At 38.8% G+C, this 144,179-nt stretch overlaps 6 protein-coding genes across 9 annotated transcripts; 3 read left to right on the top strand and 3 right to left on the bottom strand.

The window, feature by feature from the left end:
* Window positions 1-55,959: 55,959 nt before the first annotated feature.
* On the bottom strand, window positions 55,960-95,423 carry LOC124530282 (protein vestigial). Its single transcript, XM_047104357.1, has 7 exons — window positions 95,102-95,423; window positions 87,119-87,385; window positions 78,970-79,243; window positions 78,708-78,869; window positions 73,504-73,624; window positions 73,162-73,415; window positions 55,960-56,156 (listed from the first exon to the last, which is right to left on the bottom strand). Exons 2-7 carry the CDS (start codon window positions 87,224-87,226, stop codon window positions 56,107-56,109), a joined length of 969 nt encoding a protein of 322 aa, XP_046960313.1. The 5' UTR covers window positions 87,227-87,385; window positions 95,102-95,423; the 3' UTR covers window positions 55,960-56,106.
* Window positions 95,424-109,217: 13,794 nt separating this feature from the next.
* Window positions 109,218-115,833, top strand: LOC124530195 (endoplasmin). The gene is made up of 12 exons (XM_047104209.1): window positions 109,218-109,407; window positions 109,693-109,782; window positions 112,102-112,262; window positions 112,395-112,649; window positions 112,889-113,085; window positions 113,158-113,338; window positions 113,433-113,611; window positions 113,684-113,867; window positions 114,283-114,449; window positions 114,583-114,751; window positions 114,904-115,060; window positions 115,131-115,833. Exons 1-12 carry the CDS (start codon window positions 109,362-109,364, stop codon window positions 115,697-115,699), a joined length of 2,355 nt encoding a protein of 784 aa, XP_046960165.1. The 5' UTR covers window positions 109,218-109,361; the 3' UTR covers window positions 115,700-115,833.
* LOC124530196 lies at window positions 110,998-112,102 on the bottom strand. Its single transcript, XM_047104210.1, has 3 exons — window positions 111,764-112,102; window positions 111,548-111,695; window positions 110,998-111,320 (listed from the first exon to the last, which is right to left on the bottom strand). The coding sequence occupies exons 1-3, from the start codon at window positions 111,918-111,920 to the stop codon at window positions 111,197-111,199; spliced, it is 429 nt and encodes a 142-aa protein (XP_046960166.1). The 5' UTR covers window positions 111,921-112,102; the 3' UTR covers window positions 110,998-111,196.
* A 956-nt stretch (window positions 115,834-116,789) lies between the features above and the next one.
* LOC124530225 (solute carrier family 35 member E1 homolog) lies at window positions 116,790-121,574 on the bottom strand. The gene is made up of 2 exons (XM_047104274.1): window positions 120,820-121,574; window positions 116,790-120,346 (listed from the first exon to the last, which is right to left on the bottom strand). The coding sequence occupies exons 1-2, from the start codon at window positions 121,133-121,135 to the stop codon at window positions 119,736-119,738; spliced, it is 927 nt and encodes a 308-aa protein (XP_046960230.1). The 5' UTR covers window positions 121,136-121,574; the 3' UTR covers window positions 116,790-119,735.
* A 616-nt stretch (window positions 121,575-122,190) lies between these two features.
* Window positions 122,191-127,765, top strand: LOC124530302 (palmitoyltransferase ZDHHC18). 2 transcript variants are annotated; one of them, XM_047104410.1, is made up of 5 exons: window positions 122,191-122,539; window positions 124,375-125,204; window positions 125,291-125,412; window positions 125,786-126,036; window positions 127,454-127,765. In XM_047104410.1, the coding sequence occupies exons 2-5, from the start codon at window positions 124,449-124,451 to the stop codon at window positions 127,696-127,698; spliced, it is 1,374 nt and encodes a 457-aa protein (XP_046960366.1). In that variant the 5' UTR covers window positions 122,191-122,539; window positions 124,375-124,448; the 3' UTR covers window positions 127,699-127,765. The 2 variants fall into 2 exon arrangements, with proteins under 2 accessions (XP_046960366.1, XP_046960367.1); XM_047104411.1 differs by lacking the exon at window positions 122,191-122,539 and adding an exon at window positions 122,547-123,344.
* Window positions 127,766-128,962: 1,197 nt separating this feature from the next.
* On the top strand, window positions 128,963-140,993 carry LOC124530329. Of its 3 annotated transcripts, none has more exons than XM_047104462.1 (3): window positions 128,963-129,140; window positions 136,754-139,551; window positions 140,209-140,993. In XM_047104462.1, exons 2-3 carry the CDS (start codon window positions 137,361-137,363, stop codon window positions 140,610-140,612), a joined length of 2,595 nt encoding a protein of 864 aa, XP_046960418.1. In that variant the 5' UTR covers window positions 128,963-129,140; window positions 136,754-137,360; the 3' UTR covers window positions 140,613-140,993. The 3 variants fall into 3 exon arrangements, with proteins under 3 accessions (XP_046960418.1, XP_046960417.1, XP_046960416.1); XM_047104461.1 differs by lacking the exon at window positions 128,963-129,140 and adding an exon at window positions 130,983-131,135; XM_047104460.1 differs by lacking the exon at window positions 128,963-129,140 and adding an exon at window positions 132,111-132,348.
* Window positions 140,994-144,179: the final 3,186 nt, after the last annotated feature.

Below are 144,179 nucleotides of genomic sequence, written 5' to 3'. Positions count from 1 at the left end.
ACTAAAACAGCTCTACTAATTAAAATGCTACATCATATGGTAAATAATTATTTACAACTAAATTCGTGTCACTTGCCGAAAAATCAATTTTTTTTATGGTAATCGGTTACTATTGGACAGACATTAGTGCCGTAATAAATATTAACAGGCAACAAAGAAGTCCTTTGTACCGGTAGTGACACTGGCTCAATCGCCCGAAGCCGGAGCGCGACAATACTCTATAATCAGTCAAAAATCAAAATATCCTTTATTCAAGTAGGCCTTTACAAGCACTTTTGAATCATCATTTAACAACTATATTTAAAGTGAAGCTACTATCGGGTCAGAGAGTAGATTCTACTGAGAAGAACCGGCAAAAATTCGGTAGTTACTCTTTTTGAGCGGTGTCTATACAGCCTGCATGAGCTCCTATCTTATTTAAGCTGTGCGCGGATCGTTCTTTGATCTGGGCGCTATAAAAATAATCTTGTCTGAAATAAAATGTCTACAATTATTATTTTAAAAAACAAAGTAAGAATTAAATTTACGGACTAATGGTACATATGACGAAAATCTACCATTAGTCCGTATTTGTTCAAAGAAACAAATTCTTCTTTTGTCCCAGAATTATGGGTGTTATGAAACCTCGGTATTGTGATGTTATCTTGAGTCAGCGTGTTAACATAAAGATTGAATCCCACTATATAACAATTTTGAATTATTACAATGAAATTACGAACTTAATTTGAACAATAAAACTACGATAACATTTCAAATTGCATCGAGAGAAAGTCATTTCCAACCCTCGCTTATATAAGCATTCTACTTGATATAGGTAAACAAACAATAAATTAGAATTGTAATATAAACAATTGAGGAATAACTTATGATTAAAGTATATTCTTTTTGACGATGACATACTTCAATATGGGTACTCGTTCAAGTCAATTGCCTCTCGTTCTTCGTTGCTTGGAGTCGAGCTTTATCTTCATCACGTGACCGATGAATAAGCGCGCTAGAGCTGCCGACGAGCGGCGCGTGTAATGGCACCTCAATTGCTCTAATGAAAAGCGCCTCAGCCGCGCGACGTCGCCCGCGAGTCTCGCTTCAGCTTTTCAGTTAAGGATTTTTTCGCTCACAATTTTCCGACTCATTGAACAACAATTCTTTTGTATACTTACGTGCTTTCTATACTTTCTAATTTACTTCATTTTATTTCAACGATTTCAAGCTGTGATATTATTTACGTAATCAAATAAGTACGTATGAACAATTTTAAGTATAAGACACCCAACTATTCAGCACACTTTGAACTAACGGACACAGTTTCAAGTTTTAGATTATTATGAGTTATAGGAAATACTATTTCTTAAGATGTTTTAAAAAACATTAATTTAAAACCTAACTACAAACAGAGCAGGTTAATATGGTAAGGTAATCTAAATAACATCGACCTCGAGTCTCGGCCGGGGCTCCCATATTTACTCCCCTCCAATAATTCGGCAAGATCATAACGGATCGAGCGTTATACTACAATTTGCTGCTCAAAAGAACTTGGGGCGAATTCTTCAAATATTTTCATTATCAATTTCACCCTTACAATTTGATTACACGTAATGGAAGAGACGAGAGGTAGAAGGGTGCGGGTCGCCTCGGGGGCAGAGGCGGAGCGCCGAGAGGACGTAATCGATGTTAATAGAGGCGCAAACACTCGCGCCGCTCCCCTTGTTTGCGCTTCTCAGTCCAAGAGATAAAGAGCGACAATCATAAATTTCACATCAACTCATTTTCATTCACCAGAACGTGTTTACAATGTTACAAATACCTTCTTCCATAATTGTTTCATTCAATGACATTTGATTGTGATTGTATGATGGAATGTGATTTGTTAAAATAGACGGCAAAATTAACAATTTAGATGACAATTAAAATTATGAATAAACTTATACATCTTTCTAATAATAGGTAAGATATTGACTGTCATAATATTTGGTAAGGTTTTAGTATTTAAAGTAATGTCACAGAAAGACGTTTTAATATTCTCCTAAATCAAATAACGAAGATAGTGACGCGACACTATCACTCCCGCGAACTGAAGCCGTCCCGCCGCCCCGCGTCGCGAACCGATCCGTATATTAATTTTACGGACAATTTATTATGATCTCGACAACGGGGGATCACGGCAGCCACGTGTCACGTTTCTATTATTTATTGTGCTCGATGTCGGTGTCTCGCGGACAATTACTGCGGACCTGCGAGTTATCGATGATGAGTCAAAGCTACCTCTCGTTCACATTTATAATTGTTGTTGAATTACTCTTATTATATAATTGATTATTTGTAAAACGAAAACTTTCTCTAAGATCCCTAAATGGTAACAAAATATATAGAAATTAGCTATTGATAAATTAAATGCAATTTATATACAATTTATATACAATAATTGCTTAAAATTTGCTTCTTATTATACCTTGAAGATAAACTAATAACTAGCGTTTATGACATTAGCAGACGCGAAATCACAGCTAGGCTTGGAGCGCTGCAATCTCGTCGAGCCGCAGTCCCAGAGCTGCCAGCACTCAGCAGGAAGCAAACGGAACATAATACTGGCAATGAGTTATTTCAGTGATTGTGGTAGACGTGGTGACAGTGTAAGACGAATGTCGCACGCGGACACCCCGCAGCGCCGGCTGGGAATCGAACCCACAGCCGAACCGACTAGATGCATATCGCAGCCCATGACATCAATCTTCGTGTCGAACCTCTGCTAGCGACCCCGCGCGTCGCTCGCCGGCGCCGTGACACCTCATCATTTGTCAATCTCGCCGTAAAAAATGATCAGCTCGACTGTATGTCAATAGACTTGCTAATTCACGGTGTCGAGGCGCTGCATTATTGGAACTTTGCTATTCGCTACAAAATCTGTACGGCAATTATAATACAATAGTATCTACCTACGTGATAAAATATCGCATTTATTGATAAACATATTCCTTGCTGCTGTTCCAACGTTAATTGCAGATTACTTAATACGTATTTGGTTTCAAAGTCACTTATTTTAACAGTGATGATGCTGGTTAAATCAACAGAGCTCAGTGGCTCGGGTGTGTATCTCTAATAACTTCATACTTACTCAGAAGAGCTAGACAATTTTTGATAGAAATATAGAGTATTAATTTGATCTGCCGAGCAAATACTAGGGCTCTGAAAGGACCTGCGTCCTTTTCTGCAATCCATTACACCGACTACACTATCGATTCAATTCTAACTAAGAATTATTAGCAGTTGAACATATGCATGCAAATATCTGTCTGCTTAATATTTGCTAATTTAATTAGTACAAATGTGGTCACTCGAATTTTTAGCCGGTCCGGTTGCTGCCTGTGTTTGTAAAAACGACTTAGGTATAACCAATGGTAGATTTATATTTACATGCCCAATCTTATTTTGTAATACGAAGATTCTAAAAAGGTTTGAAACAAATGTGTCTCTGACTGAGTGTTTCTTTGAAAACAACCAAGTTTTAGTTTCCATGTGAATATTTTAATGTGAGGATATTTTTATAATTAAAAATTTTAATTATTATATCAAAACTACTGCATTAGATTCAATCCAATTAAAATTCTTAAGCTCACAAAGGAAACATTCATAAGAATGTTTAAAGTTTAGGCAAAAATATGAGCCTGTGTAATTAATTATACAAAAAATTCGCACCAGCAGGTCGCAGCCACCGAGGCGAGCCAATAGATCTGCGAGGCCTATGTAAATGAGCGCGCAATCACGGCGACGAGCTCTCCATTCGCCGCGGCCGTAATTGAGAGCCGGGAGGGACCGAGAACAATAGCAGACGTGCGAATCAGCACTCGCGGAGTCGTTTTTGTCGCAATTTCCCCGATCTACCTGCGCCCCCCCGCCCCGCGCCCCGATATCACTTTATTTCGCTCGAATTCGTTACCGATAGCCCGATCGCGGACAGTTCTCACGGAAATCCAGAATCCTAAAAATTCGGAGTGAGCTTTCGCATTCGTTTCCCACCGGTGAGCGAGATGCGCAGAGATAAGGTCGATAAATTTAATTAAAAGCAGTGTCGCTGTGTAAGGGTTACGGGCGGGCAAATTTGTTCGCTCCCGAGCCTGAACTCGTATTAATTAAGTGGCGGTCGGTGTCGGCCTCGGCGGCGACGCTCAAAGACGGCCAGGGCCGCTCGCACGATGCTCGCAAAAAAATTTGTGAATACTCTGCCACGCAAAAAGACTTTGAGCCGCTCGCCCGACCGCCGCGACCCGCTCCCGTCACTCAAATTCCGTCATCATAAGCAATTATTTTCAAATGTTAACTCCGTTTTTACTCTACTTCCCGACTACTTTGCTCCGAGAGTAGCTCGCCCCGGTGAACATCGAGACGTAGGCTAAAAACAAACGCGAGCGTCTGAAGATATTTTGAAATATTCACAACAGATTTCAACTAGGTGCAATTGACGAGCTTTTCCGAAATGATCGGACAGAATTGAGTCGTGTACATATTATGAAACAGTGAAGCATTATACATTAGTGGCAGTTTATGCTGCGCTGCGGCTCCGAGTCGATAGATCACCGCGCGCCGCACTGCGCGCCGCCCGCTGCGCCGCCGGCCCCAACGAGCTACGACTTCTTCATAGATGTTCGTCCAGATAACCTTTTGTTCCGTTATCTATTTTGTGCCAAATTTGAATAACGAATACTCATTTAAGAAGATCTAACTACCATTAGTTGCCGATGCGAGTATTAAGCAAACGTTATATGTATATTTAGGGAGCATACAATCCAATTATAAGTTATTGGAATATTAAATCTTTTGCTTAAACACAGGTAATATTAAGAACAATTCAACACCTCGTAGCGCACGCGGCTCGCAGCTATGGTCTTAATAAGGCATGATTTATTGTCGGGAAAGCCACGTGCTTCCAAAACAAAAGGATGCATTGTAATGTCCGCTACCGGCCGCTAATATATGACGACGATTGTGTCGGAATATTCGCTGCGTCGGCCGTTGCAGCGCGGAATGCACGCCGCCGCACGCCGCTCTAGCTCGCACGTGTAGCGCCCTAGGGGCCAGATTGGCGTGCAGGCACGGGTGTGTTCATCGGCAGGGCGGCGCGGGGGCAGATGTCGCATCGCCCGCTGATCCACTTCCCCATATCTGGGATATCTGAATAGATAGCTCTCTAATTTTATTGAGCGAGCCCGTTGACGTTTTTTGCAGTTCCAGGAACGCTCGCGGCCGGCGCGGCGCGGGCCCCGCGGCTCAAACGACGCGACCGCGTCTCGGCCTATTATAAATTCCATTTCGATTCCGATACCGATATTTATTTCTCGTGTACGACAACGGCCGGCTATGAATAGCTAATCGATAAATATTACCTAAATACTTGCGTCTAATACCGCCATTAATCTCGCTCGGCAGCATTTGGTAGTGAAATGCCTGCGACCAATTAATAAACGTGTGGGAACCGAGCCGGGCCGAGCCGGGACAGCAATGAATGTTTATTTAAGATAATTTAATGTTTGGTATTTAAAAAAGTAGCCGATTTTACATAGTCTTTACAATCCCAACATTCTCGCTGCGCGCGCAACGCGCTCTCTTGCTCAATTAACATCTACACCCGCTCTAGTTATACATGTATCGGAAATGCCTTCGATATATCCGAATACAGTTCAATTCGATCATTATAAAGAAATAGAAAGTTATTCCAATGACTATCCACTAAACGGCCATCGGTAACAATTCCTGATAAAGCCTTCCGGTCTAAATTTCCATGGATATAAAATCTTTTCTAGATTTGTAGAGAACAGAACAAAATTAAAAGGAACTGTAGCGGTCCAGTGAGTAAAGGCTGTTGTTTGATATCGTGGGCCTTCATTACAGATTATTGAGCTTCTTCGCGCGTTGTGTTTATCAGGGTTAGCGGTGAAGCAATATAAATGTCTAGGAACCGTGTTTATTTTAGTATTTGCACTATTTTCTTATCGTTACGCTTACGTTAAATCAAAAACGAGAACAGATAGCCTGCGGGTACCGGATGAGTAGTTTCGTAAATAATCACATCAAAGCAGAAATCTCCAAAATTAAGAAAAAAATTAATTACAATTTATACGCAATTTATACAAATGCCAAAAGAAAGACGAAAATTATACTTACTTATTAAATGTATTAAGCGACATTTACATAATATATTTATTATATATTAATAATTATATTATTTATAATTGTTATATTATTTAATTGTTACCGTTCCGTTCATTGGTCATAATAAACGTGTTAATAGAGCGCTAGTGCGCTGCGCGTGGAGGCACCTGCACGTCGTCGTCCGCAGGCGCCGCGACAGGAGGCAGCACTCGGAAGTAAATTACGTCTCTATCGAAGGACATCGGACGTTTTTCTATAATTTATCGTGTCGCCGCGGCTCCCCGCTGCCGACGCGACCCGGCCCGGCCCGGCCCAGGCGGGGTGGCGCCCGTTCTTATAAATAATGACGTTTAATAATTGATTAATCGACGAGCTGCCGTGCGGTGGCGATGCTATCGCACATTCCTGCGTCTCCGCCCGCCTCCGCCGCGCCGCGAGATGACTCGCTAATTAATTTAAATGAGTATAGTCCGCGGGTCAGGCCGCGCCCGGGCCCGAACTCTTGATTTACGTGATATCGATCGCTCCCAGCCTCTGTATCCCTGACGAACGCGTTTTGATACCGGCCTCCCAATAACTACTCGAAGCGTATTTGTACCTTTACATATTTTCTTTTTCATCATTAGCATGTGGTTGATATAAAATAGTTAGATCCTGACGTTGGCGCTGTTGCCAATATAAATGTTTTAAAATATTCCAACCTCGTTCAACATAATATAATCTTTTATCATTTGACATAATATGTAAACTGAAGCGCAATCTCAGGAGTCAATAATATATTTCAAGCCTTCTTCTTTAGTCTTGTAACCTTAATCTAAGCAAGTGTAAAATAATATCATACGCCGATGACACCACTCTTACATTTCATGGTAAAACATGGAATGAGGTATTTTTATTAGCACAGGAGGGTTTTAATACGGTTAATCACTGGATGGCTTTAAACACTCTCACGCTTAATCCACAAAAAACTCAATACGTAACCTTTTTTATACGCAACACCTACCGTAATAAAATTCTACATGAATTAATAGCTCATTCCTGCAATCAAAAAAATCACAATACATGTAACTGTCCCATGATTAACAGAACCGATCAAACTAAATACTTAGGTGTTACAATCGATCAGAACCTCACCTTTAAAGGGCATTTAATGCAAGTAAGTCAAAAAATTAGAAAGCTCACTTATATCTTTAAAAATTTAAGAAATATCGCTGACTGGAGACTCGTCAAGACTGTTTATATATCATTATGCCAATCTTTAATAGCATATTGCATATCAGTTTGGGGCGGCTCGAGTAAAACGCTCATAATTGAGGTGGAAAGAGCTCAAAGAATGTTGCTTAAAGTAGCTCTCTCTAAGCCTCGCTTATTCCCAACTGTAAATGTATATAAGGAGGCAAATGTTCTATCTGTCAGAAAACTTTACATACAAAATATGATTTTAAAAAAACACTCAACGATAAATACATCACAAATAGTTACAGTTGACTCAAGAAGATCTTATGAGGTCTGTGAAACTCAAAGAGTTCAAACTTTTTTTGCCCAAAAATTTTATAATTTTAAAGTAGGAAGGCTGTATAATAAGATAAATAGAATACTTACAATCTCAAATGTAATTAAATTCTCATGTAAGAAAAAACTAACTGATTGGCTATTAACACTTGACTATGACGAGACAGAAAAAATAATAATGTAATGGCTATACATAACCACGATCCGACTAACTCACACACACACACACACACGCAAGCACGCACACGCACACACACACACACACACACACTCACACACACACACACACACACGCACACGCTCGCGCACACACACACACACGCACACACACGCACGCCCACACACACGCACGCACACACACACACACACACACACACACACACACACACATACATACACGGAAATTCGCAGATGCGCGCACACATACAACAAAGTCACGAACATAAATTACTTTTCATTTTATTTGTCTTTATTTCATAATTTACAATGTCTATATCATGTTTGGTCTTTTTCATAATACATGTAATTTTATATAACAAATTGTTGATATCCTAGAGTTGGAGCCAGGAGACCCTTAGCACAGGGCAACCTAGTTTGGGCTCCTGTCTCCCACACATTATTGTACTTATTATTAAGATACGTTTAAACTGTAATATATGTAATGTGGGAGAGAATAAATAAATTATTATTATTATTATTATTATTATTATTAAATAAAACAAATGCATCGAGATGTTTGCTTATTACTGAACTGACGGAACATACGGTAGGTAGAGATAATAGCACTATAAAAGAATTATCATTTCCTTTCTAAAAACACCACCAGCCTTCGGAACCATGTCAGCTAGATATAGTAGGAGGCTCGAGAGCTTTTTTACCTTCCAAATGAAACAAATTTGGTGAGCCAAACCCTTACCAAAGTTAAGTTTTAAGTTACAGTATTCGTGTAATTTAGTTAAGGTTTTTTGTTTAAAGTATTAAAGACATGCGGTCGCGGTACAAGGGCTCGTCTAAGTCTATGATTCGAGGAGGGGGCAAAAACAGAAACCCTTTATTGATTTACAGTCAGGATCGATTGCGATAAGATCGGCCGGCGCGGTCGCCCGAGACCTTTGAGCGACCGATCCACGAGTTGAGCTGATCTCGCGCCGAATGTCGGATACGTTCTTCGTAACAACAATCATGGCGTTTCAATAATTACATAATGACGTTCCTGTAATGTAGTTATCCATAATACATGCCCTCATCATATTTAGTCTTTTAGTTCTAGACTTAAGGCGTTTTAGAATTAATTTAAATATGCCATACTTAAGTTAAAATAAAAATTAGCACTGATTCCAAAAATAAAACTACCCCGACCTGAGGAAAACAAGCTCAGTGGTTTTGTTTCGTAAAATTTATAATTGTATGCAATTTTTTAATGATATTTCCTCATCAATACATTAATGGTTCGAAAACATAAAACATTGATATATCTGGTTGCATATGACCAGAAAACCAGAAATATTGGCTCAAACACATACAATGTTAACTCGGGTGTGACATAAGTATCTGTAATTGCAAACACGTGACATAACGACTTAGCTCCCGATGTCGCTGGCACTGTGCTGTGTTATCGCATAGGTGTGTAAGGTATGATTATATCTTGCAGTGTCAGTATCTATGTGCGGTACTAAGCACTTACCACTACCCAGCCTACTTCGTTACTTACGCCACGTACGTAGATACGTACCGTAAAAGAAATTTTCTATATCGATATTTCTACTCATAACTGGACTCTTAGGGATGAAACGTGTACTCCGCCGTACTGATTTATATGATGTTGATATTTTAAATGATGTTTGAGTTATTTTCACGATTACAATACAACTAAGCAATGCAATGTGCCGGAATTATTTATTGGGGCTTAGAAGTTAGTTGTATACGCAGAGGTTATGAGGATAGGGGTAGACTTTGGGCCCGAGGCCTCCACCAAATAAAATAATTGATCAAATTAAATCAAATCAAAATATACTTTATTCAAGTAGGCTTTTACAAGCACTTTTTAATCGTTATTTAACAATTAAGTGAACCACCAATTCGAAAAGTAGATTCTACCGAGAATAACCGGCACGCAACTCAGTAGTTACTCTTTTTCAACATTTATAAAACAGTCATGTTTGTTAATTACCATTATATATGCATGTAATATGTATGTATCAAACCAATTTCCAACAATTCATTTTCATTTGGACGTGTTGCTGAAAAACTATAAAAAAAAATCGCCTAGTTTGAACGTTATTTGGTACTTCCACTTGTCCCTAGGTCCTCGAAGCCGTTACATTTAGTATATAATACGAATTTATAAAATGTTTGTTGCAATACGTTCTGTTAAAATTCAAACGTATGTCCCTTACATACGCAACAACCTTGTGTCTCAACGTCACGAGCCCTATTTACTTGAACCACTAGGAGCTGTGGCATTTAGTTACGAGTCAATGTGATCCACTTATGACAAAAGAATGTCGTGTGGTACATTGTCTCGACGATCGGATCGAGATTAATTACTTCTGTTAATTAATGTGGTATTTGTAAATTGCACGCTTTCATAATGCGCAACGAACTGTTGTGTAACTTTGACAATACTACCAATTCGCTGTTTGTTACACATGATAACTTTAACTCATTTATACACTTTATACCTTGTTATATCCAAATATATTATAAAACGAAGATAAAAGATTAGATATCGTGTGATGAGTGCTGAGGCAACGATGTGATTGGTAATTAATAGTATTTGCAAACGTAAACAAATGTAGGCTAATAAAAACTAAATGCTCATCGCTTTCAAATGAAAGTTGTAATAACTTTCATTTTGAAAGGCAATCTTATATTGGCAAAACACTAAAAGACATTGTTATACATTTGATGTAAATGTCACAACTCATAAATTGAGCTCCGCGTTTGGTTTTGCCTTTTGGTCTTTCTATCGGTTCGGTATTTTTGATCTCGAAGTGCAGAACACGCAGCCCTGCATATAATATTCGATTTAGAGGAAAAATTATAATCTAAATTTCCAGAAATATTAGGCACTTATTTGTGAAACCATTAGTTCACCCAAACCTTAATCCTTTGTATCTGCCTGTGTTCTGTGCCAGTGAGAATGAGCCAGCTTAACTACAGGCGCAGGGGACATGACATTTTTTACCCTCTGATTAGCCCACACACCACATAAGTGTAGTATATTTACTTCTTACAATGTGGTGACCACTTAGCATCAGGAGGCCACATTTCTTTATGTGTGTGTACGTTTCCAAATGCTCTCACGAATGCGCTCTCGGCGGCGCTCCAGTTCACAGCGGAACACGAGTTATGGTAACGAAATATGAATTGGATGGAAATTTAAATTCCTCGAGAGCGAAATACATCGCCGTGGAATTGGACTGGTTTCAAGTTATCCCTAAGCTCCGCGATCGCTATTTTTATATGAATCGTAAAAATAAACGACTATTCTGCTTCGACCATATAATAAATTGTAACAATTTTTCATAATAAGACACGATATGTTGTTAATTACATCTCGATAACACACTCCGGCGCTATTATTCCGCTTAATATGCATGCCTGTGTAAATGCACGGCGCTGCCTCGTAAAAAACTATAAAACTAACGATAAAAAGGCGATTAATAATTTCAACATGCGCTTTTTGTCGAACATTAGCGCTTTTCCTGTTTGTACGGAATTATTTTACCAGCAGAAACGCCATAAACATTTATACGATCGTGTAGCGAAGTGCTCGAGTAGCCACTCGCTTATTTTTTTACGTTCACACCCAACGAATACGTTATGACATGTGTACCGTCGGCGGAAGTTTCGGAAGCGCTCTTCCTGGACTACGCCGGCTTAACTAATTCGTATAATTACTCTATATTATATCAATATTATATAATACAGCATGAAAGTATTAATTGATTACTTGTATGGTTGAAGTCACTATACAGTACCTGAAATACGTTATTAATGAGATTATTGCGACTAGCTGCGGTACTTGCTCGACAGTTGTGTTGTGCAGTACAGCGCCGTGCGGGCAGCGCTGTGCGAGGGGCGCGCGGGGCCAGTGGGCGGTCGCGGTGCGTGATTCACACTAATTTTTCAGCAGAAGTTAATTAATTAGGCTAATTTATTATACGGAGACGAGCGCCCCGACTGCGTCGTACCTCTAATTAGTGCTTAGAGGAATTTTGATTAGTGACCGTTAAACCGCTATAAAGTAAGGAATGCCCGAATCGCTCCGAGCGCACCTAAATAAGAAACCGTGTTATTATTATTTATAATTAACATTTTAGAATGGCACGCTCTCTCGTTACACTTCGGTTCAAATGTTTGTTCAACAGAAGGAATTCCATTCCGTCATATTTATCTCGACGGTATCGGGTGAATTTGTACTCGACACGTAATTATACTTAATTCGGGCTCACGGGCCCTCCGCTCGCCAGATAAAGCGGCGACGTGCATGCAGCGAGCTATTAGCGGCCGCGCTACTTGTGACGCGCGCCCGAGATTGTCCCGACGGTTTCCGAACTGATCACAGCGCTATCTTATCTAAGACAGTAAAGCCCTTTGAAAGCCCCCAGATATCGCCGACCTTGTCGCTCCAATATGAACCTTATTGCCGGGCAATAGAATTCATCGCTGGCGGCGGGTGAACGTGGCTGTAGCGGCGGGACTAATCGCCGGGAGCTAATTAAACCAGCGGCCACCTGTCCCGAGTCATCGGCTACCGAATATTCAATCGTTTCCTCGAATTCTATGATCTTGCTGTTCCTACCTGCTTATCGCTTTCATTGAATAGCTTTAACTGGTTTTCATTTATGGAACAACGCCAACTCAGTCATTAATCTATGTTGAGCTTAACTAGCGGTCGATAATATTCCAATGCCTACTATTTTAGGCAGTAAATTTAATTAGGCTATGAAACTCGATAAATAATTAAAATCTGTGAGATAAAATTCGGTAACATAGTAAAGCAACATTTAATTTATTAATACCAAATTATAAAGCCATCACAATATCGTCAATGAAATATAATAAAAGCCAACACCAACACAGAATAGCGAATAGAGATCTGTAACACCGGTGTCATTCATTAAACTCCTGTAGTTATGGCCTGTGACTCGGGACGCCGAGCGGTACCTATAGCAAAGAAACTAAATTGAATATAGCATTTCGCATTACAATTCTAATGATGAACATAAGCAATGTTCTTGTTGTAAGTTTTGTCCCTTCGAGAATAATTCAATTATGACCGTATGTTTATCTTCGAACAAACTAAATCGTCTCCTAATTTCCTTATCTTAATAGCGTCGAACGGATCCCCAGTGACGCTCCGGACGCGATGTAGTGAAAAACAGCGCTGGTTAATGAGGTCCGATTATAAGCCAATAGATAACTATCGGACATCGTTAACTAGCGCTGTCGATGGTAAAGCCATACGATTCTTTTTTTAGATATGTTTGGTTATTCCTTCTATGGAAAGTATTTAGAAGTTTATGAATAAATTGCTGTGTTGACCTGGGAAACATTACCTATACTGTATATGCATTTCGTTCGTTTAGCTATAGGTATGCCGTATATAGTATACCTATAGTTAGCGAACTTTTGGAAAATAATCATGGGACATCGTGCATTCTTTGCCATTATTCTTTATGACGTATTACGGCGGCCGACTCGAGAGTCATCGGGCATTAAGTCCGGCCTCGTCCAGCGGCCACTGTTTATATTAATTGCCGATAATTGCTCGCGGGCCTCATAAGTCACCCGCCGCAAGATGGCTGCGGCGGATGCGGTAATTGCGTTCGAGGAACAGCCGCCCTCCGCCCGTCGTCGCCCGTCGCCGCTCGTCGCCGCTCGCATACAGATTGCGGCGCACGCAAAAACGCCGCCGCAATTAGACCACCCCGCGCCTCCCGCCCCGCCGCCCGCGCCCACCCCGCTGCGCCCCGCGGCCGCCACGCCCCTCGCGCCCGGCCGCCTAGCCTCGCGAGGTTCGCGGTACGCGACAGGGTATCCATTTCATATGAGGGCGGCGAGGAATGTCTCTTCGTTATGATCAAACATGTCGATGGTCGCACGTGTCGAATCCTCCTCTACGTGTCTATATCTCCGGCCGAGTGCCCGCGGCGTGCACCCGCGGTACTGCGGCCGTAATGATCAATCATTAGCGATTTTACTGTCTCCCTTATTCGGGTCGCGGCGCGGACTGCCGTCGTCGTCATGTTGCGTCTTTATTTCAATAAGTACGTGTCTAAATGAAAATCTCATTGATATTGTTCAATTAATGGAATGAATATGCATCGGTCGACTTAAAATGTTTGAATTATGCGCGAGATGCGGCGCGCTAGAGTCGCAGAGCAGAACAACGCGAGGAATGTGCGGCACGGCCTGCGCCCGCGCAGCTCCACGCCTGTAGCAGCCTGTAGCGCCCCGGACACACCGCGCACTACTTACTCTTTACAGCATTTTTACACGAAATGTCAATTGTGAAATAGTTTGTTTTTATTGATACCGCATAAACGACTGCACGCATTCTTATATCACGCCACGGCACGTCCGAGCGCTTGGTGTCCGCTTAATCTGCAACTAAACGTCCCGCTCGGAGATCTCTAGTCGCCTCTGTCCCTCATCATGCGATAGGAAAATCAACAGATTTTTATGGACACTGATGTTAAGTGATCAAGGCCGCCCTCAGGCATCGGCGCCGAATGAAATTCTGACCATTTCTTTCATAACCGAAGCTCTACCAACCTTGGAAACTATAAAGTGAATCTATTATACTGTTCTATCGATCCAGATGGGCTCGGATAAAGCCATACGATCAAGTGATATATTTCAAAGGATTATCACAAAAAGAAAAATTGTCGTGATGACAGCGGACAAAATATTCGCTACTAGGCAGGTTACTTAAGGTACACAACGAAGAAGTTTCCTTACGAAACGTTCGCAACTTTAATATTACTCCTCAGCACGAATTCACTGCTAATAAAAAACTTAATGAAGTGTAAAATATATTAATTTATCATAAAATGAAGTGTTATAACCGATATCAGCGAAATAGCCCTTAAAATTGCCGAGTCATTTATAATATTGTTAATGTCATTGTTTGCATTCCTTTTAACTAAAAAACACAAAGCTCCTCTGCAATGACTTTTAATATATATTTATAAAAATATATAAGTACGTAAGGGTACGTATAATACTTCGTACCTTTCATCGATCGGTTTGACGTTTCTTCTCGGTAGAATCTACATTCTGGACCGGTAATAGCAGTAAAGCTATCACCGGTATATTGTAAAGTGAGAAAGTAGATTATACTTATCTTAAATGTTACAAGGTGCTTGTAGATATGATCACCACCGCTAATTCTGTTTTATATATTTAATATTGTCGCTGTGAATTTTATAACATAGACTTAAGAAGGGCCGCCCTAAAGCATACGCTCTTCGGTATTGTAGGTTCTTCTACAGGTTCTCTGCCACGAAACGTGCCGTTGAAACGCTAAGTTCTTGTGGTAGAAATGCAAAAAGAGGGTCGGCATATGTGGCACTTACGGCAACCACCACACGACATAAGATTTCTCTATAATAATTAGCGACGACACACGGGACTATACAAGTATAATTAAAAACAATTTAGAGTCCATTTAACAGTATATAGAGCAATGTGTAGATCAATATCTAGTTATGCAGCAATTTACATACGGACAAACAATTTTTTTCCATCAACTTAGTAATGCAAAAATAATGAAAATTCATTTTAAATACATACCTACCTACAATTATCTGGTATTATTATTGACATGTAACCTTCCCTATCTTCGCGGGTGCAATGCTGATACTAAATATACTTCAAAACGTCATACAACATTTACAGTTTTTCAGTCGTTAGACAAAACAAACCGCTATGTCACTATATTCATTAAAATGTAATGCTATGGTAATCATCATGATGATTTATTTATCGGTAGGTAATAGGTATGTAACTGATTGTTTACGTTTCCATCGGGAGAAAGCGCGCCCAGAGACCAATTCCATGATTGCCATCAATAAGGAAACAATTGGAACAGTTGCAACCGCGGGGCGGAACCTTATCGAGGCACAATTAGCATCAGCATTAGAGTCGCTACGTACGGACGATACATTGTCGCCGAGGCCGCCCGTTCGCAGAAAGCCGCGCCCGCACTTCTCGGAACGCTCGCGAGCGCACTGACTGGTAATTTTTCCTACGCACGCTAAATGTGGACATTCTCGAGCTTAGATTTAAGTAGAAAACTTTAGGGGCACTTCAACGCGAGGTGAAAACTACTTCGCGCGCGTGTTGCAGAGCGGAGAGCGGGCGGCCGGGCGAATGTGCGGACGTTACAGCTGCGTGAATTCCTTATTGATTAAGGAAAACTTTTTAATTGTTCGCGCGCCAGCGACACGTTACTGCCGTCCCGATAGTACAGAACGAGCCTCGTCTGCATCACTTCAGTGCAATCAAACGATTAGACTATTGTATGGTTTCGGCGGCGGCTTGGAACCTGAGGGCTGCGAGGCGATCGCGCCCGCCGAAGGAGGACATAATAAAATGATAATGCGACGCTAATGCGCTCGTTTATCGCTGAGTCTCGCAGCGCAGCCCATAGCGGAGAGAGCTGTATGAATACCTCGCGTGCCTGAGCCCCCCGCTCGCCGCCCGCCCCGGCCCCCTGGGCGAGGCCCCGCATCTAAATCAAGCCACACCAATATCGATCAATAGATCACACGGCTAATTTAAAACGAAGCTATGCATGCACTTGACGTATTTATCGGTTTTAACGACCGCCCGCATATGGTCGCGGCGCCGGCCGCCGCTAGGCAGCATTGCTCGAATCGCGCACCGATAACGTGCGTTATGTATCCTGCTGTATTAGATATGTTCTCATTAAAAATATCAATTTTGTTGAAAAATGTAAATAGAATGTTGAGTTATTTCTTATTGAAGTCGAATGCAAAAACGTTTAAACCATTCACCATGTACGAGTAAATCGCGATTCGTTCACTGATCTAAAAAAAGCATACCAGAGCCACGTTACACAATATTCTTACGGAACTTGATTGGCTTTAGTAATCGATATTGTGGCAGTTATAATCAATGAAAATAGTGAAATATCCTTTAACCTCCATAAACCTGTATTGTTCGTAATCGATATGAGCGATTTAGATATTATATAGGTACATGTGTATTTACGACATCGACTGAAAGTGCAAATGTGAATTTCATTCCAATTAAACCATGATACCCTGAAATTAATTAAATCCATTAAACATGCTCCGCATGATGCAGTAACGCTCTCACCATTCTAAAACAACAAAATAAAAATTGAACAAATATTTTTTAAGAGAGCTATAATTAGAATAACTTAATAGCAAGAAAAGGTTACCAGCTAAAAAGTGACTTAAATCAGACGAGCTACTTTATAAAACTCTTTTTTTTAATATAATTTCCCATTATAGACATGTTTTGACCATTTTAAGTAGCCATTACCTCTGATGTACACGAAACTTGTTATCGTCGTGTTATCAGTGCTTCCCTCATTTCCTCACAGAGTAATACTTTATTGCAATATATATACGTGCTACGTATACACAGATAATATTATTACACATTAAATCTTGTTGGAACTTTATAAATTCTCTTTCAAAAACATTATGTTAAATTATTCTATGAAATATTTTAGTACTCCGATCTTCGTGTAAGTGTCTTGGCAGCGGCACACTCAGTTTCATTCCTTTATATTTTTGACAACCTTTAATGAAGTTTTGGAAATTCCTTTAATCAATCAATCAAAATAAACTTTATTGAAGTGGGCTTTTACGAGCACTTTTGAGTGGTCATTTAACAATTAAGTGAAGCTGCCACCGCGCTTTGACGCGCTCGTCGCGAACTGACTGAGTCCTGCTCCATCTGTTTATCTTAACTGCCCTAGTCTCATTTATGAGTGTAGGTATACAGATAACCGCGAACCGAGACAAACGAATACGAACTCGCTTATACCAAAACTTTAGATAGTTCAAGCTGGCAAACATCTCTGAGCTTGTGATGAGTTTCTCATTGGTGAGGAAAATAATTGCGAGGAAAACTGCATATAGCCGACAAAATTAGAGCAGCGTGGTGTAATAAACACCAAGCCTTGTCTCTAAAAGGCCAGTAGTAGAACAAATAAGGGTTAGGAGAGAAGTGACATGAAGAGCCAGTTTTATAAATGGATCAAATAAGTATACTTTAAATGAACAAAATGGTAATATTTTTTTATTCAATTATTATTATTCATTTATTAAAGCCGAAAAAACCTAAAATACTGCAGAAAAATCAACGATATTTTAATATTCATTTTGTTTCATTAATTCTGTAAAGTATCCACTGCTGGACTAAGGCCTACCTACTTTGAGGAGAAGGTTCGGAACATATTCCACCACACTGTTTCAATTCGGGTTGGTGGAATACACATGTGGCAGAATTTCTATGATATTAGACTCATGCAGGTTTCCTCACGATGTTTTCCTTCACCGTCCAGTACCAACGAGATGAATTGAAACACAAATTAAATCATCGGTTAAGATGCACGCGTTTTAATAGCTGGGTCATCTCGTCTCAACAGTTATAAAAACAGTATGTTCTATAAAGTATAATAGTAAGATTTTGCACAGTAACCAATCTTGATCACTGTTTTCATATGATTTTTTATTTGCAAACTACGCAATCATCACTATTTTTATTTGTTTTGGGTCAAAACCTTTTTTTACTTTGGCCAAGACCATAGAATCATGAATGTAAGAATCGCCATGCAGTAATAAATTAAAGTGGTTCAAAATATTCAATAGATGATTATCTATTTATGATTTTTAGGATTCTATTGTGGTCATTTTCATAATGACTTGGGTTAGATCCCAGATTGAGAGATACAGATATATAATAAATGTGAAAGTGACTCTGTCTGCCTGTCGCTCTTTCACGACCAAACCGCTGGACCGAATTCGATGCAATTTGATATAATGCAAACTTGAACGCCAAGAAATATTATGTAGTACATATAATAGTAAAGCTAAGATTCCATTTATCCCAGATTCGAAAAACAAGAATTGTTTATTGTATATGTTTGTTATACCCGTGTGAAGCCGGGTTAGGTAGCTAATTATAGTTACAGGTACTTATATGCTAATATTTTTATATACATAGGTATATTTAAAAATAAGATTGCTTTTAAAATATTTCATGTATAATTTATATTTTTTGTCTTATACCTCTTAAACCAAAGGTAGGAAGTATTAAGTAGGTAATATATAAATTGTTCTCATAATTGTTTCGATGATTAATGAACGCGAATGAACACATTGTAACGAATGTAGAATGTATCTAGCGCATAATTAGATATTCTTAAACAACGCGTCCTTAATTAATGAATATTAATATCTAATCTAGTTCCGAAAACATCTTTTAAAATAACCGATCCAACTACCTACTGACATACCTCACGATTTCCTAAAGTCAAGTATGTACACCTACTACTAGTATCTGCTGCAAAGGTACTATGTTCTGTTTACTATATACCCGGTGGGCACCTAAGTATGTAGTAATGAAGATTACATATTCTAGACTTGCACGAACATTATTTTCATTAACGGACTAGATGTTGCGTTGCAGGCTTCCTTGCGTTATCGAGTCAGTGACGTCACGGCAGGAGCTGGTGGAGTGGGCGTGGCGGACATCGGCCCCGCCCACGCCGGCTGCGTCAGCGTGTGCGTGCGCCTGTATACGGCACACAGCCGTATGGGTATGCAAATCAGCTGCAAAGTGAGATGAGATAAGATCGCTCGACGCGATACAGCGCTAGACAAGAGAATAGCCGGCCGTTATAAATGTACGTCGGTGAAGCTGAGCCCGTACCCGCAGGTATTTCGAGCATGTGTGACGCTTTGAACTTGGGATTCTGTATTGTGGCCGTGATACAACAATTGCTCCATACAGGCTCCGGTTACTGCGTCAGTAGATTCCTTCTAAATTACATCTATCTGACATGTTTATGCGATATCACTCAAGCGTGTCATGGTCTCACTGGACTATGTGACTGATTATTTCTGACAATGGTATTAATATCACGTCTATGTAGCTTACGCCCAAAGCTGGCGGAATCACCTTCACGCACACATCTGCACCTCATATCGTATAAGCAACACACACGCAGCTACGGAGTCGTTGCAACCTTTGCGCCAGGAACTGCGTTTATTTCCATTTACACGTAATTACAAACTAATTATTTCTAACCGCATTCTTGAATAGATACCTAACCGAATTTTTTCAACCGCAAACGCAATAGTAGAAATAATTGAATACCCATCAACTAATTACCTAGCGGCGTGAACGTAGCTATAGGTATCTATAGCGTTCGCGACTTCGCGCGGGAACTGTGAAGAAGCGGTGGGATAAATAAGATTAATCAATATCTGTACTTAGTAATGTGTCCTGACTGGTTCGTCATCGCCGCGGGTAAAGTACCTACTTATTAAAGATCGGGCCGTGAAATTTGGTGAGTAGGATCGTTTTATTGAGTAAACATCCACTTGAAGAATCCACAGAAAGAAATTTTATTCCTATGTGAGTAAAGTAAGGGTTGAAAGTTTGTATGGAAGTCCGACATTTGAGTTACAAATTTGAAACTATATTTATGGGATACTGATTAAAAATGAGTAGAAGCGTAATGAAGTATTTCTTGATATTCTTAGTTCTACTATAAGGTCTTAAATTAACGTAATATATAAAAGAGATCAGTATAAAAATTAACTTGTAGTTGAATTACATACCTACATGTAGGTACTATGAAGCATAACATATATATATATAGTTTTAAATCCAAAACATATATCTTTTCATAGCCTATAAATTTTGAATGAACATACATACCTAGGTACTTTATTCAAATAATAAGCAATTATCTAAATCTTCGTGTTACATTTCGAAATGTAAGTACATTCTACCTAAAAATACCACGAAGAAGGGGTAGTAGATTTTTCGTGAATTCGAACAAAATAAAAATTACATACTAACATACAAATGAACTTCAATATTAATAGGTATTATAATGTATAATTGCACTTTGCATGGTGGATATTATTCATGTAACTTTGAATGGGGGTCTGTAGGGGTTATCATTAGGTAGTAAAATGAGATGATAACGACCCGTGCGTATGGAAATCAGTCGCCGTCACACTTTTGCAACTCGTTTTCATACGAACTTTCATTCCGGGTATATTTTAATAAATAGTTACATTAATACCTACTTCTAAGATTGATTACAGATCTGTTACAATATGTTGTTATTTCTCCCAAACGATTGGTCATCTTAAGATATTTTATGAACACTTCTCACTCACTGAAAACAAGAACAACGATATACCAATACAGGCACATACTAGACAAATTTAGTATACACGTTGACCACTATTGAAATTACGTACATGGCATAAAGCCGGGTAACGAGATTGCGCGTTGCTTGTGACATTTTTTTTGGGAAATTTACATCACAAAAAGACTGTGCAATATTTGTTTTTTTTTTAATATAATCATTAAGTGATGAGTTTCAGAAAGTTCTAAGTACGTATTTTATGTAGGTATAAGGAAACGACAAAATAATCAATGTACCAAAGAACAGAAACACAAACTTATCGAACAATGATGATATCACAAACCATATCAATCAAGAGACGCTGTGAACGACTGGTTGATCGTGGCTCTCAACTCGTGACGAAAATCCCGCGTTGTCTGCTGTGTCGTGTTAATTTAACGTACGAGTTTTATTATTTTCTAATAATAGCGCACACAAATAATAAAAAAGATCGGAAGCGCATTCAAACAAACTTATAAAAAGCCCTTTGTCAATTGAAGTACCTAAACGAAAAGCAACTACCGATTCGGAAAATTTCAATTCAACCGAGGAGAATCGGCAAGAAACCCATGAGGTAGTCTTTTACTTTAATCTCTTTTTACTCTAACTAGAGTTTACGTCATAAAGTACAGTTAAATTTATATATGTAAAGATTTTTTTTTCTTTAATTTGAATACCACATATCTGTCTGTCATCGAACGCATCATGACAACTAAATTTAGTTAGCTATGAAAAACATTAATAGAGAAGCAATCTTAGAAAAGTAAAGAATTTGGTAATTTAGTAGAAGACATTGTTAATAGTAACATTAAATGTTGTTTCTCTTACAGATAAACTCAATTTTGTTTCATTAACCGTGTCATCCTAATAAAAAGAATAGAATCTTAAAAAAAATTAGCAAATACTATATCCACACGTTTTTATCGTTAACATACTTAAATTAAGTTATAGTATCAAAGTTCTTTTAAGAGACAATCTTAGACTATCAAAATACAACCACGAACCAATACAGAGCAATACGAATTATAGCTTTGAATTTTATTTAGGGTTGAAATTTGATCCGAATACTTTATACATTCCTCATATTTAGTCCACTCAATAAGATAATGTGAAGTAATGATGTTGACAATCATTAAGGACTTTTTTTAATCCTGCGACAAACACAGTCAGGATCTGACAGCTACCAGGACACCATGAATACATCACAATGAACAGAGAATGTGTGTTGTAACTTGCATAAGGTACTAAAAATACTTTACCCTACAAATATCTGGTTTAGGTAATATTTAGGTTGTAGCGATGTCACTAAACAATTCAAACTCAAATAACATTATTCATGGAATGGATAAAAGTAGAATGAATAATAGTAGCATTACACTTTTTTATTGATGGTCATTGAAACAGGATCGGAAAAGAGAATGACTTGAGAAGGACCGGCGAAAGAAACTCAGCGGGTTAATTTTTTTTTTTGTTTGTCTCATATATTATATAATAATAAATAAAAATAAATATAATAACAATTTAATATGAAATGAAATAGACAGGAGGCGATCATTTCATTCTTGGGAATTGTGTGCTGTCGATCATAAACTCATTAATTGTTTTTTTTTTTTTTTTTTTTTTTTTTTTTTTTTTTTTTTTTTTTTTTATGGCATAGGTGGCAAACGAGCAGGAGGCTCACCTGATGGAAAGTGACTACCACCGCCCATGGACATCTGCAACACCCGGGGGCTTGCAGGTGCGTTGCCGGCCTTTGAGAAAGGAGTAGGCTCTTTTCTTGAAGGTTCCCATGTCGTATCGGTTCGGAAAAACCGCCGGCGAAAGCTGGTTCCACAAAGTGGTTGTGCGAGGCAGAAAATGTCTAAGAAATCGCGCTGTTGTGGATTTTCGGACATCAAGATGGTGCGGGTGAAACTTAGAATTTTGACGAGATGTCCGAAGGTGAAATTCAGCAGCCGGGATTAATCCGAACAATTCCTCGGAACATTCCCCGTGAAAAATTCGGTAGAAGATGCAGAGTGATCCGACATCTCTACGCAAAGCCAAAGGATCAAGGAGATCGGAAAGGGCTTGATCGTCGATAACTCGAGCCGCTCTACGTTGGATGCGGTCAAATGGAAGGAGCTGGTACTGGGGAGCACCCGCCCAGAGGTGAGAGCAGTACTCCATGTGAGGCCGAATTTGCGCCTTGTAAAGTTTTAGGCGATGGGCCGACGTGAAATACTGTCTCGCCTTGCTGAGCACGCCCAGCTTTTTTGAAGCCAATTTGGCTTTGCCTTCCAATTGACCGCGGAACTGAACGAGGCTCGAAATATCAACGCCAAGTATTCCGATACTACCTGTAGCGGCTATCGGAATGTTCTCAAATCGTGGAGATACGACAAATGGTGTTTTTTTAGCGGTTAACGCGCAAACTTGCGTCTTTTTGGGGTTGAAATGGACTAGATTTAGCCGGCCCCAATTCGAGACTTCGTTTAATGAAGACTCGATTTCAGACACAAGTTTGTTCCGGTTCTCTTCGACGTTTTCCCGAGAAATATTAGCGCGGCCGGTGTATAAGGTGTCAACGGTACTGTCGTCTGCATAGCAATGAATGTTCCCGATTTGCAACAAATCATTGATATGCAGAAGAAACAGAGTGGGTGATAGAACGCAGCCTTGTGGAACACCAGCATTGACGAATTTTAAGTCAGAGCATGCACCGTCGACAACGACCTTGATGCTCCGATCTGCCAAAAAGCTGGTAATCCAATTGCATAATTTCCCGGGAAGCCCATAGGAAGGAAGCTTCGAAAGAAGCGCTTTGTGCCATACGCGATCGAAGGCCTTCGCTATGTCCAAGCTGGCTGCTAATGCCTCCCCCTTGCTCTCAACTGCTTCAGCCCACCTATGAGTAAGGTAAACTAGAAGATCACCGGCTGAGCGACCCCGACGGAAACCGTACTGGCGGTCACTAATCAGCTGATTCTCCTCTAGGTACCGCAGGAGCTGGCAGTTAATAAGGGACTCCATTATCTTGGAGAGCAAGGAGGTGATGGCTATAGGCCTATAATTGGACGGGTCTGAGCGGTTGCCTTTTATAGGGATCGGATGCACCAAAGCTGTCTTCCAGGAATTCGGGACGACGCCTAATGTGTAGGATTGCCGGAAAAGACGCGTTAAGACCGGTGCCAACTCGGGAGCACATGTCCGTAGCACGATTGGAGGGATACCATCGGGTCCGCTCGACTTATGAATGTCCAAGGAAAGAAGTGCTTTACGAACTGCACTTTGCCGGAATTTAACTTCCGGCATCGTGGTATCACACCGCGGAATTGTTGGTGGAGATTTTCCTTGGTCATCCAGAGTCGAGTTCGACGCGAAGAGAGAGCCTAAAAGATCAGCTTTCTCTTTCGCGGTATGGGCCAATGACTCACCGTCCCTGTGCAGAGATGGAAAAGAGGGCTGACAGAAATTCCCTAAGACAGCCTTAGCGAGAGACCAGAACGCTCGTGTTCCTGAAGGGAGACGCACCAGTCTCTCGCCAATTCTGCCAATGTACTCCGTCTTCGCCCTAGCAATCACGTTTTTGAGGGACCTAGAGGCAGAGTTATATTCCTTTTTGAATGCGCTGGTATTTACATCACGAGACGCAGATGCATTAGCCCAGGTTTGATAGCGTTCCCACTTTCGGCGTGATGCCGTTTTGCAGAAACGACCAAACCAAGGCTGGGACTTGCCACCGATGGGTACTGCAGAGTAAGGAATGAATAGTTCCATACCCTGAAGCACCACATCGGCAACAGAGTCAGCAGCAGCGTTCGGATCATCCGGCGAGAAACAAATCTGCCCCCATGGGTACGATGCAAAAAAAGACCGCATCCCATCCCAATCTGCTGACTTGTAGTGCCATACTCGGCGGCACCCAACAAAGCGAGGCCGTGAGTACCGCACAACCGGCACTGTACTCCGGACGAGACAGTGGTCAGACGAGCCCAGAGGGGGATCGACGATAACCTGATAGCCATCCGGATGCGAAGTCAGCAGAAGGTCCAACAGGGAAGGTGTATGATCCTCCACATCCGGTATTCGCGTTGGCGAGTTGACCAGTTGTGTCAGATCATATGCTAGAGCGAAGTCCAGAACAGATCCACCCGCATGATCGGTGGTGCGTGAGCCGAGCCATTCTGCGTGGTGAGCATTAAAGTCACCCAGAATAATGATCTCTGCGGATGGAATCTGCTGAAGCACGGAATCTGTAGCCATTTGGACGTGCTCAACCAGTCGGTCGGTTTCGGCATTACCGCTATGGGACCTATAAAGGCACGCATAGATTCGCGGATGATCATCGCAGTCTACACGTAGCCAGATAATCGATAGGTCCTGTCCTTCAAGGCTGCCGAGGCGTCGAGAACAGATATCATCTCTGACGTAAACGCATACCCCAGCTCGTGGTATAAAAGAATGTTCCAATTTGTACCCAGGGTACGAGAGAAAAGTCGTATCGGCAGGAGAAGATATCTGGGTCTCGGTTAGAAAGAGCAAGGCCGGCTTCGCCGTTTCCAGATGGTAGTGAACGGCGTTGAGGTTGGAGTTGAGTCCCCTTATGTTGCAAAAGTCCACAGCGAGGGTGGTAGGGGTTGCCTTATGATGCCTGCTCCGCTTGCCCCGAACAGTGGCGAGCGCAAAATTGCCCCCCCCAGAATTCGGAGGGCAGCCTGGGCATCCCTGCTCAGGCGGTGTACGTCCTGAGCATGGATGCCCAGAGAGGGATTCTCCACCGCTGTCGCTGATGGTACCCTCCTGGGGTAATTTAACCAAATTCTGCACAACCATCAAGTTTTGGGGGGGAGGGGGATTGGGCCTCCGGAACTCTCACTTACCGGACGAAACGCGGTAGCATAGCCACCACTTTACGCCGATTTTAAGTGAGAGAGTGGTACTTCCCCGGGCGTGCCGGCCCATTCGGCTGTAACCCAAAGGTATACAGCGTGGCACTACCACTATAATTGTATAATAACCTTTTGCACACAAGCGTTCCTTATTATATTTTTTTTTATTTGGCAACAGAGGCATTTTGAACGCTTTCAGGGATCCTGTTGTAAAACCGTATACATTGCCCCACAAAGGAGTTACTGACTCTATGCAGTCGAGTAACAGGAGTAACAAGTTTGTGTTTGTTCCTTGTACCAATGCTATGAGTATCACATTTTCTCATGAAATCATTAATATTTTTTTGTACATACATAACATCGCAGAATATATATTGAGAAGCAACAGTCAATGTCTTGATTTTTTTAAATTTATTCCTTAACGATTATTTAGCTCCTAGGTTATAGATTGCGCGAATAGCCCTCTTCTGTAGCACAAATATGGTATGGATAGCGGCTGCATTGCCCCACAGCACAATACCGTATGACATTATACTGTGAAAGTAACTGAAATATACTAAGCGAGCCGTATCAACATCGGTACATAATGTAATTTTTTTGACCGCGAATGCCGCAGAACTCATTCTACTCGCCAATCCGCTAATATTGGGGCCCCATTGCAACTTGGCATCAACAGTAAGGCCAAGAAACTCAGCAGAATCAATTGGATCCATCGATTCCACGTTGATGACTACATCGGATTTTACATTTTGTATGTACATTTGGTGTACTAAATTTCACAATTTTTGTTTTATTATTATTTAGCCTAAGATTGTTTACGCTAAACCAATGTACTATATCAGCTATATTACTGCATTGTTTACGTCGTCGTACTGTACCTGTTTTCTATTAATTTTAATACTATATCATGTTTGTTCTCAACAAGAAAGGGCAAGTCATTTATATATGTGAGAAACAGAAAAGGTCCAAAAATTGATCCCTGAGGGACCCCCATACCAATTGAGACCCCAGGAGACCTTTTACCTTTAACGTCAACCCTTTGCATTCTATTGTTAAGATAAGAAGTCGAGCGCACATTCTCTAATTCCATAGTGATAATTAAACTTTAAGATTGTCGCGTCTAACGTGTTGTGCCCATAAAATGGTACAGTTGAATTGAAAGGATAGAGTGTGAAAAGCATTTGATTCAGGATTCCATGTCAAGATTACTTGCCAAGCCTTAACACAATTTAGTCATCACCGCTTTAAGTACCTAATGAGCAGGTTTAACCTAACCTATGTATGAGTTCATACAATCTCTTCATTTGTTTTTCCCCCAAGAATTAGGTCGAATGCGGGTGGATAGAGGCTAGAGCTCAGACACGGGAGGCGCCCGATGCAATCACTTGTCTAAATACGGGTGCAATCGTGTTATCGATGTTATTCATATTAGTTACACTAGCGAATTTGCATTATTTTCTAATAGTTTTAGTTTTAGTAATAACTATGTTTGAACCTCAACATAGCGGCACAGGCTGGCAATGAGGGAAGGTACTCTACACGTGTTTTAATTAAGCTGAAGAAGATATTATATAATATTTTTTATAATTATGCCAAGGCAGACGAACGAGTCAGAGTATTAACGTTTTTCATAAAACCAGTGACGAGGTCGATATGCGACTGATATTTTATCCAACTTTATTGTTCTTATGCTATCGACAAAAGCAAAAGTTATCTCGATATATTTTTGTGTATTTTCTCTAATTCATTAGCTCTTTATAAAGTGAAGTTGTTTTTAATTAAACCATTAATACGGTCGAGACGACCTAGTCGAGGTTCGGAAGCTTCAATTAGACTTTTTAAAAATGTAATAAAATTAATTTAAAAATTAAATTGAATTTAAACAGAAATTAAAACTTAATTATAAAATAAATACATGTGACAGAATTGGATGCCAATCACTTAATAATTTCTTACGCTTAAAACTATATGTACAATGTAAAATTTAAGGAATCAGCAAGTTACTGGAAACTCACGGAAGGTTTGGTTCCCAGAGATTCCTTAGTCGGCAGAAACGGTGCACTGCGCAACATAACTACCTACTAATTAAAAATATCACGGAACTATATTTGTTTATCTACGTGAATATAAATAGCGAGGTCGTTTTAGTAATATATTTATCTATGAGCGTAGACCATAAATTACAAATGAAAACAATTTGATTCTGACGCCCCGAATGTAAGGAAGAATTATGACAGTAACGCGCCACCTGAAACAGATGTCTCGAGACCGGACGGAACGATCGCTTCTAACTTTAACTAATTATTATTACGGTTAACGACAAACAAAACCGTGAGCCTCACTTATTATCACACGCGTTTTAAAAATATTATTCATTAAATTATGCTCGGAAATTATACACGTGCCGGCCGAGGCTACGGCTACGAGGCCGGTCAGAAATTGGTCGAATTTGTGCGCAGATACAGTTTTTTACAGCAAGAGTCTGTCACATGCGCTAATATACCCTACATGTGTGACTAATACAGCGGGGCGATATCTATGTCAGTAGCCGAATATCGTTTTTGTGTAACTTTCAATTAGTGTAAACTATCTAGGGAGCCTTCAGGCTGGCTTCAATTAGATAGTGATCACCGCCGACCATAGACATTGATGCTGTAAGAAATAATATTAATTCTTTACCTTTACTCTTTTTTTCTTAACCTTGGGAGCTAATATGTCCTGTCCCTCTATACCCATCTGGCGGTAAAATATCGAATGAGTTGATTTTACCTACCCACTCACCCAAGCACTAATTAAACATCAGTTACACTCACACAAGCTTACCTAATTAATCAAAAGTAAAGCTGTAATCGATTCGACGTGAGGATTCTACAGAATAAACAACAAGAATGACACTGAAGAATTGCAATGTTTCACGTGTTTAGGTACTCCGTACTCGTAAGAGGCTCGGCAAACCTGTCAAATATGTAACTGCAGTTTGATGCTATTTTTATGTTTGTTGGAACTGCATTCACTGTTAATACCGAAATACATTGACACAATCGATATAAGCTATTATAATATCGTGTGACTTGTTCGGAACGAAATGAACCAGCAAACTATTTCCAAAACAGTTTAGAAGTTCTATTAAATCGTCGAGCGCTACCGGTATCTCGGAATGTCGATGCTACCGAGTAGCGACATGAACTTCCAAGAAACTCTGTAGTTGTTTTTCTCAAACACGATACGGAGTGTAATTTCGTTTTAAGTGTAGCATTAATTAATTCCTATATTTTACTGATTTTACACCACTAACCCCGATTTGTTACAAAATGAATTTGAGGTACTCTGGTATTAATTAGACTTTCAGCAATGCTCATCTGTAATCAGATCGCTTTTATGGCTAAGTGAGATTATAACCACATAATCTAAGCGAATTTCAGCTTCGTCATTCTGTGTTCAGGTTAGCTTGCGTAATTATTATTTTTGCCAAGTGGGTATCTCCGAGGCAACATTACAATGAAAATTAAAATGTGTTAAATTCATACACAAACATAACATTTAAGTTTTAGTAATTGCTAGTAGTTAAGGTAATGCAAGTGTCACGCGGCAAAGAATGATGTCTATCAAACACTATAAAAGTATCGCTCGCGAGAAGTGACGGCCGACTTATCTCAGAGCTGATTTATCTCGTAGCAGGAAATCATCTTAAGCTTACATGGCAACGAGAGTATAATTAGAGTCGGGGCCATTCATAACGCGCTCGTGAAGACGCCAGGAAGCGCCTGACAATGCGATATATTCCCCGATCAGGGTGCGGCGGGGGTTGACTCCGGCGAGATTTATGCAGTTGTGATGTAAGGCGATTGATCACGGGGTGCACGTGTGCGCGGCGCGGTGCCGGCGCTCGGCGCGGTCAGCGCGCGGGAATGCGGATCGCGACGCCCATTGATGATTAGCGCTGCGCGTCGCCGCCGGCCGTCATAAGTGACGCGCGGCGGCAGCTGCTCGCCTCGGAACTGTTTGCACTCGCCCAAAGTTGCGATAAATTAACGATAGCGATGAGACATAATAGTTAATCTATCAGCGCGGTACACAATGAGCGCTTGTTCTACATTGTAGAGACGACGGCGGCGGACGCGGTGATGTGTTTACAGCGACCGCGCGGTCGCGATAAATCCGCAGCGGTGCCGAAACCGCAATAAACAGCTCAGAGTTGCGCCGCTACTTTGTGCCGCGACGTTTCCTCCATTTAGATTTATTTATTTGTACACGCATTCTCCGCAATGCAACAAGACGACAGCACCGAGAAGAGTGTGGGGCGAGGGCGACGGGGGAGGGGGGATGCTCGTAAACATGTCAGTGGAGATGCATCGGCGAGAGTCCCGCCTGCGCGCGCAGCTGGTAAATTTGTTTACTACCAATACCTCCTTTAAGAATAGATTAATGTTAACTCCTCAGTAATTGCATCATTCTTGTATAGCTATCTTCCAGTACCTATGTAGATTACTCCAACCGTTTCCTCAGTTTCCCAAACACGGCCAAATCTGGTATACCTAGTGTATACCAGATTTGGCCGTGTTTATTACGAAGTATTTACAAAATATATGAGAAAAGTAAACTGGATATCAAAAACATTGTGAAAGTAAAAATAAATGGTTTTTGAGTGGTTGGATTGCTTTTAGATCTATTTTATCGTATTTTAATGAGTCCACTTAGAAACTATGAATCGTCGAGATGGATCCTCGTTGGTCGCGTGCCAGCAGCGACTTCAAAGCCGCCCGAGCGCCGGCCGACTGCCGCACTCGTACATCTCTCACTGGAAACGTTCTTTTGTTTTATCCGCCTTCAATATCTCTACAATAAGGTTCACGTGATGCTTTATTATCAAATCATTTGTTTTACGCACATTCTCAGATTTTGAACAGAATTTAATCGGCATTAAATAGTCAACATTATTAGTCCCGACAGAGATAAAGCAATAAAAACCGGGAACCGTGAAGTTTTAAATACAAAGTGAACAGAAATAAAGCACTAAAATAGATAAGGGAATGTGTGCGGTGACTATTTGAGGATCGCTATAAAATCAAAACAATGCAGCTCCATCAAAGAGCACTCGCGAGTGTCGAGCCTCGGGAGTCGGGACACGTGTGCGATCGTCGAACATTCAGAACGAATCTATCGAAGTGAAGAATGGAGGCGAGCGCGGCTAACGACCGCCGCACGTCTTAAAAATACGCGAGAGGATAACCAAATCTGTTCAATTGTTCTCCGGAGATTAAGCGACGGCGGAGAGCGGCGGAGAGTGGCGGCCGCGGCATTCCGCGCGGGATTTATTGAGCGGGGATCGGCCGCCGGCGACCGATTTAGTTAGGATTAAAACAAAGGTAAATGTCGCCGCGTATTTTTAGTGCCGCACTAATGTGCCGCCCGCCCCGCGCCGCACCGCGCCCCGCTGCCATCTATAAAACTGTCGTATTCTTCTACTCTAAATAATGTCGAACGCAAGCATTACTTAAATCACCATGGAGAATGTGTAAACAGATCGGCATCGGGCTGACGGAGCGGCCTCGTTCGCTCCGGGACATGTTATGTGCGCATATCAATTCGAACAATTAACTTCGTCGTCATCCGCGTCAGGATCGCTGATGAGTTACAGAGGGAACTCCGGCCGGCGTAAGTGTCGTGACTGCCAATGTGACGCGACGCTGCGCCCGCACGCGGGGCAGCTGATTCGCAAAAAGCCTGCGTCGCCGCTCCGTCTGGCGCGGCGGGCCCGGCGCGCGGGCTCCGGCGGGCGCGCTGGTCCCGAACGCGAATATCAATCGATTGCAGATCGAGATAGTGCCTCGTGTGTCGTGCCTTACGCTTTCGACGCGACGTATTATTTACCTTTGTTACGTTTTACTTTTAATGGAGTGGTAGCCGAGGATGTTTATTTTGAACTTCAGAACGAGAAATGTAAACGCTGCAGTAGTATAGTTAAGAACCATTTTCAGCCTTGACTTTAAATTGGTTCAAACCGAAAAAGCAGATTAATGCTACCTAGTAAAGAATTGATGCGTTTAATTTAAATTTAACCCAACACAACACGACACCCCAAGATTAATGTATTCATGAGAAATCATTCATCTTGGGTTTTCGTCGTCGACGGTGAAAGAAACCATCGTGAAGAAAGCTATTCAATAAAATGTTACCATATACTCATACAGACACTTATAACGTATCCAAGAAACCGCATTGGAATAGCATGACGGAGTAATCTCCTAGTTAGAGACTAAAATGACCATTCTGTGTCACGTGGAACGCGAACCGGTTATTTCCAAATATTTGTGGAATTAATAGATAAATGACTAAAATGATACCGATCTCCATAATAATTACTTTCCGTGAAATAATACATTTCAATGTTAAATTTAACGGTAATGGATAACTCGGGGATAAGTCGAGCTTCGCTAACGCATATCTTACGCGAATAATTAAGTTGAATTTTGAAACCCTCTGTGTTGGCGGGTTCCTCTGGAAATAAGCTACATTTATGTCCTAATATATAATCTTATAATATGATGATTGGTGAAGGAGGAGATTTTTAGGTAAAAGTCGATTTCCTTCGCGTGTGACCTTATTTACGTATGATATAAACATCAAAGGTAAAAAACAGAATACAATCAGAACATACATTAAAATGACGGTCTAATGCAATTTTGAGCCAAAATACCACCCTTAGCTAACCATATTTAATTAACTAACTAAGAAACTTTCAAATAATGAAACAAGTACACTGGATTAAAACATAAAATAGTTTCCAACAAACGTCTTCCCAGGACATTTCTTGTTAAGTACGTGCTCTGATAAGCTATATACGGCGGCTCGCGGTTAACATCATCAACAACAACCGCAACATCAGCCTGTAAATTTCCCACTGCTGGGATAAGGCCTCCTCTCCCTTTGAGGAGAAGATTTGGAACATACCTATGCCACAACGCTGTTCCAATGTGGGTTGTTGGAATACACATGTGGCAGAATTTCTATGACATTAGACACATGGGGGTTTCCTCACGACGTTTTCCTTCACCGCTGAGCACGAAATAAATCATAAACACAAACTAAGCACATGAAGATTCTGCGGTGCTTGCTTGGTTTTGCAATCGAAATCTTCGGTTAAGGTGCACGCTTTCCAACCACTGGGCCATCTCGGCTCGCGCTCAATTTTTGTTAATATTATTACACGCATTCAATTTAATAACTTGAATTTCTTTTCATTTATTAGTTCACCCGTGGTTTTCCTGAACCCATACGACTTGACACAAAATCGTATTCACCGTAGCTGATATTCACCGTTAAAGTTTGTTACACAAAAACAGAATTTAAATTTCCCTAATATTAAAAGATAACGAATGAAGAATTTTTCATCAAAAGCTCTTACTTCGAATATAACGCAATCAGTTATCAATGCTTTTAACCTACATTCGGACTTTCAGTTCTGGACACCTATAGAAAACCAACGACAATGTTACTATGCATAATCCTAAATTAATAAAAGTACTCATATACTCAAAATGATTATTTAAGGTTAATTGAAGCTAAAACTTTTTAACTTTTACAGACACACTACGTACGTACTACCTACGTAACGTAAACCATGACCCCGTGCTCATGGTTTACGTTGAGTATCGAATTGGTGTTTACAGAACTGTACATAATTTATCTTGTACTTAATATTTGCTTAAATACAGGTTGGTACTGTTTGAAGGGCTTCTACCGACTGATAGTTATGATATAACTTCAAAAAGACTATCTTTATTATAGTCGGTCTGAAATCAAGATGTCATAAAGATAAAAATATCAGACTTTAGACATGTGTTACTCTACTGCTGGTAGTGTTCTCTGACGCTTTATTTATTCATTCAAAAAACAATGCTTTGCGTTGATGTTTCCTTCCTTAACATGATAAAAGTGCTAAAACTCAATATAGGTATACTTAACGTTTTAGATCCCATCGTCAACGGCGCCTTGTTGATGTGAATGATAATTCTTTATCCCCGTACCTACTCGTCCCATGCTTTCTTTTTGCCCGGCCATAAAGTACTCGCTAAAAAGGTTAAGCATTTACATATACAAGACGCAATATCCTAATCATAAGTTATGATTATATCAAAAAAGTGATTATGAATTTTAAAAACTTTAACAAACTTTTCTACACCCGATGTACTGTTATCAAAACCTTTTATGTAAGTGCATAAACTTTGTGTAGTTTTATGAACATAATATATGTGATTGTAACTTAAAATAATTCATGTGTTATCTATTTCACGTTTTCGAAATGTTCGTAATTCGTAGTTACGGTAACGTACTACGAGCAATGTTACCTGTCACTTCCCGCGCCTACAATTAGATGAGCAGAGTGTCACTCGGGCGATTAGGAGTATCTATTTAAGGCGCGATGTTGTCGAAAGCCGCTGTTAGCGCGTGTTTATTTAATAGTTTCCTAGTCGGAGCTTAGCGCAGTTAAGCCGGGTTAAGCCGAGCGGCGGGCAAGGGGCGGCAGATGTCGGCGGCCGGCGCGCGGGGCGGACGTGCACCCGCCTTTGACTCGGGGATTAGGGTTTGAAGGAAGTCCTCGGGGAAAGATAACATTTTGTAATTACAAAAATACGTTTTCACAGCGAAATAATTCAACTTAGAGTATTTTGTTATATTTCCATTTCTTATCCGACGTTGGTGTACTTAGGTATTGCTAATAAATTAGAACAACACGTACCTGTTAGTCGTCTTATTGTGACACATTCACAGAAATAATGGTCTTTAAAATTAGCCTGTACCGCCTGCATCTGATTTTTTAATTTATTTTGGGGATGTAGATGAAATGCGCCTTGTCGTGTCATCACACTTGCACATTCAACATACAAACCGAAACATTGAACTACATGAATTGCTGTTTGATATGGTAAATGGTGAGCGGGACCACCTACACAGACAAGCCGAAGCCTCATCAAGTTAACTTTAAATGTTTACTTATTTACGTAACATATCTCACGATATCGAATCCTCACTAATGGAAGATCGATGTTGTGGGGTGTTACTAACGATTTCGTTCAAAGAATTGGAACAATAGGTACAATAGTTTGAATTCAACAGCAAAGACATGAAAGACAACTTAACAAGTACCGCCTACAATATCTCTTAAGTTCGCCCCGTATCGCGGCGCGCTACGAGTGCGATTACGACGTCAATTGTTGAGAAATACCGCTCTAATAGCACTCCCGCTAATTACTGCGATCGGGGGCGTGGCCGAGTCGCAGCACTACTCATTACGGAGCGTTCGGCCTCGTAACATCATATCAGACACATAGTTATTAAAGCCCGTGATCCGATCACTATATTTACTATAGTTTATGTACATAAGTAAAAATATAAACACATCTTACATAAAAAACATTTCGTTTAAGGCGGACTGCCTCCTCGCATATCATTTTTTTAAAAGAAATGCGAAAAAGATGAGCTCCTTCCCGTTTCCGCTGGAAAACAACGATATCACAGCATTACTGAAACAATTGATTGCAGGGAAAGGTCTCATCCGATCTCGTAGTTTGCACGCCATCTGCATATGATAGTTCCTGTATCCGGGCTCGAGACAGAGCGGCGACACGTCGTCATCGCTTCAAGTTCGATCGTTTACGTCTTCTATATCACAACGCACCGCAATGAAATCGCTTTAAAGCGATAAGACCGCCGGTTGTACCATCTATTTTTTATGTGTTCTTACTATAAGGCTAATCTGTTTAATTTGTGGTGTACAATAAAGTATTTAAATAAATAAACGCACCAAACAACGTGGCTCGCTCTCAACGATGTACATACTAGTTGGACACTAACTGCGGAACTGCCTACAAAGTGAAGTTCACTCCGAATGCTATGAATCAAGCTTAAGACAACTCAATCTCTCAATACGTAATTATAAAATACTAACGACTTCCAATCAAGTGTTAACAAATCGATGAGTCCGCGACTCAAACTGATACAAAACGGTCGCTCGACTAATGAGTGCAATTACACGTAAACTTCCACGTGCAGTTGATTACAGAGTTATTGTTTGTTATGAGCTGGCATTATTTTTTATTATATGAGGAAATTAACAGCAGTAATTATCGCTGTTTCAAACGCGACTGCAAGGTCGTCGTTTATAGACAATATTGCGTTTACTTACCTACGCATTCACAGAATACTTTGTCACAAAAATGTGAAGTACTTACCTATAAAACGCATTTCGCATGAACGCTTTACGCTTACTCCGATAACGATTTCCGTATTTACTTATAACGCCAGTAAAGAAAGACCCGATTTACTTTGACTGACTTTCGTACCCAATTTCAACATCCGTGGTAGCGAAACAAAAACACCTCATCGATCCATGAACATTATTTCTACTTTCAGCTCGAGAGGCGTAATTAACGACTATAAATAGACACATATCCGGCATTGTCGTTAAATGGTTTGTCGTATTTGCATAATAATATTGTAAAAAAAAACATCCATTAAAAATGGTAAACATGTGTGTGAAATTCCAGCACACATTTTGTCAAATTCTGCAATTTCCATGTAAGCAGCGAGCCGGTGACACTTCTCAGTAGGCAGCCTGCATACCGGCCGGAGCCATCGCCCTGCGGCTCATTACGCGAGGAGGTGTCGCCATGAAAGGGAAAAAACTATTACGTTCGATACATAGCTACCAACACTTGCACACCCCGATGGTTTCCTACAAGCCTACGCGGAACGCGTAGCACATAGCCAGTACATACACAGGGCCAGTACATATGAGAACGTACGCCTTGGCCTTTCATATATTCTTGTTAGTTTTGTATTTCTAAAGCAATCTCGGCTCTATCTGAATGGCACTAAGTCTGAATCCCCTTGAAAGGCGATACGATATCGGTGTTATTGACTAGGATTCCTAAGAGCCTACCTTCCTACACGGAGTTGTGATATTAGGAAACATACACACTAGCGAGAATCGATACTTATTACATCGACATACATAAACGAGAAAGGGTAATTTCGATAAATATGCGACACAGCTACATTATATACATACTACAGAATACAGCTCCGAACTTACGTTACGTTTATAATTGACTTTACCTACTCGTATGCGACGCGTTCTCAAACGCTGAAAGGTTATCTACTAATGTCTAAATCGTTCGTAAAAAACGTTTAGCACTGTTTTATTACAAATGTATTTAAAAAGGTTTCAGCAAGCTGTAAGTATTTTAAATAATTCAATATAAATAGGAAATACAAAGTGCTAAAGTATGTAAAGTTAATAGTGTGTGCACTCACCTCTAGTGGGACTCGAGTAGCTAATAGAACGCATGCAGCGCAGGCCCCGCCCCGCGCAGCAGCCTCTAGCTCGCGTGGTCAGCTCGGCGGCCCAGTGTCACAGTGACGCCCTGCGCTTTGCATAAAAAGTTCGCGCCGACACGCTACGCTCTGATGCCACCTATGTATTTGAGTTAAATATACTCAACATATGGTGTTTGTTAAAACTATATGAAAATGATTTCCTCAGGGAAACGAGAGCCACCTAAAGTTATTATCGATTGGTATGTTAAATTGTAGATGTGTTAAACGTGTCGTAGATGACTGAAAGATTGTAAATCTGATCAAAGAGGAGACCACTGAGCGATTGTGACATTTAGGCAAGACCTTGCAATTATTCGATGAACAAAAGATTTTAACATGATATAGCAACATTTTTTTTTATTACAATATATACAAGCACTTTTAAAAAGCTTTACCAAGTGCATGATTCCTACAAGCCTCGTATTCGTTTGACTCATAATTTAATATGTAAGACCATACGTGCATCACACCTCGGAAATCGATTCTAATTCTTCCTACTTCCAATTGTCATAAACATCTACTTATGCGAGTATGTACTTGGATGATAATGAAATAATTAAGTATCACCTCGCTGATCCTACGAAGGCACTACTATACATAAAGGTACAATAAGCTGCTAAAATGCTAGTTTCATCGATTTACTCTTATTGTTTAAGTAAGTACTGACGAGTAATTCCGAAGTATAACTAGAGTTCTTCACAAAACATATTAAAACTGCTCATATTATAAAGATGTAGGTTTTGTAGAGTGAGTGAAAGCGGAATATGTGGACGTAGTGAGAGATCGAACGATGCAAAACCAAACCCGATGTATAATAACTTTATATTATGAGGTATTTGACGTCTCAGTCTTCGGATTTAATGATATATAACTTTGTAGACAACTCACAGTACAAACTTGCAGTGTTTAAAAATGAGGGATAAAATAAAGACATAGGGATCGTTATCGAAATGAGTAACAAGTTGATATCAACCGCATTTTAATAGATAAACATTGCATTTGAGAGTTTGAAATTCAAACTACCTAGTATTTTTGGAATCATTACGAAATATAAACACATAAAATTTGCGAATTGATAATGTTTGCGAATAGATCGCCAGATGCAGATTTATGTCAATCGACAATCACGATCCTCTTCCGGGCTTCCGCATCAAGTCGGGTGACGCCGCCCCCTTCAGGTCACACCGATACATTTACATTCAATTACGTTGATGTACCTCGCGATAACATCCCTATTTTACTCTTCATTGATTAGGAAGGGCAGCACGTTATAATGAATTTAATAGGTAATCATTTTACAGCACAATATTGAAACATTTCGGCTTAACTTTATCTATTCGCACTTAAAGCCGTGGGAAAGAATTCACATAGTTGTAATTATTAGGTAAGTACAAATACAATTAAAAAGGTAGTTAACACAAAATGTAAAATGCTGCACATTCGTTACGTTCGTCACGCCACACCTTTACTTATGCGTATTTCTAAGTAATTTGTAATTGTAGAAAAACAAGTAGATACTGCATCGAAAATAAAGGTAAGAAAGATCTAAACATTTTAGGTGTGTTCGTCTACTCAATGCCTTTGACCATCGACAAATTATAATTTAGGTTTTAATTTTTTAACAAAAACGTAACTGCCGCTTTCTTTTTGATTTCCGGCCAATATTTGTAGAATAATAATTTTAAATGAAAGCAATAAGGACGCGTAAGTGCCTACAATTGTCGGCGTCACCTAGCTACTGATTTATTCAGTTGCAATAGATACCTACTGTCTTAACGTTTGAAAAAACAATTGTTTTAAAGAAAACAAAGGTTTGGTCACTGTGTGCGGTAAATTGCTGTTTTTTTTTTACATATTTATATATTATCTTCCAAAAGAAAACTGTTCACTCTACTCTTAAAGGCCGGAGTTCAAGTTATCAGTAAAAATAGACACAGGCAGGTCGTTCCAATTCTCAGCGACTCTTACCAAAAACCAGTTGTCAAATCGTTTAGTTCGACTTTTGGGTATATCAACAATGAATGGATAAAACTTTTGTCTGCGCCTAGTAGTCCGATAAAGGAATGGAGATGGCTCTATCAGTTCGAAAGGAGCCTTCGAGCACTCTCCAAAGTACATCCTATAAAAAACCGATAAACTGGCAACGACGAGCTGAGATAGCCCACTGGTTAGAACGCGTGCATCTTAACCGACGATTTCAGGTTCAAGCCCAGACAAGCACCACTATATATATGTGTGCTTAATTTGTGTATATAATTCATCTCGTGCTCGGCGGTGAAGGAAGACATCGTGAGGAAACTTGTATGTGTCTAATTTCAACGAAGTTCTGCCCCATGTGCATTCCACCAACCCGCATTGGAACAGCGTGGTGGTATATGTTCCAAACCCTCTCCTTAATGGAAGAGGAGGCCTTAGCCCGGCAGTGGGTAATTTAAGGCTGTTACTAAGCAACTCGACGACGATGCTCAAGGGTGTGCAGTCTGCTATTTGAGAGCTTTTCATCGTTAATTAACCAATGGGCTCTTTGGTCAACTGAGTCCAAAGCTACCAGATGATATTTGGCTGCACCGTCCCAGAGATGACTGCAGTACTCCATTCAAAATTGAACTTGGGCAGTGTAAAGATTAAGCAGCTGTTCAGAGCTGAAGTACCGCCGAACTTTTGAAAGAATTGATTTTTCTTGGACGCCGCTTACGCCATAGACTCGATTTGTTGGCCAAAGTTGAGGTAACAGGTGATGATGACTGTAAAGGTAAATAAAAACACGGAAAGAGCAATACATTGTTTAGGGTTTCGCTATACCCAGGGAACTGAAATTAATCGATCTTGAATTTATTTTCAAGAGATTAATGCCCAACAAACATTTTAGTCAAATAAGAAGAAATTACGCAACTAATAATTGTATAAGCGTTGTATAGAAGTCGTTTTATTCTGTTATTCGACTTAGTGCCGCCTATAGTTTATTCGACTCATAGTCGTGTAAAAACGTCGTAGGAACGTCTATACGACTATTACATGGTATTTAGGCGTGTAACCAGCGTTGTGGCAGTAGAAACGTCTTTGCGGCTATGATACCGACTATAGCCGTATTCGAGTGACGTATAAAACTCCTATATTTAAACTCCTTATTTTAAGTCAATATGACTTTTTCATGCATTTATGACAGTTTACATTTATTCATTTACAGACATTTATGCGACTAAATGTCCTATAAGAGTTTTAAAATACACTAAATATTACAAAGTTGAAATGGATAGAAAAAGCTGGGCAAATATATAAAAAAGTGGCCACATTAAGATAAAAGTTAAAAAAAATATGTTTCATTTTTTACCTCCAATTGTATTATATCGAATATAAGTACGCGACAAGATACCTGTCAATCAATTGGAGATGGTTCCGTACAAAATTTAGTGAGTTCTAAGCAACGTAATATTTCTTTGTTTTTGTTTTACTCCTATTATTTTTGTCTATATTGGTGTGCAATAAAGAGTATATAAATAAAAATATAAATAATCGAAGCGCAGAAAGTGCATTTAGTGGTTCTATAACAGTAAATTCAAACGAAGATGAATTTGACAAAATATTTGATAATATGTGTATAAGTGATAGTTCCGATTACGATAGCACAAATGAAGCCCATAAAATGATGTACGTACTTCGTGATAATCTAAAAAAATGGGCATAAAATCTGATTTAGTTAAAAAGTTTTTGATATCTATTATATCACATACCATTTTTTTATAAAAGCTGAACCGGCTAAAGCTGTGGCGGATTATTTATAAATCCAATAATGACATAAATCCAAACGTCGTTTCGAAGTTGTATTCTTGTCTTTTCCTGCACTTTAAATCGTATAAAGGTAATTTTTAAAACTAACTTTAAAAAATCTCAATAAAATATTATTTATTTAATGAATTACACTAGCGCGTTCATTACATAGTTAAAACTAGCGCATTAACCTCGATAAAATGAATTTCCCATCAGATAAATATTCATTGAACTTGAGTTTCGAAGTAAACACATTGATGAATAAACAAAAAATAATGTTCACAATCAATTAAGTTTGTCCGTGAAAGCTCTCAAATTCAATTTACAATTAGTATTTTATCCAGTCACTTTGACAAGAAATATAGTCTGGTAAGAAGCGTGTTGGATACTCCTATTCGATCAAATGATCTGTATACGACCACTATACGACCACTATGCGACCAAAAAGTAACTTATGCGACTGCTACATGACTCTTATAGGACACTAAGTCGTATAAAATGGGCCTTTTCTTGGTGATGTCGACGTTATACCGGCGTAACGGTGACCAGCTTATAGAACCAATAGTTACAGTTGGCACGTTGTGGCGACCTGTCAAATGTTTGTTGGGTGGGCTTTATAGGAGGTGCAGCAATAGTAGTAGCCTATATTGTTTAAAATATACATAGATCAAACCACAAGTCGTGCTATTAAAAAAATATTGAATATTTCAGGTGAAAAAACTTTATTACTCATAAAGAACCTTACAGTTCACTTTACAATGAGCAATACCTATAACTTATATACAAAGTTTGTTTTAGTGTTAGAATCTGTGGTTGTACATATTCACAATGACCCAAAAAAAAACAAATAAAAACAATGATAACAGAATGTAAAAATTTAAATTTTAGCAATATTAAATTTGTCTTTTTCGAGAAAGCTTGGAGTCTGAGATAAGGGCAGTTTCTTGAGACTTTCCTATGCCTCATGAAACACGCCCTCGGTAGTTAGTCCTGACCTGAACTGTTTCCGGTCGCGTCGGATCTGCAGTCCCATGGGATTATGAGACTCAGCACTTGTGTTTACGTTTTCAACTGCGTGCTGTAATGCTATATGCGCGTCTATGTGCGGTGTGACATCGTGTCTTCTACTCTTCCCCTAGACTCGCATTATCCTTTTTATACTTACTAAACTACTACATTACTAAAGTTTCTTTTATTATAATTACGTGTCAGGATTATTTATTGTTGCTTCCCTTTGAGTCTCTAAGGACTTGCATATATTTCCAACAAAAATCAACGCTACTGTAATCGGATGAATTGCTTCCAAATCGCAAAAACACGATGTCATTAGACCAGTATTGCCTCGAAAAATAGGGGCAGGCATTTAAAGGACAAGGCAGAGTGCACATTTGCGGAGACGCGATAGGCATAAATCGCAACCGCGATCGCCGATAGCGCGGCTCGTTTAGGTCGCGAAGACGTTTTAATCGTCGACGCGGCGACGTCGCGCGATCGGCGCGAGATACGATCGCCGTCAGCAGCGCTGCGCCGCGCCGCGCATGCGCACCGACATCTCACGCGACAGATTCCTTATCTCGATTACCATTTTTCGGCGCGTCTCGCAGTTTCCTTGTTAATTACTTTCTACAAAAAAAACGTTACTTTCTGATCCGCTGGGGATTCGTGATATTGATACATACATTCACGAAGTGCAATGTCAATAAAATAACGTGTAAATTATAAGCGTGCGGCCGATGCGTGTGCCGGTACGTCATCATATCACGTTTTTCAGACTCCTCCTTCACTTCCTACTACCCTGGTAGAGCCTATTTCCACGACTTAATCATCCTTCGATGATTATGGCGCCTGGATTTAAGACATGACGGCTTATTAATTGTTCAATAGTTCCTTTACAGAACACTAAATACCATAAACTATTATTTATTATATTTAAACTTTTATGACTACATGATTTATGAGTTAGACACGTGCCTACAGAAGTGCTAACATTCTAATATATTAAAACAATTGAGTCACGAAGGTAGGAATATATAGTCCGTAGCAGTCAGTTATTGCTCCCTGAGGGTATTAAAGTAAACTACAAAGCGCTGTTTACTTAAACACTACGAGCAGCTCCAAATAGACGCGGCGCCCGCAGCCCGCGCGCCGCAGCGAGCGCTCGCGGGTACGCGCCGTGAGTTATTAGTGGGGACGTATCTGTCTTATTAAATAGGTGTTCCTTAATGAGATCTCGGGTAATTACATCGAATGGGATTCCGGAACTGGGACGCGCCGAGCGGGTGCGGCGCACATGTGGCGTGCGACTCGTCTGTGGGTCACAGTTCGAATAAATCACCGTTGAAGAATGCGCCTTAACAGAATATCCTAAGTATTATAATAGATCATGCGTATTTAAATCGTAATGATGAGTGCGTCGGAAAGCGGAGGTCCCGTCACGCTCTGTCGCGGTTAACGGTTTGTTTGGTGCGCAAAAAGATCTCATTTCAGTCGCCGCCGCCGCTAATGAAGACGATTGCGCTTCGGCCATTAAGTACGAGCCGCCGCGCCGCTCCATCTGCAGTCTGCACCCGCCTTTATATCTGATTGACGCTTATTGCCCCAATGTTTGACAACTCAAATGTTATTATAGAACTACTATCGTGTCAGGCCGATGCTGATTCTGAGCTTAATAACATTTCGTATTGCTTGAGTAATTCGATCTATTTATCAGTGCGTAGTGCGTATATGCGTCAGAACACAACTATAGTGCCAAAATTCATATTGTCAACAAGCCCTTTCATTTGATGTCAACATTGAAGGAATTCATTAAAAAAATTACATCCGCCACTATGGACTTCGAGTGACGTCACATAAGTAAACAAACATTGGCATATCATCCAAACTGAACGTATACAAAAGCTTCAGCCAAATGCTTCTATATTGAGTTGCAAGATCTACATACTTACGTTGCCAGTCAAATAAAAATCTTTTTTTATATCTATTGTTTCGATTAGTTCCTTCATTTGATTGTTAAAAGATACTACTAATTATACGTATTGTAGATTTTATCTATAGATATAATTGGGAAACTTGGCAGTGTAGAAAACACAATCAAAATTTATTTTTAAATGTATATTTTTGGCATGAATTATGCCAAGAATATAAAGCATTTCACGATATACATTTTTTATGTGTCAAAATATTAAAAAGATTAAAAATGAAAGAGTTGGAAAATCGCATAGTAATTATTTAATAGAATCGTAGACATTTTTATATCGAATTTTTTACATTCTAATATTAATGCTGAGACATATTATTTAGTCGTATTTCTTCTGTTTATTATATTTTTCTATTCCACCTCATAGTTGAATAAATAATAAGGTTAATCAAAAATGTTGGTATTATGTAAAGTAAGTAATGAAACTCACATGTGATTTTTGTCTTTGATCAATAATTATAAAAATAATAAGAGTATGAATAGTTATTTATTATATTAGAAATCTATAATAACATTTTAAGAATATTGATTGTGTGAGAGATATAATCACAGTAGTCAGAGGAGATTCGATTCAATAGATTTAAGAAAATATATGTATGTACCTAATTCGCAATTCGGAGTGAAGCCATACATTAAAAGCAATAAAAATAATATTTTTAAATCGATACTTACCTACTCCTACATTCTGATGAAATACGCACAATGCCATTATTGTTATTTCAAGTCATTAAAATTGTATATTGATATGTGCTTTCGAATTCAGATACCTATTTGGACCAGCTTGACTCATAGACTCTAAATATTATCAGATCTAAGCTCGCTGCAACCCACCTAGCGTCGTGTCGTGGATCTCAATCGTGAATTCGTTCGTGAGATATAGTCCGAAAAAAAATATTCACTCACACACACCCATACACACTCGCACAGCCGAACAAGGTGTAAATAGTCAGAATGGCTTCTTAAGAGTTTAAAAGCTGGAGAACCGATATTAATACGATTTTCGACAATCGATGATAAAACAATAACTGTCAGTATAAAATGGAACGTTAAAAATTTACAGCATTTACCACATTCACGCATAACATTAATAAATTTGCTTCTACATATAGCTAGGATTGGAAAAATATGTTTTTCAACATGTCGTAGTTAACTACGTCCTAATGTTAGCAAAACTATACAATAAAATAATACTCAATAACGTATCCATTTAAAGATTTGCATATTCTACATCTGGATGTAATGAATTGCACAACTATGCTCCTTATAAATAAAAATTTTAACAAAAAGAAAAACCGACTTCAAACAAAACACTATTTTAAAACAAATGAATATACACGAAAAACTAATAAAAATAATTGCGTATTCCACATATTTTTTAGAGTCTTCCTAAGTTAAATGAAATGAAAAATATTAGACTACTTAAAAGTCGATTAACGATTATATCATGTAGTTATAATTATTGGTATATTTGGAGCCGGTGTCAGCCACGGTGCCCTTACCCCAACAATCAAAAGAAAGAAGCGATACGAGCCCCTTGATTGATCCAGTATATTATTGTGTAAAAGGTAATTTGTAAAAAACATATTTGTTAAAGTATTCTCGTATTGTTTTTTGATAGATATACTGTAGGGTTTTATTGGCTGACACCGGCACTACCTTTCAAACAAAAAAAAATTATCAAAATCGGTCCACCCAGTGAAAAGTTACGAGGTAACAAACATAAAAAAAAAAATTGTATTTTTTTTATTTTACAAATAGGTGAATAACTGAAAATCACGTTAACCAATTTTGATAATTCTTTTTTTATTATAAAATATATACTTCAAGGGTAATTTGGTGAAAGTTTGGTAAGGTTCTGAGCACAGGATCCATGACAAAGTAACGGAACGGAAGAGAACGGAACAATTCTGAGGAGCACGTTAGCGATACTCAGTCGAATCTTTTATTTATAGGTTATTTGGATATTTGAGTCACCTTCCGTAATGTGGTTATGTTTATGTAATTATCATAGTCGAATATTATAATCAACTAGCTACCCAACCCGGCTTCGCACGGGTGCAATACTGATACTAAATACACTACAGAATTTGTTTATTTACGACATCACATCGCAAACTTCTAAAATTATCAGTGTTTCTTTACTATATTGTTCATGTATTATATACACAAACCTTCCCCTTGAATCACACTATCTTTTAAAAAAAACCGCATCAAAATCCGTTGCGTAGATTTAATGATATAGGGACAGAGAAAGCGACTTTGTTTTATACTATGTAGTGATGGAACTCCTATACGGCTCGCAGTTAGGGTGCGATATGGGGCAGAATTTCTTACTATCTTTAATCAAATTTTGTGTATGTGATGTGATATCATATGATGTACGAAATATAGTTGGTCTTTTTCAAAGTTTTTTTGCTGAGTTCGATTACAGCTCTTTCGAGGGATCCTTGTAGTTTACGCCGCGTGACGTATTAAATCCGCATTTTCGAAAGTCTATTTTTGCTTTATTCGCAAGTTTCCTTTGAAATTGTCCTCGAAGTAGTTTCTGACTCATATAAAGGGAACGCTTAATCTATCCATATTAAAAAAAATTGGTTAGTCAACATCAGCTTCACTTAAAATCAAAAAATAAATAAAAATTTTAACAAAAAGAAAAACCGACTTCAAACAAAACACTATTTTAAAACAAATGAATATACACGAAAAACTAATAAAAATAATTGCGTATTCAACATATTTTTTAGAGTCTTCCTAAGTTAAATGAAATGAAAAATATTAGACTACTTAAAAGTCGATTAACGATTATATCATGTAGTTATAATTATTGTTATATTTGGAGTCGGTGTCAGCCAATAAAACCCTACAGTATATCTATCAAAAAACAATACGAGAATACTTTAACAAATATGTTTTTTACAAATTACCTTTTACACAATAATATACTGGATCAATCAAGGGGCTCGTATCGCTTCTTTCTTTTGATTTTTGGGGCAAGGGCACCGTGGCTGACACCGGCTCCAAATATACCAATAATTATAACTACATGATATAATCGTTAATCGACTTTTAAGTAGTCTAATATTTTTCATTTCATTTAACTTAGGAAGACTCTAAAAAATATGTTGAATACGCAATTATTTTTATTAGTTTTTCGTGTATATTCATTTGTTTTAAAATAGTGTTTTGTTTGAAGTCGGTTTTTCTTTTTGTTAAAATTTTTATTTATTTTATGTTTGTTACCTCATAACTTTTTACTGGGTGGACCGATTTTGATTATTTTTTTTTCGATGTTTTTGACTCCAAATATAGTAGTAATTAGGTATGGTTAATAACTACATTATATAATCGTAAATCGTTTAATATTTTTTATTTCATTTTACTTAGGACTCTAAAAAATATGTTGAATACGCAATTATTTTTATAAGTTTTTAGTGCATATTTATTTGTTTTTAAATAGTATTTTGTTTGAAGTCGGTTTTTCTTTTTGTTAAATTTTTATTTATTAATAATTCTAATCTATCTCTAAAGCTAGTGAGATGTGATTCTCGTGCGATGTGTGTGAGTTTTGGCTTCTAACACAAACTGTGCGAAAAGGCGTTTATAAAAATACTTCAAAATGAGATAATAACATGTTCATATAAAATTAAATGTAAACCTATTATATTTTAAACGGGCAATTATTTTGCTGTTATTAAGTGATCGTATTGAATTGAAATATATTACAGAAATGTAAAATTGAATTGTAGCGATTGGGTTACTGTTGGCTTCTCTAGGAGTTTAAATCATAACGAGGTATTTTGTGTACCTATGTCAAACGCGAGGCGATAATGAAATCAGGCTTTCGAGAATATATTAAGCGCTATTCGAGACTCCAATCAGTACACTCACGCTAAATGTATTCAGCTATGTGTACCTAAATGAAGTTCTTTTACTCTTCATTGGAGATTTTACTTTAAAATATTATCTGTGTCGGCAGCACTTCGTTCCGAGTCCATTCTATAAATTCATTAAGGGGAAAATTGTCTCTAGCTTGGTATAATAAAATGTAGTTTTTAATGAAAATAATTTCTATACAATCTATTATAAATAATACCTATTAGAAGCAAAAACTTATAATCTTATAGTTATAGTAATTAATAATAATAGTACATAAATGTGGAAATTAATTGTGGTTGCAAGATAATTTGTGATAATGATATAAATAAATGTCCTTTACAGAGTAACAACTTTAAATCCTGTTTCTATTACGTAATATAAATAAAAAATAAAATCATAAATTCAGATAACAAGATAAAGTTGGTGGGATGTGATTGTTTGCTGTAAACCTAAAAAGATCTGGTCAGTTGTATTATAGATCACCAGATGGATTGAGATTGTCTTTCTGAATCTCGTTAATGTGTTTGTTGGCATAAACGTATTTAGAAACTACGACCTTTAGATTATCTCCGCGGATCTAATAGTTGAGCCGCTTCGTGTAAACCCCCAATTTACGATTTTTCATTTTCAATAACGCTTTAGTGAATGATGTACGAACTCGCAATACCTTCCTAATTAGCTTGTATGTCAATTATCTGTATCAGGCTTCGATGTAACTTACTATATATATAATCGTTATAGTTATAATATCTAATAGTTTGTTTGTTTCAGATTTAACAATAATTTAATCGTTAATCTGTTATGTTGTTAGATTAACAAAAGTTCATATAAGTTCATATACATTTCAGCTTTCGTTTGAGACTGCACGGCGCGCACCCGGGTTCACCCGCGCGGCGTCACAACTTCACATAACTGTCTCCTTGTGTTACGTTTTCTTTTATAGAGTTTATATTGCAATTAATAAATTTAATCTTTATTTTATTTAAAAAGGGTAAAAGGTAATTTTCAAAGTTTGTAAAAACAAAAAAATACAATTCTACTACTATGGCCAGTTCACTTGTTTAACGGTATTGATATACCTATACTCGTATAAATAAAGCTTAGTGGCTATAGATATTAATTAATAGCAGTACTTATTGTACATTTAAGCCACATTTCAAGTGTTTAAAATTTGGCGGGCAGATGATCAGCAATAACCTTATGTACATGTATCAAAGGATCAGCGGATCTGTCGAAACTGCGAAAAATCATGTTTCGCATTTTTATTTGAATAGCTATGTAAACAAACAACATTGCCGGATGGGATGATCCCATGCGGTAAAGACGGATAAAATAATCGGCCTACGTACACATTTTGTTGGCCTTTCAAATAAAAATAGAATAACGTTATACACGTATACTACACACGCAGACAGACTGTTTTATTAAATTTCAACATCAATCCAACCTTACTGGAAAATAATTGAATATTATAAGTAAGACGCCTTACAACTAGGTACTTATTTTATTACCTAAATGACCATTACCTAAATCATCTATGGGTATATTTTCAGCCAACAACAAATACCTATTGCAAATGTAATGTTTTACAAATCAATTCACCAATCATAGGCCATTTTACCTACTAACTAGTTTTTTTTTTCTGAAATATTTAAAATATTCTCTACACGAGACAATAAAGCCGAGTTGTTTTGCTACTGATATTTTCGAACTGGCTGTAATTACTCTTGGTTGTGTACTGTTGTTATCGGAAGAAGATATTGTAGGTGTGGTCAAACTGTCCAGCTCCATTATAGCGGTAGGTATGTGGTAGAGTGTACGTATCTAGTGTACTCATTTAGTCTTTTTCTCTAAATAAAGAAGTGAACCTCTCTCTTACTCAACAAATAATATTATTATTTGAAATTCTGATTTTTTAAACCTCTTCAAGTCCAGGTTAATATGTAATACTAATGAAAAAAATATTTATTAGAAAGTAAGACTAATTATTGAAGTAAGACAAATATGATAATTAATCTTACTTTCAGAATTGTTTTTTTTTTACATACCTAATTCAAAATTCACTTTACGAGGTTTTAAAATAAATCATAACCTCTAATTAATATGAACACACAAGTACGACAACGAAACTGCAAACAAAGCGTTTTAGAACCCACGCAACCGTCTTCGGAATACCATTATACTGAATAGTATTGTTTCTGTGTTCGCTCTCACAAGTCGCCTCGGCGTCTACCGGAGATCTGAGTCGGCGTTCCTTGCGAGAGACTTTGAGCTCTATTCCCTTCGAACAAGAACCTTCGCTTCCTTCGTTAGGGTACGAGTTAATTAACCGTTTAATATTCCCGAACAATAAGCTGCGGGCCGCGGTTTTAGCGAAGTCATTACTTTCTTCCACTTGAAGAAATAAAATTCTTATTACCTGTCGCTTTTCCATGAAGTAATCTCAATCTACTTAACATTTGTATTCAAAAAAGGGGGGAATGAGTAACTTGTTTGGCACAAAGTTATTGTTTGATGTTTAAGGGCGCTCGAGATGAAAACGTTGCCGCGCAATCGTGATGGATGCCGAATATGAGGATAATGACGACTGTCATTCAAAACTCTTATGCGTTCGTACAAAGATACTATCCCGAATTGACCGCGCCATAGAATAATGCACTACCTACACAATGTTGCACTGATGCTAAAAGTATCTATGGCTCGTTGTGTCAAACAATCCTGGAGTACATTTTGAAAGTTGGATTAAGCGCCCATTTGTGTATCGGGTGAGGTCTCCTGCGCAGATGTCCGGTATGGACTGCTACAGGCGACACCTACTGCGTGTGTAGGCACTAACAATAATAACAAGAACAATTTTATTTGTTAAGAGGTGATTTTGTAAAACATATATTACACTATAAGAACTGACTGACTGCCTACGGTACCTGCAGCTAATTTGTTTTATTCGCTAGAAGTAACCGAGACGTCCAAAATTTTCAGAAATGCGTTTTATATGTCGGTAAATGTAAAACATGATTAATATGGTCGAATAGATACTCACAGCCTTCGATCAAAAAGTAATAACAAGTAATATTCCAAGCCTAATATATAGAATAATTTGAAAACTTTTGCTCGTGTAGTTCCAAACGTAGGACAATCGCGTTCAGTTCGAAAAACATACCAATGAAGCTTTTAAAGTTTTCAGCATCTGGCCGCAACAGATTTGTTTACAACAAAAACTTAAAAATAGTTTAAACATGGCAATTACAAAATACCCTTAATTGACTATATATTTTTCAATTCAAATAATATCCAAGTCTTTTAAGATGCTAGTAGTTAATATATTAGATTGACTAAAGTTTAGTATAGAGGCGTAATATATCATCATTTAAATCAAGTTTGATTGAATGAATGTGCTTTTTTATTGTAGGTATAAGTAGGTAACTTCTTTTTTTATTTAACCCAACGAAATATATCACTGCGACCAATAGTTAAATCGTCGAATGGACCATCTTTATTGTTTCTGACAATACTTTATTAGTTGCTAGTCGAGCAATGTAGTCTAGAAATAGTATATAATAGTAGTAGTAGTCTAGAATAAGTACCTATGTGATTTATAAACTACTAGAGACCCGCCCCGGCTTCGCAAGGGATAATTGATATGTATCGTTATATTATGACCAAATTACATACAAAAAAATACCTGTAATATTTCATCCAAATCCGTTCTCGGTAGTTTTTTGTGAAAGTGTAACAAACATACATATGTATGTATGATCCCATCCTCAAAAACTTTCGAATTAATAATAGAAGTAGGTACCAAAGCACCAGCAGAGCAGACTGCCCTAGTTCAATGATAGCAAGTGAGATGTCTAACAGCGTTACATGATCCACTGAATATAGCCCTCTACTTATACAATCAATACTGTATTGTACACCTTCAATAGCTTTACCAAACAATTTAACAATTTGTAATCCTATAATTCATTTCATCGAATAAATTTTTTCATTTAGGTACGTATTAGGTACCTAAGGTATTGTTCCCTTGTGTACCAGATCGAGTAAGGTCCAGCTTTTGGAGCACTCTTAAACCTGATTATAGTTTTCGTTTTAGCTTTTTATACGATGTCCAGAGAATCTCAGACAAAAAGAGAAAACAAATATTTAACCTCACCTTTGTCGATAACTGCTCATATATTGGAGTTAAACATATATTTATCCAAATCATCGTATCTATAACATAATTCAACTCAATAAACCTACCCCATTGCCTCGCGCCGTGTTCCCGTTAAGAGTTACTGCACTGCCCCGCGGGTCGTATCGTATTGTTACATATAGTGATTGTTACATTGTAGATCTTGAGACTCGCACACTCATACAATTAATGAAACACTATGCTATATGTCGGTACAGTTAGGTGGATTTTTGACGAGTTTTTTTTGGAGTGTGCAATTGCCAGCTTTCGCCACAAGAGCTTGGGCCAACACTATCCGCTCTTCATACAGATAAGTACCTATCTGTAATTCTGTATAAGACCATCATGGTTTAATATAAAGTATATATGTGTACAACATACACATCCAGCTTTTGAACTACATTGAATTAAACTTAATTCCAAAAATTAAAAAAATAAACCTCCTACACGATTGCCTGGTCATGGTTTATGTTTGCAATCTAAACATTAAACTTATGTGTTTACGGTACGATTCTACTAACTTCCTCGATATAATCAAACAATGAAGCAGTATTCGGTAACGCGATCTGAAAATATCGTTTCGAAGGAGATAAAACCACCGCGCGACTAATTGAGACGGCGTCGGATGGCCGCTAATTATACGTAATATAGTCGACGCCGTTAACACTCCATTAGCATAAATAAGTTCCGTGACAAATACCCGCGAGACGCGTCTGTTTGTTTTACGATTTATTTATTCCGCGCGCTGAGGAAACAGCGGAATGTGTCCGAAAACGCCGGTGAGTGCCGTGAGAGCGGGCGGGCGGCGGCGGGCGGCGTGTTTACAAACAGGCGGCGGCTAATGGCGCTATTTGCGGGCGCGCTCGGCCGCCCGGCAGCGCCATCTATTGTTTATTTCTGATTAGTGATTAACGTACTTTGGAAATAATACAACTCGGCGGCGGCCGACACGTGTTCGCTTCTCGTTTTACTTACGGCTCGACAGCTGCTATTTAACATCTCGCGCCTAAGTGGCTCGCCGTGCAGCGACGAGACTAGCCTCGTGTAAACAGATAGGATCGATTGAGTCGCAGTCTCGCAGATCACACTGAGACTGTCATCGCGCGAATAACCTCACTAGGACTAAATAAATAATTTTGAGTAGAAGAAGAGGGATCAGGTGGGTAAAAGAAAACGACTGCACATATTTTTATAATTAATATTTATTGAGCCTGCTCTCGAAGCTATTTACAATACTCTATAGATACATTACGATGGGCGCGGGGCCGCTCCGCGGAGAGGCCGCCGCTGCGGTACAATATTGATGACCTCGGGCCGCTGCGCCGGCGGTCGGAGTGGACACGGGCGCGTCCACAAATAGCCCGCCCCGACCTCGCGACAGTCGCGGCCGTAGCGACGCCTAACAATACTCGCGACATTCCTTATCACTAAGACATCTACTTCTTCAGAGGGCTACCTTGCACTGAGAGCCGCGCCACGATGTCTAATTTTTTTTTGTTCTGAATTTACTTCATAGTGCTTAACCGCTGATTTTGTAAACGTCAAATCACATAAGAGCTTGGAATAGTACAAGATGATCTCGGATCGCTTTTATGCCGCGGTACGAACTTCCCGCCGCTAATAATCCGTGAAATTAACAAGCCCAGTGCACGGAGTGGAAAATGTGGCGCAGCTAATGAGGCGCGCACTGCGCCGCGAGTGCGACCACTGGCGCGCTAGCCGAGAGGGTTACTTATTGCACGATGCGTTTCATTGCTGTAACTAATACGTTATATATATATATGTATACAACTTTGCTGAAGCCTTCAATCGGCCGTGTTTAACTGACACTGGTTGATAGATCTTATATATAATTAGAGGCCTATGTACATAGATAGGTTCGATTACAAAAAGTAATGTCACAAATATTGAAACAATAATAAAGTAGGCACAATAATTAATTTACAAATTCAATACTTATTCATGAAACCATTCAATTACATTTAACGACTTGTTTGCGTTCGAACAGTGAATAACTATGTAACGGTACGGACCTATTAGCATAGTTGCTTACATTTTTAATTAATAGATAATATCGATACAATACAACAACATAATAAACACAATATGTTACAGATATCACTGAGTCTGAAAGTAATGGTCGTTCTCAACTTACTACCGTACAGACATGCAGACATACGTTGCTCTCACCGGGTTGTTGGACTTTATACATTGTTAACGACGTAGCTTTTCTTCCGGTTGCGAGACAACTCTACGTTTGACATCCCGACCGTCAGGTCGGCAGTCAACACTCGATGAACAAAATCAGATCGAAGCCTTACATTTTTATTATTTTCAAATTAAATTACATTTTTTCAAGCAATTTCTGCTCTTAGACAAAGGTACAGCTCACAATCATAGCTTATTCACATATCACGCTCCAATTACTAAAGCTGTGGCAACAACTTGAAACTCGTTGAGTAGAACATTTTACAAAAGTTTGTTTTCATCTAATCCCGACGCTTCGGTCGCTTGTATGGTAAGGTTTTATATAAACAGAAAGGTAGTGGTTTCAGCAAAGCGCTCAGTACTCGCCGTCACACGAGTTTCCGGAGCAGTATCGGTTGCGAGGCGTCGCGTCGCAGTGAGGACGCCCGCCGTTACGTTCGCTATATATTTACACCTACACTATCTTACGCGCTACGTACGTACATAGGGAGTCTCGTAAATCATCTATTCATAAACTATATACGGTATGTATTTACATACGATTTTTATTTAATACTCGTCTAAAGCTAAATAGGTACCTAAGTGTGAAGGACGAGGTCCGGGGAGGCCCGGCGAGGCCCGACGGGGCCGCCGGTGGCACGGAGTACGCGTTGACTCGAACAGAATTATCACAGACGATTACGTAAATTGAATTAATTCGTTTTCGAACTCGGCCACTGCGTCTTACATGCAAGGTGTCGTGCCGTGTCGTGCCGCGCCGCGTCGTCGACGGAACAACGATAGCGCTTTCAATTTTAAAACGAGATCTAACATTTGACTGTTTAAAGACTAAAATCTTGAAGTAACAATTCATCCGTTGCTTCCGGCCGCACACGGGGCACGTCGCGCGGGCCCTCGCGCTGTCCCGCGGCGCGCGCGTCCGTGCTCGCCGCTCCCACACTTGCGGCTTGCGCGTCACTCCGCAGCGCCGGTGCACCGCACGTTTTTGTTCACTATTCCAACTCGGCTAACAATATTTTCTATTGTACAAGAATTACAACGACTGGCGGCTCGGACTGATTTACTATCGATTTCGTTACGGTTGCGTAACCGACCCGTAACTCGTGTCAGTTTCTCGCTAGATATAAATCATTGAACACGTTTGTTTTTACGCAGTCTGTGCGAGAACATCCCACGGAGACGAGAGCTCCTTGGAGCTGAACAATAGCGGCAGGCCTCGGCGAACAATAGTAATAGCCGGTATCCGCTGGTCGCCACGGTTCGCCGAGGCGCCTCCCGTTCCGCGAATGCTAAATAAGCCAACGCGAGTCCTTTGTTTCGTCGTCGTTCCCGCCAACGCGCTCTCGCGCTCATTTCAGCAATTATCGCATGTCACGGGTGACGGTAGCCGACGGCTCCATAATTGTCTCGTGAAACAAGTGGAATGTTATCATTCACGTTTTACAATGTTACACCTTTGAAATATGATTCTGCTGTAAACAACCGGCCCGCTTCGGTGGACACGAACAAATCCCTCCACTGAGCAGGCCTCACGCTCGTCGTGTCAGCAACGACCCCCCCCTTGCCCGCCGGTCACACGCGTACATTTCGCCTCCTGTATTCTCACACAGTCGTCGAGACGTATCACAGTTCACACGCAGTCTGTCGCACTACCGGCAGCCCCGGAGGAGGCCTACTCGCTGGGTAGCGGACGCGCCCGGGTGACGAGCCCTCGGCTCGAGCAGTGTCTCTGCCGACGGCCTCAGCGGTCGCCGAGCCCTCAGAACCAGTACAGGTCCTTCGACGTGTCCTGCACCTGCGCCTCCAGACCTGCAGCCAACGAGAACTATGTTACTAATTACAATTTAAATTAAGCATTGTAGATATTCTTATGTGACTTTTTACAATTAACTTTTTTTAAACGTCAGGATAAATATTTTATTTTTTCAAGAGATATCTTAAAGAAGCATCGCACACATGCACACATTAATTAATTATTATGAATCGTATTAAAGAAATTACAATTTCATGTCATGTAGGTATGTCAGAAATTCCTTCGTTTTTGCCGTTGATGTTTTCATTATCCCGTAGGTCAGCGTTATCTACAGTTGTTAGAAAATAATAACAATTAAGAGTTCCCGCCGATAACAGATAGGTATTCCCACGGCGCTTAAACACTAGAAAGGCCGACACGGACGCTAATAAGACCGACGTCTTCATTTTGACGAAATATTTTTTCCATAGTACTTACTAGTAGACTAGTTTTATTCGAGTATAACTTAAATTAATTGATTTTAATTTTATAGATTCATTATCAGCCCTCGGCGATTTTCATATTCTGCTCGTCGCTAATGAACGCGTAATTCAGTAGGAGTTAAAACATTACAGGAAATAATAAAAAATAAGGCGTGCAATTGCAAGTCGTCGACCGTACTCTGAGATTATCACCAATAGACACATTATAAACACACCTATTGTTTTCCAGCACCTACCATAATCAACCGAGTTGTTTTTAGGTACCTAAAATGATAATATATAGTTAAAATGAACTTCATGCTAACTTACACCTCCTAAGTACCTAACCGAAACAATGAGGTCCCATGCGACTGCATTGGTTGCACCCCCGTGACCAGGAGACCTGATGCAAGGGGGGCCTAGCGAGCCATGAACGATTTTTATAACAATTTCAATTTTAGTATTTATTTAATTATAATAAGCAGTAAGACGTATTTAGGCGTCTTCTTTTTCAACCGAATTTTCGTTCAACGATCGGTATCCATGTTCCTCGCTCACAGAAAATCCTGAAAAATTAGTTACGCCACAATTGTATACCTATTTAAACATAGGGGAAGGTTGCTATGATTGGACCACTTAACTTTATGATATCATGAAATATCATCGACAAACGGAATCCAAATGGTGTAATGTAATGCTATTTATGTTAATTAATGATAATTAAAATATTGGCAATGAAAGTTGGATGATTTTAGAAATATACTAAAATAACTTTTCAATGAGGAGTTGCTTTCTTTGGACCACCGTCACCTTGAATGGACCCCTAAGTTGCCATCATTGGACTTAGAAACAATTGTATTAACGGTCCAATGAAGGTGACTCAAGTGAAACACAAAATAAGAATTACTTTTTTATAGTAAACATATATTTTTTTTTCTTTGTAAACGAATATTATAACTATCTGTTTAGGAACTTTTCACGAGGTCAACAACTGTTATCGGTTTTATATATATTATTATAATGAATGATAACAATCATTTTAATTTCGAGTAGGGGATTTCATAGAGAAAAAAAAACATATTTATTTAATTTCAAACAAATTTTCATACGGAAAATTCATACACACAAAAACATTTCTTAGAATTCTACTAAGTGAAAATAAGTAATTCGATAAGTTTCGTTGATTGGACCGGTCCAATAATGGTGTCACCATAGTGGTCCATTGATGGCAACTATAGGTATATCAACAGAACGAAAGCAACTATTTAAAAATATGTGAAATAAGGTAAAAAACTTTATAATCTTGGTAAGAGCAGATAAATTTGCAATTACAATCATCAAACATTAATAAATACAATGCTATTTACATCAGTTTGTTTTAAGCTCGGTTTTTATATCACGGTCGCCGTTAACACGGGTCTAAGCATTACTACGTGCCACACGTCGCAAGCACAATGAGGTTTGGCGGGTGGGCAACGGGTGCGGTACTGTTGCCTAGCATTGTATTGAACTGGTCGTAATACGCATAGTATTTGAAAGAATTAGGCAGTCCAATGAAAGAGCCGGTCCAATGATAGCAACCTTCCTTATGCACCGACAGAAAAACCTAACTTCAGTGCGATGGCCACGTCACCTACATATCAATAACTAGCGGCTTCGTACGAGATAATATGTTTTAAGTTAGTGTCTATATTTTACAATGTACTGATTGGGTTTTATTAACGGATAAGTCATAAGAATATAACTGAATATCAGAAAAAAAATATTTGTGTTGTATTTTACAGTAATACATAGATCGAGTGTGTCGGTCCACGGCTTATTGATTTCAATTTGTACAATTTGAACTGCCAGGTAAAACTCATTGCAGCAGCCGGTTGTCCGACCGCCTGTTTCGCATTCAACGAAAAACTATTCTCAGCACGGCTCTGTCGGTAACGGCGTCAGAGAGGATAAATGTTGATTTTGTTTATTACCGCGGTGAGGTGTTACAGATCATATTCGCCTACTCTATGGTTCACTTTTATGAATTGGAGAAAATTGCCTTGCAAACATCATATTTGTTTACTAAAAGCTTTTTCTAGTTTGTATCATTCTTAACCTTTTAAGGTTAAAAATTAAAAGGTTGAAAACTTTGGGAAGTCTTGAAGAATTATACCGCTTGTTGACGGAATGTGGCAAGACTCAGAGTCAAAGAAAGTTAAAACTTATCATTATCTAGTTTAAACGTATGTTTGTCGATCTTGAATTTGTGCATTTTAAACTGAAATGATATAATAAATAATAAAAACTTACGATTGAAATTGAGCACAAATAAAATTCTTCATTTTTTTATTGAATTGAGGACGACTGTTTTGACATATGTCTAAATCGTTTGCTTTCACGCTGATGGTGATGTATAAACAACGATAATCTCGATATAATGGAATTCCTACCTAGTTGCATTTTTCAAAGTCTAGTATAAAAGAAATAACTCATATTAAGGGCATTAGCGTGAGGGACGATTAAACAGAATTTTTATAAAAGTTGCGGACAGTCAACATTTTTGACAGATTTGTTTTGATGTATCCCGTAAGTGTTTTTCAGCTTGCGACGTAATCGTATAGAGTGACTATAGTGTGGCTTAGGCATTTTGTACAAAACATTTACAAATCACATACAGAGACGTTACTCGTTTACGCTTTTTCTATCGGTGACAAGCTTATCAAAATCTGTCGACTGGCTCAACAGAAGAAAGGGAGATACAGACCCGAACAGAAAGGTAGGTAAGGCATTATTGTTGAGCAACTATAACAGGAACGGCGAACTTTTTCGTAGGTTATTATTATCTAGGTAGTAGGGATTCTAGGTGCATGCAGCTACTTAAATATTTAATTAACATCACAGATTTCTCAATCCACATTTATATGTACGTATAGTACGACACAACTTAGATGTAGCATCGGCGAAATTCATAAAACCGATCACATCCGAATTGAGTACGTGTCCAAATTATTAATACTTATTTCTCATGTGAATATGATCTTTGCACAAACGTAATAACTTGTAATATCATATGACCTAATATATTTGTCAATTTAACACGTCCATTTAAATGCAATTGTTTTCTCGGGTTGAACTGACGCTAGAATCTATAGCGACGAAGAGCGTCGAATGGCGCGATAGGGAGCTATTTCTATTGGTCGTGTAAATCGGCAGTAATCGGTTTTATAATCATTTCATTGCATTTTCCGATGCTACATCTAATTTGACGGAATAGTTTCCGTATGTGTAGTTGAAGTGTTTATCCATTATAAACAATCAAACGTTTTCTCTTTATAATATAAGCAAAGATATTATATCAGCCGGTACTTTCCACTTTCCAGTGAGGGTTGAAAATGTTATAGGTACGTTATTTCGCACATCTACGAATGTATCTACTTATAGGATTCCTCACTTGTTTTACTTGATGTATTTTGCTGTCGTTAGTTAAAGTCGCCAGCTCAATTTAAAAATACGAACAAAACTTTAAAATTATCTGCTATATATATTTAGTTAAATATTTTTTTAAAATTAAGGGCATCAAGTTTTGAAGGTTTATCTAATAAAATCTATCGTCTCCAAGCGGACCAATATTGTAAGCGAACCCAAAAAAATATCTAATCAAACTGTTTATTTTTGTTACATACCGGTTTTGTTTTAGTAAAATATCGCGACCTTAAAAAAATGTCTCTTCAATAACGGAAAATCATAAAAAGTGAAAAAAGAAGCAAACGAAACAAAGTGGATGTCACGACGCGACGCGACTCCGATTGATTGCGCGTCAGGGCGCGACGCGCGGCCGCGCTGATTGTTATAAATGACCCGCCGCTATCTCCGCATCAGATCCTTCACATCATCAAACATCACCGACCGAGTGCGCACAGGCGTCCGTGCACTCGGCCTTCATCGGAGATCCGACAAAAAGAAAGCCAACTAACGTCACGGAACGATAACGTAGGTATTGGAGGGACCAGGATTGCATAAGGTAAAGGAAATAGATACTCAGAGGAATGTCTATCATTCTCTAAACTAGGCTAATCATTATTTTGACAATGGCAAACCAAATACTTAGTACAAATCTTCGTGTAGCGTAAGTAGGTATATTTTTTCAATTAGTGTTTTCGAGAAAAATATTTTAACTAACTTTTTTTGAAACTTGATGAAACGAATACTTTACTATACTACTTCGCAACAAATATTCAAGCTAAACGTAAATTTAAATCAACTAGGTAATAAGTTTCACTTCTACCGTGTGTGAAATGCACACGCAAACACTTTTTTGTCCTTCAATTTGTGAAAAAACCGTACAATATTTATTCTCTCTTTTGAAGTCTCCTGGGTAAGTATTTATCGTTCGAACAGAAGTCGAATAGACAGAACCGTGCGACAATAGAGGCATTAATTAAAGTTGTGGTGCCGACGGCCGGTTAATTGCGGGTGGCGGGCGACGGGCAGCGGCGGCCGGCCGGTAATTGACAGCGCGCGTGATTTACTGTCGCCCACCCCCGCGCGCCGCGCGCCCTTCCCGCGCTATCGACCGCGGGCGGCAGTGGTCAGCGCGCCGCTATTGGTCGCCACGGGACCGCCCGCCGCCCCCGCGCCATCGCGCCTCCAACGCCCGCTACCGCCTGCTGCCTCTGCGATCCTGGTACACGCCGGGTGCTTGCATGCCGGACACCGGACATTTTACCGTCAGTTTTGTGTTGTTTTTTTTCTTGTAATTACGTAGTCCGTCCGGCAAATTCGGCAAACATTCCAAGAGCATACTGCTCGATTAAGCAGAAAATTGAAACCTGGTAATAGTTACTTATTATTGTAAACTACACCATTTCGACGATTCAAAAACGCTTTGTTGTAAAGTTTACTTAAATAAAATTGATTTGATTAGTAACGTCAGAACATGTGTCCAGCGTAGTCTCAATGAAATGGTTCCATAACAGGGTATGAAATTGAGAAGATTGAGAACATTATGATGTCCGCCTGGCTGATTGACGGCGACCTAGCTCGCACTGCACTAATTTAAAATCCAGCCACACTAGAGGTTACTAACAATATTAAACTTTCAACGTACTAGGACCTAAAATTTATACGGCTGTATGACGGGCTCTTTTTACAATCATACCTAATAATAATAACATTATGAGTAGGTACCTCGTCTGATAAGTTTGGTATGTACCTAAGTATACGCATACCTAACAAGTTTGGTAATTTATTTTCGATTTCAAGATTATTTTGTTTACAGCTTCAAATCGGACATTGGTTATATAGCAGGTATGTTATAGGGGTGTATATTATATTTTTTTACGTGTAATCCGCGTACTATGAAGTATTGCGAATATGCACGTTCACAAGCACAGCATTGATATAACTAAAAATTCGTTCCTGGCAAAAATATAAATTGAGTAAATTGTCAACAAATTAGGTATATCTCTGAAGATTTAGGTATGTGCTTGATGTTTGTATTATATATATATATATATATATGTTTGGTATTATTTTGTGGGACTGACTCATTAATATTACTAATCTAATAATACCTAATCTCATCTTTAAAATAACGCATTCAAAATCAAAATCAAAATCAAAATAAACTTTATTCAAGTAGGCTTTTATAAGCACTTTTGAATCGTCATTTTACAATTAAGTGAAGCTACCACCGGTTCGGAAAGTAGATTCTACCGAGAAGAACCGGCAAGAAACTCAGTAGTTACTCTTTTTCAACATTCAAAAAATACAGCGTCATGTTAATTAAATACAATTATTTCAATTAATGTATCCTGCTTGGAAGTCAACAGGTATTAATTAACTCCACGCTTTTTTGTCATCTACAAAATCTTGTATCGAATAGTATGCTTTTTCTACCAATGTATTTTTAACAAACGATTTGAATTTACTAAACGGCAAAGTTAAAAATTTCTGCGGAATTTTATTATAGAAACGGATACCTTGCCCCAAGAAGGATCCATTGACTTTGCGGAGTCGGAAACTTGGCGTTATAAGTTTATCCTTACTTCTAGTGCATATACAATGATTATCACTGATTTTATCAAAGTGATCAATGTTACTGTGAATATACATGATATTGTTGTAAATATATTGCGACGCAACAGTAAGTATTCCTACTCTGTTAAAAACATCCCGAAGAGAGTCTCTAGCTCCAAGATTATAAATAAACCGAATTGCTCTCTTTTGTAAAATAAAGACAGATTCAATATCTGCAGCGTTACCCCAAAGTAATATGCCATATGACATAATACTGTGAAAATAACCAAAATAAACTAAACGAGCGGTATCAATATCAGTTAGTTGTCTAACTTTTCTAACCGCGTATGTTGCGGAGCTGATTCTTCCTGTTAGGGATGATAAATGAGAAGTCCACTGAAGTCTGGAATCCAATTCTATTCCTAAAAACACAGTAGTATCAGCTACTTCAAGACGGTCACCATTTAAAGATATATTATAATTTTGCTTGCTAACATTAGGTAGGGTAAAAACTACACATTTTGTTTTTTGAGCATTCAAAACTAAATTATTTACTAATTGTGTATCTGTGATAATGCACCGTTCACATCGTCATAGTCATTTTTTTTCCTGTCAACCTTAAAAATCAGCGAAGTATCGTCAGCAAACAACACTATATCACAAATACCCTTAACATAGAAAGGAAGATCATTTATATATACTAGGAATAGAAAGGGACCCAAAATTGAACCTTGTGGAACTCCCATTTTTAACATAGATCCAGAAGACTTTATTCCATTAATGAAAACTTGCTGGATTCTTTGACTTAAATATGAAGCGATGAGATCAAGAGCTTTACCTTTAACACCGTAATATTTGAGCTTATAAAGAAGCGTTTCGTGTTCTACACAATCGAATGCTTTAGATAAATCACAGAATACTCCAATAGCGTTCTGTGATTTCTCCCAAGCATCGTAAATATGTTTGAGAAGCGCAATTCCCGCATCAGTTGTCGAGCGACCTCTTCTAAAACCGAATTGCTCACCATGAAAAATAGCATTTGTACCGAAATGGACGAGAAGTTGATTTAAAATAATTTTTTCGAAAATTTTACTTAAGGATGGGAGTATTGAAATAGGCCTGTAATTACCGGGATCGCTTCTGTTTCCAGTTTTAAAAAGTGGTAAAACTTTACTACATTTTAACAAGTTAGGAAATGAACCCGTGTCCAAACTCTTGTTAAAAATTGCTGCTATATACGGAGCAATATCGTATATGATGTTATTAAAAAATTTTACCGAAATGCCCCATATGTCGTTAGTTTTTTTAATATTTATAGTTTTAAATACTTTTATGACATCTATTGCAGAAACCGTTTCAAATGAAAAATCAATAACGCATTTAGAAACACTATTATTTAATAACCTAGCTGCATTTGATGTAGCTAATCACAAAAACAAACAAGCTACGTTTCGCAACTTGCGAGTCGCGAGTTGCCGACGCGACCGCTTCCTCTGGCGGCCGGCGCGCCGCTCTGTTCCTATAGGTTGAATCCCATCCTAACCGCACTACTGACGTAGTCAGTGACAAAATTGCCGCTTCAAATGTAAACTAAGGTAGTATCTAAAGAATAATCAATGGCAGCACATTTCTATCTTTTACAGGTAACTCACTGGAGCTTGTTGATATTTATAAAAGCGAAAAAAAATAATACAGCTGTAGGTTTCTTTTACATTTTCACAAATTATTTATTAGCATCTAAACTACTACCTTTAGGTACCTAAGTACTTGAAAACTTAGCACTCTGTTTAAATCGAAAGTGTTGTTTAAATATATGCAGGGCTTTTTGTACCTATAAACGTTAGATCAGTGCTGGCTTATCGGTTACATAATAATAATAATGATCAATCATCATCAATCATCTCGTAAATCGCACTACTTAAAATATACTTATGAAGGCCTCATTTTATACCTTAACAATGTTGAACAGCTTTTAATAAACAAGATCAATAATAATAGATACTAATTTGAAATGAAGTAAATACATTGGAAAGCATCTTTTGAATTTCGATGCCTAACATTTTAAAGCGAATACCGAATCTGATCTATTATTTAAATTAATAGATAGATTGGAATCGTATCGTGTTTGTGTAATGTTGAATGACAATCATCTCATCTAACGCGATATGATTAATACATGACATGACACGACTGTGTGATACATAAATCATTCCACATTACTCGAATACCTGATCATTACATCGTATTAGATGAGAATGAATGAGTTAGACGGTAAGTACCTACCTCGCAGGTAATTAAGCCCTTCTCAAGGTAGCCCAGCATGAAGATTTACATTATAAATAAAACTATATATTACAAAATTTTCATATGTTCCTATTTGTAAAAATGCTATGACTGTGAACAAGGCAATAATTCCTTTTTGTAAATGGGCACTCGTAGGCACCTTCTTATTGCAGAGAGCACGAGGCTCGAGGCGATACTGAACATAGTTAGATTAAGATCCAGCTAGCACGGCTCGGACGTAAATACCTTACCGTAATTTAATATAATACGATTATAATAAAAACAATTCATTATATATAGTTTCTTATATGTAAAGACCAGTCTCGGTAAAGTAATAGCGCACATTCCTGCCGAACAGATTGTTCAATTACGCACTCATTAGCTCCTGTTGCGAGATTACTCGTCGTGTCTGCCGCATGCTGCAGCTCGTAAGTAATTACGTTTGTTGATAAAACATTTCATTACATCAGAGGTCAAATGACGATCGATTTACATGGTGACGCTCTGTCGCATCGCATGTCGCTTCGCGAGTCAAAGCTCGGCGGTGCCCGATTCAATTTAAAGAGACTTCTATCTAAGGTCAGCGAGGATTTTTAAATTGTTACGGCTCGCATCTATCGGCTTCATAATCTTATAGAATAGAGATCAAGAATCAGCTTACAAAACTCAAAAAAAATTTTACTGTAAGATAAGAACAGCTGATTGTGAAAAATTATTACAAAAAAATGCGTTTTCGTAATTTACCTTTATCTCCTATTGTAATCGACTGATGTTCAGTATTCTTATCGCCAAACGATTATTGTTATTGAATCTAAAATATACCGTAAAATCATGTATAATCGTGTAATAATGAAATCATAGACATCGGAATATGAGCACTGTTAGCACAATAAATTACAAAATAGTGGTAAATAATCAATGGTATTAAGTATCTTTTAGAACTTGAGAGTAGCCAATTTATGGTAGCATTGATTAAACTAAATTTGAAGCTGCCATCGGCTCAGTATGATCGGCGATGTAGATCCTACCGAGGTGAATCAACAAGCAGGTTCGCGCATAGTTATAATGTATACCAATTAAATTGAACAGGCATTTTATTTAATTAAATACAATTACATTATTATATGTTGCATTAAAATAACAAATAGCAAGACTACGTTTCTTACTGCCGCTATAATATATTTTTAAGTCTTTTTATTAAATACTAGCAATTTGTTCGTAAGGAATTACCTCAGTAAATTCCTGTTTTCTCGTGCGCATTTCTACAATACTATTATAAAGAGAAATGAAATGAGAAATGATTTTGTATGTTTGTAATAAATAATAACATAGCCTCCATGTTATGCTAAAGATATACTATACGATAGGTACCTACTTATTTTAATTTAAACAAAGTAAGCAAAGGTGTAAAAAAATGCCCTAAAACGTCTTTCGTCGCATGCGCTGCGGAAATTATTGAGAATAACACAAGAGTATGTTCTACAATATTAGAAAAACACATCAATACCTACAAAAAAAAAAAACAAATAAAAAAGATACAACATGTCTAACTATTATCTATAGTTATGCCACACTAACCGCTTTTTACATTTCAAAAGTTGATAGAAATACTGAACAAAATTAAACCTTCTGTTAAAATCTTAATCCAAATAAATCATATTGTTTTCAAGACTGTTTCTTTTCATATTGATTAATTTTTAAATGTTCAACTCAGCTACTACATTAAATAAATATTACGAGTTTAATAACTTAGAAATGTAATAATATAGAACTCTCTCCCTTAAGGTAAAATTTTACGTTACTTAAATAAAAAAACCTATGTCCAAATTCGGATTGCAAGTATAAATATCTAAAAAATGTGTTGGTGGCGTTTAAAACTATACATAGATACCTAAGTGATAAAAATATAAAATAATAATCTCAAGTTCAACTATGCGAAGCCGGAACGGGCCGCTAGTCGGGCCGCTAGTCTAGTATATACGAGCGGTCCTCATTTTACTACTTCATTTACCTAAGTCAGCGCTCTGCCTGTACATTGGTACAAGTTCAACACAAGTACTTACAAATAAATTATGTCATTTCGCATAATAAATTCCGAAAGATATATTAAGATATGAAATTATTTATTTATTTATTCTTGTTTTTATGAATATATGCAAACTACTACTTACAAAAAATAGTAGATACAAATAATCTATATACGTACCTACTAACGTTATAATAAATAAAATTTTAACAAAAAGAAAAACCGACTTCAAACAAAACATTGTTTTAAAACAAATAAAAATGTACTAAAAAGTAATAAAAATATAACAATAACTATAACTACGTTATATAATCGTAAATCGACTTTTAAGTAGTCTAATATTTTTCATTTCATTTTACCTAGGAGGACTCTCAAAGATATGTTAAATATGCAATTATTTTTATTACTTTTTAGTACATTTTTATTTGTTTTAGAACAATGTTTTGTTTGAAGTCGGTTTTTCTTTTTGTTAAAATTTTATTTATTTTTTGATTTTAAGTGAAGCTGATGTAGACTAACATTTTTTTCTTGATATGAATAGATTAAGCGTGCCGTTTATATGAATCAGAAACTACTTCGGGGACAATTTCAAAAGAAACTTTCGAATAAAGCAAAAATAGACTTTCGAAATTGCGGCTTAAATACGTCATGCGGCATAAACTACAAGGTACCACCCTCGAAAGAGCTGTAATCGACCTCAGTAAAAAAACTTTGCAAAAGAGCTATTCGTATGCTATGTCGTACATCATATGACATCACATCATATACACAAAATTTGATTAAAGACAGTAAGAAATTCTGCCCCAAATCGCACCCTAACTGTAAGCCGTTTAGGAGTTCCGTCAATACATAGTATAAAACAAAGTCGCTTTCTCTGTCCCTATATCTTTAAATCTACGCAACGGATTTTGATGCGGTTTTTTTTTAATAGATAGTGTAATTCAAGGGGAAGGTTATAGTACAATAGGGAACAATATAGTAAAGAAACACTGACAATTTTAGAAGTTTGTAATGTGATGTCGTAAATAAACAAATTCTTTAGAATATTTAGTATCAGTATTGCACCCGTGAGAAGTCGGGGCGGGTCGCTAGTTGATTATAATATTCGATTATGACAATTACATGAACATAACCACGTTCCGGAAGGTGATTCAAATATCCAAGTAACCCATAAATAAAAGATTCGACCGAGTATTGCTAACGTGCTCCTCAGAATTGTTCTGTTCCCTCCCGTTCCCCTAATTTGTCATGGATCCTATGCTCAGAATCTTACCAAACTTTCACCAAACTACCCTTAAAGTATATCCTTAATAATAAAAAAGAATCATCAAAATTGGTTAACGTGATTTTGAGTTATTCACCTATTTGTCGCGCATATACATAATGCAAATTTAAGAGTTATGTCGTTTTCATCCGGATACCAACATCGGAAAAAAATAAAATTAAAATGGGACCCCACGGGAAGCACTACCTTTCAAACAAAAAAAAAATATCAAAATCGGTCCACCCAGTAAAAAGTTATGAGGTAAGAAACATAAAAAATAATAATAATAATAATACAGACGAATTGATAACCTCCTCCTTTTTGAAGTCGGTTGAAAAAAGTACTTTGATACGATACTTCTGTTTGTTTGTTACGTCACAAAGCAAGTTACGATACGGTCGTAATTAAACTTGATAAAGAGCTACAATGATATGCAATTCAGAAATTGGCAATGTTTGAAAATTAAATTGAAGTGTTGAAAAAGTTTTGGAGATAAATTGCAATACATCATTTTATAGCTACCTATAGGATATCAGATTGCATTCATAGCACCTACTTGTAAAATAAAGTATCTAACTACCCGACCTGACGACATAATACCTACCTAATAAGGGTACAAACAAACTCTTCCAACACAAATACGAAATTGATTATCTAGTGGTTCTTATTCATAGGGAACGGCCATGCCAGTATCGCCTCAGTTCAGGAGTATTGTGGATATTTTTATGACGTAGGTAATTCAATTACTTACTATACTCCGCTCCAATGGCAATAGGAAACAACCAAAACACACCGTATCTACTTTTCAATATAACAAGCCTTGTTTTGATAAGTCTTCGATTAATAGGTATATATTCATTTGTAATCAACATTATTTCACTTAACTACGTAAATCCACTTTAATTTTACGTCTAAAGTAACGAAAACAGATTACCGACATTCAAATCGCCATTTTTCGATGAACGAACAATTAAATTGGCGGCCTCGTCTAAACGATTGTTCGCTAAACGAATGGAGAATGTATAAATGTATACATATAAAAGATATATTATTTTAGTTTCAACGTATATTTCACATATTTTTTAAATATGTATTTATTTAATTGGTTATATTATGGAATATGAAATAGTTGTAATGAAAATGTAAAAATGTACCTAATGTCCGATAAAAATGCTAGTATTTTATATATCTACCTATGCATTTTTTTTTATTTTTTATAAAAATGATGTGTGTGTTCCTATGACTTATCACTGAAAATAACTAAGTATCTGTTTAAGTTATTAAGGCTATTAAGTACTAAGTTAATAAGGTTATTTGCGAATAACGACGATCTAAATCAAAACTAACGAACTAATTTTTATTTAAGATTAAAAAAGCTCCTTGCTAAACATTTGAATATATATACCTAATATCTGCAATTTATATAAAAAATATTGAAAAATAACAAAATTACGTTTAAAACAAAAAAAAACGTTCGTTAGCATTCGTTATCCAGTCACTCAATAATTTTCTCGTCACTGGTGTACCTAACTCAAGTGACATGTCAATTCAAGGTCAAAAGTTGTTTATTTATATTTTCTCCTCTTCCCATTGGAATAGACTGTAGAATAATGTGACCATTAAAGGTCTTATTGGTAGAACCTACACTCCGAACCGATGGTAGCTTTACGTTAATTTTAATCGTGTTACATGACGATGATTGTCAAATACGTACCTATGTATAGTAACGACACAACTTAGATGTATCATCGGTAAAATTCGTAAAACCGATCACATCCGTATTGAGTACGCTAATCCAAATTATCAATATTTATTTCTCATGCGAATATGTTCTTTGCACAAACGTAATAACTTGTAATATCATATGACCTAATATATTCGTCAATTTGTCACGTCGATTTATATGCACTTGCTTTCTATGACGCGAGAATCTATAGCGACGAATATCGTCGAATGGCGCGATAGGGAGCTATTTCTATTGGTTGTGTAAATCGGCAGTAATCGGTTTTATTTTCATTCCATTTAATTTTCCGATGCTACATCTAATTTGTGTCGTACTATAATATGTATCTACCTACTTATAAGAGTCTGCTCAAATAACGAAGATTTTGATTTTGAACTTGGACGAACTGAAGGCAACTAACTGAGAAAATATTAAGTTTCATAGTTAGGTACCATAGAAGTGTTTCAATTATTTGGTGCCTCTCGAGTCTACCCCGGCCGCGAGACGCCGTCGGACGCGTATGTTTGACAATGACAAGTGTTTCGGCTACACATTTGTGTGTTCGTGTAATAACACATAGCTAAGGGAGCGGTAGGGCGACAGATTCGCGCGAGTGTGTGCGTGGTGCAGCGGTGTCACGTGACCGCCCCCACTCCGCGTCACATACTCTCTAACCACCCTCTACTTGTGCCCGCAGTCCGCACCCTCTACTCCTACATAATATATATTCAACAGTGAATACATAGGAAACCTAAATATTTTAGTGTAATATGTTTTTGGTTTAGCATTTGTTGGGTTTATATGGAAATGTTTTATGCCCGAGTAGATATTATAGATTGGCATTAGTATGACATAAGATAACTATGTTTGAAGAAAATAATGCGGCTGCTCGACGCCGACACTTAGCCTATTCGTGATAGAATTCATAATAAATATTTTGTTGCTCTTTATGTAAACGAAACATCTTCCTGTATTTCGAAAAAAAAATTCATACTTATATAAAATTTGCCGGAATGTCGATTGAATGACTGATAGGTAAACGTGAATGTTTTTATTATTTGGAGGGGGTGACCCCATGTGCGGCTCTTGGTCGAATTCGCTAATAATTAGATAGTTCACTTAATTGTTAAATAATTATTCAAAAGTGCTCGTAAAAGCCTACTTGAATAAATGTATTTTGATTTTAACTACTTTTCGTTGATTCGATATTTCAATATTATCTATCTGTTATTGCTCTGGCTCTTATTACGAACACTTGCCACGTGACCTGCCGCTCGATTACAACGAAGTTTATTATGAATGATGAGCCCTTTTTACGTATTCTGTTATAACCGTACCTACTGCACGAAATAAATAATATGTAATAAGATGTCGGGAAATATAATCAATTTACCATCTTCAAATTTAAAAAGATTATGAAGACTAACTTAATAAATAAATCGTATTATTCATTAAGAGTACTTTTTGGAAAGAAACCCCAAGAGTTAGGCTCGGGTTCCATGATAGGACACTAATTTCTGTAAATAACAGCATTGTAAATTTGTTTATATGAAAAGAGCAACTATGCGAATTTCTTGCCGTTTCTTCTCGCTAGAAGCTGTTTTCCGAAACTGTGGTAGTATTTAATTGTTGACGATTCAAAATAGCTTCATTGTAAAGTTTACTTGAATAAAATTAATTTGATTTGAAATGTGCATTTGGTACTAAATATATTTCCTACGTACATTTATTTAACCCGTTTCTGGTTTTAATAGATCTCCCTGCTCTCAGATAAGCGTATAAGCAGTTTCAGATTTTTGGTGTCATACAAATGTACATAAGTACGAGTATGAAATACGCGTTCGACGCGTCAGCTCAAGCGGCGCTGTGAATCGGTTTGTTTTACAAATTCAGTTGCGAGTTCTAACTCACAGTCTGCAACCGCTAATACACAAAGGTATATTGAAACCTTACTGTCAGAAGCATTATTAGAGTCGGGAGAACACAACATACACAACATAAATAACACATGTGAGCAGAATTTTTAGAGTAAGAACTTTGTCGATATGATCTCGGACAGCAGACTTCAAATATCATCGTTTAGGTTTCCCCTCGCGATTCAGGGAGAGATAACGGAGTGACGCGCAGGGACGGAGAGGTCGGCCGTCGTCCGGCGGCGGGCATCAATCAGGCGAGGACGACGGCTCCGAGGGGGTAATGGGGTGGGAGCGTCCGGGGCGCGGGGACCGGGGAGCGGGGGAGGATCTCAAGAATTTAATTTGGTAGCTCCCCTACGCCGCGCAAATTAATTTTAATCGTCGTCATTAGAGGAGGAGCCGCCATTACGCGAGCGCCTTTCAACTCGCCGCGGAACTTTTTGCCGTCGCGTGTAATCGCTTCCCGTGCGTGCCGACTGTCTATGCGCCTCTGCCCTATCCCGCCCGCGCCCGCGCCCCGCCGCGGCACCGGCTCGCTACAATCGAGAGATGTTTTTTCGCGGGAGCGATGTCCGTAGATAATATTAAACGCAAAGACGCCGCCGAGCAAATTATCCTAATCGGCGAGCATCGATCGTTAACGACGCATCTCATGAGATAAACTCCGCGCTCCCGCGAGCGAGTACTGACCGGCGGACGGGGTTAGGCGGACCCGCATATCGGTTAGATAAGCAGATACCGACGATGGAAACCTGTCAATGGGCTCAGACGAAAGAAAGTCGTGTGATTGTCTGAAATACACGAAGTAGCGCTCGGCGCTCGCTATAGTCAGTACGACAAAGGGCCCAAATCATCGCAATTAAAATATCTGCGCTGAGCGGCGACGGAATGTCTTTGAAAATTGAAATACACAAGAGGAGCCAAGCGCGACCGCGGGCGGCGGCGCGCGGGCGCGGGGCCCGTTATTTATCGCGTTCTTTCATCGCTTACAACAACATCGTCATCGCTTTGATTCGGCCGTCGCGAGGGAAAAGGTCATCAGTCAACGGCAATAAAATTAATTACAACGACGATAAAAGAACGTCCAACGACGCTCTAGAACTACTCCATTTTTTCTTTCATATGTAGATATGTTCACCACATTTTAACCTACAACAGTACTCGCTTACGAAAGGGGTTCCTTAAAACTAAAATCAGATTCTTTAATAATCACTTTTCGCTGAAGCTACATATTTCATTTATTTGATCTGTGCAGTGCTGCATGTTTTGAAAAGGTTAACATATTGCGAACTTCAGTATTTGGTTTCTTAAGGGCTGATTGCTTCAACACTTACGATTATTACTCGTCAACAGGGTCGCTCTTTAGTAGGTAATGATGTGGTACTGACCGGGCGGCGCCGGGTAGGAGTAGGGCGAGCAGGCGGCGGGGTCGAGGTGCGGCGAGGCGTGGTGCGCGTGCGCGTGGTGCGCGTGCGCGGCGTGCGCGTGCGCGTGCGCGTGCGCCGGCCAGTCCACCGGCTTGTACTGCGCGTGCAGCGAGCCGCGGCCCAGCAGCAGCCCGCCGTAGCCCGCCGCCGCCATGTTGTGGTGCGCCGCCGCCGCGTGGTACTCGGCCGCGTGCCGGTGCGCCGCGTGCCCGTACCTGCGCCGCGACGTCCGTTGTACACATTGCGTATACACACTACACTAAGTTACATTCATTCGATAGAAGCTGAGCACAGGTACGTTACCCTGCGTAGTGCTGGTGCCAGGGGTCGTAGTCGTAGAGGTCGAGGCCGGCGCAGGCGGGCCCCGCCGCCGCCGCGTTGAAGAACGACGCGGGCAGGTTTCGCGACGCCATCGGCACGCCCTCTGCGTCAACACGACACACAGACGCATTACACACACATCAAATGATTCTCTTGAATGAGTTCTCTCCACATGTATCACTAAAGTTTTCGGCAGTTTACATCCTTCATGCGGCGAGCTAATCGATTCTATATTAATACAGCAACAAAATAAATCGGTCTTATGTTAGAATTCGTTCATTATACAGAAAATGAGTGGTTAAAACTAAAAGTTAACATAGGAGTTCCTAACTAACAATCACTACCTCTTCCAGCTTCAGAATTCACTTCGAAAATGCAAGATTCCAGACTTTTTTTAATTTCTAATGAAAGGAGCAACACAATGTGCGCCTCAGTGATCATGCTTCGCATTTCAATTGTAAGAGATATGTCAGCCACGACAACACTGCTGAAATATGCAATACCAACATACGATTAGATAACTCTCAACAGCGTAGCGCAGTAGGAAAAAAAAACCCAAATAATTCTGAAAAACTTCATTCTTTTATGGTGTAGAATTAGGATGAAGGTTTCCGGATTTATTGATTATTACTAAACAAATATTTTTAAATTTCAATTTTGAGTAATAGTAAAATGATATTTTTCTGTTCATGTAGGCAATTATACATATAGGTATTGTGTTATAGGAGAAATTCCTCAGAGGGCCCGAACGGCGCACATTCCTCCGCCTGTCACAGGTAGGCTCGGCGGTCGGCGCTGTCGGTGACGCGCTCGCTGGCCGCTCGCCAGATTCAAACAGAAATGAGCCGTTAAATTAGCTCAAGACAAGTGACGAGCTATTTCAATCGCAAAAAATAAAACAATTATTCCAAATATCAAACGACGATAATTAACTTCGTAAGTATGGCCAAAAACAATACTTGCAAAGTAAACATATAAATAGCTCATAGAGTGAAACCCCGTTTCCATCATTATCAAAAGTTGTCGATTCAACGTCAACTGTACTAAGCTCTTGGCTTAGTACAGTTGACGTTGGCTCCGTACCAGATGTTGTATGTCTTAAGATGAATTCGGTATTTAAATTAATAAATTTAATGATCAACTGGATTGTTGTGGCCGCGCGGACCTGACTGGTAGAAAAAATTTAAATCTATACATGTTTTGTTAACTGTTGTGGGAGAGAATGACGTGTCAAGCACGACCGGTGCGGTGAAGACCAGTGTTCATTGTGCAAACATCTCACCGAACAAGCCCAAAACTACCAATAGCTTGGAAAATTGTTAATTAAAATGTGCTCATCATTATATTTTACCAAAAGTATACATAGCATAGATGGGAATGATAAATATTAGCAGTTGAGTAGGTCGAGAGCTTCAGCGCTCGAAGTGCTTATTGCTTGAATTGCTTTTTTTTTTTTTTTTTTTACTTTTTAGCGCGTCGATATCTCCGCCTGCACTCAGGCGACTTTATACATTTGCATCGTGTTTGACACGTGCATAATTGTTTGTACTTTTCAATGACACCCATCACCTCTGCAAGTGTTCGTACAGGACAGGCTCATGGTATTTTACCTCAAGACGTCGCAGTGACCTTCGCGCTAGGTCCCCAACGCGCTATTTCCCGGGCGCGCGGCTCCCACGGCCCGCATTCCGAGAACGGCAGTTGTTTTATTGTCGCGGGAGTTATTGGGAGTCTCTCGAGAGCCCGCTTTGATCTCTTATCTCCTCTCTTTATAGTGTCAACTCGTTGTGTACGAACCTAATAGTGGCCATTTTATTTTATAACAATCGGGCCGCGGCTCGTCGCCATTCCTGCGCTGGAAGCTCTCGGCCTTCTTTTTGTCCCCGGGCCTTTGTTAATTCTGTTCATCGGCTCGTGTTGGTTAATGGTTCAGTGTTGTCCGCGCCCGTCAAATAACAAAGTCGTTCTGTTAAGTACTTTTAGACGTATCGTGTGACGTTGCAACGGAAGAAGATAAAAAATAATTACCCTGCATTCAATACATCTAATTGTACACAATAAAATTATTGAAAAAGAGTGACCTGCTTCGTTTCTTGGCAATTTTATCAATAAAACTGCATTCAAATAATTACGGCTTGTGGATGTATTTTCGGGGATCTATTGAAAGATTATAAATTTGAATTCGTTACTAGACTCGATGAAGTTGTCTATGTCGCTAAGTGCCGCACGGGAGGCAGTTGACACAGTCTAAAATGACTGTTTTGTCGTCGGTACATGACATATGCAATATTTGAATAAAACATCTGAGTTTGTGTATGATCGCTTTCAATGCACTTTCTGTTATTTGTAAATCCATTTAAATTACTTGCCACCCATTTATTTATCTCAGTGTGTGTAAAGACGTATTGTATTAAATGTTTATAACTGCCAATCCAACCCATATCACTAAACTCCGCGATGTACTCAAGCAACTCAATAAATATACTCTAAGTACCTAAATATTCTATGGAAGCGCGAGTCTATCATAATGCAAGCGTTCTGTTATACCCTACTTAGTAAGCGGTAACAAATGCAATGTCAGCAGTATAGGCAGGAGAGACAGCTCCTGCTCAGTAGGGCTTAGCATCAAGTCAGATCTCTTCCAACTTACACCCGCGACGGCTGCCTAAAGATCATTCTATTTCTTACTTTAATTATATATCTTATTTTAATTCTATATCCAATAAATATTAAATAAATGATTAATTCTATTTCATTTCTTTTTTTTAAAACTGATTGAAGAGGGCCGATATAACAGTTCCATAACGAAAACACAATAAAATACTATTTAGTTAAAATATTTAACTAAACAGTATTTTGTTTTTACAAAACACCTGTTTAATTATTTATAGCTTTTACCAAAAACGTGTTAAGCGTGGAACGAGTAGGTACATATATACATACAGTAAATAATAATTTAGTATAACTAATCAGCAACGTGCCAACGGTACTTCTATTCTACAACGTCTCCTATTGTGCACTCGTACCTATAAGCAGTTGAACTCATAAGTTAATCAAATTGCGAGTATGATGACTACATTAACGTTCTACAGTGGGCGAGAGTCGCTGGAAAATTTGGAAACATTTGCGTACCTAACAAGTAGGTAATCGGTATAATTAATAAGTTATAACAAAAAAAACTTGGTCTTGAATAATATTTCTTCCGATCAAGTTTTTTTGAATGAATGAAGGTTAATTTAGGATCGTTCAGCGAAGAAAAAGTCAACTCAGGCAGTGAATGATTTTGTCGTTTTTCTCTCTGACAAAAAATTAGGTAGGAGCTGTAGGTGGCTAGCTGAGGCAGAACGGGAGAGTAACATTTGTCCGCATCCACCCTTCGTCAGCACCACTCAATAAGCATCGTCACGCTATCCGACGGGCCTTCGGAAGCAGTCGCGGCAGTAGTTAACATATGGTAACGGCCGCGTTCGCACTGAATGCGTCGCGCGGCGCGGCGGGCGAGGGCCGCGGGCGGGGGGCGCGGCTCGCCGGCCGCCGCACAAAGGCCGCTATGCGTTTTTGCCGCGCGGCTCCTTTCGTCCGACATTTAAGTAATGGTCCCCCGTTTTTCCAAACTAATCGCGGCCGAGAAACTATGTCCCAGAACTCGACCTCGCCGTGAATCCACAATTCGACCCACTTTTTGGTGCGGCCGCACCCGCCGACCGGTCGCTTGTTGCGTCATCGACGATCTTTATTTTCTATCGTGTCTCTGCGAATGCCATTCATACTTAACCCGTCGCTGACTTCGATTCGATATAAATGTGTGTTTTCACGGCCGAGACTATCGAATAATTCGAGCAGCCTGAAATATCGTTGAACAAAAGACCGACAAATGAACTGCGGCCGGCGAGGCGGATGAAGAGGGTGCGTCGGGCGTCGGCGGCGACTGCGTGGCTGAAGGAGTGCGGGCGCTCCATTTCGCAATTAAGGCTTTAATTAAGGCCGCGAGTGATTTATCTAGCAGGTCGAGTCGCGGGAACGAGCCGCGTCGTCGTCCGTTCTACGAAGTACGGCAGTTTTTTGCGAGCGGTTCGCGGTAGCGAAGCGCCGAAGGGCGAGTGGTCGTTAAGAAACCAGTCAGCGGCTTCGTCCTGGAAGAACGCGCCCGTGACGAGCGAGTACCGGGAACCGGGGCTGGTCGCTGCACCTTGCCTCGCCGCAGCAAGAAACTACATAAATCAGTCTGAATCGAACGCAGTCGTCATAATAGGCCCGGAGTCGAGGAGCACGGCTATTTCGCGCTAGTTTCTTAAGATGGCTTTATGCGTTCGCACTAATTAGTAAACAGGAAACCAACGAGTTCTATAAGAAACTTAATGACACTTTTATAAGATTATTATTAAATCATAGACATGCGAGGTGTCTTTTAACTTTGACTGTGTGTATAACATTCGTATAAAGTCCTCACTGTCTCGTGAGCAGGATCAACAGTCGTGAAGGTGCATCCAACTTTCCTAAACATTGAGCCGAGAGATACATTATGTTTTCGTATTGTGTTCTCGGAGTGAATGGCAGATGCAGTATTTTCCTATCTGATCGTATTCATAACGCCGTGCAAACGAGATTGAATGTATTTCGAGTTCCGACTGAGCTCACCGTTGCCTAGTAATTCTGAGAACGGTGGACGTCTCGGAGTTCTCAGGTTGAGCGATATTTTTTGTTGCGCTGAGCTGGTGATATATTAATGAGAACAATAAGCAGGCAGCTCTCGCTGCGCTTGCTTTTAAATTCAGCTTGTACCGCAGAGTACGAAGCGGGAATACGGTCCCGGGCCGCTACCGCGAAGTCGCGCAAAAACTGCGTGAATAGCCTTCATGTTATAAACATACTCCATAGAATCAATCGCCGCCAGCGCCGACACCGCGCCCTCTTCACACGCTAGCTCAGCTCTCGCCCCTACCGCACGAACTCACACGATTCCTACTACGAATAACATTGTAAGCAAAAACCTGAAGCCGTAATGAGGCGTGGAATGAGACTTAGGTACAAAATATTTGTCAACACTTAGCTATATGTAGCGGTGTCAATTGCTTCGGACTTACGACCAACTCAAGGCATCTCCCTGGTCCTGAACCTGACATCACAAACATTCGGAAACGTTTGACAAGGCTGTAAAAAGTTTAGTTTCGGTAGTCTGTGTTTACCTTTAGGCTTGTCGAGTGACAGGGCGCGGGCGAAGTGCTCGTCCACGACGGCTGCGACGTCGCCGGAGTAATGCGTGAACACGACGCAGTTAGCACTAACGTACTGCGCACGCGCACGCGCGCCGCCGCCGCACTCGCCCTCCGACTCCGACGACCCACCGCCTGTGCAAACAACGCCAATGATTCATTGGATATAGGTATTGACTCTTTCAAATTATATTGGTACTATTAACAGGTAGATATATAAACCACTTTGACTAACCATCAGCGCTGGCGCGGCCGTGTGCGGAGAGGTCCTCCTCCTTGGTGCGCAATCGCGGCGAGTGATGTGCGGGCTGGTGGTTGTGCGCGTGCGCGAGGTGCGCGTGAGCGTGCGCGTGCTGCGGCAGCGGCAGGGAGTGCGCGTGCGGCGGAGAGCCTGGCGACTGCGCGCCGGAGGACGCCGAGCCCGAGCTAAGCGCGGGCGCACCGCTGGCGGACACCGCGCCGCCGCCGCCGTACTCGCCAGCTGCATTGCCTGCACTCTGCACGTTCAACTGCAACAACAGACACACTTTACTATGAAGGAATATGTGAGCTACACTACCTATGTATGTATAAGTTGTTACTTAGCTTGAAACTAGTCTAGTCTCAAGTTTCATCGCCTTAGAAACCAACGACGAGTACAATGTGCACATCTACTACTACTATGTCGCAGTTATCGCAACTATAAGTACGATAAACAAACAGTCGATCACGAGATTCACGAGACCAGCTCACACACACGACCGTCGTGACGACGCGCGTGTGTGTGTGTATCCTACGCACTCCTGAGCGCATTTTAATTAACCCGTCCATGAGAGTTCTTCTAATCCATTCCTCGGCTACCTACGACCGGAGCGCGCTTTATTTATGTCACACGGTTACCTATCTGTAATTACTATGTAATTTATAATATGAATTATACTTTATGTTGTCACTAATAAATAGTAGCGAACAATGTTTTGTAATCGTAAGAATTTATTGCAGATAATGCCAACGGTTACATAAATTACTGTGAATGAATATGTTGCCGTAGAATATATTTTTTATGCAATAGCGTCAGCCTCTTGACATTTTCTGCGAGAAATAATCACTTTAAACAACATTTGAACTAATTGAATGGGTTAATATACGAATTGAACAACTTTTCGATAACGTACGAGCGCGGCGCATAAATTAGTAGCGAATTAATTCGTTAACGTTCCAACAATCATTGAAATTTTAATGAAAGCGAGAAAGTTTGTTTCCTCATTGATATAAACACCTCCGCGCCGACGTGTGAGCGACTGTGAACAATAACTTAACGCTTACCTATCTGGAAAATAAGTGAAACCGTTTTTAGATACAGAATTTGTACCTCAAGCCGGCGTATATACTTTTTATTTAATGACCTCGGCCGTGAGCACTAAAATTGCATTGCATTGATAGAAATCGAAAAATAGAAAATGGTAGGTTTTTGGAATAGTTTATTTTTTATTTTTAATGTAGTATTTTAGCTAATATGATTGTATGAAAGTTAGATGAAATAATGAGACGTACCTATTTTTCTTATGCCATACACAAATCGAATTAAAAATGATCATATCATAAAACGGGTTTTTCTCAATAATAAGCAATCGACAAGGCGTCACATGTCGCAGTAATGAGCTCGGACAAGTATTATAGGCGATCGGAAAAAAATAATTCTACAAACACGCTTCGGCCTGCTTCTCGAGTTTTCGATTATGTCGCTATATAGTCGGGGGCATAGGTTTGTCCAGTAGTTAAGTCACACTTGTCACCCAACATGACTTCGCGATGGAATGCCTCGATTCCGTTTCACGGCCAGGGCTAGGCAGGAGTCGTTATAGTACTTTGCTTCAGCTGCTGGCGTATGTGTCTGCAAAACTGTTGCGACTGAACTGTCAACCATTTCCCTCAGCCGTATACACAATACTGCACACATTGCTACCGGTGACAGTACCTTCTTAGGTGAATGGGTTAACTAGAAACTTGTTTTATAAGTTATCTTTTTTAATGTTCTCCTATCTGCCGAAAGGCGCCGCCTGCGCTATTTATAATTATCGATAAGAATTCCAGATAAGTTCACATATTTTTCTTTGATTGCAGATGAGTACTAAAGATTACCAGATAAACGTTATAAAATAAATATGTGTTCCCGGGCGTATGATTTAATTACAGACACAGTCGCAGTGCACACTGCACAGGCGCACAGCGATGAGCTTGATTAGAGCCCGACACGTATGTGATGAGAGCCCGCAGCTCAGCACGTGCACTATCACGTCGTCTATAATGTATGAGCGATCGCATACTTATGCTTCAAAAACCAGTCAGGTCGACCAGTGAGAGAGATCCCGTTAGCTAGATATCGATACGGACGCGAGGTTTCCATATCTCGCCACTCTCACCTGTCCACGGTGAGTGCGGACTTTTCTATCGTCATTCATTCAGGGCATAGCAATTTTAATCAACTTAAGCGCATTTTTGACTTCGAGGGTAATCGTTTTTCGATTTACTTGGAGATACGGGAGGATTAACTAGTTGCGTGATTGCGACGTTCAACAGAGGTATGAACATTCCGAAGAGTGTCTGTGGTCGTCTGAACGTTTCTGCTTGAATTTCTAGAAGAAAAGAGTTGGGTTCAAGATGCGGCTTAAACACATTGTGCACACGCATTGTGATGGTAGCACAAGTTTACGCGAATTATATATAATAAAACGGACTTGGGGCTCCAATTAAATCATTACAGAACAAACAAGGTTGAAGCCTATCAGTTGGCACAACACATTTTAATCAAGTGATAAATAGTAATCGATTTCTTAATCAAAAAGAAAAATATAATCGTTTATGTATAGGGCTACTTGTGAATAAAACAATAAGCAATCACAAATGTTGCGTGTGATCGCAACGTGTATCCCACGAGTGCGCAGTAGGTAATTATGAGCGTACGAGAGAGTGGGCCTCGCCGAGCGGCGCAGGGAGCGGATGTACTCGCGTTAGACAAGTCAATTACCAGTGCTTGAGTACAAGTATGTGCCCACAGGTCGCAGGTAAACTTAACTGCGAGCACGGTTGTCGGATATTAGTGAGTAAGGCTGTCGTTCGGAATATTAGAATGCGCTTTCGTTCCATATTTTTCAAAATTGCATCAAAAATATAATATTAGGCAGTTCAAGTCCCGTCCAGGTACAATATTTAGTATTGTTGTGTTACTGACCGATAAGTGAGCAATGAATATATTTTTCATTACATAGCTTTACATAGTCCACAGAGTGTGAAAGCCTTTCGCCTTAACATTTAAGAAAATCACAGTAGTACATCTCGATTGTTAAATAAAATAACTTTGTTCATTCATCAACCAACCCAGCGAGGTTATTATGTCATTTACTTACTTAAAAGTAAACACATTTTTATGGTTTGACTATAGGTAGATCTACCTATGGAATAAAAATGTACAAAATTGAATTGTTTTTAGTAATTATATGACAGAAATACTAATTAAAGATCTTAAAAAGGCGCCAAATAATGGCTCATACGAGGCGCCTGGGTGCTTAGAACCGACCCTAGACATGAGATGAAACAAGTTTTCACCCCTTTCCCCCGTAATTACTCAATCTCTCTCGCCATTTAGCGTATTGCTGTATGGCACTGAATAAATGCTGGCCTGAAGGTATCACCCAGCACGCCCACGCAAACAATATTTCAGCATCACTTTTGTATAATTAATCTTATAAAGAAGCGGAATAACAGGAAGGCAAGACAAATGTTAGTTAAATACTCTCTTCCGAGTCGGTTTTAAAGCTAATGGCTCGAGGTGCCGACGTATCGCTGTATAATAGTTTAATTGATAAATTCCTCGTCCTACTTATCTACATGTTTACATTAATTAAAAATTTCGCGCGGCTCGCTATCTGAAATTTCATGAATGTCCACAGAGTGTGGAAGCTAATCAGATCTCACTCGTAATCGGCTCGTATGTAATTGATACTTCTAGTAAACTGGAAATCGCCATAAACGTTGCTCGACTACAATTCCAAGTATCAGAGTTATGTGGAAGCTTGGCAAAAAGTAGCGTGTAAAGGTGGCATGGGCGTCATGGCCGTAGGCCGCGGCGCAAAAACGCTCGCCGCATTAGTATGCCCCTCGGAGCCGCTGCCCGCCGCGCTCCTGCAGCGACATCACGCTCGTGCTGCCTAGCACAAGTTGGATAACACCCGATTGTAAGACCACGATGACATTCAGACGAGTGCGAGTGAAATTTGAGAGAATTAAAGAATTGAAGCGAAGAAAGGAATTGGGAATGTGGCAAGCTCTCACTATGTCAAATGTAATTCCTATTGGTTGTTCCTATCGGTTTATCGTGACGATGTAACAAATAGATTTACTATCAAGTTCACAACTGAATTATAATTGATAGCATATAATATGTGATGTGTATGTGCCCCGTCGACTGGTATTAAGTTACCAATTAGAAGCGCGCGGCTCGCGGACGCCTTCGCCCAAACTTAACGACACTTTCACAGTCATTACGGTTTTATTAAATTACAAAAACATCTGCTACTGTCTCTACGTTATAATAATACGGCGAAGGGACTCGTCTGTGTATTAAATCATTATTAAAAGACTACTGACCGCAATATCCTAGCTTCATTGCGTTCGTATTGTAGTCAAAGCCGTATCAGTAGCGGCTCGAAGTGTACTTTTGTTGGCTCAAACACTACACCCATCGCTCTAGCTTTTCACCTCAACCGAGAGGCATCGCCTCCATACTGACGCGCACAGCTGCACTACAACGCGTCCCTCGTAAATGAAGACTCGTTTTCGATATTGAATTTGTTTAAAATGATTATTATGATTAATAAATATTATCGATTCAGGCTAGGTTTGATTCGCCGAATGAATTACGTCTCTATGAGTACACGAGGAGGAGACGCTCGAGCTGCAATTATAAACAATCGTTTGATGCTGTAATAATGCAACACTTAAGTTATTAAATTGTGCGTTCACATAGTCGACAGCAGCGTGTGTAAATAAGATATGATACCGATCGCGGCCGATTAGCAATAAGTCATCGCTGTCGAGCGGCGTCACCTGCCGTCGCCGCGGTCACATAACTCCGGCGTTTGGCGCGTATCGCGTATCAAATAACAAAACATAATGAGCCCGCGTTCTGACTGCATTACTTTATTATTAACCCGAAAGTTAAACGGAACGCACCTTTCACTTGACCAATAGTTAAGCGGCTATTGGAATCTTTTTGCAGAATGAGCTTGAAGATTTCCTTACAGTTATCGACTCATAAAGCACTTGACATAGTGTTACTTCTCCCTAGCACTCAAGAATGTTTCAATTCAGTAAGAGTTTAGTATATAATAAGAGAATCCAACTGTTTCCGTTTGTATTTTTATATTAGGTTGGGCAAAAAGTCTTTTCGCATATAGTATGTATGAACTTGTAATAAAATCTCTTTGGCTATACCATTTGTATCTGGCTGGTTTTGGTATCATTAAAAAGTTTTAATTTTAAAGAAGGCACTTCCAAATTCAAATTAGGAATTTGTGTGATTTTCATTTGTTTTTGTTGTTGTTAAAATGAGTGAATCTAAAGAAGAAATTCGATACATTTTAAAATTTTACTATAAAAAAGGTAAAAATGCAACTCAAGCAGCGAAAAAAAATTGTGATGTTTGTGGACCTATTGCAGTATCTGTGAGAGTAGCGCAAGTTTGGTTTAAGCGTTTTCAAGCCGGAAATTTTGATATCAAAGATGCATCTCGCTCTGGTCGCCCTATTACGGACAAAATTGATGCCATTTTTGAAAAAGTGGAGCAAGATCAGCATATTAGTAGTTACGATGTAGCTGAAGAACTGGCAATTGACCACAAAACGGTTTTGACTCATTTGAATAAAGCTGGGTACACAAAAAAGCTCGATATATGGGTGCCTCATGAACTCACTGAAAGAAACCTAATGAACCGTGTACTCATTTGTGATTCTCTATTACGTCATAATGAAACCGAACCATTTTTGAAGAAGCTGATAACTGGTGATGAAAAGTGGATCACATACGACAAGAACGTGCGAAAAAGATCGTGGTCAAAGGCCGGTCAAGCTTCACAGACTGTGGCAAAACCCGGATTAACTCGCAATAAGGTAATGCTGTGTGTATGGTGGGATTGGAAGGGCATCATTCATTATGAGCTGTTACCGCCCGGCAGGACCATCGATTCAGAACTGTATTGCGAACAATTGATGAGATTGAAGCAAGAAATTGAGAGAAAGCGGCCAGAATTGATCAACATAAGGGGTGTGGTTTTTCACCATGACAACGCTAGAACTCACACATCTTTACCCACTCAACAAAAATTAAGAGAGTTTGGCTGGGAGGTATTAATGCATCCGCCGTATAGTCCTGACCTTGCACCTTCAGATTTTCATCTGTTTCGGTCTCTGCAGAATTCCTCAGGCAGTGTCAGGTTAACATCACGAGAGGACTGCCAAAACCACTTGTCGCAGTTTTTCGATCAGAAGCCCTAAAATTTTTACAGCAATGGGATCATGTCACTACCAACAAGATGGCAAAAAGTTATGGAACAAAATGGCACCTACATACTGTAAGCCTACCTATTTATATATATAAAATAGATATATATTTTTAAAGGATCATTAGGTAAATTGTGTATAATATAAGCTAAATAATAAGTCATAATTATCTAATTATAGAGTTTTATTGTGTAAAATAACACTTATTATTAATTTAAAATAATTACTAATAAATATATTTAAAATAGCAACACTAGACAAATAAACGAATTAAAAAAGCAGTATGATGGACAATGTGGGCAGAAGCATGCAGAATGTTCTGGAAAAGTTATACGGACGCGTCGAAATTGTGGAGAGAGGAAATAAAATTGTAAAAGTGTAAATCAGTGTGTTTCAATTATTAAAAGTTCTAGCTAAACTGGAAATGTGACTTCAATACTTTAGTCAAATGTAAATAAACTATAAAAAAAACTTTTTGAATTTTAATATAAAATACGAAGAAACTTCTTCCCCAACCTATTATGATTTCTATTTATATCAATTTGTATTTAGTTATATTAAAATATAAACATAGTCCCGCTAATTCGTCTGCTGATTGGATTCGAGTCACTCGATAACATGTTGTAGAGCAAATTTAGTTTCCTGTTATCTCCTATTTATAGAGGATTTATCAAGTATGAACTTAGATATCATTTAATATAAATACAATAGCTAATCACAGAGGCACTATTCTGTTACTAGTGGCGGGTACCACCAACCCAACACTCACCTAATCGAGCAATCGACAATCGACATCGAGCATGTTAGTTCCCACGGTCAGCTCAATATGGACGATGTAACAATTTTTATTTCTTAAATAGCTACCAGAACTCTGCGAGGTGGTAACCATTTACGATTAGATTTTAAAAATTTCCCAGATCGCCAATAATAAGTCGAATGATATCGATGATTAAATATTCGACGTTTACTACGAGCACGTGTCACGTGGGTCTGGAGCCATACCTTAATTATCAGTACAGATATTCCGAATGGAGCATCACGTATGGAATCTTTGCTAAATAGGTACCTAACAGCGCATTCTTCGCAGGAAGATAATATAGTGCCTCGGTTACAAATTTTAAATGATTTTACATTTAGGTAACTACGATCCATACGATACGAAAAATAAAAACAAACGTAGAGAAACTGTTAGAAATATATATTTTTAATTGATGTTGTAAACATTAACACAAACATTTGACCGAACGACAAGATATTCTTTGTGCTAGTGGCCATTACTATCCGTTTTCCGCAGGCACACCTTGGGCATTAAATATTACACTATGGACCCCATTGTAAAGCATAAATGACTAAAATTTTCAAATGAATGAAATAACGCCGAGTGCATATGTTGATTCCCCTTAAAGTTATCTTACGTTATCTTACGAATTCATAAATGCGGCAAACACTCTGTACAAGATTATATAGATGATAAAAGAGCGTAGAGTTCGTATTCGTTGCGTTTCCCGCTGGTTACTTAAATTTAATTATTTTTTTATATGATTTGTTACACGACGATGAAGTCGAATAACTATTGTGTACCCACTGAGCTGCTGATCCAGAGCTTGCTTGTGTTACAAGTGGTGTTAAGAGACTAATACAATAAAAATATGTTGACTATCGGCCGATTTACACAAACTCTGATTATTGTTGAGTGACTATAAGAGCTCTTGAAAGTGACATTACATCGGAAATACAGGCAACAGGTCTAACATGACATTATGATCACAAGTCTTTGTCGCGGCTCAGCATCAGCTGCTGGTAATGTAGTGTACGTGTGTAGAGGTGTAGGTGCATCACAATACTGACCCGGTCGTACTGGAAGTGCGGCGCGTGGTGGAAGGAACGCGCGGCGCCGCGGCCGTATAGGTAGGGGTAGTAGGCGCCGTACATCACCTCGGGGCAGCTCACCGCCATCCCGCCCGCCGCCGCGCGCGCCCCATCGCCCCCCCACGCTCTCCGCGCGCACTCTCACCGCTCTCCACGACAGACGGTCACCGCTACCGCTCACCGCTCGGCGCTCGTCGCTCACCGCCGCCGCACACTCGCGGCTCCAGCGGCGGCGAGACGCGGACTCTGCGCACACAAACACACATACACATTAGATATTGACATACATCACATCCACAATGTCAGCTATGCGACACGTCATTTAGCGCGTAGTTCTGGAACAGAAACAGACGTGAAATAATTACCGAGAATAATTGTTGAGTGCGAGTTTCACGCGTACCTAATAAATTAATTCGATTATTGGCACGGCTTTGATGATAGGTTTCCATCAGCGGGTATAGCGTGGCTTAAAATAGCACAATCGATATGATATATGATATGATATTATGTATCCTCTACTTTAGTACTTTATCGAGTTTTGTATACCCGGCATGGAAAGTGCTTAAAAAGAGTATTAATACAGCAAATGCCGAAATCGTACCCTTATACTAAATTTTATTCAATCTGCAGTCTGCACACACGCGGCCACACGCGGCACCCACTGTGTGCAATAGCTGACTCCTTCGAACTTACGGTTAGATAAACTGATTCTGTGTTAAAACTCAAGTCCTGCTAGCTGCGCAGGCATACAGGTACACGGCTGATTTAATATTTAATATCACATACAAACATTAAACGAAAGTTACATATACCTACTCGTACACTGTTTCTTTGAATAAATCAAAGGTTTAAATTTTGCTTAATTTTGATAATTTAATTTTTGGGTAGATTAGAGGGTAACTAATTGTATTTAAATGTTTACTTTTCGGTAATTAGATATAACGTATACTAAACAATAGCCTACAAATAAATTTAAATTCATATCTAGTAATTATTTCTAAATAATTTCATATCCGTATTTGAAACTCACCGAAACAGTCGGATAATCCGTAAAAAAATCGTGACCATAACCGTATCTGACGGTGAAATTTTATTTACATATCCGTTTACATACACATCCCAAATTACATATCCGTAACATCCGTTTTGGGTAGGTATATACTTTTCATTGTTATTATCTGCAGCTGGAGTTAGTAAGATTGAACGCAAATCTCAGACTCTACCAAACTGACTTGAATAATTCTCTTTGCGGTTATTTACTTTGGTATTTAGTTTGGAGAGACTATAAGTAACATCACGACCACGACCATCCAATTTGACAATGTACGAATCAGGCGTGAGCAATTATGGAGTATAGCGAGTGAAGTCGCGAATCACAGCTAGCTTACTACGACATGACATTCTTTTGAATCATATAAGCGGCGCTTGCATTTCCTGCATACGTACAAAAACTACGCTACGGCGCTTGTAACGTCGTTTTTAAGACGGTGTGTATACGAAAGCCATAATTACGCTACAGTTTGATCTGTATCAACGGGTTTGTCAGCTATTAAAATATATTTCCACGATTAAAGCTACACATTTGCCAATGCGGATTTACATTATTCAGGATACTCGTTTGGAGGTTTCGAAATTGCACAGTGATGCTTGCTCATTTATTAAATTCATTTACAATGTAAAAAAAGTTTCAATTGTAACTATATTTTATTAGGTGTAATTTGTTGAGAGAAATAAATGTCTCTATCGGTCCGGCGGCGGCGCTAGCGTAACATTAAATTTAATATTCTCAAAACTCAATGGAACCACTAATATTATCTCAATGGCAGACTCCAGGAATTCCATATTAAATCAATAGAAGCGACAGGAATTTCATTTAAATCATTTACGGCGAGTTTGGTTTAACTTTTTTGGTAATAAAATTAAACGTGCGCGACAGATTTAGGTAATGAGTGTATGATTAGCAGTGTAATATTTAAATTTATTTAAAAGATGCTAGTTAGTGGTGCCGAACTCAGCTTTACCGCGTGAACGTTTATATGTGTATAATAATTACGATGAACATATGGTTACGGTTAGGTATCTCATTTGTAAAACATAAGTACAATTGAAAAATGAATAAATCTTTTATTCAATTTGTCATTCGCGATTATCACTAACGATATACAAATCTGCTCAGGACACGGATAGAACGAAGAAACCAAGTCACCTATGAAATATATACCTATGTAGTCATAGTGACTTTGCCAAACTAACTATACAAATTATATAATAATGTCGTGACTACATATAACATTAAAATAGCCAAAATTTTTGTGTCGATAAAGTATCGTCCTCATATATCATCCTAAGTACCTAGTAACAAGAGGTGACGCCATGACGAAATCAACCTACTCGTTTTAATAAAAAAGAATCCTTGAATAAAGTTTAGCAAACAATAATTTGGGTTTGTCGCCAATGTACAGCTAAAGATTGTCGAGTGGGACGGGTAATTGAGAGTCCAACGGGCTGCCTGCTGGCGCGAGTGAACCGTGGAGGAAAAGACAAAATCGGTGATTCTCGTGGTCATGATTACAGACGATCTCGCTGATTGAATGGCTTCTTTATTAACACAAAACTCTACCTATTTGAAATCCTTATCAACAGCGGGCATCTGCTTGACAGGTACGTTAAACATCAGTTACATAAACATAATGCTCGCTTTGATTTGAATATACCTATTTAACACATAACTAGGTAACAAGTTGGTATAGGTATACTTATGCATTGACCTGCCAAACAAACATAGGTATGGGTACATACCTATGTTTGTTTGGCTACTACAAAGTAATTTCATTTTATACCAACATTTTATTGAGAAACTACAACTTACTGTAATAATATCTAAGGTTCGTTGGAGTGAAATCACGAACTACTAGGTGTAGTAATCATCAGTTATATGTCTACCTATGTATAATCACCCTCTACGAAGAGTTTATTTCCATCTGCATTGTTGTATGTTAATAGGAGCACACTACACGCGTCGGCCGACACGGCGGCGAGTAGGTACGTACGTCCTGAGGAAGGCATTCACAAGTAGAGTGAACGCGATAGCAGCCCACCGCATGAACGCAGCGATCCTTATATCGCACTCCGATACTCTACAAACGAGAATGCTAAATGAGTAAGTGCGCAGGTATTCAACACAACATCGACTTCTCAGAAAAATCCTCGATCGATTGCGCAATGTTGACCCTTTATAGTTTATACCTTTAGTACAATTGTGCGTTTGAATATAAACAATGTTACTCCGATGGGGCCGGTTCATCGAGGCGAAAGAAAAAGTAAATTTTAGAATAGGGTCAGTAATCCAAGAAATATCTCATCAGATTTGGGTATAATTTGACGCATACCTACTATTGGACCATCGACAATTGTAAGACATGTTTTAAGATTTAACACTATTCTTCTACTTCTAAGAAAAATATAATATTTGTTATCACAAAATAATGATAGATTGCTTTAATATTTATATATTTAAATTAATTTGTAGCGGATTAATTTATGTAGGTACACCACACACTCGTACATAATTTATGCTACTTATATTATGTGAGTATTGCACACCTTGTAACTGACATAAATGGACCTTTCGTTTTAAAAACGCAAATACTTTTATATAATTCGTTTGTTAGATCGGTCCTCGAATATTGTTCAACTGCTTGGAATATGATACTTCAAAATTTTGTAGATTCACCCTATCTGTTACAAAATATATGCTTTAGATGTCCTAAAATTAATACGCGTCATCAGTGCCTTTTTCATTTACCTATCACAAAAACTAAATATGCCCAAAATACTTTTATTTTTCGTGCCTGTGATAAATATAATAAATGTTTTTCCAATATAGATTATACAATGTGTACCTACAAAAAAAAATAAAAAAAGAAATTAGTACCTAATGCCTGTAAATTGTAATAAATTTATTTTTAATTGTTTTTTTTTTTTAATAATTTATGTATAACTCATGACTTTTTTTTCAACAATTGTCTTAATTTTCATTGATCATATTATTATTTTGCTCAATGTCATCAATTTTTATATTTTAATTTTAATCTGTTATTTTATATTTTGGCCAACATGTGTTTATACGTTTTATTTTTCTTAGCTCTAAATGAACTTGTTATCGGTGGAAACTTAATTGGTTTAAGTATTTATTTTTGTATGAAATTTTTTCAATTGATTGGTTGTAATACTGTTTGTTTCCCAATAAATAAATAAATAAATTTCCTAAATTAAAAAAAAATATAATTAAAAATTGAAAAAATAGAGGTTACTTTAGAATTAATGTGAAATTTCGGTCACCGTGTTCCGTGCGAACATATTTAAAATTAATAGTCATTTGCTAGTCTTTGTTTTATTACTATATATATATAAATGTACCTACTTTCTTATTTTGGATAATATTATCTGTCATCTCTATACTTTCTTTAAAGTTTATCAAGTTTGAAAAAAAATAATAATAATAATTATGTAAGCAATTGCGACACTAGCGTAACTTCACGCACCTCACAAATATAACTCGGTACGCAGGCTCGTTTGTAAGTTTGACGGGCCGCCCGTATTATATATGCAATAGCCTGTTTTATTTATATGCGCATACTTTAATAGCAATCCCTTTTAATAAACTATTAGAGCAGTACACGCACTACCACATGCGGTACGACTACTGTCGCAGTAAGGTTTGATTAACGCAACCATTAACATGCGCATGTCGTTAAAACATCGGGGAACAACGACAGCGGTGCGATGTGCCTCAGGCTGAGCCGGCGGACGGGGAGGGGGGAAGCAACACAAATTGAATTAAAATAATGTTTGAATTGTTATAGGTGGTATTACTTAGTGGTTTTCTGTTAGTATTGACTAGTTGACTGTTCGCGACGGATTCTCGCTGTTTCCAATCTCGGGTCGGTCGGCCAATGAAAGCAATTTTGTAAAGAGATGCTCAGTGGGGTAAGAGGTAGTAGGCGCGGAGATTAACTTTACTGTATTTTGTAATACGAGTAGGCACCCAATATCACTGGATTATACCTACGTAGGTATACCCACTTATATTTTCAATACCTTACATAAAACATGTATGAAATTGAGTAGGTGTATTTTTGAATAATTTTTGTATTTAAATATAGATTCTGTAAAGTGATAGATATATACTTCATTTAATTACAATTATATAGAGCAACGTATGATACCTAAATTCCAGAGATTCCATCTACTTCCAAATAACTCTACATCACATCTACACACATCTCCAAATGATATAATACAGAATATTATGCCTATTCCTTATAAGAATGTTGCTTGCATAAAAAACATTTTTTCGAAATAATAAAGTGCTGTTTAGGCTATGCAATGTTGACTAGGCGTTTTATGTTTACCTACAGAGGTAGGCTTGGGTACACCGATTGAAACAAAATATTTAAAAATCGTTAAGGAAAAAGTGTGTGGCGAACAGTCAGATAGGCGGCAAGGTGAAACTGTATACGAAGCAATGTACAGTAATACCTACGTAGAATAATTAAATGTGGACAAACAATAAAAACGATTACATTTTAAAACGTCAATTAAAGAATGCTATCATTTTTATTTACTTATCAATAGATTTCTTAAATAACATCTTGAAGCACGGATGGATGTTGGGGTGAAATGTTAGTAAATAAATACCTGGTTATGTGCGGCGGAAACAGTACTCGCGGGTGCGATTTTATTTTATTGACACGTAAATCATTTTCATTTTAATACGTTACGCTTACAGACATACTAAGTAATAAAACATTAATGTATATGTATATAAGATATTCCAATAATCAATGTTACTTAACTTAAATCTTGTGTAGGTAATCAATGAATCAGTCGTTATTTGATAAGTAAACAAATAATTATGTAGGTACATTAAGCTTTCAAGAGACTAATCTACTATCTCAAGTGTTACTGCTACAAATATAAGTAGATCTAAGTAAATAGTTTAAAAGGTTTAATAATGACGAGTGACGACCTCCGTCATGTAGTGTGCGGGTAGGTATATTATGGGTACTACACCGACTCGATGTAGAAAAAGTTTGCTATGTTGTCTTGGGTCTGAGTGTCTGTGGTACCGTCGTTACTTCTGATTTTTCATAACACAAGTTCTTTAGTTACCTACTTACATTGGGGTCAGAGTTATGTATGTGATGTTGTCCAATGTTTATTTTTTATTTCATAAAAAGTTGGTGATCGTTAGAAGTCTACCTAATCATGTGATTACAACGGATCGTATCGAAACGCTAGATATAACTTTAAAAATACATTTTGAAAGGAGTTAAGAAGAGTCTGGGTCTCACTTCTATACATATAGAACATGTACCTACTCAGTCCGCAGAGCTGGTAACACAGCTAAGGTAAAGGTTTTGTTGACGCGGCGGGTACCTACTGTTATTTATACTAGCATTATAGGTACACACTTTTGTTACTTACTGACTTATAATAATTCAGACTAATACTAACTCTAACAATGTAAACGACAGTGCATTCTACGGAGAACGATGACTTACAACAAATAATTTAGTTTTCAATATTTAGTAGTGTAACCCTAATTATCGTTAGAAAGTATTGTACTTTATTCAAGTAAACGAACAATGAAGCTTTTTATCCAATATCACCTTTACGGCAAGCAGCCTCCAGCAATAAGATTTAGCATTATTGTAATAGATAATAAAAGTTATTGATTAATTTATACTTAATAAACTTTTAAAATTATAAATTGATTATATTTCACGGTATTTCTTTTTTATTATTTTAAAAACGTTCTCTCGTACCGTATGCAAACGGAAAGTAGGGCTAAAGTTTATTCTTATTCCTTGTACCGTAATAGTTCCTATTGGTACAGTATTCAGCAGCAATAATCTTAAAGTAACTGAAGCTATAAGAATCACATTAGATTCGATTCGACACATCAGTGAAATCCTCATTCATCAGAATTAAAAGAAAGACTCCGCGGTATACATTGATACAGCTCGACTAATACCTACCTATATTTTTGTTATTTTCCTAACGTTCTACTCTATATGGTGAACATATAGCTGCAATAGATAAGACATGAGTTATGGCATATTATTTACTGTTTTGTTACTACAGATATTGAGTCCGGTGACATTAAAATCGACCAGACCGGTCTATATATACCTACCTAACCTTGGAACTGGCGAATGACTCCTTCGGGTTCTTTTAAACAAAGTTCGAATATTTACCTACACTTCCATGTGATTACAATAACATTGATCAAGTAGTCATAATCAGTGTATAAATATGAGATTTGAGTATAAACTTATAAAGCTAAGTTTTTGACTCCGCAGAATCAATAAATTCTTTAAGGCAAGGCATTCATTTCTATACTAAAAGTCCGTATATATTTAACTTTCAGAAATTCAAATCAATGTTAAAATATTTTGACTAATTGGGCATAATACTAATTATAAGTATACCTAGGTAAGTACATAGATGATAAAAAACATAGAGCTAAAGAAAGCTGTTGATTTTCACACAGATCTATTATTATATACTTTATTGTATTTGATTGACATAACATGATATTAGCTATGTTGGAAAAGAGTAACTGAGTAGTTCTCGGCGGTTCTTCTCGGTAGAATTTACCTTCCGAACTAGTGCTAACTTTACTTTGAATGCGATACTTAACATTACCTACGACTGGACGGCGCCAATATGAGCCAACTTGAATAAACAATATTTTGATATGATTTTACTTCAGTAGGTACATATAACTTTAAACTAAAACTTCACTAGTTTAGTATCTACTTAAATCTTGCTATTTAGTGGTTCACGCGTATTTTTTACCTATTTTAATAACATAAAATCTTTGGTGTCAAAGGTAATCTCTTTATGCCAGTACCTGTTATGATGAGAGATAAGAGATGTATGTGGGTAATATACCTGTGTACTACAGATAGTATCCCGCGCCTTTGCCAGCGACGGGGTTCACTTTCTTCGGTCAGTTGCACACGGTCCACAACAAATGCAACAAACGTATATCACAGACACGGAACACTGGCGGCACGATAGCACACTCGGGTATACAGTATACCGGCGATGTAAACACTAGCAGCGGAAGAGTCGCCGCGGCGGGTCAGCGGCCGGGGTCAGTGTCGCGGCGGGCACTGTGTCGCGCTCGCGGCTCGCGGAGCGCGGATTTAATCGCGCAAAGAATGCGTCCAAGGCGGCGCGCCGCGCGGTACTGGCGCGCGGGCCGCGGCGCGGCTCTGCCGCCGCCATTGGCGCGCCCCGCCCCACGCCGCCCACCGCCCCGCACCCCGCTAACGTCCGCCCCGCCCCTCCTCGTGCCGGAGCGCGGCGGGTTTTTACGTGACACACAGCGCTGTACGAGCGCTGCGAAGCGCTACTCACAACTCGCGATGTCCCTCAGTGAGCCCTGGTCGTGTGGTCGCGCCGCAGTAGTGGAGTACACCTCATGAGTTGTAACCGAGCATTGAGTACCTACTCGCATAACGCATTTATTAGGAAACATTACATTCAATTTGAATGAATCTGTATCGACTTATTTGTGATTAACGATAGGTAGGTATGTAGGTAGGTACCTACCTAGATTTTTGTAGGTGGGTAATGTAGTCGTCAGTGCCATTAACTACACAGATAATTGCCAACCGTTGGTCTTACCTTAGGTTATCTACCTCAACCTAATTAGATGCGTACAATACTTATACAATACAACGACATAGTTTGGAAACCAATAACGAATTACCTAAAGACCTAATGGATATGCAACAGACAGTCGTTTTACTTGCCGGTCAGTATCATCATAGGTAAGTAGGTACCTACTAGCTATGATGTGTGGATACCTACTGTTAAAAAATCACCTTAGCAGTTATCTACCAACTTTATTTATCTACATAGACGTAGGTACCTATATAGGTTATGAGTTTTCACTTTGTGAACATTATGTAAATAAACGGTAGATACCTAAATATTTACCTACGTCTTATTGGTAGCAAAAGTCGTTGAAGTCATTGACAATCTTCCTATTTCATAAGATATTTTGAAGAATACCTAGGTACCTACAAGAAGAATTCGCTGCAATAACTTTTAATAAAATAGAAAAGAACATTCAAAAATTCAAATAGTGGATCTCATTCTAAATATCCCTAAGTATGTAGGTCTGTTATTTTTGGCAAAAATCGCTTGGAAACCATTCGAATTGAAATTCTTCTAATTCTACTATACCTACTTTAACATTGACATTGACCTACGTACCTATACCTCAGTAGGTATTCTAAGATAGACATGAACGTACAATTACAATTTGTTCACATACTGGAGACTAAATAATTGTTAACTTTATTGTTAGTATGTTATCTCAGCAAACTGTCAAAAAACTACAGTGTGCCCGCGACCAAATAGTCGTAAGCGCCCGCCTGAGGTGTTCGCGGTTTCGTTCAATGTCGAAGGTACAGTCGGGGTCAGGAAAGGTTGGTCACGTTACTCATGATCGTGATCTATTTTCGTGTGCTCAATATGAGCGATAATCTGCTTTACCGATTGCGTCGCAATGATTTGATGTTTAGATTCAAAATGTACCTACTAAGAGCTTAAGACTTGATAAAGGAATTACCTAATTTGAAAACTGACGAAGGTTTTCTTACTGTGACTGTACCTACCTGCTGTAACAATATGTCGTCACTAAGGATTTGACAACTGGTAAGATGGCGTCAATATCGCAATAAAAATTACAATTGATTCATACCTACTTAATCAGTGGCGGGTTTACCAATAGGCTAAGTAGTCTGGAGCCTAGGGCGGCAGATTTAAAGGGGCGGCAAATTTTGCCCAAATTTGTTATTATCTTACAGACATTAAAAAATAATTATAATTATATGTATACACATTACGTCTGCAATCCATATACTGGCCAATCGCGAAAAAAAAACTAGTAGGTAACTGGAAGAAATATCATCTAGTTCATAATCATACTAATAACGGGAAAATTCGATGTAATGAGGGCGATAGAACACAAATCATAAAGTTGCAATTTCAGAATAAATGTAATTATTATGATTGTGAACTAAACTAACGTATTGAATTTCAATAATCAGTAGGGCGGCAAATTAGAATAGCCTACTAGCCTACTAGCGGCGAATTTGTAAATCCGCCCCTGTGCCGAATTAGTTTTTAGGTACTTAAATTTGTCACGCCATATGAATAGATGTTCGCTAGGTGCTAATGAATGCGAATTATTTAAAATTGGATTAAATTTTATATATCGCAAGTTAGTATGTACCTATAGTAAGTACCTAATACGTTTTCGTTATTATTAACTCTAAGCGTTTTAACCTCTTCACTACAGTTTCCCCATTTTCGACAAAACGACATGATTTTATCAGGGTGAGTTCAAAGAACAAAAAATCCTAGAGTCATGGAATATATTTCTTTGTCGATATCCCTACCGACTGGCCCTAAACTTGTTAGGAGTATTTCTGATACCCGTCTCCTTTTTGAAGGAATTGAACCTATAGACCTATTAATATATTAAAAAAAAATGTGTCTTGTCATGTCTTGTTCTTCTTCTTCTGTCCTGGCTTCCTCCCTACGTAGAGGAGTTGAGTGAGGTTTGGAATTATTTACCTACGATAGTTTTGCTAAAACCCACCTAAGTACTTGTGAACATTATAAAGTAACGCAGATTACAAACTTAGTTAATTCTCATTTTCAGGGTTCTTAAAACGTCGTTCGTATAATATTTAATACATTTGACCCACTGAAGAGTTAGATCTATCTAAAAACACATAGTTTATATTATTTTATAAAAAAATACCTAACTTACCTATACCTTAGTAAAACTAATTGTCATGATTTATAGAGCTATGCATTATATGTATACGTAAGACAATTTTGTAATCAAAAGAAAACTGAAAAGATTATTATAATCAACTAATTGAATCATTTAGATTTATCGCACCCACACGAGAACATTGTCACTCACCGAGATTTTACTCGTGCTATGTCAGATATTTTATAAAAATATTATCTTTAAGACTAATTTAAAATGTTTATCACCATACTCTTATTTTAAAATACCACAAATAAATAATCAAGATTGAACAGGAAAAATAGAAGTATATTAGTACTGCGTGTTGTCTTTCGCCTGGTGTGCCATTTCTTGGGAACTGACGCTGGATTAGAACATACTCTACCATCAATACTTAATGATTTTCTTTAGGAAGTAGTTTTTTGAAGATATAGTTAGATCACGAGCTGTCAGTCCGTTGCGTTGCGTCTAGGTGAGAAAGAACCCCGCTAGGTACATAGAAAAAGAATCGAGTCCTCACCCCCTTATTATCATTAACAAATAATTACCCTTTAAAATTACAGATACCAAAAAAGAAATCTTGTGCGCAGGGTCGTGATTTTCTAGCTTCAGAAGCTTAAGGTTTAGTTTAGAGGGCCTCCTGAACTCCGGGGCCCTGGTGCACTGCGCCTCCTTGCCTTACGATAGATAACGCCACTGCTGACAGGAGGCAATTAATTTTTAATTGAATTAAAAGAAATTTTGGTAAATATATATTTTGTACATTGAACTTTGAAGCAGTTTCTGAGTCCGTCTAAGTGTATTTTTGAATTGTTCTAATAATCCTCAAGATTTTTAGATGAGTAATTATTTCCATCTGGCATAGAAGGTATAGAAAAAGAATTACAAAATGAAACACAAGGCACAATGTATCGCTTAGGTACTAATAAGGTAATTGAACTTTATTTTATTGTTCAGCTTTTAAGTTTTATAGCGAATTCACTGTTACCCAGTTTCTCCGAAATTGAAATTCCTTCCATCCTGTTTTTACTTATACCTATGTATGTCTAGATAAATTATCAAAGCTGAGATCGCCTCGAAGAAAATAATGGCCAATAGTTGGACAACAAGTGAACGTACACTAGAAAAGTGGTATAGCGTTGGGCGAGTGTTAAGCACACGAAGAGGATAGAGTTGGCTCGTTTGTTTTAGTTTTTTTTTGTAGGGCGACGCTCCCTATCTAGAAATATTTTTCATAAGAAATAAATTAAAATGATAATCAGGGTAAAATTGGAATCACTCGACCGGTGCTTTGACTAAGTTGGTACCTACTTCAAAATCTCGGGACCTTTTTTTAAAAGCATATTTTCAATCCGATGTAATAGGTACCCTGTCTCTCCTAGCACCAGATCGTTTTTATAAAAGAAGAATGGCGTGCTTCATCGTGTTGCAGATCTCTCGTTACAAATTTCATTGGTCAAGTTATATGACGTACCTATGTATCTACCTACATTTATTTAAGGCTTATCGCCTTTTTTTTGGCTATAACTTTAAAATGAAATTTGCAATACATATTTCATTTTGAAAATTATCTAATGAGGTATTTTTCTAAATTAAATATAAAAGATGATGAATTAGATGAAGATGTAAAACATCGAACGATGCACAACTCCTGGTAAAAAAGAGGTTGTTCTAAAGTTTAGAATTAATTTCGAATCAAAATTATCGAACCTATCCTGCGTGGAATTTCCACAGAACATTATAGTCTGCTGTTTCTGCAACAGATGTCTTAAAGTATTTAAAACCGTAAATATTAAAAAAAATTACGACATATGGGGCATTACGCTAAAATTTATTAATAACATCATATAAGACTCTCTCGTGGCAATAGTTCCGTATAGGTATCGCAGTGATTTTTAAAAAGAGTTTGGACACGGGTTCATTTCCTAACTTGTTGAAAAGTTTTACCACTTTTTAAGATTGGAAACAGAAGCGATCCCAGCGAGCAAAATATTCGAAAAAAATATTTTAAATCAACTTTTCATCCGTTTCAGTGCAAATGCTATTTTTCATGGTGGCAATTCGGTTTTAGAAGAAGTCACTCGACAACTGATGCGGGGATTGCGCTTCTCAAACATATTTACGATGCTTGGGAGAAATCAGTTATTTATCTAAAGCATTTTTTTTTTTTTTTTATTATTCTTTATTGCACAGATCAATCATGTACAAAGGGCGGACTTAACGCTATTACAGCATTTTCTGCCAGCCAACCCAGAATAGTGCAGGAGAGAAGTCAGTAGGGTGTGCACAGAAGTTTAAGAAAAATTAAAAAATATATACATAGCGATAGACACCTATAAATATATATAATAATAATACAGTAAATTAATTAAATCAATGTTATACATAATATAATATAAAATACATAAATATACATATACATAATATACATAAATATGCACAAACGTATACATATATAAGTACATAAATATTTAACATATATGTATAAACATATATATATGAATCCAATTATGAGAATGGTATTGATAAAAAGACATCACGCAGTGTTGACAGACGACAGATAAAATTGTTTTACTTGGCGCTTGAAGGAATCGCGCGATGGAGCTCTACGAATAGAATCAGGCAAAGTGTTCCAAAGCCGGGCTGCAACTAGAGAGAAAGAGTTTGGAAACAAAGCCAGATTTATGGGATGGTATGAAAAGGGTAAGGAATTGAGAGGATCGTAAGGGCTTATTATGAGTAGAGGAAAGAAGAGAAAATTTAGAGGATAAGTAAGTGGGAGCATTAGGGTCGGTAAGAATGGAGTAGAGAAGACATAGAATCCGAGTATATCTACGTTCCCGTAAAGGAAGCCAGTGTAACTGTTTCCTAAAACGAGAAACGTGGTCGAATTTGCGTAAGCTAAAGATAAAGCGAATGCCAGTGTTAAGGAGACGATTAAGTTGTTGCAGGAGTTCTTCCGACAGATCTAGATAGCAAGAGTCACCGTAATCAAGAATTGGAACCAAGAGGGTAGTAACAAGCTGGATTTTAGTTTCCATGGGCAAAAAATTTTTTAAACGCATCATGGAATGCATAGTGGCGTAGAACCTACGAGAAACTTCTTTAATATGTTCCCCCCAAGTGAGTTTACTGTCAATGATAATGCCGAGGTCTTTAACACTACTGCTGAACTCTATTGGTATATTATTATATCTTAGGCAGGGCAGAGTCAGAACATCTAGCTTAGCCAACTGTCTCCTGCTGCCTATAATGATGGCTTGACACTTGGATGGATTGACAGTGATACCATATTTAGCGGACCAAAGAGAAATGCGGTGGAGATTATCGTTTAGGGAGTTAATAGCCGCGGCAAGATCATTGACAGCAGAGTGTTCGTAGAGCTGCAAGTCATCGGCATACAGATGGTAGTGCGAAGTTAAAATTTTAGTGATGGCGTTTATAAAAACAGAAAATAACAGAGGAGATAATATGCCGCCTTGAGGAACACCGGCACTCACTTCGCACCAATCAGATTGTAGCTGACCAATGCGTGTGGATTGCCGGCGCCCTCGAAGATAAGAAGAAAACCATTCAACAGTAGATTCTGAAAAGTTAGCATGGGAAAGCAATGCAAGAAGGAGGTCATGGTCTACTGCATTGAAAGCATTGCTAAAGTCAATTAGCACGAGCACTGTGAGTTGCTGGTTTTCCATGGCAATACGAATATCGTCCGTGACTTTTAACAATGCTGTTGTTGTGCTGTGACCTGGGCGAAAGCCCGATTGGAGTGGATTGAATAAGTCGCATTTATGAAGGTAGCAAAGCATTCGATTGTGTATAACACGAAACGCTTCTTTATAACCTCAAATATTACGGTGCTAAAGGTAAAGTTCTCCATCTCATTGCTTCATACTTAAGCTAAAGCCAGCAAGTTTTTATTAATGGAATTAACTCTTCTGGATCTACGTTAAAAATAGGTGTTCCACAAGGTTCAATTTTGGGTTCCTTTCTATTTCTAGCATATACAAATGATCTTCCTTTCTATGTTATATGGTATTTGTGATATAGTGTTGTTTGCTGACGATACTTCACTGATTTTTTTTAATTTTTTTTTATGGTATAGGTTGGCGGACGAGCATATGGGCCACCTGATGGAAAGTAGTCACCATCACCCATAGACAATGACGCTGTAAGATATATTACCTTACATGGTTAATGTGCCACCAACCTTGAGAACTAAGATGTTATGTCCCTTGTGCCTGTAGTTACACTGGCTCACTCACCCTTTAAACCGGAACACAATAATACTAAGTACTATTATTTGGCGGTAGAATAACTGATGAGTGGGTGGTACCTACCCAGACGGGCTTGCACAAAGCCCTACCACAAAGTAGAGTTTAAAGGTTGACAGGAAAAAAACTGACTGTGACGATGAGAACGGTACATTATCACAAATACACAATTGGTTTACAGTAAATAATTTAGTTTTGAATACTCAAAAAACAAAATGTGTAGTTTTTAACCTACCCAATGTTACAAAGCAAAATAATAATATATCTTTAAACGTTTAAAGTAGCGGATACTACGGTGTTCTTATGAATAGAATTGGATTCCAAACTTAAGTGAAGTCCTCATTTATCATCCCTAACAGGAAAACTCAGCTCTGCAGCATACGCGGTTAGAAAAGTTAGACAACTAACTGATATTGATACCGTTTAGTTTATTTTTGTTATTACCACAGAATTATGTCATATGGCATATTACTTTGGGGTAACGCTGCAGATATTGAATCTGTCTTTATTTTACAAAACAGAGCAATCCGGTCTACCTATTTATAATCTTGGAGCTAGAGACTCGCTTCGGGATGTTTTTAAAAAAAGTAGGAATACTCACTGTTGCGTTGAAATATATTTACAACAATATTATGTAGGTATATTCACAGTAACAGTGATCACTTCGATAAAATCAGTGATAATCATTGTATGCGCACTGGGAGCAAGGATAAGCTTATAACGCCAAGTTTCCGACTACGCAAAGTCAATAAATCCTTCTTGAGGCAAGGTATCCGTTTCTATAATAAAATTCGGCAGACATTTTTAACTTTGCCGTTTCATAAATTCAAATCTTTTGTAAAAAATACATTGGTAGAAAAAGCATTTTATTTGATACAAGATTATATTTATATATGATAATAAAGCTTGGAGTTAATACCTGTTGACTTCCAAGTAGGATATAAGTATGTTTTAAATATTGTATTAACTAAATGACTTTGTATTTTTTAAATGTTAAAAAAGAATAACTACTAAGTTTCTTGCCGGTTCTTCTCGGTAGAATATACTCCGAACCGGTGGTAACTTAATTGTAAAAAGATTCAAAAGTGCTTGTAAAAGTCTACTTGTATAAAGTTTATTTTCATTTTGATTTTGATTTTCAGACCAATAAAACATGACGAGCCTCAACTTGATATCGATAATAGGTAAAGAGGTAACAGCTTTTTTGGCACCCCCATTTTACCCCAGTAAGTAAGGATAGAACTTGGTGAAATCCTTTCCTAGTGCATGTTTACAACCTGTAGCAGCACTGTTAAGACGCGTCGTATTGAAACAAGATTAGTCCTGAAAAGGACTGTTTTTCGCGTCGTCGTTGAAACAAGTTTAGTCCTGAAAAGGACTGTTTTTTTGCGTCGTAATGAAACAAGATTAGTCCTGAAAAGGACTGTTTTTCAAGTCGTATCGAAACAAGATTAGTCCTGAAAAGGACTGTTTTTAGATTCGTTTATCTTCATATCTTCATCTTTCTTCAACACTTCACTACACAACACATGGCAAGTCGACACGGCGATCTTCAGTGCAGTCGTCCTCTCTCCGCGCGGCGCTCGAACGAAATGGCTGACGCGACGTGCGGGGGCGATATTTATAACATCGCGGCAGCAGATACGCGACCCGGCATAATACGCGCGCAGCTCGGCGCGTGACGTCAGCGTGTGCGAGCAAGACGGAACGATATCCTCCGTCTCTTTTATTTCTTATTATTTCTTTATACTGTTTTTTGATGGGTTATTTATTTTTTATTTTTTGTATATATACCGGTGCAATTTTTCATTAAAATCCTTCCTTCGACCACTCATCAAGAGTCTTATTCAAGAAGCCTCAACTCTCCTCTAAAAACCTATAAGGAACCTAACTGTCAAGTATTAAGTTTAAACGTTTTATAGTTTCATATTTCGTCGTATGAGCTGTGGAGTGGGATTTCCTGATCTTTAAAATTAAGTGCTCCAATAGAAAAAAAAATAATGAGGGAACCCTGCCCTTTCCTATTATGTATTAGATATACATAGGCCATACTCAATTAATTCATTTTCATTCAATCACCATTACAATCAGCGCGAAAGTGTTGAAAATTTAAACCATTAATCTAAGCTGTAAAAATTTTATCCCACTTAGATTGTATCAAACTAATGACTCGCAATTAAATGCGAGGCGAAAATACAGAGTTCTTACCGACATTAGTTACACTCGCATAAGATAGCCCACCCGGCACCCGCTATACCTACTTCTATTGATATTAAAGATACCTACCAGAGTTAAACAGTCTTCTTCCCAGAACAAGGTTTATTGTCTTTATTAGACCCGTTGAAGAGCTGGAGGAGATTTATTATCGAGGTAGCAATAGATACTTCAGGTGGTTACGTTAATGCTTAAAAAATAAAAATAAACAACTGAATTACAAAGAAAAACTCGAACGAATCAGATATAAGGCTAGCTATTTATTACTACTGTAAGTTATAAACAACCCAACATAAGAAACCCCGGTTATAAGAGGAGGGGAGCAGGTTTGAGGATAGAGAATTTCATAGCGGTGCGAAGAAGTAACGATGTTTTTATTTTATTTTATTAAATGCCAATTTTGATATGGCTCAACAGCGCAGCGCCACAGTGGGATGAAAACGCATACCTACGGTTTCTTGGCATCGAGCTCATCAAGATTATCAGATCCCCTTTTGGCAACGAGTTCTAACGTCCTATCGAGTTCAACAACTAGATCTCTCCGCCTCTCCTCGGTCTCCGCTCGCCTACTGCGCGTCCATGGTACAGTCCATGCACTGTACTGTCATCTGCATAGCAATGTATGTTTCTAAAAAATTACAGATATGCAAAAGTATTATAGATTTTGGGGGAAGCACAAAACCCTGAGGATCCCAGTAATTACTGAATGGAATTTTGAAGCGCAACCATCAACTAGATAGAGCACCAGCAGATATTGAAATTGTATTTATTTTGCAGAAAAGAGCTCAAACTACTTACCGATTTAAAATATTAATGTAAATAGTTGTAATTCTCTAATGTCAGTAGTTCTAGAATATCATTACGAGAACATTTATCAGCTGAATTAACGGCTGCTTTACGATGGGTACCCATTGAGGATGAATATATAGAATTGGTTATGTAGAATATAAGATAAAGAATAATATACAAAAATATTTCATAAAAGCTGATATTCATGCTATTAATAGGTACAAGAAATGAGAATAAACTTGTAACCGCTACTCACCTACTTTATGCAAATTGCAAACTGATAGGTACAGTATAGATTATATTTTTGGATAATTGCAAACGCATTATATATTAGTATACCGGAAAAAATAATCAATTTACCATTTACCAAATGTTTTTTTATTATTAAGACTATAATAATCAATAAATCTAATTATTCATTTTTTTTTTAATATATCTTTATTAACATAAGAATTAACAACATTATTCATTTAAATAATACTCAATGTAATATTTGTTATATTTGCCGTAGACCTTTCAGTTGGATATATACCTACTTATATTTCATTTTCTTAATTGATTTTTCACACTCAAGAAGTTTACTTTAGGGGCCTAAAGAGCTGTCTGTGCTGTATCATTTGATGTGTAGAACATGAAACGCTTGTATGGTAACTCAAATATTACGATGTGAAAGGTCTTGAACTCATTGCTTCATACTAGTCAAAAAGTAACAAGTTTTTGTTAATGAAATAAATTCGCCTGAAACTATTCTAGAACTGGATGTTCCGAAAGTCTAATTTCGATCCTTTTTTACCATAGGTCCAACATAATATTATCTTATCATATTATAGTATCGGTGTCGCAATAAACTTTTTACATTTTTGAGGGTAATAGAAATGGCGAACAAAATTAGACCAATTTATTCATACTTGCGTTTAAATATTTTTCCAAATAATTCATATAGATTACTTTTTGAATTGTTCAAATCAGTTTCTATTCAATTTACATCACATATTCTACTGCCCCGCAGCAATACTTAGTATTGCTGTGTTCTGGTTGAAAGGATGAGAGCCGGTGTAACTATAGATACATGGACAGTAACACCTGAATTCCCGAGGTGGGTGGCACATGGGTTATGTAAGGAATGGTTAAAATTTCATTTGGCATGAATATCCCGTCCACATACCAATGACATAAAATAAAACAAATCATTGAACCACTAACATTCACACAAACGTGACATTATGATATGACTTGGGTCTGGGTGTTTGTGGTACCATCGTTATTCTGATTTTCCATAACACAAGCTTTAGCTACTTACATTGGGATCAGAGTAATGTATGTGATGTTGTCTCATATTTATTCATCTATACATATAATAAAATTGGAGGGTCTGTTTATAATATTAATATAGGCCTTTTTTACTTTTAATGCATGGTACATATACCAAAATAACATTTTTTATAATTTTTTGTCAGTCTGTCTGTCTGTTTGTTCCGGTTAATCTCTGGGACAGCTGGAACGACTTTCAATGGCAGATAACTGATATAATAAGGAGTAACTCAGGCTACAATGAATTTTTTTGTTAAATTCAACCGCATACAAGGTCACGGGCACAACTAGTAGTAAATATTATTGATCAGTTACTTGTTCTGAGGTGGGTACTATATATCAAAAGTATCCTTCCCTATAGTGGCAATTTTTTCCAAATACTGGCAAAAAAGAAATAAACTGCTTAAATAAGATACAATAAGAAAATACACTGTTTATTAACTTACATGGTTAACATTATAATTGTGCTTCTGTTACATTCTGGTGATCAATGAAAATTACTGTAATATAAATTCATTTATTTTATACCACATACTTTGACACATGACTTAGCATATTATTCTAATTACTCATATAAATTAAGCATTCATTGCATCCATGTAACAAATATTATGACAATAAGAGACATTTAGGTATGACAATATTGTGATACATTAACATTACCTCTTAATAACATAGCTAAGACGGACTGTTATAAATGATACAATATAGATTATTATGTTGTACTTACATATTCAAGGTATTGCACCAAAAAATATTAGGTTGGATTGTTTTATTTTTTATTTATTAATTATAATTCTTTTTTTGGTGCAACTAATACATAAGCAATTTTTTAGAGTTTTTGTTGGTATAATTATAATAATTCTTTGAAAATCATAACAAATTTTTGATTTCTGACACAATGCCTTTTTCAACGAGGGGTGCTGTGAATCTATCAAAGACCTGCCCACAGCACACATGCACCTGCCGTCCAAGTGAGAGAGTTAGCCGTCGCGCCAGTCCCGTAGCAGTGCCCTCCTCACCAAGCAGAGCAGTTGCTAAAGCACCGTTGCCCATGCCAGCGAGGGGAACGCCAAGGGCGACTTCGTTTAATTGAGCTTCGCGACCACCAATCCAAACGAGCAGAGAGTCCATCATTCGCAAGGCTACAGCACGACACACAAGTTCCCCACTCCATACCTCAAATTCATGAATAGTCCAAGTGCTTTTTCTGTAATTTACGCGCCGCTTAGTAGTTAAGCTTTTAGGGGAAGAAACGATATCCATATTATCAAAAAACTAAAATCTCATTATTTTGATAAACAATCAACTACACATTTTTTAACAATTAAAGTTCATCTAAATTGAAATGCAATAATGTGGATTATTATTATTTCGATTTTTAAACTTCTACATTAGTATATACAAACTGTGATAAAACTCTAACGTCAATGTCAAATTGTCAATCTTTTGTGAAAAATGAAAATGTCAAAACCATATCTCCCTATTATCAAACTCAAATTTATTAGTCATTCACATAAAATATGGTAGGTATGCAGCTATAAAATTAAAAAAAAATATTTATGAAAAAAGAAGAATAAGGTACATTACTACATTAATTATAACAACCTTTTTCAAAAACATTGAACAATACTAGATGGTAGGACTAAGTGCCTGGTCAAATTTAGTATGAACCTGTTAGCTGCTGTTAGCGTAAGTTTGGATAAGTTAAGTTTACTCCCTAAAATAAAACACAGAGAGGATCTCGAATGACCAAGGTGTTCGTGAAAGTTCTAGAGAAATTATTTCATAACATCTCACGTGTGTCCATTAAAATAGACCAGTCCGCTCCAAAACCTAGTACTGAATTCAGAATTGGAATTTAAGCCTCTTTTATAAAAAAAAATACACAGTCCATTGTACCGTTTGCGATCTTCCCATACTGACATGAAAGATTTCTATACATAGTTTAAGGGCAAATAGCAAAATCTTTTTTGGTCAATACTAAGATAAGTATTCCGCGGCATGTTTTATGTAATCTATATAACAAAAAAAAAAGTTTTTTTTCTTAACTACTAAAAGGTTTAATGGCCGCTAATGTCACGCTATCTCACTCGCAAAATATTCCCATAATTTTCTCGAAATAAATAAATTCCCCAAGGTCCCGAATCCCCGATTGAACCGAGTTATGTGAGATTCTCAACTACTAAAACCACTGCGATGGCCATTTTTGATGTGGATTCGAGAGATTGCGGGATCGTACGAGATCGATAAAATATCTGCGTCTCCTTCAGTGCAACTGCAATATTCACTTCAGGGGTGATTAGTCCAAACTAAATTAACATTAGTTTGGATTAACTTTAATCTTTACTTGAACATTTTTATTTAGTTTAAAGTAAATCTTATTTTTTTCAAACCTGATAGTACGTACCGCGTTTGTTGATAGTGTGAAAACCTAATGTAGCTTACAGCAATATTATCATATATCATTTAAAATTTTAACCAATCATATTAAGACATTTGGATTTTAACTCTTCTTATTTGTTGAATTACTGGCGTGTATATTTATGATAGGATATCACCTCGAGACTATGGTTATATCCACCAATCGAAAATAAGTTCGTTTGTTATCGTCAGCTTAAAGCGCGTATGTAACTCGAACAAATGAATAGTTATTGTAGTAAACTTCGACTGTCATCTTATTCAGTCGGAAGATCTTGAATTGTGCGGCGTGTAACGCCGGTTTTTCTGTTATAAAACCATATATTTTTTATTAAATTGATTATAAGTGTGAGATACAAGTAAAATGAGGTCCTTTTTGTTGCTTGGGGTGGGCGTCCTGCTACTATCAGGTAAATTCATAAATCTATCACATGGGAAAATTGACTAGTTGTTGACGTTGCATTTAGAGCAGAATTTTCTCGTAATTACTACTTTTTAGTATTAAAATATCTCTTTTATTCTGTGCTGTAGTGTGCAACTTCTCTACGTTATTTTTAATTCTTAATTAATGCTGCCAACTCATTTCTATCTTTCTAATTTTTCAGTACTTATATGAATGTGACTTTTTGTTACTTTATTGTTATTTAATTCGCGTTTAAATCACAATAGTAATACATGTATAATTGTTTAAACAGGATGGTGTCAAGCCCAGGAAGGTGTAGGGAGTGTCGAAGAGGTGACAGTGGACGCCGACCTGGGCGCGTCGCGCGAGGGTTCGCGCACCGGTAAGTCTCGCCCCCTCGTACTTGCTACTTCGTACGACGAATTACTTTTGAAAACAAGTTGAATAAAATATGTTCTTCGATTATCTCATGATATTTTGTTAAATGAGCAATATATCAATATGTAACCTATTTAAGATTATCAGGATTATGAAAATGTGTACATTATCTTTAGTATCTTTGGTTATCCTTGATTAAACTTGATTACATAGTTTAGTAAAACTGGAATCACTATAATTAATTAAATTGAATGTGTCTTTTAAATGTTCAGAGTTATCATACTCTAGAGAATTAAAAACTATATTCAATGCCTCACTGAATTCAAATGAAGATGTGTTTGAAGGGGTTCAGACTGAATAGTGTATAGCAAGAAAATATTCTGCTGTATGAGATAACAATACCCGGGACACTAAACAAATATGATGATCTATTTCATATGCATAAAATATCTTTCACATAACAGTAATAATGCTCTTCACATTTTCAGTTTTTAAATGTTAGTCAATTATCTAAATTAAAATAAATCAATTAACTAAATTAAAAAAAGGATCTTACCTTCTCTTTTTATATATAAGAATATTATGTTTTTTATTTATTTATTTATTTATGTACCCACAGAGTATACAGAGAATTATATAAATGAAAAATGTGTACATTGGGATAACATGTATGGTTACATCTGCTATATGTTCTATATAAATAAATATAACTCATATGTTTTAACAATTTGTTTAAACATAAGCATCATAATACAACCATATGAGTGTTTGTTTTGTATTTTGAATTGTAAACAAAAATGTTTCAATTTGTGTGATGCTTGACATGAATCGAAAAGTGAGTTTCCACACTACACTCAATTTAAAAAATCACTTGGACAGTTTGTTCTTTTTTTTAGTCACCTCTTACGTCACCTTATTATTGTAATAGCAACAAAACCATTCCAAAAATGCCAGTGTTACATTTTCAGAGTCTTTATATTAGGGTAACCGTAAACATATGTGTGGTTCATTAAATAATATTTTCAAACAAATTTTCACTATAAATATTCAATTCATCTATATGGTTTGATAGGCACCGTACAATAGTCATCAATATAATATTTTTGTTTTATTTTTGTGTATATAAGGAAAGTCACTGTTTTTGTCAAACAAATTGTTTTATTTCTCGCTTTTATTAAGTGAAGAGAAGTTTCAGACTCTTTACAGCTTTTTGGATTCTAAATTTAATATTAATATAATATGCAATTAATTCTGATATTTCATCAAATAAATGATTACTTCAATGGTTCATAATACCTAACTACTTCATTAAATAAATTAATTTAATTAAGTACATAAAGTACACTTCTAATGTTAATTTCCTTTCAAAAATGAAAATGAGTAACAATCAAAATGTAAAGCAAGCAGCCGAGCTAACGTCACTTAATCCCGGCGTCGGCGGCGAGCACTCGCAAGCGCTCCTTGAGCCACGCCGAGTCCTGAATGTGGTGCCGCAGGCGGCGGTCGGGCTGCGGGCGCGCCCTCTGCCACCACCAGCCGTACCTGCGAACATATGCACACACGGAAACAAAAAATTACAACAGATTAAAAGACGTCCAAATGGTTACTTTTAAAGTCGTAATGTAACTTACTGCAACTCTACCATTTCAGTTCAATATTAAAATAAATCATTTTTATTTGAACGGCTTGGCATTTTTTTATGCCACTACGAGACTTAAAAGTAACAGGCTAGATAATAAGTAAATGGGCGTCATCACAAAACCACTGACTCGTGCGAAGTGGTGACGGGCTCGCAGTGCTTGTCGCGCGGGCCGCGCCCGAACATGGCGCGCACGCGGGCCAGCGCGCGCCGCGCCCGCGCCTCGTCCACCTCGCCCTCGGCCTCGCGCCGGTAGAACTTGGCGCGCACCACCGCCGCTGCCACACACACGCGTCAGGCCGGAAGCGCAGCGCCGCCGCGCGACCGCCCCAGAGTCGGTACTCACGTAGTCTCAGCGGCTGCACTGCCGACACGTACGAGCGCCCGGGCTCGCGCTGCGACGCGAACCGCAGCTTGAACGATTTCGCATGCAGAGGAGCACTCGAGTCCGGGTGGGGCGCGGCCCTCTCTGCGTCCCCGCGCTCGCTGTGCTCCCGCGACATAGCTGTCGGCTAGCGTAGTAAAATCCTCAGTAGAATTAGTAGTTGATGCGAATGTGTCCGTCGGGAGTGCGATGTGACGTGTCGTTTAATCGATGTCGTTGCCGAGTCGCTCATGGCAACGAAATCGTTGGGGCTCGCGCGTGTGTCATCGCCCACGTAACGCTTTAACGTTTCCGCCCAGACGCGGAGGCGCTGCTGCGCGAGGAGGAGGCCATCTCGCCGGACGAGCTGAGCGTGGCGCAGATGCGCGAGATGCGCGACCGAGCACAGAACTTCACCTTCAAGACTGAAGTCAACCGTATGATGAAACTCATCATCAACTCGCTATATAGGAATAAGGAGGTGCGCTAATATGTTCGATTAAAGTATTTTCGTAGTATATATTATAGAGGACGTAGTAGTCTTGTTGATCAATAGGAAGTTCGTGTGGACTAAATATAGATAAATATAATAGACATCTTCGCATTTTTCCAGATATTTTTAAGGGAGTTGATCTCGAACGGATCCGACGCTCTGGACAAGATCCGGCTGCTGTCGCTGACGGATCGAGACGTGCTGGCCGCCAACCCCGACCTGAGCATCCGCATCAAGGCGGAGCCAGAGAAGCGCCTGTTGCACATCATCGACTCCGGCGTGGGCATGACGAGCCAGGACCTCGTCAACAACCTCGGCACTATCGCCAAGTCTGGCACTGCCGACTTCCTGTCCAAGATGCAGGACGTCGAGAAGGTACGTCCGAGAAGTCTCGTGTATTTTAAGATTTTAGTGTCACATTATATCACTGTGGTACACTGTTTGTAAGTAACAAAGAAATATATAGTTTGACACAACTTGTTTCGAATAAGGAAGGAGATCGTTTCGTACTACAGAAAACTTAATTTCGAGGACACTAAGCCAACCCGTTTTCCGATGTAATTTGTAATGTTTTAGTGTCGGTAGATGTATAATTTACAAGCACCGACCCGCAGGGAGGCGCGCAGGAGATGAACGACATGATCGGGCAGTTCGGCGTCGGGTTCTACTCCGCCTTCCTGGTGGCCGAGCGCGTCACCGTGGTGTCCAAGCACAACGACGACCAGCAGCACGTGTGGGAGTCCGACGCCAACGCCTTCAGCGTGGCCGCCGACCCCCGCGGCGACACGCTCAAGCGCGGCACGCACATCACGTACGTAGCGCCCCCCCCCCCCCCACACTCGCGCCCCGCACGCCCCGCGCTAACGCGGCCCTCCGCCCGCAGGCTGCACCTGAAGGAGGAGGCGGCGGATTTCCTGCAACCGGACACCATCCGCAATCTCGTAAAGAAGTACTCCCAGTTCATCAACTTCCCCATCTACCTGTGGGCCTCGCGCACCGAGACAGTGGAGGAGGCCGAGCCGGAGGAGATCACGCCCGACGCGGACGAGGACGAGGACGTTAAGGTGAGCTTTTCTCGATTCGCAACCCAGAAACTCCAATCTAATAATTTTTTGTCGCTGACGAACGAAACGACTCATGCGCTCGGCCGGCTCGCAGGTCGACGACGCCGCCGAGGAGAAGAGCGAGCCGAAGAAGACCGAGAAAACCGTCTGGGACTGGGAGCTCATGAACGACAACAAGCCCATCTGGACGCGCAAGCCCAGCGAGGTCGGCGACGACGAGTACACGCAGTTCTACAAGAGCCTCACCAAGGACACGGCGGCGCCGCTGGCCAGGTGAGTGCGCGTGCGTGCGTGCGTGCGCGTGCGTGCGTGCGTGCGTGCAGGCGTGACGGTGCGTGTGTGCAGGGCGCACTTCGTGGCGGAGGGCGAGGTGACGTTCCGCGCGCTGCTGTTCGTGCCGCGCGCGCAGCCGGCCGACTCGTTCAACCGCTACGGCACCAAGACCGACCACATCAAGCTGTACGTGCGCCGCGTGTTCATCACCGACGAGTTCAACGACCTCATGCCCAACTACCTCGCCTTCATACAGGTGTCGTATACGTTTTCAGTATCACTAGTTCATGAGTTGTTTTTAACGTAATATTTGGTAATCAGGTTCCTATTAAAATTCTCAAGAGTAGACAAATGTTTTGTGAACTTTTAAAGCAAAGAATGTCGTTTTAACTTCTTTTACAGTTTACGATTTGCACGTACGCGTTTGATGGTCAGGTGTTAGGCATAGAAAAGTAGCCGCTTTTCTCGAATTCAAGCTATAATTAAATTTCATCAAATATCTTGGCTGTGAAAGTGCACCAGACAGAGAGACATTCGCATCTATAATAATAATGTAGACATAAGCTTGAGTGTTGGAATTACATATATTCTTAAACGATTAGCCCTATCTGCTATTAAAAATGAAATGATGTACTAAATAAGTTTTGTAATTTAATTTGAACGCGTTACAGGGAATCGTAGACTCGGACGACCTGCCGCTAAACGTGAGTCGTGAGACGCTGCAGCAACATAAGCTCATTAAGATTATAAAGAAGAAGCTGGTGCGCAAAGCACTCGACATGCTGAAGAAGATCCCCGACGACGAGTACGAGCACTTCTGGAAGGAGTACTCCACCAAGTGAGAGGATGACAATTACATACAAATTTATTGCCTCATTCAATTCGTTGCCTCATTAAACTTATACAAACCAAAATCACTCTGAGCAGTTGGCACTGTAGCAAGTTCCTAAGGTACCTCTCCCCCTTCGCAGCGTGAAACTCGGCGTGATCGAGGACCCGTCCAACCGCTCGCGCCTCGCCAAGCTGCTGCGCTTCCACTCGTCCCGCAGCGACTCCATGACGTTCCTCGCCGACTACGTGGCGCGCATGAAGCCCGGCCAGAACCACATCTACTACATCGCCGGCTCCAGCCGCGCCGAGGTGCCTTATTAGATATTACGCTTTATTTATAATCGACGTTTAATGAAGGAGTGTGAGTGACTGAGTTATTTCAGCCATATTAGAGGGAAGTCAATCGTTATTCGATACATTGATGGTTTTATGCAATATGATCCAAATAATATTACGTTTAGGTGGAGAAGTCGCCGTTCGCCGAGCGTCTCGTGCGGTCCGGCCACGAGGTCCTCTACCTGACGGAGGCCGTCGACGAGTACTGCCTGTCCTCGCTGCCGGAGTACGAGGGCAAGAAGTTCCAGAACATCGCCAAGGAAATATTCGACTTGAACGAGAGTAAGTTGCATTTTTATCTCGAATGCGATCGCAACCCGACACGCCCCGCTAACCGCTCGGCCGCCCGCAGACGAGCAGCAGAAGGAGCGCACGGAGGCCTACCGCAAGGAGATGGAGCCGCTGACGCGCTGGCTGGGCGACAAGCTGGGCGCCTGGATCACGCGCGCCGAGGTGTCGCGGCGCCTGGCGCGCTCGCCCGCCGCGCTGGCCGCCACGGCCTTCGGCTGGACCGGCAACATGGAGCGCCTGGCGCTGTCCAACGCGCACCAGAAGGCCGACGACGCGCAGCGCCGCCACCACCTGGCGCAGAAGAAGATGCTGGAGATCAACCCGCGCCACCCCGTCGTGCGCGAGCTGCTGCGCCGCGTGCGCGACGACCCCGACGACGCGGCGGCGCTGGACGCGGCGCGCACGCTCTACCGCACGGCCGCCATGCGCTCCGGCTTCATGCTGCAGGAGGGCCAGGCCGTGGACTTCGCCGAGTCCGTCGAGGCCATGCTGCAGCGCTCGCTGGGCCTGCCGCCCGACGCGCGCGTCGACGACGAGCCCGAGGACGACGCGCCCGCCGCCGCCGGCGAGGCCGAGGCCGAGCCCGAGGCCGACGAGGCCGACGAGGCCGAGCCGCACGAGGAGCTGTAAAGTGTGGGCGTGAACGCGCGAGTGAGCGAGATGCGCGACAAACTGTTAAGACTGCATTTTTTTTTACAATTTGTTGTAAATGAGTTTGTGTGCCGAGAATGGATACCTGTAAATAAATTATAACTTTTTATTTATATTATTTTTTATTTACCCGAGTTGTTTCAAATAGAGCCTATTTATATATATCTGATAATTATATATTTTAATTTATTTAAAATTCCATAAATAAAAATTCATTTTTTAAACATTAGAATGTGACACAAAACACTCCTGATTGGTCGGATTTATGATGACTTCACTTGCCTGTTGATCTCGTTTATATGTGCCACAGGTTATAATACCGGCAAGTGTCGTCACCGACCTCATTGCAGCACCATATTATCAAACTAGCGTTTTCACGCGCTTTTTAAATATTGAACTTTTAAGCTCCTTATAAATGATATAAAATGGATTTTGAAAACCAGTCAAATAACCTTTTATATAAAAAGTATTTACAAAAAACCACAAGCTTGAGCAAGTGTTGAACCTATATTGTAAAAATAATGTATTGTTGGAATAAACAAGCAACATCAGCGTCAAGTCGCAAAACTTCCCTTTAAAAAAAAAGGCGGGAGATTCGTAGTTGACACATTGAGAATTGCAATTATAATTTTTACGGTGTAATGTGATTATTGATGGTTATTTGTGTCGTAGACTAAATGTTTTTCTTTTGTGGTAGATTGATTGTTATTTTAGATTAAAGATAATTGTTTTAGAGGTTAATCTACTTCCTACTTCTGGTTCTAAAAGTATATTAAAAATGACTAAGGACTGAAGTTACCTACTAAAAGGAGAAATTTATTTGACGCATTTTTACAAATAATAAACCGAACCATTTGAAAACCTTCCAGAAAAGACTACTCATTTCTTAAAGGTCAAAGGTCCAACGGCGGTGGGAGTCACTTTACATCAGTTGAGCCACCTGCTCGTTTGCCACTTATTGCATTAAAAAGCAAGTAGTATTATAATTTCAATCATTAAAATAATTAATTTTTCTCAAGCATGGAATATACTTATGAATTATACTATATATATCAAATAAAAAAATGGATAATAGAAAACATTTTAATTACAAACATAATAGGCCCTACACACAGGACATTTATAACAAAGTTACACATTTAAACTAGGTGCACTTTAACCGCGTTAAAAAAGAGAGACTATTTGACAATAGAAATAGAACGAAGATATTAATTGGTTTATTTTTAGTAGATTTCTAAATAAAAAGATGAATTCGTATTAAACATGCAAACATAACATCATAGCTACTCATATACGAAGCAATTGAACTATATAATTATATTGGTAAAACAAATAAATATGTATATATTTAATTTCTTCAATCTAAATTTTATACAATTATAGAAAACGAATGTTCATTTGATATTATAATGCCAGATTCAATAATACTCCTTCAATATAAATTTTACTGTGAATATTTCAAATAACATTTATCAATAAATTCAATGGTACTAACATTTTGATTATTATGTATGTAAAGTACACCGAATATAACAATTTAACCACCAAAGATTTTAATATTATCTAATATTATAATTATTCAAGTATTTCCATCGAAATATGAGCGGAAAATTACATTTCAACATGTTTGTTTTAAAGGATAGAAATTAATGACATCTACTTAAGAGATGAGAAAGAAAGAAGGAATGTCTTTCTTTCTTTCTTCTACTTAAATGTCGTATATAATTTTATTATAGTCACAGAAATGCACCGACATGCAGTTGAATTAAATTTGTTGTCAAAATTGGCGTAATGTGCTAAAAATACTACGGAGCTGGCAAACGTCAGCCAAGGGAACTTGGCTCGTGTTGTGCTTATTGACAGAGATAGTTTTGCTTTATGAAACATTCAGGACTACACCTTTACACCGCCGGCTGCACTATGAAAGCCATTTCTATTTACATTTGCGCTTTGTTAGTTATAGTATATTTATTTATTCTCCCGCTGAGGTTTTTCGCCGGTCCTGTTAAATTCCGAGGCGGTGGTAGATTTTTGACTATTAAAAAGAAAGTGTAATCAATTATTTTTTGAATAAAGATTTTTGAGTTTTTATTGAGCAATTTTCTCCTAATTTAAACACAAAATATAATAATTTACATTTCCTTTCATTTAAACGTGCTTTGCTTTTTACCCTTTTTAAAAACAATTATAACTAATAAATATAAATAACCAAAGTACTCCTGTTGATTATTATATTCGCTTCATGCTCAAAAGCTACCACAAGAATTTTATTCATATCTCTATATTGAATAAAAAAATTGCATGCGGAATATCGGCATTATTTTTGCAATACAATATGTAATTTTTAGGGTTTTAGGCGTTGTGCTGAATAGAGCTGTGACCATTGAGTATTGGGATACTGTTTTCATGGTTGGCAGACGGCAGATATATATTGGTGAAGGCCTCTGCGTTTTCAATGAGCAGCATTTCTAAATACTAAACAAATGCTAAGTAATTTATTAGCGCCTGCTTTTTGGCTGATATTCAGATTTCTTATAAATGCGATAACGCAATATTGAAATAAATTATATTAAAAAATAGACAAGTAGATTGAAGAACGCTTCATGAGACTTTATGTTGAAGTCACCAACTGCATCACTGCTAACGTTTATTTAATAGCACGTATTGTTATATTGGATGACAAGGAACATATGGATATGTGGTCTTGGTAAGAATTATTAGAATTGATTCAAGATCCACGAACCTATGAAGAAACGCAAACATAAAAAAATCTGTTCGAAGTCGCCTATAAATATTACCTATAAGTATAAATAATACATCGATCGATGAGTTGCAGTTACCGCGGATCGATCGATTGATCTTTATCAATATATAATACTGGCATTAAAATTAGTAGCAAAATCTGTGATTATTTTGAGTTATGCTTATATTTGTACATTCTCACAGTTGGGTCACCTACGACTCATAATAATTCTTTGTTGCTTGGATGTTTGTCTCGTGGATTTTATTGCTGTGTTGGAAAGACAGCTAAGCTGGCGAGTCAAAAGTTTCGAATGTTCAACGCAGCTATTGAATAGTTCAAGGAAAGTTTAAGTATAGTTTAACATTTCGTTGTCTCGGTTCGGTTCTGCTGCGTACATCTATAGATGCAAGCGACGCATGAGCTCAATCACGCCCCTAACACGCCAGCGCTTGCGATAGTGTGGCCCGCACATTTTATTGCATTCTTACATTTGGCTTCTTCGATCTGCAGATCTTTTTTCGTTACTATATAATATTATAACAACGGAAATGAGGAAGAACGCCGGCGTTCCAATCCAAGTAAACAAAACTATTTATAGTATCGTACTCGGCCCAGAATAAAAATACTAGCTTTCGCTATTCATATTTGGAAATACATATATATCGCCAACTATTTTGCTAAGAATATAAATAAATTAATATTTACATAATCTCGCATTTTGATACACATCAGTTCATTAACTAAACTTGCTTTATCTTTAATAAATAATAAGTAATATAAAATAGTTTTTAAAACCTTTATAACACTTACTACATGGGATAATTTTTCTTTAAGGAGCTACTGGATCACAATCATTTTTCTCATATGCAGCTACATTTTAAGAAAGCCACTTTACATTTCTTACAACAACAACTCTGATTAAATGTCAACTAAATTACTCTAAAATGTTTATTGTTTATCAACAATTTAGCAAATTCTATTCCCGATCACCGGTAACCGTATGTATGTAAAAGATAAACAAAACAATACTACAGGATCACATTTATCAATCCGAGTCGATTGAGATTAGCTGTACTTAAATAAATGCTATAAGAGACTAGCCTGTCGACATTTTTAATTCGTTGTAAAAAATAAAAATAGTAATAGATTTCATACACTTATGTGTCAGTCATCTGGTACACTACACTTTTTCCATAAAATACTAGAAGTATAAATTTGAGCTATCGATCGTCCGCAGGAGAGGTCACCGAGCCAGGCCGGCGGCGGCGGCGGTCACACGGGCAGCAGCGGGCGCGGCGCGCGCAGCTTGGCGCGGTTGTAGGCCAGCACGCCCAGCAGCGCCAGCGCCATGCCCGCCAGGTTGAGCGGCGGCGCGGGGTTGCGCAGCAGCAGCAGCGACGCCGCCACCACGGCCGCGCGCTTGGCCGCCGACGCCACCGCGTACGCCAGCGGCGACACGCGCCACAGCACGCTGAAGGCGGCCACGGCCTGCAGCCACGCCAGCGCGCCGTCCAGCGCCAGCAGCGCGCCCGCGTGCGCCCAGCCGCGCGCCGGCGCCGCCGCGCCCAGCGCCGCCGCCTCCAGGCCCAGCCACGCCGGCGCCAGCAGCGCCAGCGCCATGGCGCTCAGCGTCTGCAGCAGGCGCAGGTGGTGCACCCCCGTGTCGCGCATCACGCGCTTGGAGTACAGGTGCTGCAGGCTGAGCAGCGCGGCGGCGGCGAGGGCGGCTCCGAGGCCGAGCGCGTCGAAGTGCAACTCGGTGGCGGACGCGACCGCCACTCCGGCCGCGATCAGCACCAGCGCGCCCTGCACGCCGGCCGACTGCCGCTCGCCGAACAGCACCCACGCCAGGCCGGCAGTCCACAGAGGTGTGGTGGCCTTGACTGTTGGTTTTAAATGCATTTACCATAGGTCTTTTATCAACAAGAAGTCAGAATCATTTTACTTGTCATTCGTTGTTACAGATTACACAAATGAAGAACTATAGAACTTTTTCATTAGGGCCACATAGAATGCCCATGAGAAGTTTTTTAAATTTAATTTACAAATGGCAATTTTGGCCTGCTTTCACAATAGGGACTACTTATCCCGCACATCACATTTTTCAGCTTCAGCCAAAACATGACTTTGGTAAACTGCACCAAAGATATACCCCATCAAAGGTGGCCAAATTTGAAGGTTTGGTCAGTATTTATTCATCTATAAAGTTTTGTACAAAATACTAATAAAACACTACACAATATCATAGATCATTTATTACATATATACTTATTTTAAGCATAAGATAGAGATATAAGAGTCTAAACTTTACTCTTTCAGATTTTATATAAATTTAAATAAATGTTGTTGTGCCTACCTGTATGTGCATATGATATTGGCACCTTCCATATGGAGATTTGAGAGAACATAGTTGTAAAAAATTTAGCAAATGCTAATGGTACAAGTACCCGCAAATAATATTGCTTTGGAAACGAGGGTGCTCGGCGAACATTACACAAAGCAAAAGCCGGTGCACTGTAAAGCACTGTGGACAGCAATTGCACCATCGTAACCGTCATAGGAAACGGCAATTCTGTTAAAACCAGCTTCCCCACAACGTTGCTCGCAGAGCTTAACGCGTACCACGTCACGCACAGTGCGCCAATTGTGAGTGCTTCGCGTCTGGAACCCATTTTAAAAGCGACCTTGCTTATTTATGTCGTCGTATTCCTTTTACATTTCCTCTTAGCAACCTCATAGTTGCTTTCCTTTCGAAATCGACAAATCCATTTATTATATTTTTTTAAAAATTCTTGATTAGTTTTCTATCTGCATATGTAACCAAAAAAGTTTCCAATATAAGATTAAATAAAGTTTGAAATATAAACAACCACAATCTGATAGCATAACGAACACAGAACACGAGTCACGTCATTCGAAAATAAAACACGTAAATAGTTTCGAACATTGCCGAACCGAGAGATATTTTACAATCCTGCAGTCTCTAAGTCCAGTCTCAATAGGTAACACATTTTACTTTTTAATATCGTTCTGACTAAAGTTTGACACATCATAATACTCAGTCAGTACTGACGTCTGACGTAACGTGAGACTTCTGCGGTCTGACGTTACAGAGTCGTTTTGTCATAACAGGCTATAGAATACAATAGAGTAATATATTTTTTAAGATTCAAGATGTACCTTCTGAAAATATATATATAATAAAAATCTATATTAGCTGTTGAACACGATTTCATTTGCGTTTTAAGGGGATAGTCGTTAGGTCAATGAAATTGCTTAAACTTCAAGTATGCTTCATATAAAGTTTCATCAAATTTGGTTTCATGCTTTCATAGATAGACGAACAAACATACTACAGTTATTTTCTCATTAACACAACAGAATGTATTCCGAATAATTTTTCTTTTGTATGAATTTATTTGGTCAAAATGTCGCTTAATCGCACATTAATTTCAATTTAAAAAGCTAAATATTCGTTTCAAGCATAAATATTAGATCTATTGGTATAGATGAATATTAATTGAAGATAAATAATTATCAACTTACAAAATTGTTGGGTATTTATTATTGTATTGTTTTTCTTTCAATAATACTTTACATGTCGTAAGATCAAATCGGGCGGCGGTCATTGAATTTTATATCGTTTTATTTTATCTCAAAAGCTTCAATATTTTTTTTTGTAAAATAGTTAAATATAATTTATCATTGACTTTTAGTCATGTGCAACGCGCTCCCAAAAATTAGTCAAGATAATTGTCATTGAACGGTTGATAAATATAAAATTGCCTGTGGTTCGAAATGATGTCAATTGAGATTGAGTCTATTGTCAAATATAGCAGAGAAAGTTTTTTTGTAACTTTATAATATTTTGTAACAATATTTTTAGTTAACTTAGGATTCTAAATAAGATTAAAAGCTTCAACTAGTAACGTGTTTCTCAAAACAAAATAAATTTTTTGTTGTTTATCTTCATAAGAGAAATAAACGAAAGTTTGTGCAAATATTTTTATTGTAGAAGTTTTCTACATGGAATTTAACACGAAACTTTTTATCAGCTGAATCCGAGTTACTTTTGGGTATGTATATATCTAGTGTGTATAATTGTGGATCATTTGAGTCTGAGGAGGGGCACAACTGCGCCCGCGCCTCATCATCCCGATTGATATTGGCCCAATTATGTTGTGTGACATCTTAACTTCTTGCATCTAAAATCATTTTAGAAATGGAATAGCATTAACCTTACTGATATGTGGCTAACATCAGATCAAATTGGTGCCTGTTATCTTAACTATAAGATAACACCGCCGATGATAGAAAAAAGATAATATTGTACTTTAATTTTTTAAAATCTGTGTTTATAAAACTCATAATTTATTTATGTTGTATAAAATAAATAAAACTAATATTCAACAATTATTAAATATTCCGTTGAATATTTATTCTATTACTGTGATTCATAGTTTTATTTTATTTTAATCTACAGTGAATATAATCTCAGTATAAGTGATAATGATGTGGCAAAATTGAAATATATTTAAATTATCAAATAACAGACAGCATAGATGAAAACTTGTAAAATGTGGGTTTAATTTCATTTGAAGTAAAAATGTGTATTACATGTGTGTAAAATAATGTTTACATATTACAAAACTTAACTTAAAACCTAGATTAGTAGAAACTGACTAAGAACTGTTAGGTTTAGTTTGTTGTGAGAACATTACTCTACTATTAAATCATAATTGGAATCAAAATGGATAAAATAAATAAAAAAGCATGTTTAGTAAGTGCTTATTAACTACATCAATTGATGATGATTTAACTGAAGTATAAGTTCAGTACGGGAAGAATGAGACACATGATGCCGTAGTATTAATGCCATAAGTAAGTACACAAAAACAAATTAGGATGCAAGTCATCTTATTAAAACATATTTTAACTCAGTGTATTTAAGATAACAGCTTAATTATCAGAAATCATTTCATATACATGATGTGATAAAGAGTAATCAAAGAGTAAAGAGTAAAGCTATTCAGATAATCAAGGGAACAATTTAGATTATTATCAATGGCTTATGAGAATAGTGTAACTGTGGTGTAGTCACTCTCGTTGGGCATAGATGTTTTTTCAGAACTAGCGATTACTACCCCTAACATTGGATAACTTCAGCTGTGCAACAAGTGCCCAAAAGTTATACTTGTCATTGGCTGTAACAGCCACAAGCAGTGAATGTATTGAATGAAATTAATGAATTTCATAACTTTATCATTCCTTTTCTTATGAACAGTCAGCCCACACAGCAATGAACATACCTTTTAGTAGGTTTAGCTCTTAGCCAGGTTTAACTGATGAACATTAATAGTTGTATTAATTACATAGCTCTGTCAGAGTAAAATTTCCTAAAAAAACTTACAACCCTTTATTCTAAACCAGTCTTTATCCTATCTATGTATTACATCATATGTTATTGGTTGTACATATTTTATTTAATTAATTTAAAGCTATCTACCACCAGATCAGTTCAGGATGTAAATTCCACCAAGTAGAAACTCAGTTGTAACTCTTTTCCAACTATCAGTTACATTATTAAATGCAATTGATAAATAAGAATTTATCTGGAGTTTTGAGTCTATAGTAATGCCTAAAAATCTAAACAAACTAAAAAAAACGAATGTTATGAATATTATCTTAAACTCGATGGAAGTCAAGTCAAGTCAAGCTACCTCGTACAGGGTACAGGGTGTAAACAAGTGAACCTGTGTTCCTATTGTACAAAAATAAATAAAGGGGATATCGACCGCCAAGGCTGTCACGACCGTTATATTGCTTGCTCTTGCATTTGACTCCGTACAATTTATAGACAACATAAACGGCTTGTAAATACATACTGGGAATTTGTAACTGCCACTTGCAGCCCTCACCCGTGGACCGCGATCCGCCGGCGCGGGCCGGCAGCACGGCGAGGCGGCGGGGCGCGGTGATGCGGCGATGGCGTCGCGGCGCGAGACGCGCAAGTGGGAGGTGTTCGCGGGGCGCAACCGCTTCTGGTGCGACGGGCGGCTGATGACGGCGCCGCACCCCGGCGTGTTCGCGCTGACGCTGGCGCTCATCTGCGGCACGTGCGCGCTGCACTTCGCGTTCGACTGCCCGTTCCTGGCGGCGCGCGTGTCGGCCGCGGTGCCGGCGGCGGGCGCGGCGCTGTGCGCCAGCACGCTGGCGGCGCTGCTGCGCACGGCGCTGTCGGACCCCGGCATCATCCCGCGCGCGGCGGCGGCCGAGGCGGCGGCGCTGGGCGCGCTGGAGGCGGCGGACGCGGGCGGCGCGGGCCGGCCGCCGCCGCGCGCGCGCGAGGTGCTGGTGCGCGGCCGGCCCGTCAAGCTCAAGTACTGCTTCACGTGCAAGATGTTCCGGCCGCCGCGCGCCTCGCACTGCTCGCTGTGCGACAACTGCGTCGACCGCTTCGACCACCACTGCCCGTGGGTGGGCAACTGCGTGGGCAAGCGCAACTACCGCTACTTCTACGCGTTCGTGGTGTCGCTGTCGTTCCTGGCGGTGTTCGTGTTCGCGTGCGCGGTGGCGCACCTGGCGCTGCTGGCGCGCGGCGCGGGGCTGGCGGGCGCGCTGCGGGCGAGCCCCGCGTCGGCCGTGGTGGCGGCCGTGTGCTTCCTGTCCGTGTGGTCGGTGCTCGGCCTGGCCGGCTTCCACACCTACCTCGCCTCCACCGACCAGACCACCAACGAAGACGTGAGCGCCGGCCCCGCCCCTATGTCTATGTCTCGTGTCGCGTGTCTCGCGGGCGGTCGGCGCTGACGGCAGTCGTGTGGTTGCAGATCAAGGGCTCGTTCTCGACGCGGCGCGGCGTGTCCAACCCCAACCCGTACTCGCGCGGCCACGCGTGCGCCAACTGCTGGCACGTGCTGTGCGGCCCGCTGGCGCCCAGCCTCATCGACCGGTGCGTGTGCGCGACCCTCGGCGAATGACTAACGTTGATCGCTGTCGTACGAGCCTGTCCAACTCGACACTGCATACGGCGTCGCCACGATTAAATCGAAAATTATTAGTATTGAATTTTTAAGATTAGTAAAATACAGATTAAATACATATTATTATTATTAAATGTGTAAAGTAAAGATGTAATTGTTTGTTGTTTAATTCTGTAATTGTACTAATAGAGACTACTATATTTTAAAGTAGTAAGTATACAACGCCTTACTAACAATCTATGGGTTAGGCCCGAAACAAAAGTTTTAATTATTACTACTACTACTAGTGTCAGCAGTGTAAGTAAATCAAACGCGTTTTATTGACGTTGTCGACTCGCACAGGCGCGGCGTGGTGTCGGCGGACGCGCGGGACGAGCTGCCGCCCCGCTTCGCGCAGGTGCTGTGCGTGCCCCCCGCGCCCGCAGGGCCCCCCGCGGCCGCCGGGCCCCCCGCGGCCGCCGGGCCCCCCGCGCCGCGCTGCGAGGCGGCGGGCGCGCTGGGCGGCAGCTACAGCAACCTGTTCGAGGGCGGCGAGGCGGCGCGCCACGCCTACATGAACCACAGCCTCGACCTCGACCCGGTGCCGCTGCAGGGTGAGTGTCGGGCCTCCTCCGTCGAGTTCGTTTTATCAGTTGCTTGTGACCAGACCAGATCAGAACCTGAAGGGAGTTATAAATACGCGGGTATTTAAATCACGCCAACGATGCGGTGGCCGTTTTGCAGAAGAAGACCAAACCTGGGACCCTGGAAATTGCCACCGATGGATACTGCAGAGTACGGAATGAATAGTTTCATATTATCGGAAGCGAGACATTGGTGGCAGAGTGAAAAACAATGTTCGGAGTGTCCGACGAGACACAAAAGAAGGACCGCATCCCGAGCCAATTCGGTGGTCTGTAGTTCCACACATGACGCCAGCCTACTCCGATTGAGACATTCGCTGACGAGTCGACGATTCCAGAGGGGAATTCACATTAACCTGCTAGCCGTCCGGAAGAGAAGACAGTAAAGTCCAATGGGGAAGATCCTCCATTTCTGGAAGTCACGTTGGCAAGATACCAGTTGTCTCGGATCACATGTTAAAGGGAAGCAACGAACAGATCTGCCTTCATGATCGGTCGGCCATTCGGCGTGGTAGCCATTAAATCGCCAAGAATACGACATCTGCGGATGGCATCTGCTGCAGCACCGAATGTGTAGCTATTGTAGGATTTGTTTATTTTTGCTCAACGAAGTAGGTTAACCAAATTATGCACAACCATCATGCTTAGGGGGATAGGGGTCTTCGGGGCTCTCACATACCAGACGCTGATTTTAGACACCTTCCTGAGGTGTGCCAGCCCCTTGGGCTGCAACTCGAAGGTACGCAGCGTGGCACTATTTCTGAAAGTATAGTAATTGGTCAATAATAGCTAGGATTGTGCACAAAGCAGAAAATTATTTTAAAAATTATACGTTTTCAAACGCTTTAAAAATTAAGAAAATGGGCGGAAATTAATATTCGTGTAGAACTAGTAAAATTTGTTTTATTATTATTAATTTGAGTTCCTAAACTCATATATGTATAATACGACACAACTTAGATGTACCATCGGCAATATTCGTAAAACCGATTACATCCGAATCAAGTATGCTATCCCAAATTATCAAAATTTATTTCTTATGTGAATAGGACTTTTACAAAAACGTAATAACTTGTAATATCATGATATGACCTTATATATTCGTCAACTTGACAAGTCCCTGGCGGGAGAATCTATAGACGAATAGCGTCGAATGGCGGGATAGGGAGCTATTTCTATTGGTTGTGTTAATCGGCAGTAATCGGTTTTATTATTTGCCGGTGCTAAATCTAAGTCGTGTCGTACTATACGATACTATGATAGATAGACTTTCCTATGTTTTTACAATAGTGATGATCTTAATAATCACTTTCGACTCGAAACTTCAGCGGAACCTTCACATCCTAAACCTACGCTAATGTTTGCTGTGCATGTTGTGTCGTTGCAGAGGTGTGCGTGGGCGCGGGCGGCGGCGCGGTGGCGGGCGGCGGCGCGCTCAGCGCCTCGCGCCTGCGCCTGCTGCACGACACCACCATGATCGACGCCGCACTCGACCTCGACGAGCCCGACCCGCCGCCGGGCCCCGCGCTCCCCGCGCACCACGCGCTCCCCGCGCACCACGCGCACAACGCGCACAACGCGCACCACGCGCACCACGCCGGCCACCCGCCGGCACTCGCACTCGCGCTCTGACAGCGGCGTGCTTGCTCGCCTTGTAAATAATTACTCATACGAACCCCAATAAACGACCCCGCCAATTTACAATATTTTATTTAAGTACCCTGTGTCCCCGCTACTCCATAGATGACTTGAGAGCGCTCATTCCATTCGCCGGTTTTCGTTTTTTATCATTTTTAACGTGTTGTTATGTTAGGACACACGAAGTAATTGCGTCTACGTGTATCATCACAGTACTGATCGTGATGTAATTTCATTATTTATTAAATTTTTATTGTATTACTTTCTATTGCATTTATTGTCAATTATAAAGGAATAAAATTACATATGAGTCACAATAATTACTGAACAAATTATAACATTAGATTGAAACAGGTAATTATAAAACCATTTGTAAAATCTTAGCAGTTCTAAGTACGAATCTAATCTAATCTACAAAATGGTCTCTATAGGCTATTTGACAATGCGAAAAATAAATTGTGAATTATAGTAATCACTATATGAGTTTAAAAATGGTTATTTACTAATGAAACTTGAAAATAATACTTTATTTATTCAAAAATCAATAAATAAAAATTCATTTTCACAAACGTTTGTCACGTGACACAAAACGCTCCTGATTGGCCGGGCTTATGATGAAGTCACTTTCTTGTAAACCTTGCTTTTCTACTATATGTACCACAGATTAAATTACAGCAAAGTGACGTCACCGCCCCCTTTGCAGAGCCATATTGTCCAAGTAGCGTTTTCGCGCGTTACTTAAATATGGAATTTTTAATATGATATTTTTCGGCAAATATGTACTAGAAATAAAAAAATCAACTTTTGCTGGGTTCCTTAACCTCTTCTAAATAATATAAAATTGATTTTAAGAACCTGTCAAATAGCCTATTATAAAAGTTGTAAATCTGTGTGTGTTTGTAATGAATATGCTCAACGCACTTGTGCGAAACCAGTATTATACAGTTTTTTAGACATATGTCTAATTTCAGTGTAATTAGCAAATTATTAACTCGCCAAAAGTAATAATTGCAGTTACAGCGATTTTGGTTTCCGTCTCGTTCTCCTTTTCTCTTTCTTTGAAAGCTGTAATAAAACTTCAATGTAACATTATGGTACCGCTTCTGCTGAGACGAGAAAAAAAATAATATAAATATGGAAACACAGAAGTTCATTAAAACTAATGTCAAATAGCTAATGTCATAGTTTATAACCAAGACTGCCACTTCGTCACTGTCATGTTTGGTCACGTGGTGTAATTGTGACATGACCAAGAGTTTCGACTTTCGAGACGATTTCTTTTGTAACTTTGTAATTCACGAAATCCCGTTTCCTTTAGATTCGGGAAGTTTATACATACTCATTGTTAATAGATTCGCTATGTGTTTTGCCTTTTAATATTACTTATATTGATTGAAAATACAAACGCCTCGTCAAGAATGGATAGTGAGACGCAGGTAGGGAGCTTAAAATTTATTTTACTAGTCAAATTTCGGCGGCAAAATGACCATGCGACTAACTCACACTTAAATAATAAATAAAGTTCAAACGAGGGTTTCGTTTTTTATTTCTTCCAATAAAGATTAATTTCAACATAGATACTCTATTTTTTGGGTAAATCTTCTAGCTTCTAAGTATTTCGCAAGATTCTATACGAGAAAAACAGAATAATGAAGTTGGTATTAAAAATTTCAAACTTAATTGTTTGAGTCTTGAGACTTATTTATGTCAGTTTGACGTTGCCTTTAGTTTGTCAACTGTCCTTATTGACAATTTCCATTAAATATTATTTTTAATCTGTGGATGTTTAGAAATAAAGTTAATAAACCATATTATTCCTTTGGCAATATAGTATTATAGTTTTGTATATACAGATAAATAAAGATTTCAATATTTAATAGAAATATAGTAATTTATTAATCCCATATGATGATCTTTCGCTTGTAATTTGTTGTAGGTTTACGTTTGAATAGGCTATTTGATAATGCGAAAAATAAATTGTTAATCATTGTAATATACACTATATTATGAGTTTAAAAATGGTTATTTACTAACGAAACTTGAAAATAATACTTAATTTATTCAAAAATCGATAAATAAAAATGCAAACTTTCAAACGTTTGTCACGCGACACAAAACGCTCCTGATTGGCCGAGCTTATAATGAAGTCACGTTCTTGTAAACCTTGCTTTTCTACTATATGTATGTACCACAGATTAAAATACAGCAAAGTGACGTCACCGACCCCATTGCAGCGCCATATTGTCCAAGTAGCGTTTTCGCGCGTTATTTAAATATGGAATTTTTAATATGATATTTTTCGGCAAATATGTACTAGAAATAAAAAAATCAACTTTACTGGGTTCCTTAACATCTACTAAATAATATAAAATGGATTTTAAAAACCAGTCAAATAGCCTATTGTGAGCATAATGTGTGAAGTCGAGCGACCGGTCCGGTTTTTAGGTAAATTTAGAATATAAATATATAATAATTTAGATATATTTTTTATGTAATCTTAATTCATCTGAGTAATTTGGATATGCTTAAAGTTGGTCTATATATATATATATATATATATATGTGCTAAATTTGTGTTTATACTTCATCTCGTGCTCGGCGGTGAAGGAAAACATCGTGAGGAAACCTGCATGTGTCTAATTTCATCGAAATTCTGCCACATGTGCATTCCACCAACCCGCGTTGCAACAGCGTGGTGGAATACATATGTTCCAAACCCTCTCCTTAATGGGAGAGGAGGCCATTAGCCCAGAAGTGGGAAATTTACAGGCTGTTACTTTACTTTACTTTAAAGCTAGTTACATTTTACGTAATTATACAGATTGAAAGAAAAAATAATAATTCTAATTTAAGTTACACTGAATCGAAAACTTTGTTGTTAGTCTAATTTGTGATATACCGACCGGGGGATTTCCAGACATAATCGTCATATCGGGATCTATGATTGTCGTTCATTTTTTTACTAACATCCTATTATTCGTTCTTTATTTATCGTCATATTCGTTGCGTGTCCGTCAAGAGGTGTTAATGATTATGAGAGTTTGGAAATGGAATATAACAATGCTGCAATAACAACAATAAATAAAAAAGCGATATTTACAAAATTATTGTACTGAATAGGTACGAGAAATTTTGGTTAAAACCTTTTCAATAAAAGATATTTCAGCACAATGTTTCTAGTTTCATTACATTTTATCTACTATATAGCTTACTTATTTTGATAGTCGTCTAGAGAACTTATTAAAGAGCGGCAACACTGCTACTAGTTACTCACCACACCGGTCAGGCACTCCTAACGATATTTTAAACAAAATTGGTTCACTTTGAATTGTTTGTTTTGCGAAGATTGTAGTTATATTATAATAACTTTGAAAGTCATAATTTTAAACAAAACTGACATCAAGGTATGAAGTGTGCTGTATATTTTAAAGGTAAAGCATTCGTTTTGTATAATTTTACATTGTAGCTAATAATAGGTTTGATGCTTGTTATCAACAAATAAATGTTTTAGTATGCGTCAACGGGAACACGATTAGTACTTATGATGACGTTTTTTCCTGTCTGTAATAAAAAACATTTGATATAATAATTATGCTATTATAATTATCGATAGTTTTTCGCATGTCACACGATCTTAAATATTATCTACTTGTTAAGGAGATAATAACGTGATTCATTTAAGCAGCAGATGTTCTATATTTATACAGTCGGATCAAACTTTTGATCAAGGTTTGTTGATGTATGTAACTCAATGGACATGATTCGTAATGTAAATAATGGATACTGAAGTCGTTAGACTAGTTGGCGATTGGATCGTCACGTTGACTCGTTATGCATTTATGAAGTAAATTATGACTATTTTTCACTTAATATTCCAATTTGTTGTTGTTGTTTAAGTGCGCGCTCTTTTTTATAATTAATTTTATTTTAATTCATTGAAAAAATATGATAGTCATTATATGGCAAAATACGGTAATTGCGGCCTCTTTTTCGTATTAAAAATGTAAAATTAGTAGTATCAGTCATAAAATTAGTGTCGCTTCAAAACCAAAATATATTTTGCTCTGAATATGCTAGAAAAAGAAAAGGAAGTTAAGTTGGCATTACGGAACGCAAATTAACTGCATATTAAGATAATCTGAAATAGTTAAAATATTTCGGCACTAAGTAACGCCTTAAACATTAGTTCAATGTTTCTGATTGCGATTGTTGTTATTAAGAAATTCTTTTAAAATAATTGAATACACAGATGTTATGAAATTTTAATGCTAATAAAGTAAATATTACAGCTAGTTATCAATAAATTACTGCATGGGCTTAACAATATCACGTATCTGTGTAATCTGTAATATGTTGTAACTGTTTAAGGACTTTTTCTAAGACAGGATACTTGGCAAGTTATTGTAACGATAAGGAATATTAAACATAACCACTTAAAACTGGACTTATCATGTTCCAGTCTATTTATGTGTGCATACGTTTTGTTACTCGCTTATCTTTAAGATTATTGGCGATAATTTGTTCTGTAGCGTACTAAGTGTGGAAGTCTGAATAAATTTAAAGCAAGAAGTTAGTAATTGTAAGTTACGTTCCAGTCTCAAAACATGTAATATCTTAAAAGGGTGATAAAAGTAAAGGATTTTGGTAAGTTTTTAATAGCTATCTTTGAGAAACTTTTATTTATGAAATACTTCTTAGAAACGTGATTTAACGTTATTATGGTACTAGGAACTGTATATTGCTGAATTATATTCGATTTATTTTAAATAAAACGCCGGCACCATGTTCCTACTTGACAAAATCGAGTGTCAGTTACTTCAATTCAATTAATTAAGCAAACGCTTGATCTCTGGGGGATCTCTGTTAAGGTAGTCAATTTAATAATCGATGTTATCGCACCGTACTTGGAGGAAGACTTTGTTTGTTTGTTTGTAATAAAAAAAAACTTTCTCTATTTGAAAGATACATAATTCACGAGTAACATGAATTTTATTTTGGAAAAAATGGGGTTCCCTAAGATATTACGGGGTTTCGGACACAAGGTGTAAAAAATCAAACCAGAATCATCTTCTTACTTATATATATATATATTTTTGATTTTGTATCTTTATGGGTTATTTTGATTTTCTTTTGAGATACGCAATCCTGTTACAAATCCGAAATCTGCGCGGACGAAGTCGTGGGCAAAAGCTAGTCTTCAATAATTGTGTTCTTAGTGGCGTATTGCCCTACCTCATGAAACATAAATCCTAATATGCCATTTTTTTTAACAATTAGTAGTAATGGCCTTATTTAATAATGAAATTACTAATATGTCTTTTAAGATCACTTGTTTTAGGAGTGGGAACGACAAGTGGTCCCAAGTGGTCAGGAACGATCCTGCGTCTTTTTACATCGCTAGGCCATAATAAGCCCGATTCCCAAAAGTGCTTACGCTGCTGTACCTGCTAAACCTGCTGCATTGCAGAGTAAGACACAGAAAGAGGGAAAACAGATCCAAATAGTCCAAACCCACGAGGATCTGAGACAACCGGGTTTGAAAACAAACCGGGTAGATGCAGATGGCTTCGTCAAAGTTGAGAAGAAGAAGAAGCCGTCGAGCCGCAACCAGTGCGGGAGCGCACAGCCGTCGGATGCAGGAACTTCGTTGCGGACAGCTGTTCCAACAACACAGCTGTACCTGTCCCATCTACGTTACTCCACAAAGGCAGAGGAGATTGTGGATTATATTCGCATGAAAACGACGTGGATATTGAGGGTCGTGAAGTTGGAATCGCGTTACAACGTGAATTTTAATTCATTTGTGGTGCGCGTTCCGACTCAACATCTAGCGACCTTCATGCAGCAGAGTTTTTGGCCAACGGGTGTGGTGTTTCGTAGATTTCGTGGCAGGATACCCTGCACCACGCGCAACAGCACATGATAGTGTAGTGTAGTGTAGTGTAGTTATAAGTTTAGGAAAATATGTATGTATTAGTATATTATATGATTATGTTGTATATTGTTATGTAATAGTATTTTTAAGTGAATATGTATTAGTATATTTTTAAGATAATGTATATTATGTGGTTATATTTCTATGGGACCCTGTTGCCTGATTTAAATAACAAATAAAAAAAATAAATAAAATAAGCCATTGCGCGATTGACGATAAAACAAAAGTTTCTTATTCAGTAGTTACTCTTTTTCAACATTTAAAAATATGTTATGTCATGTCATGTTAGTTAAATACAATTATACATATATGCATGTAGTAAACGAACGTTCTTTACCGATACTTAAAATTAAAATAATACATTATTTTCATTACACAGTATAAAATAAGTGGTTCCCGCTATCTGTCTGCAGTCTGTCCCTATGTATGCATACGTCTTTAAAATTACGCAACGGATTTTGTTGCGTTTTTTTAATAAATACTACTTCTAATTAAGTAATGACAATTATAGATGAGCTTGATTTGTATATATCATTTGTACAGATTGTATCCATAGCTAATACTTAAACTATGAGGGTAAATATGTCCGCCACGATATGTTTTTCTTCTCAGCTTCACGCATTATACTCGTTGCTCGTTGATAACTATGTTATTCCTTGGGCATCTGTGTACCTAATGAAAAAAGTAGTTTTCGCGAAACGGGCGTTCGGAAAACTGGCTGTAACAATAAAACAGTTTTCAACCGACTTCAAAAAGGAGGAGGTTATCAATTCGTCTGTATTTTTTTTTCTTTTTTTTATGTTTGTTACCTCATAACTTTTTACTGGGTGGACCGATATTGATAATTTTTTTTTTTGTTTGAAAGGTAGTGCTTCCCGTGGGGTCCCATTTTAATTTTATTTTTTTCCGATGATGGTATCCGTATGAAAACGACGTAAGTCTTAAATTTGCATTATGTATGTGCACGATAAATAGGTGAATAACTCAAAATTGGTTAGCACAATTTTGATGATTCTTTTTTTAATTATAAAGGATATACTTTGAAGGTAGTTTGGTGAAAGTTTGGTAAGGTTCTGAGATGGCCCAGTGGTTAGAACGCGTGCATCTTAACCGATGGTTGCGGGTTCAAACCCATTCAAGCACCGCTGATTCATGTGCTTAATTTGTGTTTATAATTCATCTCGTGCTTGGCGGTGAAGGAAAACATCGTGAGGAAACCTGCATGTGTCTAATTTCATCGAAATTCTGCCACATGTGCATTCCACCAACCCGCATTGGAACAGCGTGGTGAAATATGTTCCAAACCCAATATGTTAATGGAAGAGGAGGCCTTATCTCAGCAGTGGGAAATGTACTGGCTGTTACTTTACTTTACTGAGCATAGGATCCATGACAAATTAAGGGAACGGGAGGGAACGGAACAATTCTGAGGAGCACGTTAGCAATACTCGGTCGAATCTTTTAATCCAAGTAACCCATAAAGGGTTACTTGGATATTTGAATCACCTTCCGGAACGTGGTTATGTTCATGTAATTGTCATAATCGAATATTATAATCAACTAGCGACCCGCCCCGACTTCTCACGGGTGCAATACTGATACTAAATATACTAAAGAATTTGTTTATTTACGACATCACATTGCAAACTTCTAAAATTGTCAGTGTTTCTTTACTATATTGTTCATTTATTATATACACAAACCTTCCCCTTGAATTACACTATCTATTAAAAAAAACCGCATCAAAATCCGTTGCGTAGTTTTAAAGATATAGGGACAGAGAAAGCGACTTTGTTTTATACTATGTAGTGATGGAACTCCTATACGGCTCACGGTTAGGGTGCGATATGGGGTAGAATTTCTTACTATCTTTAATCAAATTTTGTGTGTGTGATGTGATGTCATATGATGAACGACATGTATTAGCTCTTTTTCAAAGTTTTTTTGTCGAGGTCGCTTACAGCTCTTTCGAGGGATCCTTGTATTTTATGCCGCATGATGTATTAAAGCCGCATTTTCGAAAGTCTATTTTTGCTTTATTCGCTAGTGTCCTTTGAAATTGTCCTCGAAGTAGTTTCTGATTGTTATAAATGGAACGCTTAATCTATCCATATTAAGAAAAAATAGTTAGTCTACATCAGCTTCACTTAAAATCAAAAAATATATAAAATTTTATCAAAAAGAAAAACCGACTTCAAACAAAACACTATTTTAAAACAAACAATGCACTAAAAAGTAATAAAAATAATTGCGTATTCAACGTATTTTTTAGAGTCCTCCTAAGTAAAATGAAATGACAAGTATTAGACTACTTAAAAGTCGATTTACAATTATATAATGTAGTTATAATTATTGCTATATTTGGAGTCGTAGCAGTAGCGGATACATTTTAATATTTTAATATATTATTACAGTAACATAATTGCTCATTTGTGAAATTATTCTAAAAAAATAAATAAAAATTTATAAAAAATATACCCATTCAATATTTTCACTATAAGCCCTCTTATCATTTTATTTTTCTTCATTAATAAATTGCACCTGAGCAAATACAAGGCGGGTCCGTTAGTAATAATATATTGTATGTTCGTACTGGGCAGCAATTTATTTAACTTGTTTATTACATATTTGTATGTTTGTCCTTAAACGCAAACGATAAAAATTATATTATGTATACCCTTATTCTACCTGTACGAAGATGAGACGTATTCTAGTTTGTATAGAAATAAGATGTATATGTCTGTAAAATCGCAAATGATTCTTTCAGACTTCACAGATAATGAATACTAGGACTGAACGTCTACCTCTGCCTTTGGTACACTACAGACTGTCTAGATTGATATCAATCTTCGAATAATATCAATACAATTCTTCTAATATTGATTTGATTTTTATATCAATTCTAAGCGGGCTTACTGAGAGCCAATTAGTATATACAATAATAATAGTAGTTAATATTGTAAATTAGGTTAAAGTGATACGAAAATATTATTTATTTTGCCATGTTTATGATAATATACATCGCGAAGACCAAAGTTATTAGGTTGAAGTTAATAGTTTTAATATCTTAATCGTATGTTCTTTAGTAACCACTCTTCACTCTTTTTGTTTCAGATAACTGAATCGGATATGTATATGCAACATTTAAAGAAGGCGGTTGAAAGACTAAAACAATTTGAAAAAAAGCCAAAAGATATAAGAGGAAGACAAATAACGGAGTGGTTTAGCTTAGGCGAAGATATTTTCTACGAATTTTATAATTTGGGAAACTCCGTCAAATGGGATTACTCTTTAATAAAAAAAAAAGGGATTGAGGTGGATGAAGTTGTAATTAATATAACAAAAAATCAAGAGTGGCTTCAAACTTTTATAAACATATATCCCAATCTTAGGATCGACTTAGACCTGGTTGGATCCGCAGGAGATATATGCAAAATTCGATCAGGAATAGAAGTTTTGTTGAGAGGATTCGTAAATGTGGATCCTGGTTTCAATAAAATACTACAAGATCTAGAGGAGTCAGGGGAGGTAGACGAATTTGACAGATGTTTAAGAGTGTGGAGAAATACAGGTCATCGTCCTGATTTCGGTTCCAATGAAAAGCAATCTAGTACTCCTAAACGTCATTGGTGGTGGTATTGAGATGAACTTACTTTTGTAGTTGGCTAAGGAAGAAATTGTTCTTATTCGTTTTAAATATTTTACTATAAATTTACTAACAATGGAAGTTAAATCGAGTGAGTGGCAGGGCAAGGCCGTTGACAATATTACCAAATATTTACACCGAGGGGGCGACTGTCAAGGTGACGTGCCTCAACTTATTGGTGGTCCAGATTTATTGAATACTATAGGGATAGCTATGGGCTTACCCACAAGCGACCCAGAAACGTGGACAGAAAGTGAATTAGAAAAAGCATTAAGAGGTGACTTGGTTTTTTACGAAGGCAAAGCTCGTGAAGCCATTGATGTAGTCGCTGACCAAATTCGATCTTGTTGTGGCGGAGACGATAAAAATTTTGTAACGGTACTACCTATTGAATTATATCATGAAAGTAAATTATATGAAGTTCCTTTGTTTAGAGTAAAGAGATATAAAGATTCAAAAAATTACTATATTGACAATGTCGGGAGATGCTATGGGTCATTTTCCGATTGGTTTGAATTTAATAAATTACCCCCTGGCGAAATGGCTTATCCGTATAAACTAATATTGGCACCCCTTTCGGGAAGTAAGAGAGCTAATGTATACGTTGCTAGCACCCCTTGTTCAAGGATAGAAGCTAAGACCGCTAGAGGTCTAGATACAGTTGCTGCAGTTGCGGGACTGGGATCCAGTGTAGCTCTATTGTTTGTAACGGGTGGTTTGGCAGCTCCTTTAGTTGGGACCGCGTTGGTAACAGCGGGGTATGGTACTACGAGAGCTGGGTACCAATTAGCGGAGAAAGCAGTACACGGAGAAAATATTAATCCGTTTACAAATTCTGAGTCGCGAATGCTATGGTTGGGCATCGCAGCCAATTTAACAAGTTTTGGTGCTATGGGAGCATCAATGCGACTAACATCCTTAGCTGCGCGGGGCCGAAATATATCCGATGCTCTCCGAATGGTTGCTGACATAGCTAATGGAACAAATGTAGCTGTAAGTGGTATTGCGATTCTGAATACAACTATTTTTATGATTAACAACCATAAAGACTTATCTGCTGTTGATATACTTATGCACGGAGCTTCGATTGCATTCTGGACGAAGGGTGTTTTTTGCTATAAAACAGCTAATACAATCATAAGAGAATCGCAAAATTATGCATTTTCTCATATCAGTAAAGATTTAAGTCCAGAGCAAGCAGCTGAATTGGCTGCTATAAGAAATCGAGTACAAAATGATGGTCAGCTTTTAAAAAAATTTCATGCAGCAATGGCCTCTAATATATCAGCCAAAGAATACTCTCAGATATTAATTGATGGCATGAAATACTACGACACTATTGCCACGCTCAGTCCAGAACAGGTAGAGGCTTTTAACAGTATACGAAATTATGTAAGGGACGACATTCATTTAATAACCGGTTTAAACCGAATATCGAATCATAATGGGTGGACTCCAAGTGAAACTATTGAACTAGTTCTAAATATGTGGCAAAAATCAACTCAAACTAATGCTCCTAGTGGAACACACGCTATACTTAGAGAAGGTCATATCATATTGGGAAGAGCTCCGCCGATTAAAATTGATCAATTACCGAAACTGTCACCTCCCATGATGCGATTCCTCGGTGAACATTTGAGTCAGATAGATGTTGCAGCTAGCCGTCAATGGTCATCATCCGTCCCTGTCCTGCTGAATCTTCAGGCTCAAGGCATGTTTACAATTTGCCCAGTAACAAAGGTTTTTAATAGTGGGCGCGCTGTGATATTCTTGAACAATCAGCTTGAAGTTAGCATTTATAAACTTAATACTATACCTAAAGAAGATAGACTTAAAGTCTTTGAAATGATCAGTCGCCTATCTCCTCATGTATCCAGTTCCCAACTACCTTCTGAATTGATGCGAATATGTGTACGCGATCACAGATTACGTTTCTGTTGCCAAAGAAATGAGAGCATTAAACTCACTGAAAAGTACGTTGAAAAGTATCCAGCTTTACGAAGAATAGTTCAAGCCGATTTATTAAGTCACGAAAAAGACAGACTTTATACATTTGTTAGTGAAGTGGACCGGTATAAGGTGGATATCTATATGGATGATATGATGAAATTTGTTCGCGAAATGCAACCAAAAAATATCAGTGAATTGGTAGCTTATTCTGAATTTGCTATTACTTGTGTCGAAGATGAGATGCTTTTGATAAATGATCAGATAAAAAAGAAACTGATAATTCCACCTCGCAACACAAAACTTTCGGTTTGGACGAGTAAGCATCATTATAAATTAAATACTAGATTAGTACTATTTCGTTACATTCCTAAAAGTTAATAATTATTTTAGAACCTACAAGAAGATTTAAAAGCTCTTCTTTGTTAAAGTAGTTTTGTTAATAGATAGAAGAAAGAAAAAATACAGTTATGATAGTTGAAAGCCATCAGCATTTGCTTTCACAAAGAAATCTAGCAGTACTATCTAAAATTGCTGCAGATATGTTCCAAGATATTTTTATTCGTCTTCTTTATTAGATTTTGTTTTTTTAGAACTTGTGTCACTTAGTTGTCATTGATACATTACTACCACTTAACTAAAAAACTCCGTCACGGGCGTGCATAAGAATTGAAATCACCAGGTATTAGTACAACTTTAAAAGTTTTTGGTAAACAAATTACATTGGCACGGTATTAAGTACAGAAATACTTAATACAAGCCGAAACTGCACCACGCCTGTCTATCTCCAGACCGAAAAATATAAAACTTCATGTTCTTACTCGATCGAAATTTGATGGGAAGAGCCCCATCAAATTTCATTGAAATCGACATAGAGAGAGAAGGAACATTTATAATATTAGTTTGATTACATTTCAGAGCAAAACCAACCAATAAATTTAAACCTAACTTAAGACTCATCACATTCGTATTTCAGGAAAAGAAGCCAGTGCAAAGGTATTCAAAGACGGACAGACGTTAATAAAGAAGTTCAGGGATACTTTAAAAATTGTAACGGATAATAACATGACCGGAGTCGTCACACTCGCCGACGGCCTGTCGGACGACGCTCTTGTGACGGCCATTAGGAACACCACGGTGCGGTTCGGCAGCCCCGTGTCCGCTGCCTACCACATCCTGAAGCACCCCACGACGCCGCTGGAGGCGCACGTGCAGCGCGCCAACCGGACCGTGGCGCCGCCCAGTCGCGTCGTCGTGACGGTCGGCCAGGACGGCGACGTGCGCTCCCTGCACTTCGAGGACGACAGCGGGAAGTGTTTCCTCCTCGAAAGAGGCGGCCGGGTATTTCTGTGTTCGTATGTGCCGAAGAGTCATCAGTAGAATTTTAAATATGTATGAGATAATGTTATTCTCTGACTGAAATATCACAGTTACACTTTGAGGCTTTGTATAAAGGTTTTTTTTTCTATCTAATTTCTGTAAAAGATATACGTTTTGAGAAATATTTACGGTACTATTCAATAATTATCTCCTACTTAAAATTATATTCAATACATTAATAAAAATCTTCACTGTCAATACTAAAGTATATCGTTTTCATATGCACATTGTAGAAATCAATAAAATGTAATGGTTTAAGTAAACTTTAACTCAATAATTCACGAAGGAACTCACTAACTCAATGTTATGTTTCGCCTAGGAATAAGAAAACATTGTAATTTTTTTTTAAATAAAAATAAATGCTTTTGCACGTTTGTACGACTTGTGTGAGTTTATTCATCGTTCATCCGACCTATGCAGGTTAAAGTTGAGGGCTCTTCCTTGTTGAATAACTTTACGGCTTTATTATTATTCATTAGAGCTGTCCTAAGTAAAATGAAATGAAAAATATTTGACTATTTTTGTTGTTGTTGTTTATATAATGTAGTTAGTATTATTGTTATTTTTGGAGCCGGTGTCAGTCACGGGCACGCGCCTCGACAATTAAGACAAAGAAGCGATTTGAGTAGTTTGATTAAAAACCGTTTCAGAATGTTTCGTTTTTGTTGTTGTTTAGAATATGACATATTATAATAATATCATTTGCATTTACTTGCGATTTGCATTTAAAGTGGCGTCCTGCTTTTGACGTCCAAATACGACGGCACTTTGACGAACGTTTGTACATAGGTACGTCCTTAGAATTCTGTAGCAGAGCGCCGCTATGTCGTTAGCAGCAACAAGCGCATGCCATTATTTAAAACGTCAATGTTTGAAACAAAGATTAACTGTCACAAGAACTTTTTTATTTGAAACAAGAAGCGGAAGGCAGCATAGTGTCATAAAAACATAAAACATGATGCTTGCTCTGAAACGAACAGTTTCTCTTCGAAGAAACAGCTTTTGTCAAAAATTAAAAGCTGCTTGCTGACTGGCTGCCCTTGTCGAAATTCGGTTGGGACGATACGGATAATCCAAAATAAAATTAATGTTGTGATATTATTGTTTACGCATGTGGTATGTGTAATTTTCAACTCCTTCTAGTATGCCGTTTTATTTGAACAACTTAGATCACTAGATCCTAAGGATGCTTCACAGTAAAACTAATAGGTGCCACTGATAATCATGTTTATTCAAGATTAATGAGATATCCACGCAGGCCCGCATAGGCCCCGGGGTAACTGGTCGGGGCGATGGCCCCCTACAGTGGTGGCAACGCCGACTGCAACTACAGCCGGGTCACTGGGTGGATTGCAATCCATGGTGTTCGATCCGGGTGGGGTTCACGCCACAGGGCGATCAAGCCTTGGCAATCGGCAACCTGTGGCGGATCCCACTGTGGTATGTCCATGTGATGGCTTCTCCCGTTCGTTCGTCGGTGGATCCCGGCGAACGCCCGTCAGCCGGCGACGACGAAGCGGTCATGGTCGAGTGAGGTCCCGTGGTAATCCTCTTGGGTCCGGTGGTCGCCGATGGTATGGCGCAATACCCTGGAGATGCTGGGATCGCGCTCCGTCGGCCCTCGCGAACATACAAGAACTCAGGCGGCGAACGTGGTCATCTAGGCTCTCCACATGCAGATCTCTGGCTATCACTGCGTTTCTCACGTAGCGGGGCGCTCCGGTGATGGTGCGCAGCGCTAGCGACTGTTGGGCCCGCAAAGACTTGCGGCTTGTTTCGCTGGTCAGTGCGAACCACGCTGGGGCCGCGTAGGTGAGTCGCGTGCGGACGTACGCTTTATATAAGCACAGCTTCACACGGAGCGGCAGGTGAGACGCCAGGAGGGGGTGCAAGAGGGTTCTAGCCGCTCGCGTCTGCGTTACCACGTTCTTAACATGGTGACGCATTGAGAGCTTCTTGTCGATGGTCACGCCTAGATACTTTGCAGACGGAGACCACTCGACCGATTCTCCCTGGAGCGACACCATTAGTCGCGGGGCTAGTGACCGCCCTATATGTAGCGCCTGGGTCTTTGCAACGTTGACCTTAAGCCTCCAACGCTCCAGCCAGGGGGGAAGTGCATCTAGTGCTCGCTGCATTTTGGTCGCCGCGTGCGAGGCATTCAACGACGTGGTTACAAATGCGGCGTCGTCAGCGTACAGTGCTAAGATGGCACCATCCGCAACTGGAATGTCATCCGTGTATCTGCTGTAGCAGATGGGTGACAAGCAGCTTCCCTGGGGCACTCCGGCTTGGATGGGACGTTCCGTAGACAGTACGTCTTCAACTGCCACTTGAAAGCGCCTGTCTTGGAGGAAGCTGGCCACAGTCTTAACTACTCGACGGGGAGTAGCAGATGTGGACAGTTTGTATATGAGTCCGGAGTGCCAGACACGGTCGAACGCTTTCTCCATATCCAGGAATACTGCAACGGAGTGCTCTCGTTTGTTATAGGCGACAGCGAGATGGTGCAGAACCCTTGAGACTTGCAGCGTGGTGGAGTGTTCGGCTCGGAAACCGAACTGTTCGTCGCGTGGTTGGAGGTGGGGCGTGATGTGCAGTAGAAGTAGTTTCTCGAAGACTTTCGAAGTCGATGACAGCAGCGTGATGGGACGGTAGCTCCCGGGAAGCATTATGTTCTTCCCCTGCTTGGGAACCAGGATAACTCGACCGAGTTTCCACGATGATGGAAAGTGCCCGATGCGAAGGATGCTATTAAAAAGTCGCGTTAGAGTTGCTATTGTTCGCGGGGGTAAGTGCCGCAGGGCTTCATTGGTGACTCGATCAGGGCCAGGCGCTTTACGCAGTTTTGTTCGCCGAATCATCCGTTGGATTTGTCCAGGAGAAAACACGACGGGGTCTTCGACTGGTGCTATCGATGATTCGAGGAATGCTTTTATGTGTCGCTCGATGGCTTCAACATGCTGTACATCTGTGGTCGGGTTCGGTTTCAACTGCGTCTCCAGGAAATCTGCAAAAATCTCAGCTCGGTCCTCAGCACGGTAACGAGGGGTACCGTCACTGGCCATTAGGGGCCTAATCGGGGGTAGCTTCCTGGAGAGACGTCGGCAAAGGCGGTGGATACCGTTCCAGTCTTCGCCAGCTTGTTCGATGGTAATTTGCCAAGACTCGTTTGCAACAGTTTCCAGTGCTTCCGAGATCCTGAGAGCCAGAGCATTGAGTAGCGTCTTCATCGCTGGACATCGCTGGTTTTGCCAGTTCCTGCGTAGCTTCCTTTTCTCCTCTAACATCGCTCTGATGTAGGGGGGTAGCTGGGGTTGTCTACATGTGGTTGAAGCATCAACTCTGGATTCACGAAGCGCATCAGACATAGTCGCGCTGAGGTCTAAGGCAAGTCGGTCGACGTCCGTTGGCGACTCAACTCTGTAGGACGGCGAGTGCTTAGTCAGGTATTCGGCGAAGAGTCGCCAGTCCTGGCGATGTTTTGGAGAAGGTGGTCTTGCTGTCATCGGCGTGGTATTCAATGTTAAGAGGACTGTTTGGTGGTCGGAAATGAGGTGGTCATCC

Source organism: Vanessa cardui, chromosome 6 (genome assembly GCF_905220365.1).
Source record: "Vanessa cardui chromosome 6, ilVanCard2.1, whole genome shotgun sequence".
NCBI classification, from domain to species: domain Eukaryota; kingdom Metazoa; phylum Arthropoda; class Insecta; order Lepidoptera; family Nymphalidae; genus Vanessa; species Vanessa cardui.
The sequence above is the reverse complement of the archived record's forward strand: the minus strand, read 5'-3'. Positions and strand labels throughout refer to the sequence as shown.

Excerpts from the sequence above, each read along its gene's own strand:
- LOC124530282 (XM_047104357.1), bottom strand. The coding sequence starts at position 87,226 with ATGGCGGTGAGCTGCCCCGAGGTGATGTACGGCGCCTACTACCCCTAC. Across the intron at positions 78,870-78,969 it reads CGGCCGCGCCAGCGCTGATG|GCGGTGGGTCGTCGGAGTCG; the intron begins GTTAGTCAAAGT and ends TTGTTTGCACAG. Across the intron at positions 73,416-73,503 it reads TGGCACCAGCACTACGCAGG|GTACGGGCACGCGGCGCACC; the intron begins GTAACGTACCTG and ends GTCGCGGCGCAG.
- LOC124530195 (XM_047104209.1), top strand. The coding sequence starts at position 109,362 with ATGAGGTCCTTTTTGTTGCTTGGGGTGGGCGTCCTGCTACTATCAG. Across the intron at positions 109,783-112,101 it reads GCGCGAGGGTTCGCGCACCG|ACGCGGAGGCGCTGCTGCGC; the intron begins GTAAGTCTCGCC and ends GTTTCCGCCCAG. Across the intron at positions 113,339-113,432 it reads ACGAGGACGAGGACGTTAAG|GTCGACGACGCCGCCGAGGA; the intron begins GTGAGCTTTTCT and ends GCCGGCTCGCAG.
- LOC124530196 (XM_047104210.1), bottom strand. The coding sequence starts at position 111,920 with ATGTCGCGGGAGCACAGCGAGCGCGGGGACGCAGAGAGGGCCGCGCCC. Across the intron at positions 111,696-111,763 it reads AGTGCAGCCGCTGAGACTAC|CGGCGGTGGTGCGCGCCAAG; the intron begins GTGAGTACCGAC and ends TGTGTGTGGCAG. Across the intron at positions 111,321-111,547 it reads CCCGTCACCACTTCGCACGA|GTACGGCTGGTGGTGGCAGA; the intron begins GTCAGTGGTTTT and ends ATATGTTCGCAG.
- LOC124530225 (XM_047104274.1), bottom strand. The coding sequence starts at position 121,135 with ATGGGTTCCAGACGCGAAGCACTCACAATTGGCGCACTGTGCGTGACG. Across the intron at positions 120,347-120,819 it reads AATATCATATGCACATACAG|TCAAGGCCACCACACCTCTG; the intron begins GTAGGCACAACA and ends TAAAACCAACAG.
- LOC124530302 (XM_047104410.1), top strand. The coding sequence starts at position 124,449 with ATGGCGTCGCGGCGCGAGACGCGCAAGTGGGAGGTGTTCGCGGGGCGC. Across the intron at positions 125,205-125,290 it reads ACCAGACCACCAACGAAGAC|ATCAAGGGCTCGTTCTCGAC; the intron begins GTGAGCGCCGGC and ends GTGTGGTTGCAG. Across the intron at positions 126,037-127,453 it reads CGACCCGGTGCCGCTGCAGG|AGGTGTGCGTGGGCGCGGGC; the intron begins GTGAGTGTCGGG and ends GTGTCGTTGCAG.
- LOC124530329 (XM_047104462.1), top strand. The coding sequence starts at position 137,361 with ATGGAAGTTAAATCGAGTGAGTGGCAGGGCAAGGCCGTTGACAATATT. Across the intron at positions 139,552-140,208 it reads AAAACTTTCGGTTTGGACGA|GAAAAGAAGCCAGTGCAAAG; the intron begins GTAAGCATCATT and ends TTCGTATTTCAG.